The sequence below is a fragment of the Vanellus vanellus genome (genome assembly GCF_965231255.1).
Source record: "Vanellus vanellus genome assembly, chromosome: 8".
Classification (NCBI taxonomy): Eukaryota; Metazoa; Chordata; class Aves; order Charadriiformes; family Charadriidae; genus Vanellus; species Vanellus vanellus.
Window position 1 is genome coordinate 30042959 of NC_138913.1, and position 106081 is coordinate 30149039.

The 106081-nt window shown below is 45.0% G+C and overlaps 2 protein-coding genes across 2 annotated transcripts; one reads left to right on the forward strand and one right to left on the reverse strand.

Moving 5' to 3' along the window:
• Positions 1-854: 854 nt before the first annotated feature.
• STK25 (serine/threonine kinase 25) lies at positions 855-18434 on the forward strand. The gene is made up of 11 exons (XM_082486945.1): positions 855-927; positions 7305-7535; positions 8723-8779; positions 9901-10009; positions 11264-11421; positions 11686-11871; positions 12090-12235; positions 13139-13253; positions 13549-13620; positions 16479-16615; positions 18124-18434. Exons 1-11 carry the CDS (start codon positions 877-879, stop codon positions 18161-18163), a joined length of 1302 nt encoding a protein of 433 aa, XP_082343071.1. The 5' UTR covers positions 855-876; the 3' UTR covers positions 18164-18434.
• Positions 18435-23883: 5449 nt separating this feature from the next.
• Positions 23884-100787, reverse strand: FARP2 (FERM, ARH/RhoGEF and pleckstrin domain protein 2; the record flags this gene model as incomplete). Its single annotated transcript, XM_082487325.1, has 27 exons — positions 23884-25522; positions 26719-26870; positions 27668-27775; positions 30042-30205; positions 30901-31019; positions 32417-32499; positions 32789-32809; positions 33207-33296; positions 33682-33750; positions 34578-34708; positions 35823-36060; positions 37083-37164; positions 38169-38302; positions 39528-39617; positions 46047-46225; positions 58406-59552; positions 60250-60310; positions 61434-61502; positions 61648-61811; positions 63197-63292; positions 64658-64805; positions 72580-72694; positions 75424-75521; positions 77425-77503; positions 82144-82186; positions 83536-83640; positions 100584-100787. The coding sequence occupies 27 exons, from the start codon at positions 100785-100787 to the stop codon at positions 25432-25434; spliced, it is 4080 nt and encodes a 1359-aa protein (XP_082343451.1). The 3' UTR covers positions 23884-25431.
• Between the last annotated feature and the right edge of the window lie 5294 nt (positions 100788-106081).

Consider the following 106081-nt stretch of genomic DNA (forward strand, 5'->3'; position numbering starts at 1 on the left):
GGGGCGGCGGGTCCCTGAGGGGAGGAAGGGGAGGGAGGAAGGTGTGAGGTGGGGTGAGGGGTCTCTGAAGGAACTGGGAGGAAGGGGGGGGGGGGGGGGTGTCCCTGAGCGGGGGTGTGGGGGGCCACCATGACGGGGACACTGAGGGGGGCTGGCGGTGCCGTGCTGAGGAGCCCTGGGGTAGGGGGTCCTGGAGAGGGCCAGGCCAAGCCGGGGGTGCCCTGAGGGGACTGGGCTGGGCTGAGGGGTCTGCTGGAGTGGAGGGGAGCCCTGAGGAGCACGGGGTGTGGGGGCAGAACTGGGGAGCACTGGTGTGGGGGGGGATGCCGTAGGGTTCCCTGAGGAGGAAGAGGTGCACGGGGGAGCTGAGCATTGTGAGTGGTTGTACTGGGGAGCATGAGAGCAGAGGGGTACGCTCAGCGAGAGGATTGCTGGGGAGCAGTAGGAGGAAAGGGGTGTCTGCGGGTAATGCTGTGGGCTGTGCTGGGATGTGGTGATGAGGGGATGGTGCTGTAAGAGCAACTACAAACCTAGGGAGTGCGCTGAGGTGATGGTGGGGAAAATGGTGCCTGAGGCTTTGTTAGTGTATATCATTAAAGTGAGGTTCCTTGATACATCTGGAAGGCATGTCAGGAAAGGATGGAGAAATGGGGTTTGCAAGGAGGGGCTGGCATACTTAGAATGGGCTGGTAGGTCCAAGGAGAACTGCAAATCAAGGAGAATAAAGTTGAAGGTAGCTCTTGGGGAACGAGCTAGGCTCTGAGAACCTCGAATTAGAGCTTTGTGTTCTTGCTTGTCACAGCTGACCAGTGAATGAGAAAGAATCACTTTCCCACTGCTACGACATCCCAACCCTCCCTGATTTTGCAAAAGCGGATGTCTGACCATCCTGTAGGCATGGCTCACTTGAGAGAATTTGCCAGTCAGGTAAGTGGCGATTAAAAAATTGGTTTAAAATAAAGAGCAAACATAACACCCCCTGAAAAATCACTCTTTGCCACTCTTTATCTCCCTTGCACACGTCTCAGCTTACTCCTGTTAGCGGATTGATTTGCGTCTTACACTGTGGTGGTGTTGGACTGACAGTGTTAGGTTGCCAGCCATATAGAAAGGGGATTCTTTGCCCACTATGGCACCTTTCTCTGAGGTTAACTTTGCTCTTCCTAGGGAGACAGGAATCATTGGCTCTCTGAGTATTTTTGGGAGGGGAAGTCTAGAAATGGAAACAGAAAAGCTGTGTGTGCAGGCTGTGCCGGACATACCTTACTGAAGTGTTCATGACAGTAGCCTGAGAAAAATGGTGCTTGTAACCATAATGCATAAGAGGTAGCGATATTTGATCCTGAATATTTAAGTGTTCTGAGAGGGATACCAGCCTCAGTGGATGTGGTTAAATCCTGTCGTTGTGATGACATTTTCATAAGAGGAATGTGGAAGGATGATGTAATGACTCAGGACTAAAAGCTAAACCACATTAATAGTATTGGCTTGAATCTTCTTTCTTCTGAATTTGGTTGTGGGGTGTGTTTGATTATTGGCAGATGTCAATACTGAATGTAGGTCTTGTTAAACCATATTCTGAGGATTTTTGGCATTTTTCTGTTCTGCTTCTAGGTATAGAATTATAATACTAAAAGCTGTAGTAGTTTGAGATGATGCTTCCTCCAAGCATTTTCTGATTTAAAATTGATTTGCAATGCATTTTAATTTGCATGCTTTCACATAAACTGTTTCCCCAAAGCATGTATGGAATTAAATGGAAATACGGTGCCCGAGTGAGTCATAGTACAGGGGGAGAAATGAAAAGAATAAGAAAGGATACTGTCTGGTTAGGGCAGAGAATTGAGTTCTCTAGCTACAGAGGAGGTTGCTCTGAAGCTGTTTTGTACACAACATTCACTAATGAAGCTTATCAGAGTTTCAGTGGTCTCATCTCTGAATTTATTATGCAAATGTAAGGCATTCTCAGTTTCTGTCATCCCATGACTCTCTGGTCCTGGAATACGAAAGCAGTCTGTGTTGTCCATTCCTCAGGTCTCTTCAGGGAATCCTTGATGGGACCTCGTAATCTACGTAACTGAGGCTTGCTGGAAGGGCAGTAGGAATTGGCCTGAAGTTCTGTTCACCAGAATTTAGGGTGTGGTGGGAGGTACTGTGAAAATTGAGACAGTAAGGCTTGGATTGGGATGTCAGAGGCGAGGCTTTTCTTTGATTCCCAGTTCTGTTGCTGATGTGCAGGGTTACCTTAGGCAAATCCCCAGGTTGCTTTACCTCTGTGCCTCTGCTTCCCTGCCTCAGCTAGTTGGCTTGCTCTCTTTTCTTGGCTGCCCTTTGCTGTGTAAATACAGCACAGTGGGCCTCCGTCTTTGTTGGGAGCTCTATCTGCTAGATGATGTATTTGCCTTACTGTGTTCAAAGCTGTGATTTGAGCTCCATTTATAGTTTTGTTGTTCCTTATGTGACCTTGAAGAAGCCGTTCAAGTTCTCTTGCTAAGTAATGCTGTACTCCCTTGAAGCAAAAGAATACGATCTGTGAAGCAAGTTGGGAGTCTCAGACAAATTTGCGTGTTTCAAAGCGTTGAACACAAAATTCCCTCTTGTCTGTACTCCAGAAGTTCAAAACTGTCTCAAGTTTAGCAGTTGAAAAGAGTTGTGCACAAATGTCATATAGACAGGGAAGCTTTCAAGTGTTTCCAGACACAAAGCTGATTTCCCCAAAGAGAACACTACCTGCTGCAGGTATCTCTGGTGGTGGCCCAGAGGTGAGTGTGTAGCATGCAATGTGGGTAAACGATGGATGGGAAGTTGGGGAAGAGAGGCGGCAATGAAGGAAAGAAGGTCAGTAGCTGAGGTTTATTAAAACCAACTTCCTCTTTCCACTGCATTTGGCAGAGGAAAATGATGTTTGTTTGTTTGGCTGGTTGGAAAGTGCTCTAGTCAGAAGAAACACTAAATGCTGCTGTAGTTCCATATAAACCTTTGGAAGCTGCCAAACTCCCAGTCACCTTCACCTCATAAAGTGTTGTGGCCTTGACAATCTTCTTTCTCCCATATAGAACAGTGATTCTGATCCTGACCTGCCCCGCCCCGCCCCAGACCAAGGAACTCTCACTTCCAAAAAGGTTTAAGGACCTCTCAGTGTTTGATGCAGCTGTGACTCTTGCTCACAATGCTAAATATGACTCTTTTGAGAGTGAGATCCAGCCACGCACAGCCCAGAGAGAAGACCTTGAGCTGGTTCAAAGAGTATTTGCATCTGTTCCCGATATGCAGTTTATCTTTCCAGGCAGTAGCTTTGAAATGAGGGTAGATATTTACTCTTCTTCTCTGGTCTCCTCTGAAAGGCTGTGGATATCATGTCTCTGCAGCTGGAGGTGGCAGAGCTGCCAAACCCATTCTTTCCCCATGAAGCAGCTGGTGTTCCTGCCAGGCTTATCTCATAACACACTGCAATTCTGAATTCCCGGTGTCTGCAGTGAATTGCTCTGTTTTAAAACATGGCATCATCAGTCGTGATGGCAAACGCCCCCACACCTGTCATGACAGAGCATCCTTCTTTCCTGTGCTGTGAGATTCGATCCTGGAGGGCAGAAGTAGAGCACATTACTAGTAGATTGTCCTCAACCCTCTCATACTTATTCTCTCCCCTTCCTGCACCTACAGCCAAGATAGCACTTTGTGTGCACTCTTCCCAAAGGCTGTTCATGCCTGACTGAGCCATCTCTAGCGTCTGACTGCTCTCAATGGGGAGAAACAGCAGGAGGCTTTTTGCTCCAGAACCGCTGTGTAATTGACATTCAGTCAAGCAAAAAGGTACGATGAGGTGACCGTCCCTTAATGACTTTATGCCTTGTAGTAGAACAAGGAGCAGCAGCTGGTAAGTTGGCTCTTCAGACTCGGGCCTGGAGCCCTGGTGGGTTCTGTGAAAGTGGAAGAAAATGGAAAGATCCCAATCTGGTGAGCAGTTGCAAAGCTGACAGATGCTGAAAAGCTTCTTTGGGTTATCTATGCTCGTTTCTGCAGATGTAAAGCATTTCAGCTGGATCCTGTTACTTTCTACTAATGAAGTTTTTCAGGTGTGTTTGTAGCTGTGCAGTTCCAGGAGATGGGTTTGCAGCTAGGGTGATTCCCTGACAAGATGACCAGTGCTGTGATCAATTTGTACTTAGAAAAGGGACAGATCGTGCTTGTTACGCCCCTCGTTGCAGTGCTCTGCAGGTGCAGATTTATTGGGGTAGGAGAGAGTCAGTCTACACAGAACATGTTCTTCTCCCCTGTCTCCCTCCGGCTTGAGCCCCCCAAGAGCAGCAGCATGCTTCTCTTCTGACAGAGTGGTGCACTTGCATAGCTCTCCGTTCCTGCCATAACTGCGTTTGTTCTGCTGTCTGGTGAGTGCCAAGGCTTATATGCCCGTTGATCTGAACATTTGCTCATCAGCAGCGAGTTGCCATGCGTCAGCTCAAACAGGAACTTTTTTAATGGACGAGCTTTTGAGCAGATGGCCTGCAGACTAGCATAATTTTATCTATCTTAGTTTGTCATGGAAATTCAGGATTGCTTCCACAAAATGCCACCTGGCGATGTCTTCTGTGGTGTTCACAAGGTGTTTCACTGGGCAGACATCAACCTGCTTGAATCGGGGATGGGCCTATTTCTTCCTCCCCATTTACAGAAAGCGAAAAAATTTGTTAGCAGACTCTGGTCCTGCAGCAGGCGTCCAGGAGACTGTAACTATGGCTGGAATGACTCTCTACCACTTTGCCTCATACTCGCTCTCTAGGTTCTGGCTGTTGCTGGGTATGACTTGTGTGGTTTTGGCAATTCCATCGAGGGTTGCACATCCTCAGACCCTCCATAGCGTCATACTCTTGTCCTGTCACGCGAGAGCTCCGAAGCACTTCCAGATCAGTTTTGAACTAACAGGTACTGGGAAGGTAAATCCAGTACCTACAAATGACGTTTCCTGTTCAGGCTAATGTGATGGGCCTGTCTCTTCTGCCCACCAGAGTTGTATCGTTTTCCTGAGTCCCTTGGGCAAAGTTTCCATGTGCTTGTCAGGAAGGTTTGTCTCCTTCACTGCCCCTACCTGAACTGCTTTGGTCCACAGAAAATGGGATAAACTGGCACCGAAGTGTGGAAGCTTGTTTATGAAGCTGTCTGTGACATAAAATGGTGGTTTTCCCAAAAGCTGCCTGCAGTAGTTGGTGCTCTTACGTTTGATGTCCTGTTCTTGAAGTCCTGATTCTTTGATGTGCCACGCCAGGCTGAGGAGGGGAGCAGTAACCTACACCTTGCCATTTCTTTTCTCATGAAAAAATTACTTCCATGGGAGGGGAGGAAGGTTTTCTTGCAGGGCTACTTCCCGGAAGGATTCATGTGGATAGTTTTTCCTTTACTAGGTGAGCCAGGTGCTTCTAGGAGATGATCCTCTTTCTCTCCCTTCTCCCTGACATGTGGAGTGGCTGATGTGGTGAGCGGCATTTTCACGGTGTGGTAGGTGACTGTGTGAGGTAATGTCTGGGCCACCTTGCTGCCCCTTCCTGTAAGTTGGTCAAGAGGTGGGAACTGCTCCTGGCTTCTTGTGAGCCTGGACTATACAGACTGTTCTCCCTGCGCTGCAGTCATCATTTTTGTGTTGTCTCCTGGGTGTTTCTCAAGCTCAAATCCTCTTCCTTTCCCCCGCCCCCCTCTCTCCAGTCCCTGTTGTGTATCTCCAGTTCCTTTCATCTCTGCGTATCCCCTCCAGTCTGTTTCCAGTGCATTTGTTCAAAGTACAGCCTGTTTGGGTGTTGCCATGGATGCACAAGGATATTTGGTTTTTCTTCTGTATCTTGCACTGGAATGCACGTTGAAATCCTGTTGAGTGAGCTGACTGTAGAGCTCATTCTGGGCCTGGTTTACTCCATATAGCCATGCACTGGGCACAGAAGGCAAACAACCTGTAATGACTGGCTGGCTTAATCATTAAGCAGCGCCTAGGGCTGCTTGGTGATGGCCTGCTGCTAGAAGCTGGTGCTCGATGGAAAAATGCAGCTGCCCTGTTCTCAGATAAAAATCTCTGCCAGCTCAAGGCCCTTGCAAGGGAGGGGTCCCTCTGGGTGATGTGTCGGAGGTGAGACTGAGAAGTTCTGGGTGTGGAAAACTCACTGTAACGGCTTGGCCGCTTCTTGTAGGTCAGGCCATATTTTCCAGATTTTTTTTTTTTTAAACTAGACTTATTTTTTTTAAAAAAGCAGAAAAAAACTAATCACAAAGAGCATTTTAGTGGCGTGAAGCAGAGCAGGACGTCATGGTCTGCAGCTGGGTAGAATGAAATAGCATCAGAAAATGATTCTGATTTCTTCCCTTTCTTGTCCATACTCAATAAAGAAGATGAAAAGATTTCAAAGATTTAACTTTGAAGCTGCTGTTCAAGAGTCAGTATTTCTCGGTGATGATCATGTTAGTAGTTTCCCAGTTGATGTGCTTATCTAATGAGGGAAATGCTATTTGCTTTTGCATCTGGGTGTGCCAGCCAGAGGAGAGGCTGTTCCAGAAAAACTGGTCTGTAGATGGAGTGTCCATTCAGCTTTCCTCTCTCCGCTGGGATAGGCAAGTGTCTGGCCTCCTTGCTGTTGACCTTCCAAAAGACATGACGCTCCCTCTGTAAACATCTGAAGAGAGCTGGGCTGCTTGGAAATGGGGCTGCAGCAGAACAGACAGCTAATGTGAACTGGTATTTATATTACTGGAGTATTTCAACCTCCAAACAAGTAGGGAAGGGTGCAAATCTTTCAAATCATTCAAATCTTGGAACGCAGCGGGGCAGACTAGGGAAACAGCCTTGTGAACTTCCTAAGGCCTCTTGCTTGTGCCCGTTTTCTCGCCCGGCTCTTCAAAAGAAGTCTGGTTCTGGTACAACTTGCCTGCCTTTTTATTCAAGTGTGAGCAAGTGCTTGTTCATGGAGCTGCTTTGGCACCAGTTTGGTGTCTGCAATTGAGCAGTCCTGTCCCAAAGGAGCTGATGCTTTCCATAGAGATACTTGCTGACATTCTTCTTCTGGGCTTCTCTCCCCTTCCCCACTGTGGTCTGCAGGTGCAGAAAGCCCATGTAAAAGGCTTCTTCAGTTCTTCTCATCATGGATATATCCTATGTTAACTTTCTCAGTGTGTGGAGACCTTTTAGGATATGTGAGTTTTGGGTGAATTAAACAATGCAGTAGATGCATAGACAGGGAGATGAGCTGTATGGGTGTGTATGCATGGTGCTCTGCAGGCTGCTGTGGGACTTCACGGACTTTTCCCATCTCTGCTTTCTGGTTTAGCACTCCAGGGTGGATCCTGAGGAGCTGTTCACCAAGCTGGAGCGGATCGGCAAAGGATCTTTTGGTGAAGTGTATAAAGGGATCGATAACCGCACCAAGGAGGTGGTTGCTATCAAGATCATTGATCTGGAGGAGGCTGAGGATGAAATTGAGGACATTCAGCAGGAGATTACGGTGCTCAGCCAGTGTGATAGTCCCTACATCACTCGGTACTATGGCTCCTACTTGAAGGTAGGACAAAGCCATGGCATATCTCTTGCCAGTACTTTGGGAACGGGGTGGGCTTCTGTATGGGTGCTGCAGCTGATGGTGGCATACAGCACTGAAAGGTGCCCAGTCTGTGTCAGTGTGGCAGCAGAAACAGCAGTGGCTCTGTTTACTGCATTTATGTTGTCTTAATAGGAGACTGGGCTTTAAGACGCTTGCAGAGCACATGGGAATGAGGTGCCCAGTACTGTGTGATCAGGGACATGGCCTGCTCTTGGGGAGCGATTATTTGTTGAAGAGGCTGACCTCTCCCCAGTTTGACCATTCTTAGAAGGAAGTTTGTAGAATACTTTTCCAAAATACTAGTTTTAAGGTAGTACCACTGAGGGCTTTATGCTTCTGGAAAGAAGAGGAGTTTGAAACTGTACTTTGTGGTCTCGTGCTCATCATTTCATCAGAAATGATGAAAAGAACAGGACCTGAGTCTTCGCAGGACTGCTGATACCGCTTCTGTTGAGAAAAGGTTTAGCAATCCCAAATGGAAGCTACCCCTGCATGCCGGCTGCTGGAGGTGTGTGTAACAAAAAGTCTGTAGCAAACAGTTCTTGAGCTCTTTGGCTCCCGATTATTCCTTACATATTTTTCAAAGGCCATAATGCTTTTTCTCAGCCTTCTGCTGAAAACACCAAACAAGCTGTGGTTTCATGGATCTGCTGCTTATCTCCTACCAGGGCCCTGTGAACCTCACTCTGGAAATCTCTTCTCTGGGGAGTAAGAGAGCATTCTGCTGATCGTATCCTTCCAGCTGGCAGTCCAGTTAATGAGATCAAAAGCCACCAAGCTCCCCCTGTCATTGTCAAGAAGGAGATGTGCTAGATCTGTTGGAGTGATGTAAAATGGCTCCAACCTGAGAATATGCTTGTCTCTGTAAGCTGTGTAGTCTAGTGCCTGTAGGGGTGCCAAACTTGCTCACATAAAACTGCAGACCGAGAGAAAGAAATGTACTGGGGGTAGGTCCACTGCTATTAATGCTGTGTCAGCAGGAAAGAGGGAGCTGGGAGCTCCCTCCTTAAGCCTCTGAGAGCTGCAGTGTGCAGCATCTCCGGGATTGTGTACAGGACTACTCATGTGTCTTGCTGCCTCTGGGGTGTTTCACTTTTCTTCCTGCTTTGATTACTGTCTTTGTTCTTGATTTGTGCTCTTGCTTGCAGGGCACTAAGCTGTGGATAATCATGGAGTACCTAGGAGGAGGATCAGCCCTGGATTTGGTAAGTACGCGGTAAGCTCTGGACCATGAAAAACATTGGCTGGAGCCTTGGTCTGTGAAATGCCCGTAAGCCAGACACTCACTTGCCATATACCATCTTTTGGACAGCCCTGTGCCTGAAGGGTGGGTGGTGCAGGACAGACATGCTGGTTACGTGTATCCCAGGACAGAGGAAATGTTTGCACAGAGCTCAGCTGTCAAAGCACTGTTCTCCAGTGTGCTCTACTGCTTTACAATGGGAAGAGCTAGTGAACTGAAATGTGACAGCAGCCAGTTGGTTTTGAGCAGTGTGAATGCATACTTCACCCAATCAAAGTTCTGTGCCTGCAAAGAGTTTGTGGTTTTGTTCAGTGCTTGCATGGCATCAGGCTCAGCAGGGACCTGGTCTAGGATCAGGATTCCTAGGTGTTTGATAATACAAATGACATCTAACAAGTTACCGAGATTTTAAGGGAATGCAAATGCAGAATAAACACATGAGCAGAGTTCTGCTGTGCTGTATTCTGTCACAGGATTTTGCTTTTCTCCTTAGGACAATAAAGCCCATTTTTCCAGAGCAGTAGCTAAGGTCACGTAGTGAAAACTGCTGAGCCTGCACTGACTTGGAACGGTGTAGTGGGGGACCTGTCATCAGCAGAAGTCATCTTAGTGTCAGAACCTCAATTATTGAACTGAAAAGCCAGGACTTGTTTAGAGGAGAACTGATGGAAAGGAGAAGAGCTTTGATACAGTACTCCACACCCAGAGGGTAGAAGTTGTCTCCAGGCTGTTGCAGTAGCCAAAATTCAGTTCTTGCATGTTAGCAGAGAGACTTGAACAAGAGAAACTGTTAAGATGTTCTGTTCACCGATATATTTCCAGGCCAAAGCGAGAGATGAGCATCCTGCTGTTTGCCTGGGAAGCCTTTAATAGACTAACAGAAAATCTCTGAAAGATTTTCCATTTAGTGTTGCCAGGTGCAAAGTCCAGCATTCTGCCTGCAGAATGCACACCAGGCATGCAGTAGGTGCTTTCTGCTGAACGTGACCTGCTTGGCCAAGTTTTCCAAGTAACAAACTAAGAGGCTGGAAAATCCAAGGCATCAGTCACCCTCCTTTAAGTCATCTTTCTGCCCTTTATCAGCTGAAGCCAGGACCCCTGGAGGAGACTTACATAGCTACCATCCTGAGAGAAATCCTAAAGGGCTTGGATTATCTACACTCTGAGAGGAAGATCCACAGGGACATCAAAGGTAAGAGCGAAGAGTTCATCTCTCTCTCTTGTAAAGGATGTTACTAAAATAAGATTCAGAAGTATTATACAGCAGTAATCTGAAAGGTTTCAAAGACTGTATCTTAGTGCTGCTTTTCCTGTTGGGTTGCTTGTTTCTGAACCTGATGCTTATCATTTTATTGCAACTCATGTTTTTCATGTCTTTAGAGTTTAGAGTAACAGTAAGGATCTGTAGCTCTTCTCTAGCATTTGTAGTTTGGACAGGCAGGGGGCTAAAGCAAAGGAGTCAATGAAAAGCATGCTCAAATATTAGCTGGCTTTCTGTTATGTCTGCACATCTGCTTTACTGCTGGACCCCAAGGTGTGTGTATGCTGATTATCATGGTTATAACTTACTGTGAAGATGAGCTGTCCTCACACAGGGTTCACAGCCCTAGAAAATCAGGGCTCATCCTGTCACTGTGTTAGCTCATCCTGTTACTGATTTTCTATAGTCATTGGCCATATGTAGTGTGGAGTCCTGGCATCTGCCTCCCAGATAGCCATCTCGCACCGAGCACAGAGCATCAAAGGACAGCAGGAGGGCGGGAGGACAGTGCAGTGGTAGGACAGAGCAGTGCTGGCTGCTAACTGCTCTGACCCTCTGCAGGAGGGGATGTGAACAAGCAGAGCAGAGAAACCTCATGCAGGGAGATATGTAGAAAAGATTCCGTTGCATTTATGAGACTACACGTTTCTGGCGCTGCAGGCTGTGCAGGACTGTTGGCCGCCAGCAGAGTGGGGAAATGCTGAAAGTTTGTGGGTTGGGTCCCTCTCAGAATGAAAGGTCCTACAAAAAAACCCCGTCCCAAAACCTGAGCAATGCCACTGTCTTAAGCTGAGTGAGTGTGAAGTGGTACAAGACCAGGACTTGTGAGTGCTATTTAACCTGTGCTGAATGCTGCTCTGAAGAAAAATCGAGACCGTTTGAGGTATCTTGGGCCACGTTGCCCTCTCTTCTTTGTGTGGCCAGGAATCAAGTCTAGTTGATTGTATAGCCCTTCAGATCTGCTCCTTGCTGCTACCCTTCTGATCCAGCCAAGTGTATGAACTTGTTCCATGTGACCCAACAGAGGTCAGAGCATGAGAATGCGTGTGAGGCTGGAAATCTGAGCTGAGGGTTTTCACTGGGGAAAACGAGGGCGCTACAGGAGGTCCATTCTCAGTGTTCAGTTCTGTGTGGGCTGGAGGTGATTCAGAAACCAGTGCACTTAATGCTTATTTATGTGAACAGCTGCCAACGTGCTACTTTCGGAACAAGGAGATGTGAAACTGGCTGACTTTGGGGTGGCTGGACAGTTGACAGACACACAAATCAAGAGAAACACCTTTGTCGGGACTCCATTCTGGATGGCACCAGAGGTCATCAAACAGTCTGCTTATGACTTCAAGGTGAGCTGGGAGCAGGAGGAGGATTGCTACTTGGTGCTACTATATATGAGACTGTGCTAGGGTTGATAAAGGGATTGGAAGTGCTGCTTGTTGCAAGAAGGATACTTTCCTGCTATGGTTAAGGGTCTGTTTATCTGTTAGATGTGAAACGCCTTATCTGATTTTATGTGATCAGCCTTCCAGCTGTGCTAAAGTTGCATGCTTCCGTGTTGCAGACTTGCCCCTTGCTCTTCTGTGCTGTCACTGTTCTTGCTCTTCTTTCAGGCAGACATCTGGTCCCTTGGAATTACAGCCATTGAACTAGCAAAGGGAGAGCCTCCCAATTCTGACTTGCATCCTATGAGGGTTCTCTTCCTGATCCCCAAAAATAACCCTCCAACACTTGAGGGTCACCACAGCAAGCCCTTCAAGGAGTTTGTGGAAGCCTGCCTCAATAAGGATCCTAGATTTGTGAGTATTGCTCCTGTGCACCTGTGAATTTGGGTAGAGTATTGCAGAGGCCAAAGATTCGTTTAGCAGGAAGACCTTTTGGTGCAAGGCTCCTGGAGAGAAGGAAGTACTGAGCTTGCAGAATGGACAGGCAAGCCTGGCAAGAATTGAAGTCAGTGCGCTTGCATGTTTAGTGTACGGAGATGGTAGATGTAGCATGCTTTCCTTATTTGCTCCAGAGGCCGACAGCTAAAGAGTTGCTAAAGCACAAGTTCATCACACGCTACACCAAGAAAACCTCATTCCTAATGGAGCTGATAGATCGATTCAAGCGCTGGAAGTCGGAGGGCCATGGAGAAGATTCCAGTTCTGGCGATTCTGATATGTACGTACATGTTCTGCATGGAGGGGGTGCCCCTGCTGTACCCCTGCGTGCCCCAGGGTATCCTACTGCCAGCCGCCCAGGTCCTTCGCCCCACCTGGGTTGGAGATCTTACGGTAGCTCAGGGAGACCTGTAAGCATCTGTTTGTGGGAGCAGGTGACTGCTGCCTGAAGAAACAGGCTGTCACCCCCTGTTCAGCGGGACCCGGTACTCTATTCTAGTCTTAACCTGGGAGCCTCTGCTGAGTGTGAGGAACGAGAAGTACCAATAAGAAATGCCTAGCATGTGTGTAACTAGTAAAACAAGGCTCTTGATGCCTGTATTTTATGGACATTCAGTTAAATGCATCACTTTTCAAAGAGCTACAGGCTTTAGTAACTGCGGCAACAGCTGTGTACGTGTGTTTGTGTATTCATGGGTAGAGAGCTGCTGATGTGGAGGATAACAATCAGGCTATGAGCCTTGGATAAGGAGAGGACACTTTGTTGCCCTCCTGGTATTGCAGAGCCTGTAGCAGCAGTGACTCCAGTGACCAATGATTCTTGGAGGTTGGCTTGCAACACCTAAGCCTGGGCCCTCAAATTGTGATCTTGGGTTATCTTGAAATTCTCCTAAATTTAACTAGCATTTGAAACTGTCTCCAGGCTGGCTAGAGCAGAAGGGTGGTTGTGGTGATTTGGAAACACGACGTAGTACTTGGCTCAGATCTCCGTGGTGCTGTATATGGGCTGTAGAGAATGATATGGTTTCTCTTTAGGATTTTTTCTGGGCTAGGGAAATACATGGAGCCTCGTGGTGGTATGACAATCAGGTGGGGGAGAGCTTGTGACTACGGGAATGCATGGGTGAAATACCCGGAGTGTGGAGCTGAGGCTTTATTGTGACCTCCCCCTTTTCATTTGCAGTGATGGAGACACAGAGGATGGAGACCAGGGTCCAATCTGGACATTCCCACCAACTATTCGCCCCAACTCCTTGAGCAAGCTGCACAAAGGAATGGCTCTTCATGGTTCCCAGAAGGTCTGTTTGCTGTCTGTTCCTTCAGAAGTGGACTGAACTAACACAAGCTTTTGAGGGTCTTAGGGAAGCTACCAGTCACTCGTGTTCTGTCTAAAATCTACTTTAGTCTGGTATCAAGGGCTAGTGCCCCACAGTTGCCTCTTGCACATCTGCAGGGTGCTGCAATCTGTGGCTTTCCTGAGACCTGGTGAGGGCACTGCCATTGAGGTGCTGTGAATTTACCAAAGGCTTAGTAGTTTGTGTGCCCCGGGAGCCTTTGCCTGCGCTTGTAACTTCTTTTTGTCTTGCTTTCTAGCCTACTGAGCCCATCAAGAGGCAACCACGGTCACAGTGTCTCTCCACGCTTGTTCACCCAGTTTTTGGGGAGGTGAGTAGAACCTTCTTGGTGTTTGTGATGGTTGGAGATCAGGATCCCAGCGAAAACCAGCACAGGGGCTACTGGCTACGGGCTTCAGTTGCTGTTTCCAGCAGGAGTGTAGGAAAGGGGGTTCTGCTTTGGAAGAAATCGCTTATACAGACGCTGTGTGTGGGGGTTCTTTTCTTGGGGTGCTGGGTCACAGAGACCCTTTCTCTGGTCCTGATGTCTTGCTCTCTTCTGGATCCTGATGCTGTTCCAGGGGTGGCTCAGCAGAGAGCTGTGCTTTTTCAGAGATAGTCTCTGGACGTAAATCTCTTTTGTCAGGTCTGGTGTTATGTGGAAAGAGGGTTTGCTGCGGGGCAGGAAGCAGGAGTCATTCTGAAAAGCAGGCTCTTGAGCAGCGTGCTTGGAAATTGAGAGTTTAGCTGACTGTCCTCTTCTGTACTCCACTGGGCTTGACTTCCAGAGGTCAGAGCACGAGGCAGACAGCCTGTGTCTCACAGGCCTGGACCTATGAGATAAAAATGGATAAAAGCTATAAAAATAGTGTTGTTTTCTGATACGGGCTATTTGTACATGCAGCAGGATCACTGACATCTGGCTCTCGGTCCTTTCTGTTTTGGAGCGTTCTGGGGGAGGGGGTGCTCAGAGCTGTGAGTTCTCCAAACCAATGAGTGCATCTTCATGCTTCTCCTTTCCAACCTTGCTGCACCAGTTCCAGGTGGGAAGTGGCTTCTTGGGCCTTTCATTTTTGCTAGTTCGAGTCCCTCATCCCAGATTTGCTGATCCTCCTTTGATTAGATTTCCCTGCCGGCTCTGCTGATCCCACTCGGAGAAATTAGGTGCAGAGAAGGTTCTGGGCAGTCTCTGAAATAACCTGGCTTCTGCATGCAGTAGCAGGGACCTGGAAGAAAACTTTTCTCCAAGTCTCCAAGGAGGAAATCTGCTTCGTTGCACATGTTGTTCTTTTCAGTTCTAGTTTCCTACCAACAGCAGAGTTTCTCCTTCTCACTGATGTGTAAGTGCCTCTTAGACCTGCTAGGTTTTGGTCACCTCTTTCCATAGAAGGGCTGAAGCTGGGCTTTGTGAATCGAAATCTTACCGAGATGCTGTTCATAACCTTTTATATGCCTTCCCTGCATGTGTATTATTGGATGTTAATATTGAAAATGACCCATGGTGGGTCGTTAACACAGATGTGGGCAACTGCAAATCTGGAAACCTGTCTGTCCTTTCTGGGGCAGGGAGAAAAAGGGTATTTGGGCCTGGACAGTGACTAAAAGCCAACCCGTACAGCTCCCTAACCCGCTGCTAAGCTCCAGAAAGCTCTTCTGCACTGGAAAGTGAGAGGATAACACGGACTGCTCACATCACAGGCTGCTGGGCAAGCTAAAGGTCAGGGGCTTGGCATCAAAGGCTGATGATAAACTGGCAACTTACCTGCAGGACAGACCCTGTGTCTCATTCTGCTCTGAGGCGGGCAGTCTTTGATCAAGTAGACATCAAATCAAATCCTTGGCTTTAGCATCACAACTGCTTTTGGTCGAAGAAATCTGTATCCTTGATGTGTAATTGAGTTGCCCTCCATGCCCCCTGCCACTTCTGAATGAGCAGAGGTGTGTGCAAGTTGCTCCCACAGCTGAGGCTTTGTGTTAGTGAGCAATTATTCCAGCGAAGAGGCAGCAGCTCCTTTTTGGGTAGGAACCGTTTGTTTCCAGTGGGGGACTTAGAGCACAGGGACAGCTCCAGATGGGGATTAGCATTCAGTGTCCTGCTTTCTGGACCATGGAGAAAAGGTGAGCTCCAACAAGAGGAAAGGCTGAGCCTAGAAGTGCAGGCAAACAACTGTGAGGCTTATGTAAAGCCCTTTAATCAGCGTAGCCTAATGGGAGCTTAATTGAACTGGACAGTGGTTAGCTGGCAGACATTGCTTGTTCAACAAAAGGTTTTGATTTTTGTTCAGCTCGTTGCATAATGCTGTGCACTAGGGAAGGGGCTGCCACATGAGCTGCTTGTGTGAAGGAGGTGGGGAAATGCTGCAGAGGATGGGGCTGTGGGTTTTCCAGCAACAGTCTCCTTCAGGCTCAGCATCAGTGACCTGTCAGGAGCTCTTTAATGACAGAGGTTTAACTATTTCAAATTAACAACTGGAACCACGTGCAAGTAGACTTGTGGCTGGTGAGGTCTAGTCAGAGTGCGCGAACCATGTTAGATGTGAACTGAGGCTTTTTGTCTAGGTCAGATGCTGTGTGCGGAGGTCTTGGTGCGTGGGCTTCATTCCCCTGTCCCCCTGGGGAGAGCTCTCTCTTGGGGAGGAGTGTTGAAGGCTGAGTGGCTCAGGATCTCTAGTGTGGCAGTAGATCCTCGGCCCCCCTGTCACTAGAAGTAACTCAAACTTTTTCGTGGTTATTAAAAGTGGTGGTGACTAACTCCTGATGTTATGATATTTTCTGCCCTACCTGTCTGCAAGCCTTTGTCTGCATCTGGGTGCTAAGCTGTCATTAGCAGCAAAAGTGACTGTACTGGTTCAGATACAGCTGGAGTTCTTGTTCGGTTACTATTTATGGGTTTTCAGGGCTGCTGATCCATTTCTAATATTGTTTAGTTAAGAGTACATCGGGACCTGTTGGTTAAGGACTTCAATTGCTATTAGTACTTGGGAGGAAAGCCTGAACTCCAGACATTGGACTTCCATCTTCCTGACCTACAAAAAGACCCCTTTATTTTTTTATTTTTTTACAAAGAACGTGGGTGCTCTCCTTCACCCTCATACTAAAAGGGAAAGCGACTTAATGTCCATACTGCACTGCTTGACCGGTGCTTTCTGCAATAAGATAAGGAACTAATGCACTGTTTCTGGGTTGCAGCTTAAAGATAAGCACAAGCAGACTGGAGGCAATGTGGGAGCTATGGAGGAGCTGGAGAATGCCTTTAGCTTGGCTGAGGAGTCCTGCCCAGGCATCTCCGACAAACTGATAGCACACATGGTGGAGCGGGTACAAAGGTGAGTGTCCTCTAGAGTGTTGTGAGCTGGCAGGGAACCGACCCATTGTCATACTCCATCACTATGGTAAAGCTTGATGCTCAGCAGTCAAGACAACCCAAAGGTGAATATTGATGACAGCTGACCTCATAGTCCCTAAGTCACTTCTTTGAACTGCTTTTCATTTAATTTAGTTCTTCCTGCCTCAGAAGTCTTTTGTCACGCTGAACAGGTTTCTGTAGCTTAGATGAATGTTGCAGAGCACAGAATGATGCAGCTATTCACCTTCATCTTGAAAATATATATGAGACTTCCTGCTGGTCCCATTACCCAGGTCGCAAGGACTATGCAAAATGTAATCAGGATCCCTTCTGGAATAGAGTCTCTGTTTCGTTGCAAGGAATGTGCTTTACAGCACTACGTGCCGCCAGTCACTCTGCTTGCCCAGCTTCAGGTAGCAGGAAAGTGTATTTTTCCTGAAGTGAATTACTTACGAAACCAGTGACGGCGTATAGTCTGGTAGAACTAAGTTCTTTGCTGCTCAGCAGGTGCTGTGTCAAACTTGCCTCCAGTGCTGGCACCAAGTTCAGTCACATCCATGTGTTGCAGCCAACAATGTCACATCCTGATCACAGGCTTATCAGGCTTTATTTAATATTAATTTGGCTTTTCTCCCTTTCACAGCAGGCTATCCTAAATCTTGCCTTTTCCTCACCAGCTGGGAAACTTAACATTTGGTCCCTCACTGCTTAGAAGGCTGGAAGTTAAGTATTTTGCTCTACATGTGACCAAAGGCGCCGTACTCTGCTCTGGTTGCTAATGTAAATACAACCCAAGCTTTACAGTCTTTACACCCTTAAACTTGGGCTTTCTAAGCATTTATTTCTGATGGGTTTAAGCCAGCGTAGTGTGTGCCTTGCAGCTCGAGTATCCATCAGATGCTGTCAAGCAGAGAAGAGCCTTAGGCATTAAGGACTGAAAATACTGGCCGTCCTTGAGGCCTTCTGTTGCTAAGGCATTCAAGCTTTCAACCAAACAGAGGTCACGGGAAGTGCCTGGTGATACCTACATAAGCTTCAGCCTCTGGCTGAGCAGGAGATTCTCGCGTTGGGTGGCTCTGCAGGGCAGCTGTTTCAGTACTGTTCGCTTCTGTCAGCCTAGAAATGGCACTACTGGACAGTCCGTAAGTGCAAGACGTTTTTTTTGGAGGTTTGCAAAACCTCAGAGACCCTGGTTAGTTTCTTACTGTAAAACACTAGTGCTCAAAATTTCTTAATAGCCTAAAATCGAATCTTAAAGGCATGAAGAAGGTGCTGCCTAGGCTTTTTGTTAAATTGCTAGTTTCTTTTTCTTTCGAGACTTTTTTATCTAGAAAACTGATAGCAGCAATGGGAGTGGGGACAAACACATCCAGACTTACCTCTTCATCCGCAGACGTGCTGGTTGGTGTAGGCTGTGCGGGCGGCCTTCCAGATGAGGGCTTGAAATGGGCAGTAGTGACCAGTTCCACCCTTTATTCTTCCTTGCAGGTTTTCACACAGTCGGAACCACCTGACCTCTGCCCGCTGACACCTACGTTCCCTGCTGCTGTTTTGAGGGGGGAAGGATTTTTTCCAGCTTCATAAGAACTACATCTCTAATCCAGACCACCATCTGCTGTTGGATGTAACGTTGTGTTACGGACTCCAGGACATTTCAGAGCCTTCATATTACACGTGTTTCCATGATAACCCAGGGTGGGGTTTGCAATGCAAGTACAGTTTAGACCTTTTGCAAAACCCGAGATGGGTGGTCTAATTGTTTTTACAATGTAATCAATGCAGTTTTTAATTGTTCCCTATGGATGTATCCATTTTGGCTTGGTTTGATTCACAGCTTACTGGTAAATGCCTGGCTGCTGGAAAAGAGGGAGATGCTCTTCCATTGAGATATGTTTCAAAGGCAAGTCTGATGGGTTTAGCCTCCTGCTCTTCGTAGAGAAGTGTTTTTGAGCAGTAATGTGTGAGTGCAGGTATGTTTGGAAGCTCTCCATGCATTCCAGTCTCTGGAAAAGTTAGAGCAGCTCTCCAATTGTTCTGGAGGATTGCTTCAACTCCGTCACACACTAGTAACGAAAAGCTTTCAATTATAGCAGCAGCTGAGCTAATACGCTGCTGCTCTTTCCCAGCTTGTCCTTTCACAGGAGGATGGGTTTGCTGACTATTTTTTTTTTTTTTTTTGGCTCTGGTACATCATTTTGTATTAGGCATTGGTTCTCCTAATTCAGGCAACAGCAGAACTTGCCTTGGGTCTCCAGGGTCCAGAAGACAAAGTGGTTACATTTGGTTTGGGAACTGGTGGAGTTCCTTTCCTGGGTGCTTTCTGCAGCTGAAGCAACTAGATACGCAGTTTTGGCAGTCCTAGTCTTGCAGCTGAGTAGACGCCTACTGTGTGTGTCCAAATGTTGCCGAAGGATTCAAAAAAGGGGGGCGGGGGGAACGTGGCAGACTCGGTGCTAACAGGACTTCAGTTCAAAAGGCAGATCGACGTTGCGTGGCAGTTCTTGAGGCAAGAAACCCGTTTTCTACAGAAAGGTATAAATTGCATGGCTGGCAGCAACGGTATCCGTGAGGTGTGGCTGGGGGTTCGCAAAAGCCGCTCTAGGTCTCCACCCCCCACCGTCTTCTCAGCTTTCCCTTTCTGGCTCTTCTTTCTGTCTGGGATCTAAACTCGCTGAGGCCAAGGGCTCTGCTCTGGTTGACAAGCTGTGCTGGTGTTTAGCTAGCAGAGAAATTAAAGCAGCTACTGCCCTATTGGCTGCTTAAGGTATTCCAGTGGAGCCATCCCAACTAGCTTTGCTTTCTGTACGATACTAGTTTGTAAAGGAAATCCTTAATTCAGGTGAATGCACAGATCTTAAATCTATACTTTAAAGGTCTAGAAAAATAGACTTAGAAATATAAGTTCTGATAGCCGGTTGCTTAGAGAGCTGCTCTCTAATCGTAAAGATATTCCCATTAAGTCAGCAAGACCTTAGCTATCCAGATCTTTCCGTTGGGGTGTTTGTGTGAGAATGATGTGGGTGGCCCCAAAGCCACTGAGAACAAAAGCTGTAGTTGTTCAGTGGGTTGTTGTTTGTTTTTTTTTTTAAAGACAGGCCACTTTGTTAGTAACAAGGCTTGATTTTTGGTACTTTGATTCAGACCTGCAGATTGTAGGTGCTGGGCTAAAAGTAGCTCAAAAGGACCATACGTTCCCTCATCCCAGTGTGCGGTGTTCACTTTAGCTTATGACTATCCTTTACTCTTCCTCTCTGATGGATAAATACAGTCTCGGCACACACCGTGAACTTGTCCGGTAGAGAAGAGGTGCTGCTGTTTGATCTTGCTGGAGACCTGCTGCGGAGTGGTGGCTCTCAGTTGGTGAGAGCTGTCTCGGAGCCTGCGTTTATGAAAACCAGAACAAACCCATTTTTTTTCCTCAGGAGGAGGAGGAGTTAACGTATAGATAGGAAACGTACTGAGGTGGAAGGCAGAGGCTGCAGTCCAGCAGAAAGGCGGCTGAAGGGTTCCTGCTGCTTTTCAAGTTGCTGTTCATGACGGTAGCAAATCGTGTCAATAAGGTACCTTGTATTACTACTCACATGCACTGCAGTGTAATGAGTAAACTTTTTAAAGGAAACAATCCCCACAAACTTTGTCCAGTATTCAAAGCAACAATGGTTTTAGTTTTTAAAAACGTTGAAAGGGATCTGCCACTTTCAATAAAGTAACAAAACAAATGAGGCTGGTGTAACTTGGTATTATTAGGGAAACAGGATTTGTTCAAGCTGCTTTTCTTCGCGTCCTTCTTGGTCTTCCCCTGCATCTTCCTGCCTCACGGACACCTAACAGTGCCCTGTGAGACAGACCCCTTTAAGTCCTTTTGTGCAAGGAGAAAATACAGCAAAAGACACATTATGTTAGTCCTTTATGCTGCCATACACTGGTGTTACGGGACGCGCACACTGTGTAGTTGTGCTTTTGGCTGGAGTCTGTTCGTTGATCTGCAGTATTTAGACTTCGGTTTGACTGTAAAAGCTGACAGCAGGCTACCTCTGCCTTCATCTGGTTCCCTTTGCAGTTGTGAGGGTGACGGGGCAGTGGCACAGGCTGTGGAGTCTCCATCCTTGGAGATAATCGACAGCTGTCCAGACACGGTCCTGGGTGGCCCTGCCTCAGCAGGGGCGCTTGGACAGATGACCTCCCAAGGTCCCTGCCAACCGCAACCACTCTGTGAGTGTGTGAGCTCAGTTACAGGATAAATGCTTTGGAGACACTGCTTTAAGCGTGCGTTTAAAACCTCACGTATGACTGTCCTTGCCTAAGCAGAAACACAAAGGTGAAGGTTACAGTTGGTTCTGTGACCGAGCTGTGCAGTGCTGTCTCAGCTACCTTCTCCTTGGAGCCAAAAGGAGAGACTGACATGTGTACTTCTGACTGCCCTTTTTTGGGAATTGTTAAATGCCACGTGCTTGCACTCACCTCTGCTCAACAGACCAGTGACAGGACAGTGGTGCAGTCGTTCTCGTCTCAGTGTGTCACTGTGAAGGTGATGAGCCCCTGGCCCAGGTTGCCCAGAGACGCTGTGGCTGCCCCATCCCTGGAGGTGTTCAATGCCAGGTTGGACGGGACTTGGAGCAACCTGGGCTGGGGGGAGGTGTCCCTGCCCATGGCAGGAGCGGTGGAACTGGATGGTCTTTAAGGTCCCTTCCAACCCAACCCATTCTATGATGATCTGTAGCTGACCTGGGGAAGGGTGGTTTTAGTGCAGCACTTTGGGGACAAGCCAGAAGGCGAATGCGCGGAGCTGGGAGGCTGGGTGCAGCTTCTACTGAAAGTCTGCTTTACAAAAGGGAAGCTCTGACAATTAACGGCCACCCCCAACCATCAGACTCTCCACACCATCACAAGAGTGTACTTAACTTTGCTGCATGCAGGCAGTGCTCTACTTGCACGCCAGAGGTATGAGTGCAGCTGGACGCTGTGTCTACGTGCTCCTTGCTGACACTTCAGCAGCAATAAAGCTGCGGTGATGCAGCCAGTAGGAGAGAGGGAGGTGATGAACCACCTGGTGTAACGGGAGTCATTCTTGTCACCAGGGGACATACAGGTGACTGTACAAGACTGATACAAGACTGTCACCAGAACAGCTCCAGTAAGTTGTGTTAAACTCATGATAGGAACTACTGTGAAAAACTTACTTTTTCTGGTGAGACAATGAGGCAGGACTGTGTTACACCAAAAGGAGGACAGGCAGCCGGTCCTGTGGGAAGCAGGGAAAACTGGCAGTGTTTACCAGAAATGTTGGCTTTTTGAAATGAAGGGAGACCATGGATATTAAGCCACGAGGTCCCAAGAGCATGAGTACGCTGGTAACGTACATCCTGCTAGCAAGAAACTAATGATTACGGACCAGTTGTATTCTGTTCTTTTCTCCTAGGGCTCTTGTTAAGGGCTCAAGATTGTAGCAAAGACAAAAAATACCCCTGCAGCATTCTGGTAAAGTAAAAATACTACACGGTATTTCACAGAACTGATGTGCCTCTGGAATCCCCATCAGTTTGAAAGCTTGCCAAGGTGAGAGGTAAACAGTTTTGCTAGGAATGGTAAAGTTTCTGGTTTTTATAGCCTGTGCTCCTGCATTTTAAATGCACAGACATTTGAACTTGATGTTCTCCACCCGAGAAGGGACTTTTGCTGCCTGCTGTCCTCAGCTTCTGGTCAGCTAGCACCAGAGGCTCCTGGTTCAGGGACCACTCCGCAGCCACTGGAGGTAGCACACACATCTTCAGGACAGGAAATACTGAGCTGCAGGTCAAGCACGTAACTAAAGGATCATCCACTCCTCAACTGCCCCAGAGCCTTAAGGAAGGACTTCTGCTCACTGCGTCTCTCCTGTGACAGGAGTTGTAGCAGTACCACACAGAGGTGACGCTCTGATAAACAGAGCGTAGGTGGCCAAACACTGTGGATCAGCCATGTAAGTACCCCCCAGTCATGTAGTAACACCTTTAAGGTGCGTCCTTCCACTGAGTTCTTTGATCATTTTTCTAAGTGTCAGAAGCTGTTCCTGTGTGTTCCAGGCTGAAGCAGTGTTCCCTATGACACGAGATGAAAAAACGAAGAGAGTTGGGGGGGGGAGAGGCTCTGCTGGAGCCGGTGAGGGAGTGTAGAGAAGCCAAGCCTCGGCGCTGCTTGCTGAGGGTGAGGTGGGCTTCTGCAGTTCCTCCCGTCTCCTGTAACAGGGGGTACGTCAGTCTGATTATTAACACGTGGTGTGAGGGAGATCGACGGCTGAGTTACAGAGGTGATGTAGACAAAGCCTAGCTGATGTTAAGGGAGTAAGCTGTCTCTGTCAGCTAGTTAAAAAAAATAATTAAATAATTAACACCCCCAGGGCCAAATACCAGGCTGTTTCACCCCAGGCAGGGGATGCTGCAGCCTCTCTTGCACTGTGCTCCACAGAAACACACCTTTCCCCTGCTCTTCTGGCCTTGACTCTTCTGGCAATTGGCCAGAGCCTGTGCGCTGCCCTTCAACAAACACAGCTTGCTTTTGGGGACCCCAGAGCCTCTGCTACCATCTGTGCCATCCCCAGCTTGTGCCATGGAGGGCGCTTTGTCGTCCCCCCCACCCCGGGAGACAGTGCAGTTATCCTTGCTGAATTTCAGGCGGCGTTTGTAAGTCCCTTCCTCCCACCCTGCCCTGGAGCTGCTCCCCGAGCCTGCGGGCACTCGCTGGCTCCTCCGCTCACATCGCTTTCACTCGGTGCTGTCTCTGCTGCAGATGGAGCAGAGCTGATGCTGGGTGAGACGACAACCACAGTCCCAGAAAACTACTGAGTAACTTGAACGCTCTGAAAAAAGTATTTCAAATCCTGGTGCTCTAGAAAGCCAGGCTATGGTAGGTGAGGGCAACTAAAGGCCAGGGTAAAGCACCGGACCCCCCAGCTGGGGACAGAGACCCTGCTCCTCCTCTCTGCAATTCGCGCCTGCAGAGCTGCCCCGCAGGAGACCAGCAAAGGGCAGTAATTGCATGGGAGAGTCCCCATGAAAGAGGAAAGATTCCAGTATGTGGCTGTGACAAAGGAACAGGCACTGTCACCCGGGAAAACCACTGAATGCAGGGACCTGTTAATCGACGACGTGAAACCTCTTCTTGCAGGTCTGAGGAAAAGCAATGCTCCTGCGCACGTGCCGGTGATCTTCCCACAAGTGTGGCCACAGACGGGATGGTGGGCTCAGGAATAAGAGGCCGAGAGAGTTTTATACCAAGATGCTATTTACTTTCAACAGTCATAGTCAGCTGCGTTATAACATATCTAGTCAATCCGTGTGTACACACCTACAACAGTTAATTAAAAAAGAAAAGACACTAATAAATTAAGTACATTTAACTTACATGGAACAATGGTCATTGTGACAGGGGTAGCAAAGGCTGGGTCTGCAGTTGCTCGTCTTCTCTAGGATGCAAATGCCAAGTGAGTGGTCTGGAAAATCCCTCTGGAAGCCCCTCCCTGCAGTCCTCAGCCCGCACGTGTTCCAGACCATAACCTGAAACAGCCTTGGAGAACGCACACGCTGGCCTCTGTGCTTCCCATTTTCACAGGGATCTCCACGTTCCTCCGTCCTCACAACATGCAACACTTCCCTTTGTCTTTCACTACACCACTTCATTGTTCCTTCTTCTAGTACACAAACACTTTTCTATCTAATATAACCACAGAGTCCCTAGAGCCCATCAAAGCCACGTCCAACAGCATTTAGTGGCACTTGGCTTATTTCAGTCCTTCCATGGAGGCAACCAAAGGTGACAGCTTTACAAAACCAGAACAAACTGCAAACATTTCAGATTTAATACAGAGGTTTAATACAGTCCACAGACACTAATGCTCCATCTGGAATCCAGTGACTTTTACACCTTCATGAGAAACGGAAGATGGATCCCACCCCAAATTTAAAGGTAAAAATAGGGATTTTCAGAAGTCTCTGTGTGACACAAGCACAAGCAACAGCGACTTTCGGAGAAGCTTGTTCTCCTACATTGCTTAAATGCCTCGAAAACATCACCTCCATACGGGTGGAGAGTGTGTTTGCCATCCCATGCCTTAAGCAACGCCTACTGCAGGCTAAAGAAACTGGAACCGTGATATGAGAATAGCGATTGACCCTCTCAGCGTGCGCCGTAGCAGAGTTCAGAGGAAAAACCACACACCCTACCCGTACTGACCCACAATATACCGAAACCTCAACAGCTTAGCAGAGGTTCGCTCTTCCCGCTTCCCCTGGAAAAGTGCTGCCGCAGCAGTTTCCAAAGAGCAGAGTTGTTCTATGAGAGCTGCGGTTTCTGTTCAAAGTGAACCGTGTTTAAGCTAATGCATCTGTGGATCCCCTGGTAGTCTGCGCTGGCAGGGTGACGGTGGTGGCAGCGAGACAGCGGTTGTACAGCCAGCTGTGCCGAGCGTCAGGGGAAGGGAACTTCTGGGAGCCAGCGAGCCCCGGCACCAGCAGCTGTGAGCCAGTCGCACCGCTGACAGCTGCTATTTTTCTCCTGTGTTTGCTGACCATCCAGTCAAAACGTAAAAAACAAGGCGGTTCGCTCTTAGGTTCTCTCGAAGTAGGTTCAACTGGAACAGACTTGACCCTCTTCCATACCACTGGGGACGAGTGTGATCCCCGTCTGCAAGTCCCTCGCTCCCACTTTCCATACCGGGTGGAAATGAGCTTCTTGGTTCTTTGCTTTATCAACTCCAGAGACTCCTGTTTCCACCTGCCTCTTTTGTTGATGTTCGCAGCAGAGATCCAGCTCTGCCCCGCCTCAGTCTGTGTGACTGTCCTTCTCGCCCTTCGGAAGCAGCAGGCTCGACCTGGCTGGAGAGCTGGTGGCTCTCTTGATCACCTCCATCCACCTGGTGAGAAAGGACATGAGAAATGCTCAACCCCTCATTAACAGATGCGTCATCTCATCCTTCCGTTGTGAGCTGTACCCCCTTCACCAAACCTCATGAAACAACCGTTTTCTACCTTTCTTTTAGGAAACGTAACTCTTCAAATGAAGAGCTTGAGATGTAGTAAAGTGCGGAACACGGTTGCCTGTCCAACTAACAGCTCTCGAGTGCTTTGAGCTCCAGAGCGCTCCCCTGAGAGCACGCTGTGCTCTCCTGTAAGTGTACAGAAAGGGTTTACTGAGGAGGATGGGCTGACAAAAATTTTCCTCTGTCAATGCACTGCTTTACTTACAATAAATTATTCAACAGAGTTGCTCATATGGAAGAAAGCAAAGCAACAGGGAAAAAAGCAAGACAAACATCCACTGTGAATTAAGACTCTTGGGGTTTTTTTCCCCTTGAAATCACTACATGAGAACAGAGCACAACTCTGCTGCCTCAGGTAGCTGTTATGTACACTGCTCACAAGTGTGTGTGATACTCTCCCAGGGACGAAGGAAGTATGTGACGCCTCCTCAATAACAGCACACTCCAAAACAACCAGTCCTGCCCTGCGCGGCAGAACGCAATGCAAGGGCTTTTCAACAGCTAACGTAATAGCAAAGTTTTGTACGTGACGCATTTTAAACAGGATTCACCTTGGACTGTGTGTGGAAGCCCGACGGCACTGCTGAACGTAATTACAGAGAAAGCAGTACAGTGAAAAGCAGCACTGCACTGGCTGCTCTCAGCCTTGTGTCCTAACTCCCGTTTTCAGAGATCGAGAGGAAAAAAAACCCCAAACCCAACGTATTCTCACCAGAACTCTAATTAACCTAGAAACCTGACTCCCCAGCCGTAGTCGGACTGAGCATCTCGCAGCCCATCCACCCACGCTGCTCCCCAGCTCCAGGGAAGCCCCAGGCTCCCGAGACAAAGCGGAGCCTCCAGCTCTAGGCACAACCACCAGCTCTCCCGGGCAAGGAGGACGGTTCTGGCAGAGGAGGCATCTCCAAACATCATCAGTAGGAAGAGGAAGGGAACTTTATTACCGAGAACGTGCTGTAAGGTCGCTCAGACTAGGAGGTAGTCAGGAGGAAGGAGAGGGCTCTGGATGATCAACCAGTGAATTAACAGCATGTTATATACCAAGACAGACAGAGAAAATGGAAAATTACCTCTCAAAGGTATATTTGCTCTCAGCCCTGAAGAAATACACGTGGGACTTGAACTGCAGCTTGAAGACATAATCCTTCTGAATGCCGTCTGCCTCCACAGGGGAGCTGACTGCGTAGCCGAGCAGCGGGAGGCTGGCCAAGGGATAATCGTCCTGGAAAAGCCCAATAGCCCGGCGCTTAGTGCAAGGCATCCCCTGCCACGCAGCTCATCCCAGTGTGCGCTCAGTCTTTTGTACTCTACAGGTAGGGTCTTTGTATTTTTGTTTAGGGAAGGACAGGAGGAGGAGCAGCCTCTTTTGCGAGGCCTCCGACAGCTTAAAATGAAACCTTCCCCCAACTCCTTTCACCGTTTTTATGGAGTTACTCGCTTCTATTCCCCTGCCCGTCTCTGCCTCCTGGGCTGCCCCGTCCCCTGCCACAGAGGGTTCCTCTCTCTGGAACTCCAAGCACAGATCCAACATGAAAGTTAAAATATCCCTCCCAAAAGAAACGTGGCCTCAAGGCCAGAAACCTGAATAAAATAAACACAGTTTATTGGGTTAATAAGATGAAAAGGAACAGGCTGCACGGCAGCACAGCTCGTTACCAAGCAGGTGCTGGAACGCACCATGGGCAGAAAAATCCCCAATGCCGAAGCCCAGCAGGGAGAGAAACAGACAGAGACTGACCAAAGGCTGCCCGTTCCCTCACCGCCATTAGTCACTGCACGAGGAGACGTTTCCCCCTCGCCCACAGGAGGTCAGGACCATTAACAGGATTAGAAATCCTAATTAAATTCTGCAAGAAGGGCTCATGAGCCTTACAGAGCCCGCCTCTGTTTTGAACTACCTTCTCTTCCGCTTGTTACTCTCCTTCAAATAGCAATGAGCTGCACCCACAGCAGAACGCCAAGGACCTCCAGGTTCCCCCCGACACCCCAAACACCGTCCCCTCAGCTACATTTGCTCACCTGATGCGTTTTGTAGAAGAACAAGCAGAAGTTGGTGAAGACGACCCACAGTTTCTGCCAGCCGTTGCTGTTCTTGAACTTCCTCAGCAAGTAGCCGGAGAGCTGGTTCTAGCACAGGATGAAAAGAAAACTACCGTGAAACCACCGGTCGCTGTCCGTTGGGAAAAGACGCAGATACGAAGCTGGAGGCTGCCTGCCATAACCGCTCCTGCACTTGCTCCCCTGTTGTAAAAGGCCTCCCAGGGATTTCACACGGTGCCCGAGTGGCTTTGTGCCTTCAGCTCACTAATTCGCAACTATCTTCTTACAAACCAATTAGAGATTTCTCACCACCGCCAAGTTTCCCTTTGTGTTTAAGCACTCACTGTATCTCCGAGCAGTGTCGGGCGGCGCACAGGAGGGTGCTGCACCGACTTGGCCCTCCAGCCACCGCTCTCCTCTGCCGCCTGCGGGCAGGGGAACGGTGACAGCCATGAGGGCATCCATCCCTTTAGCCACCCTTTCTTACGCCCAGAAAAAACCCGGAGAACGCACTGCGTGAGCAGGAAAATAAAGCAGAAGGGGCAACAGAGGGTGCCAGAGTTGTGGCTAAGCTACACGTGGCGGCTACGCGAAGCCGAGCCCGGCGTGGCAAGCGGGGAAAGTTGAACATTGCCGCCTTGGAGACAGTCACTGAGTGCTCGTGGGGCGCGATAAGGAAACCTGAGGCACAGAATGACAGCAAGTGGATTTTGTAATTAGAGAAAAAGACAGAACACGCAGCAGAATTACAGAGAACCACTTGGGGAAGCAGAACTAGGAGGAAAACCTGCGTCGACAAGGCGACGCTACAGCTCTGCCACCAGCCGAGTATGGGTGGGCTCACTGAGCAATTACGAAGCGAGCAGCAGCACGTTTTCCTTGGCATCCCACGGCTCCTCCCCACCAGCGCAGAACTTGAGAGGCATTTTTACCTGGATCATGCACAGGTAATCAGACAGGGATAGGCTCTGGTTCCGGTACCAACAAACATGGGTGATTGTGTTGGGCCGTTGGGCCTGGCCCAGCAAATAGCGAGGAGGAAGCTCTGGAGAAACAGCAAGAGAGCAGAAAACTGAGCAGAGAAAAGGGGGAGAGAAAGAAAAACAGAACATTAGGATAAGAGAAGTGATGCTAGAAAGACGTCTGTTAAAGGAAAATGGATTGTGAAAAAAAATGGCGGTATTAGAACATGGAACAGATCAAAGCAAGAGGGAGCTGCGAGAAGTCACACGTTTAATCCCAGAGCCTGTACCAGGGAGGGCTCGTTATCTGGGTACAGAACTGCGAGATGGTACCTTTCGCAGGGGTGTCAGCAGGGAGAGGAAGGTTTGTCCCCTCCCATAGAAACCACTTTTGTTGCCAGCTGAAGTGCCCAACTTCCGGACCCTGAGCCAAGTAACATCTACAGGACTTCCTTTACTGAGCTGACCGATACGCTCTCTACATCATGAAAACCCAGGAGCTTCAGTGCCCAACTTTTAACTCCTTCCATTAAACAAAAAGTGCCTCAACAGCAGGGCAGGAAAGGTAGGAGGATACAAATACACAGATGCAGCACCCTGCCCCATTAGTGTTTGTCTAATTAGTGACCTCCATTTTCTCTTCAAGGTATTTAGGGTCCTTCCCACTTCTGGAAGTCTTCCAAGCATGCCAACCTCCAGGAAGGTGTCCTAACCCAACTGACCTTGCCAAACCGCCGCCTAAAGTGAAACCGTAGTGGCGGTGCAAGCAGCGTAAGGAGCGCCAAACAGACATCCATCTCAAAATCTGCAGGATTCGGTACCGAAACCTGCCCCCAGTGCTGCATCAAGCCGTGCTGAGACCCAAAGTAACAGCAGCTCAGCGGGCACATAATAAATCTCTGCTCAGTATAACATGGCACTGCCGGAACACAGCACTTCCTACCGCTTCCTGCTCACCCCCACCAGCGAGGGAACGGCAGAGACGTCGCATTCCCACTGAACTTAATTCTCGGTGCAGTACGGCAGCTAACCAGACCTCAGCATGGCAGAGTCAATCCCGAAAGGAAAACATCGTGGATAGGTATCTTATCCTCCAGCAAAGCTGATGAAACCCGAAGGAACAATTCAGTCCTAGGATATCCTGGGTTTCCTTTAAAATTTCCCTCCTTCAGAGCCTTTGCCCAAGCAAAGCCCTGCGGCACGGAGAGCAGGGCATGCATACGCAGACACACAGACATGCACAGAGCGGGGCAAGCATGCAGCGGCCTTTTAACGGCCCCTGCTCTCCCCCAGGACACAGAGACGCTGCCAAGGCGAAATGGGAGATGGAGTGGAGGCCGAGCGAGCCAGGACGGACAGAGTGAGACGTGAGAGCTGCGCCCTGCGGGTACCTCGACAGCCACACTGTGGTCAGTCATGGAGACGCTGGTGTTGCGGTACCAGCACACGTGCATGGTTGTGTTGGCACGGTGGTGGCTCTGCCTGTCCAAGGAGCTATGAGAAGAGTGTATGTCATCTTCGGACTCCTGTTCTACAGAGACCTCATCAGAGGATCCTGGGGGAGGAGAATTCAGCAGCGGTTTAAGAAAAATGTGCAATACAAAGAGCGAGAGAAGCAGGGATTCCTGAGAAAAACCATTTTCTCTTGCAACAGTCCAGTTTTAAAATACGTCAACTTCAATTTGTTATACAGCTCCTAAAGGCCACTCTGAGCAGGTCGTTGTGGCTTTCATTACTCAGCTCTGTTTGGGGCATCTGACTCAATACTGCGTAAAACAAACAAACAGAAATCCCCACACTTCATCTTCAGTCAGTTCTTAGTGACGAATAGGAAAAAGTGCTCCAAGAAGGAATACTCCGTGTTTCAGCGCATCCACAACACCACCTGAGACAGGCACACCAACGCGGGGCTATAAAAGAACTTGCTGATCTCCAAAGACACCAGATTTCTAGACAAGAAAATACACTAAATGGTTAGATTGAGAAAAATCTATTTAAGAGATGAATAAGGACCTTCTAAAGTTAACAATTCTGCAACAGGAACACCTCTTCTGCATTTAAAGCTACCAGGAACATCAGCCGGGGAAGACACACATATATCTTTTAACGGAAAGAAAACAAAAGCACAATAACTATCCATTACTATGTGAATTATAAAAACACTCCATTTACGTGATCAAATTCACAACAGGCAAAATGAAAAGGACATGACAACAGACGCTTTTCCAGAAGGCAGGAAACACCACTTACTGTTGGAGCGATGGCATACTGAGTTTTCCAGAAGCATGTCAGATTTCTCTGTTGACTTCTTGGCCATTTCTATTGCCATGTTTAGGTCTTCCATCCACTTCCCCATCTCCAGGCGGGTACTGCAAGACAAACGGTGCAAATGGAGACCAGCACAGCCTGGAGCCATGACAAGAGCGCTGAATTGCTGAAGGAAGGCACAGCTCATCGCCCAATAGAAGCAGCAGTCCATTTCCATTAAATAAATAAAAATAACATAACAATTCCTCTAAAGCATGACCTTTCCAGGCAGGAAGCTGACCTCATACAGCTTTCACCTCTACTTTCAAGCCTTGAAACAAGACTAAAATAACTATTAAAAATCTTGGACTTTACAGCAAAGAGAACGAATGGACAGCCCAAGGGCAACACATCATCCTCCTCCGGAGCTACTGAACTTGGAAGAGGAATTATGTGGTCTGGGCCACTGCTGTTCTTCATCCAGAGAGCTTCATAGCTGGGCGGGTTATTTCAAACATGAAACCACGTTCAGTTTAATTTAGATTGAAAATTCCACGCATGGTCCAAGCCCAGAAGCAATTTTTTTTTTTTTTTGACAGGCGAGGAGAGGTAACATAAGAAAAACAACCACCTTTGAGCTATTCCTAAATTAAAGGTAAAAGGTAATACAAGGTAAAAATTATATTTATTTTTCCAATTTTCAGAACTTTTCAAGCACTTTTTGATTCACAGCTGCTGAGAAACAGTTGATCTTAAAAATAACTGACGTTTTCAGACGTTAGGCTGGAATTTACAAAAAGTTTCGCTTGTTGAACACGTCTGCATACGTATTGGCTCCTGTGCCACTACATATCCGATTTTATAAATGTTCCGCAATGATTATTTGTCAAGAACAGGTTATCAAGCCGTAAAAAGCCCCATAAATTTAAGGCTGAGTTTCTGTGCTCCTACCCTGCATTCTTAGCATACCCAGCTCCACCTGGGGACCTGCAGAGGGACAAAACCTCCTCAGGCTGATCCTGAGAGAACAGGGGTAGTAAACATCCTAAGTACATTTCAGACATGAAGTGAAAAACGACACCAAATTCACTGCACAGGGACCAAGACAGCCTTTAATTTTTCCCTTCCCTTCCCAGCTTCCTCTCTGAGATCCATGCGGGAACTCTCCTCTCCTTACATCCATTTGCATGTTCTGGATTTTAATTCTTTTTTGGGTGTCTAAAATATTTGTGTGTTTGGATTTTTTTTGTCTTTTCCTTTACGGCAGTTGTTTAAAGGGTGTCTCTGGCAACTCAGCTAACTGGGAAACAACACAATGGCAATGTTACTGCTGCCGCTGTGTGTTTAATAACGCACGTTTGGCGAGCTAAACTACTCCTTCCCAAAACACAAGTGTCCTGCGTTTGGTTTGAGTCACGCATCAGACACCGCCCTGGCTCTGCACCGAACAATCCAAGAGGAACTCTTTGGAGAAGGTACCTAAGCAAACCTACAGGCAAGTGAGGACAAGAAACGTTACCTTGCTGCCACCACTATGGTTTTCTGTGCTGAATAGATGGTGAAGCAGTGTGGGACGGCCCATTCATTCTCACTCTCCTCCACCTGCAGAAAAAGAAAAGGTTTTTCTCAGCACTACTCAGTGACTGATAAACGCTAAAGCTGTCCTCCTGGGCTGGGCAGGAATTTGAGTCAAATATGATTACAGCCCGGTTGCAGTAAGTGCAAACCAGCTACTCTTTTACGAATACCACCTACTTGGAGTCTATTTTGGCTCTATATGAAAAAAAAAACTATACTGTGGGTTTCTACTGCTGCATCCCTAGCAGCACCACGCCACATCCAACGGAGCAAGCAAAGGAAGAGTCTGAGCAGGGTTCAGCGTATTACTTACCGGTGGGTCGAGCACTATCAGCTGCAAATCAAACACAGAAAGAACAGTCCTGTTAGAAGAGGGGGGTGGGGAGGCAGGAGGAGTGATCAGCCGCCGAAGCATGCGTGCAGGGGGGAAAGAGCGCGGACAAACCCCTGTTTCCAGATCAGCCTCTCTCAGCAGCGTGAAAATGAATGGTCAAGAAGGGCGTGCTCCCCCTGCTTTGCTAAAGTGATGGAAGGAATAAGCTTATCGCCCACAAACAAGTCTTTGTGTGAGGTGCAGGCTGGGGCGTGCGAAGGTCCAGTCCCCGGCCAGCAGCACCACAGGCTGCTGTCACTGGCCTCGGAGCACCCTGTGGCTCTGAAGGAACGGCCTCAACTTGCCTTAAGGCAAATTCATTTTCCTTAATGCCGTGACGCAACTTGAAACCGCTTACCAACATGCCACGCAGAGGAAGATGTCCGTGAATTTTGAATTGATTTGTGCCTGTAACCCCTTTGCTTGTGTACAGTAACATATCGGAGAACTGAAAAAGGGAAGAAGCATACAATCAATATTCGGAAGACAGCAGGTAGGGCCAAAGTATTTTTTGACATCTTGTTGTTTAATGGCCGCTGTAGATGCACGAAAAAACACCATTTCTCAGTCAATTTGGCCTGCTTTCCTTAAACTCCGCTCTTTTGTTTACTTACAAGAGAGGCAATTAATTTTAAAATTCCGTTAAAACTATGTACCATTAAGGAAACAAGCTGAACAGACAGTGTTGTCACAGTCACGCTCTACCTCAATATCCCTCAGAGTGAGATTTTGGTTATGACTGCTGATTTTCATCACAAGCCCATGAAAACACAGTTGCACGACAACTTTATCTTGTAAACTTTGGGTTTATGAAAACCAGAAGCAACACTCACCAGAAAGAACATCCGCTGCTGTAAACCCTTCTTGGTGAGCTTGTACAAACAACCTTCCCGGATAAACTCCTGCAGTGGAAAATAAAAGGTTAGGCTAAGCTTGATCTTTTCCAAAGACAGAGAATTTTAATGGGTCTTTTTATTTTTCATCCCAGAGTACAGAGATGTTGATTGGTGCCCAGCAATGATTACTAATGGATTTGTTAAAGGCCAGATGACACCCTTCCTTCTGTTTTGTAACACGTATCAGCTCCTGGCTGCAGCCAACGTTTAAATCAATGAAGCAAGAGAAGGAACAGGAGCGGAATTCCTGTTGGACACCAGCAGTTCACCTATCACACTTACATCCCACTGCAGTGATTGCCATAGCATCCCAAAAGCACATGCGATGCTCCTGTACTTATGCTCAGTATATCTATCAAAAACAAAGAAACAAAAAACCAAGCAGGAACTAAACAAACTCCTGGAAAAACAGAGTCACCAATACCAGTTTTGCCCAGTGACGTGGCTCCCGCCGTTGCTACGTTCCCCGTGCAGTCTCGGTCCACAGACAGAGATTGCATCGGACAGCCGCGAGCAGAGCTGGCAGTGGGTTTCCTATCGAGTACAGAACATACTGCTTCCCACTCAAACAGAGAGCACTGTACTCCAGCACACCCCCTGTCTGCTGTACTGGAAACACCAGACTGCAGTCAGAGCCTCAGCAGAAGGATTTTTGATCTATTCCCCAAGACATCACCAAGACCTCCGTGGGACCTACTATGAAGACAATTATAAAAGCCTTCACAGTCGGTCCATAAAACAGAGAGGCAGCGATGGCAAAAACATGGTTGAAAGGCAATTCCTTGGCAATAAAACCAACAAAGGCTCTAAAAACCTTAGTTTTAGGTACTTACCCTACCAGGTGCCGTGAGATTATCTATGCCAATCAAGTCATGCTGCAGCTCGGTCAGCTTCTGGAAATTCTCCAGGCGGATGAGACTGTGCTGCAGCTGAGATGTCATTTCTGTGACCTCCTTCAGCGCATCTGCAAGAAAAACTGGGGATCGGAATAGAGCAGGCAAGCCCAGGCCACCAAGTTTAGCCCTTGGAAAATGGAATCTGAAATGAATAGCCAGATTTAGAATAGAGCTGAATAGTTCAGTTGGAAAGGACCTACAACAAGGCCAACTGTCAGCTTCTTAAAGCGTATTTTATGCTTTAAATAAAATGGAGACTAGAAAGCAACTTCATTGCACTTCCTCCGCTTCTGGAGATTGTCTGGGATCTCAGAGTTTGCGCACACAAAAAGTATTTGCCACAGAGCCAAAAGTAAATAAAAAAATTAAAGCCGACTATTTCTGCCAAAGGTTACTTTATAAATGAATGGAATTTACTATGCAAGCTTTTGACACTACAAAGCAATTATTTTTTGTCACATTTTTACTTTTAAATGACAAAGAGTTCCTAAAAAACCCTACTTTTTTCCCCACTAAAAAAGGGGACAAGAAAAGGACTTAATTTTCCAGCTCTGGTTGAAACATTAAGATCCGTCAAGATTACCACGAGAAAACCACTTTCTGGAATCATAGAATTGTCTAGGTTGGAAAGGACGTTTAAGATCTGGAATGCCAGAAAAAGCATTGATTCTACGCAAAGAGAACAGTCTACATTTAAGTTATCTTTTGCATTTTCCAAACTAGCAGTTAAGGCAATTTTCTCTCTCTTGCAGAAAGCTTTGGGGCCCTGCACTGAGCATGGTAGGAGAGCAATGAAACCCGGTATCAAAAACCTTGAGGAAAAAAAGTGAATTTCAAAATGTAAGATAAACTTTTTTTTTTTTTTTTAAACAAGCTGCCTCCTGCCAGTTTTCTGCTGTTCTACTTGGTATACTCTGGTTTGGTTTTGTTTTGTTTTGTTTTTCAGGATATTTAAATTACAGTATTCACTAAACAGTTGTGTTTTCAGCAATCTAAATTGAAGTTTCTGTGTATTTCAGAGAGCTGCACACGAACGTCAGAACGGTCCTGAATGGAGAAAAAGCCTTTACGTTGCATTTGTTGGCGTAACGCTCGTCTCCCCCAGGCTACAGGCAGAATTTTTTGGATGGACGTGGGAACGCGTTTCTGCCTCGCAGGTAAGAGGGTTGAACGCTCACTCACTGCGGCAATCGGCGAAGTCCCGGTGCTCCGCTGTGTAGTGCTTGCAAAGCCTGCCCAGGATCAACTTGTAGTGCATCAGCCGCTGGATGGGTTTGAGCAGGAAGGTGTTGAGGGGCAGGTAGCAAACCTTCTGCAGCTCAAACTCCTTATAAACCATTTCCAGCTTCTTTAGGCGTTTAGTTGCTTTCTCCAGTTCTGTCAGGACCTCGTCGTGTTTCTGCAGATAACTGGTAAACTCCTGGGGAATTGTACAAAAAACCCATAAAATTACTCAGATCAAAGGAAAACAGTCTTTAATAGATTTCACAGTGAGTAAGAAAAAACGTCATTCCCCACTCTACTTCTGTTGCTGACCATGATTATCTAATCCAACACTGCAGATATTGTTACAAGCAGTGACCAAACCAGCATTGACAACATTATGTGTTTCAACGGGTTTATTTAAAAAAACCCTAAACAACAGTATTAAAAATAAAAATATTTGCTTGGTTGTCCTCTGTTCACTATTTATTGCAGTCATGCCTCCCTGTGTTTCTAATGAGAGCAGCTGGTAGCACCACCCGGTAATATTTTGCCATTCTAAGACGATTCTGGTTGATTACTGGTAGAAGTGAGCCGAGAGGGTTGTCTCAGCTATTAAAGAAACCATCGGGCAGCTCCCAGTCGGGGTCGAAATAGGTGTCCGTGGGGCCCTGTGCCTATACCTGCTGGGAACACCAAACGCAGTGAGCGCTGATAGCCGGAGCAGCGGTTACACACCTCTGCACTCCCATTCAAGTCACTGGTTTTAATGGAATAATTACTCCACTACTACAGCACAAGCGTAACTGTCCCATAGAGGCACTCTACTCCAAATAAAGGTGACTTCATTTCAGAAGAAACTACTCTGCAGTTAAAAAATGTTTATATTTTGGAATTAAACAACCTTATGAAACGGTGTCTCCATAGGGGAGAGTTCGAACTGTGTGAACATAGGAGAGATGGTGGAGCTAATTAAGTCATTTTTCTTTGTCTTCTGCTGAATAACCGATAAACAAACAACCTTTTCTCAAGGTAAATGTAGATGGTTAAATAAGCAACAGTGGTATAAAGCCTTGCTGTAAATATTTTATTATGTTTACTTTTTAATTTATCAACTATAATTGTTTGCCAGTCGCTCCAAGTTTAGTGGAAATCCTAAACCTTGAACTCTCATCCTTGACAAAAGGAAAAAAATGACTCAACAATCCTGGGACTCCATTCTTTTAATCCTTGATTTACCTTTAGAGTACGCATATTCCTGAGCATGACATCTCCAATGCGTTGATAATCTCCTTTCAGGTGAGCATTGGTTTTTCCTTCCCTGAAACACACATAAGGAGATGAAATAAGGCACAGCACATGGGAGATCAAGAAATTTCAATTTCCTCCCTTTACCTTCCCCTATACTTCAAGACATAATCTTTAAGAAACGCTTCCCGGGTATCTGTGTGTTTTAAGGACTGCTTTAGCAAAATTAAGGGAAGCAGCACTAACATTAATGCCTCCTCTAGCCTTTTTTAGCCCCTTGACATTCCCATTTCACTGTGCGGGTTGAAAACTCGGTACAGTAAATACAGAAGCTGCATAAAATAACAAACATAAAGCCATGCTTAGAAAACTGAGAAAGGAATAGAAATTAATTTGTGTGGAAGCCAGTTTTGGAGCTTAACCCCTCAGACTTCTGAATAAATGTCATAACACGACACCTGAATTTATGAATTTATTTTCGTTCGTACTTAGTTTACGTTAGCCGCCTCCTTTTGAATGGTAGTTAAATTCTCATACTTTACATCTCAGGTCAGGAGAAAGTAATACAAAGGTTAAAAGACTAAAGACACGCTCTTTGAATTAAATTGTGCTGCAAGAGCTAAATTCTAATCTTAATTACCAAAAAGTGTTTCCTATATTTTCACCTGGAGTTCCATTAACCAGAAGGTATTGATAAACACACAGAGTATCTTTTTGGCATTGCGTTCCTTCCCATTTCTAAGGCCAGAAAGACAACAGCAAGTTATAGTAACAGTTGGACTCAATGATCCTAAGGGTCTTTTCCAACCTAAACGATTCTGTGATTACAAACCCCTCCATCTGGTGTACAGTTCATAGGGCTCCAGGATATCGTGTACAAGGCAGTGCTTGGAAAATGGGCTTTGCAAAATGTATTTAGTTATTTTGGTAAAACTATAATTTATTAAAACACTTTTTCCTTACTTCTATTTAAGCAGAAATACCAGTTCAAATATAGATTAAGTAGGGTGTTGATGGGAGGATGTAGGAAAAGGATGCCCGGGCTTGTTGCCCACGCGCTGCGCTATTGATGCTTACCAGAGCGATAGCCTTTGCTCAATCTCTTTCAGAAAGCCTCGATGAAATTCATAAATTGGGTCTATGTTAGAGAAGAGTAACGTCATCAGGCCCTCTGGCATAGCGTTCTCCTTGATGACTGCGCTGCGAAACCACTGCCGGAAAAATCATAAATCATAATAAATTTCTCTATTTAAGAAATTAATCGCTAGCAGAAAAATTTCTGCTCCTGCAGCGATGATGGGAGGAGAAAGTGTGCACCCAGGGAAACAGCAGGCAGGAAGGAGAAATATTTAGGGAAGACGTAATCCAGGAAAGATGAAGAGATGTCATTTCTTTCCTTGCCAAACATTACAAATCTGAGGCTTATTATGGGTTCCGGGAACAAGCATGTTTCTTTACACAACGATGAGATGGTTGGTAACAGCTCTAAGTTACAGCTGCCACAGCTGATGTTGCCCCACTGCTTGTACTTCAACGCAGACACAACCGCTCGGTCATAAAACTTGGAGCCCCTGTGCAAGTTACTCGGTAGCTGGAGGCATCTTGTTGCAGTTTTTATCACTTTCAGTTCCCCACTTTCAGGCAGGGCCGTGAATATTACAAAAATCCTTTGAGGTGCCAAATGTTTCCCCATCTTTTAGAAGTGCCGGGAAGCCTGCAGGAGGAATTTGAGTGAAGCAACGCTCACTCAGCTGGCAGAGCACACCTCAGCTGAAGACGTACGGCATTAAGGGACTCAAACTTCTCCCTCCGGTGAAATGAAAACGGTAGCTTATAGAAGCACAACAGACAGTGTTCAAACCTGAAGTACATGAACAAAAAGCTCTCGAAGAAAAAGAATTGGAAACTCAGGCTGGTCTGCAAACGAGGACTCGCTTGTCTGCTCTGGGTAAGAGGAAGGGAAAGAAAAGCAGCAACAAAAAGAGACAAAACTCCTCAAACCCCTATGGATCCTTAATACCCTCGCAACTCTTCATCTGCTCTCATGATCTGAAAGACCAAAGAGAAACGCTTCCCAAGGAAGGGCGCAGAGCTGATGGCTAGCTTATAAGCAGAGCTGACAGCAATGACTGTCATTGAAGCTGAACGCAAATAATTTTTAGGCTGTCCCTGTTCACAGTTTTCAAAGAGAAAGTCTGCTTAAGACAACATGAGATGTGATGGAGCTAGCGGAGCTAAGGACAGAAGTGCAGAGAAGATATCTGCTCTCCCATGTGAGGACCTACGGAACAAGGAAGGTAACACGACTCATGGATTGTGCTTTATCATAGGACTTTCTTCTTCTGGTACCTGGAAGAAAGCCCAAGTTTTTCCAAACTAACAATTATGAATCTGTTAAGAAAAGGAAAAGCAATAAAGAAAGTTTAAACCCCTTACCACTGTAATAACTTCCAGGTCCTTTAAATACGTCCGTTCTGTAGCAAGAATCTCCTTTGCTATGAAGTATGCCTTGTCAGTTGGATAGCGCTGGAAGAACACACAGGAATCAGTAACTATTAAAATATATATGTTCCATTTATTACTAAGCACAAGCTCAAGCCTTAAACACATTTCCCCTTGCTGCGTGCGAATGGAGCAGTTGATTACTGACAGAGCACCTTTGTATTCGGTACCATATTCTCAAATACCGACTGTACTACAAAATACTGTTTATATTTCAAGATTATTAAAAAGTGATGTCGATTTTGTGTCAGTTACACGAACTTTGATTTCAAAATCAAGGGAGCACTTCACAAAAATACGGAAGCAGTTATTCCAAGCTTCCTGGGTTTTAAACTAATCGACTAATCTAATCAACCCTAGTACAGCAGATTCGCATCACAGGCCTCTTCCAAAACTATTCTATTTCCACTTGCAGCTTTTACTCAAATCCTTTGAAGATCATAGTAATTAGTTAAGAACACACAAAAATCAAACTACATCAGTTGTCGGCGCCACGGTCGCTCCAGTGCTGCTGTTTAAAGAAAAGAGAAGACAGAATGGACACCGAAGCGCAAAGGAATGAAAGGGTGAAGAGAGATGCTCTGCAGCTGCAATGAGCAAAAATCAGAGTTAGCCTGAAAACATACATTATTAAAAATTATGTGAGTATTGTTAAGGAACTATTCCCATTTCAAGCTAAGATGCTGCTTTGTCTCCTTAGCTCGCTGTGCCGTGCCGCAGTCTTGTGCAAAAAAGATGGGTTTGCTGTCATTTATTTTCACAATAGAGTTACGTCATAACTTGGCCACCACCTCTGCCCCTCCTGAGGGTACCACAGCTTTGAAAATTAATTCCCCCTTTTCCTTGTACGCACCAAGTTAATAAACAACTCTCTTTTGAGAGACGCTTTGAGGTGCCGTCAGCACAGCTGCTCAGTGCTTCTAAACCCTCCACCTCAATATTTCTCATGGAGGAGATGTTTTCCGGCGTGCTCAGTAATGTATCTGTTGAGCCCATCTTAGCCACACAGAATCCCTGGAGGTGTGTATCCTCAAATAATTAATTTTGAGAAACTGTCCAGCCCTCTTTTGGGTTATTTTATGCTAGTTACTGTAGGCCCACACATCAGCGCCCTCTCCCCAGAGCACATACTTGGACATACTTACTTTGATTCCCTCCACAGCCATCCTCTTCACTTTACCTGTACCTCTCTCAGGTACAATGTGTCAGGGAAAGTCCTACCTAATCTTGGCTGCAGGTATCTTTTATTTTTCCTTGGGCTATTTACCGGACTGTAGCCTCATAAACTCTCAAAAGGCTGTTGAACCTCAGTGGGCATCCTTCTCAAACAGCCTCTTCCCAAAGGATAGGACGTCATTTTTCTGACCCAGGGGTGACCCAGCTCTTATCTCCCTTACCAGCTCCCTCCTGCAGCACTTGTCTGTCCTGAAACACCCCATTTATAAACCCATGGGGCAACACACGCTAGCTGGACTGTAACTTCAGTGGTCTCTTACATGACAGGAGAATTACAGCTAACAGGAATTGGTTTGGCATAACTCAGCTTTGTGTATGCTTCCTCCTGGGCTCTGCACAGGATACTGTAGTGCACAATGCCCTTAAGGGACTAACTTCGATGGAAAAAACAGAGTTTCCCAAGGCAAAGCAAAGCAAAGCTGGGTTATGGAATCAACCACAGGCTGCGACAACACAAGATGCCACGAGCCTCACCTTTCTGTAGCGGCAGCAGAGATGACCCTGCTGCAAGCTCTGCAGGGCATCACCGCACACATGTGCATCCTCTGGCTTCATCTCCCTCCTCAGCGTCACCTCTCCACGCTGGGGACTCCCCGGCAGTTGCTTAAAGAGTTACCCTCAAGCAATGTATATCGTCTAGTATATTCTTGAGAACTCTGGAAGGACCCTGTCTGTCCCCAGTTCACACCCTGTGCTTTGATACTCACTCAAGTACTTTTTCCCCTGCTCTCAAAAATATATTTTTCTGGATTGTTTCTTCCTTAAAACCTTACAGAGTGTGAAGGGGTGTGAAAACGCACCATGCCCACAACCTCGCTCCTTTCCTAGCCTGCACAGATTACCTTTTGCATCACCTTTGAGGGCTTCTGCATCACCTTTGAGGGCTTCTGCATCACCTTTGAGGGCTTCTGCAGGTTCCCACTTTATTTTCCAGCTGACTGCATGCCAGCTTGAGGCACAGAAGATGCTTTCCATTTCCCAACCATCTTCTCTTCCTATCTCCCTCCTCGCTGCATCATCGCTTTCTGTTTACTCTCTGAAGTTCTTGTTGCTTTACAAATTGCTCCCTGCTGAAATTTAGTGCCCTTAATCTTCTTTTATTTTGTTCTTACACCAGTCCTAACTGAATCCCCTTGCTCTGAGTCCTGGCAGCAGCTGCCAGGCAGAGCTTGTACCAGCGGTACGGTTGCCACAGGGCAACAGGGGCTGTGCCAAACACTTCCACTACTGCAAGAGGAAAGAAAATCAATTCATGCCTGAAAAAAAAACAAACACAAAAACTCTCCAAGGCGGCGGTGTGCTTCAGAAGTCCAAAGAAAACATTCCTACAATCATAGCAGGCAACAAGGTAAATATCCCCACTTGGAAAAACTAGTATTTCCCTGTATTATGTACACGTAACCCCACCTGGAAGCCTTCAAACACTCACTAGATGCAGCCACACCAGCTCGTGTTGAGTGAAGAGCCCTACTCTGAACTTAAAAAGGCCAAAGATAAAGGACTATGAGACAAAGAAAGGCTTTCCTGCCTGCCTTGCACCTAGATCACAAAACTATCAAGTCTGGAAATAAACCACCAAATAAATAATAAATCCATGCACAAACGTGTAACTTTTCACTTCAATGACTGGACTTCAGCAGTGTTAAAAATAACTCTGGGTGGGGGGAACTCACCAAAAAACCCACAGCAAAAAAACCCCACCTTCTATACTCTTTTAAAGCAGGTTGCTACAACCAACCTCCCTTAGAAAAAGAACCGGGAGAAATCTGCTGGTAAAATGAAAAGAAAACCACAGTGACTTAAAACCAACGAAGTTACGAGAAAACTCAGCTTTCTCAGGGTTTCAGTACAGCAACAGCAGCACCACAGCAGCATGGAGCGGAAAGCACGCACTGCCAGAGCTGAAGAGTTTGCTGAAGGGTTCACATACAAATGCCCCCATTAAACAGGTGGAATTACAATGGCATCAGTACCCTTAAAATCCCAGCTCTATTAATAGTGATATTGTAAGATTACATTTTTCTCATACAATAAAGCTGTAATACTGCTGTGAAATTTTACTTGGTTAAATTTAAGCAATTTAACAGTGGTTTCTGCCTGGGTTTGTTTCACTTAAACAACTGTTTTCGAATGGACATCAAAGCCTTGGAAGTCTCAGAAGTTGACCAAGCTTAAGACCGATTACAATAAAAAAGTTTCCTTCCAGGATTCTCACTTTTATAAATTAGTTTCATCCTGAAAGAGAACTCAAGCTGACGAAGCATTGGACTTCGCGGAAAGAGGCAGAAAGGACTGGGCTTCAGCATTTAAGACAGACAACACAGTCACTGCTCGTTATTTCCAGGCTGTGCTATGCCTGTTATAAGGATAGATGAGAGAAAGCATTTAAAAAAACCCCAAACTATTAAAACCTAATAGTCAAACCTAACCAGAGTGATCTGTCAAAGCTATAAACTCATAACGCCAACCCACAATATAACTGATATTTCAAGCTTAGCCTTCTCTATCACAAAATAACTTGTTTGTATCTGGACATGCTTTGCGATGCCATTACATACTATGTCCATACGCACAAATCACAGAATGGTTTGGGTTGGAAGGGACCTTAAAGACCATCTAGTTCCACCCCCCCTGCCCTGGGCAGGGACACCTCCCACTAGACCAGGTTGCTCCAAGCCCTGTCCAACCTGGCCTTGAACATCTTCAGGGATGGGGCATGAAGTCGCAGAAGCTTTTCCAGATCTTCACAGGAGCTGGCCTTGCCAGCTTGGGGGAAGGTGGGTAGAAACAACCCACAGAGATTTATCCCAACTCCCAGTTACTGGTTAAACCTTCCTCTCTCCTGCCAGCGTGTATTCATACTATGTCTGCGCTATGGGTGGTTCTTAACAGCATCGCATGATCTGGCTCAGTTATTTGGAGTCTCCAGGAGATGAGTGCCTGGATGATTATCCTGCTGAGAGCTGCTTGTCTCTCATAGTGCGGCGCTTGGCTCCATGGAGCTGCACGGCAGAGCTCAGAAGGGTCCCTTAGCGTTCAGGAGCAATCACAGGAGAAGCAAGCTTTGGAAGGACTAAATCCAGAGAGGCACCTTTGCTCACGGTGAGATTTCTGTACGTTACCTGAGCAGCTGAGCATCAAGACATATGATGCTGAGACCTCTGCATCACCAACTGAGAGGAAATAAGAGTGAGTAAGCTTGCACCTGCTGGCACTGAGAAGTACCCAAAAACATGGAGAAGACAGCAAACAGCACGGGCCTGCGACCGTTTGAGGATCCTGACAGAGGTAAGACAACCAGGACACTGGATGGGGCAAGCAGAAGACCAGGAGTAAAGAGCACACAAGGTGGTTTCTTCTTTGAGGCTGCACAGAAAACTAGATTACAGTGTGGCTACTGACTCCATAAGCAATGGAGTTTGGACAATGGAGCCTTCCTTGCACTGTAATGGAAGGTCCTGGATCCTTCTCAAGTACCGAAGAGTCAACAAACCTGGCTGCTTGCTCGCTCTCTGCAAGCAGGCAAGGCAAGGGCAGCAAAGCAGCTTGCAGACAAACAGTCACAGAAGTCTGCTGTTAGGTGGAGTTCTCTATCTCACCAGGAGAAACGCAGCATTCTCTGGAGTGCGGTTTGTCAGATACTATATACCATGCCCTACAAAGGCAAAGTCTGGTCATTTGTTCTCCACATCTGAGAAGCAGCCAAAGAACGCATGTGTCAACATACACACATGCATACACTCATTTATTTCTCCTGAGTGCATCTAAACGCTTGGAGTCATTGCTTAAGAGCAAGCAGCTGGCTGGACTAGAAGATTTCAAGAGGTCCCTTCCACCCTCAATGATTCCGTGGTTGCAGATTCTTGTTATTGCTCACAACCACTGTGAAAGCCTGATAACACCATGCAGTGTGGCTAAAAAAGAAAATCTGAATCACACACTGACGTCTGGCCACCTCTGTCATTTTGAAAAACCGTGGCGGCACACGAAGCTGTTGCTTACCAAAGCACACGATCAGATGTCAGTACAAAGCAGTACGTCAGCTTTGCCACACAGACCACAAGAGCCTTGCTGCAGAGAGTACGTAAGAGCCTGGAGAAGCTCCTGGGAGACCATGGTCAGAATTTGTGGACTACCACCACGTGCGTCACCTTTCAGAAAGGCTCTGCAGTGTTCCAGTGTGCAAGAGGATATGGATACAGATGATGCACTGGGGCAGAGAGGCCTTGCTCGGTGGTGCTGAAGCACAGAGTGAGGAGCTGAATTTCATGTCTCCACCTGACTAAAGGTGGAATCATCTCCAGAACAAAAATATTTTCCAATTAGGATTACCCGCGAAAGCAAGGGTCTCTCTGGAGAGAGGAAGATTTCCCCTCAGTTGAGGAGGACCATGTCAGAGACCACTTGGCCAAGCTGGACATTCACAAGTCCATGGGCCCTGATGGCATGCACCCATGAGTGCTGAGAGAGCTGGCAGATGTTATTGCTAGACCCCTCTCCATCATCTTTGAATGGTCATGGATACTGTGATACTGTGAAAGCTGACATCACTCTGATCTTCAAAAAAGGCAAGAAGGAGGACCCAGGGAACTACAGACTAGTTAGTCTCACCTCTGTCCCTGGGGAGGTAATGGAGTGACTCATTCTGGATGTTTCCCCCAAACAGCTCATCTCAGGAAGCCACGTCTCTTAGAAGATCTCAAGGTGGAAGGGACACATAAGAATCAAGTCCGACTCCATGCTTCTCATGGGACTGCCTAACGCTGACCCACACGACTAAGAACATTGTCCAGACGCCCCTTGAACTCTGACAGGCTTGGTGCCGTGACCGCTTCCCTGGGCAGCCTGTTCCAGGGACTGACCACCCACTCAGTGAAGACGTCTTCCTAATGTCCCACCTGAATGCGTTTCCATTCTGGGGTACAAAAGGCAGATGCTGAGCCCAGCTCCCTGCCCTGCTGGGCCCCCCGGCAGCGGTTCCTGCTAAAAACAGCAGGAGGTGGTCCCCGCAGCAGACACCAAGAGGGCAGCGGGGACTCCTGCCACAACAGCAAGACACACAGACCTGACCAAACCTGGAGTTTCTAACACTCCAAACACATCTGTTCTACCACAAGATATAACACAATCAATATTCAGCAACCAGCAAGCACAGCTCCTCACCTGAAACCATCACTTTTCTCGTTACGTAAATTCCCAGTCGCGACATTGTCTTACCTTACGTTTCATTTCGTCATCCTCTTCTACCCTGGCACCGCCAGCATCACTGAGGACAGGACTCAGAAGAGGAGATGAACCCTGGCTGGCCGCGTTCAAGTTCACCTGAAATGCCGGGTTCAAGCCCAGGGAACTCTTCAGCACGAGGGAAGAGAGCTGAGGGTGGTCCACTGGGAGGCCTGGGTGGGAAGAGAACGAGAAGATGGAGTGGAAAAGGAGAGAAAATGCAAAGATAGTGCATCTAAGACAATTACCCACTGTTACTATAAACCGTAATTGCACTCTCGCATTATTAAAAAAGAGACAAAAGACAAAAATGGGCAGACATCCAAAGACTTCAGTGTGTATCTCAAAGCAAACCGAGTGCTCCCTGCGACCCGGCTGTGACACGGCAGCGCAGCAGGGACAGACACCTTTACAACTGCAGTTGGGGAAGTTGGGGAAGGACAAATCTGTTAGTTTCTAGGAAAAAGTGCTCAGTCTCGCTGGATTTTGTTGAGAAGCAGCAGGGTTCGCAAACATAGGATCACACTGCCGTAACAAGAATACAGCTTTTAATTTTTCCTTTTGAAAGTAAGAATTACTTTGCAGCCCAGGGAAAAGCTAGGACAAATTGTTCCACTACTCTCTACTCCAGAAGATTAAGCTTATCAAAAATACATTCAGAAATCAGGGTATCATCAAAACTGTACAAATGGGAGAGGAAAACGCATCACTTTACAAAAAAGGGAGCATGCGAGAGATTTCATTCCTGGCTCTTCTAAGTACACCAATAGAATAATCTTCTGACCCCAAAGAAAAACCATTTTGCAGCGCTGATTATTAATTGAATGGGCACAATCCTCTTGCACAGCAAAACCTGTCTGAAGCAGGAGTAACACGCACTGCTTTGCTTTAGATTATTAACTGGCAATCTTATTTTTATACTATTATTTCATCTGCTTTAGAGCTTTCTGACAGACCAGGCACCATTACAGCGCATTGAAGCCTACGAAGGGGAGCTGCTCCCCTCTCTTCCGCAGAGCCCTGAGCGACAGCAGGCAGAGCCCCCGTGGGGGTTTGCAGTGAAACCGGCTGCTCAAGATCTGCTTTTTTGGGACCAAAGGAAGGTAACGACACTCCAATTACTCACACTATCCCCACAGAATTCCTACTTAACCTCAACTATTTTTTTTAATTTGTGTTTTTTTTTTCTAATCTTCCCTGTGATAAACAGACAAGCTCCGTCAGACCAGGCAGCTGAAGGGGTACCACGCGGTTCCGTCTCTAACGCTTTCACCCTGGGCCAGGCTTGCAGCCCTCCCCAGCAGGGTTCGTTGGGTGGCAGAGAGCAAAGGCTCAGCCACCAACCAAAGGCAAACAGAAAAATTTGACAGCGAAGCCAAAATCGCCAACTCATCACTTCCCAGACTCCTTAAAAATCATCACAAAAGGCTTTTTTTTTAAAAACGAAACAAAACAAAACAAAAAACCCAACCAAACCAAACCAGCCCCCATGGATATCCAGTATGTCTTGACACAGACACAGGCAGAAGGAGTCAGGAGCTTTCGGATTCCCTCCCGGCAGGAGCGGCTGCCGCTCTCTGGCTCGGGAAGCCAAACCCCTGCGAGGCGGCCGGCGGCGTAACAACAGCGTGACAATGGCAAGGGAAGCCCAGCGCGGGGTTTCACACGCACAAACGCAGGAAGCTAAACAGTTCTGCGCTCCGTCACCTGGAAGAGATTCAGCTCCTCCAGGGCGCGGAGTTAACTATTAATACACTAGTCAAGCACAGTCATCCCGAAGCGGATTTTTGTTCCTGCCCGAGCATTTTCTTCATTCCCTCTGCTTTTAATATTAGCACAGGAATGCAACAACATCTGGCATTTGTTTCACCTCTACAGGGACAGGAGTTTATTGGAAGTTTGCTTTTACATGTCCCGGATGCCGAAACAACAGCTTAAAACCCAAACAAGCTGCAAGCGTACGGGGTGAGGAGCTTCTTTAAATTTTTGGAATTTAACACGACATAGCGACACGTTCCAGAATTTGTAACTTGACTTGCTCCTGGACAGACCGAATGTTCAGACAGGAGGGGAGCGAAAGGGATATAACTTCCTCCAAACTCCACCGCCCGCCGACGTCAATCGAGTTGTTCTAGAGTTTTTATTGCCTCCAACAGCAGAAGCTGGTCATTAAATTCATTGCAAACACTCGCTCATTCGTATCTGGCAGCCAGAACCCCATTGCCCAAAGCCAGAGTGATTTATGAAGATGAGAGGCACGTTCAGCTCCCCGAGAAGCCTGAAGCGGCAAGCAGAAGCCGCAGTGCAGAGGCACGGGGCGTCCCCTGTCCCCAGCGCCTGGGAGGGGTCCAACCTGCCGATGCCAACACCTGCCGCATCCTTCCCTGGCACGATGCCCCATAGCCCGCTCTTTCTCACTCCGGGATGAAAGCAATGCAGAATTCAGGAAGGAGCTGCAATGTGCAACAGGCTGTCAACTTAAACAGGAAATTCTGCAAGGGGACTTTCCGAGGTTAACGTGACTTCCAAAATTTGTCTTTTCTAGAAAGGACTATGAAACATCATGCAGCAGCTCGGGTTAGCTTTGTTGCTAATATTTGTTTAAATGTTTGATATAAATTCAGTATGATGGCGTATCTCAGCAGACGATGTTACAAGCCTGGAATGAAATTTTCATTCTTGCGATCTCACAGTCCCACAGGTAAGACGTGCAGCGATCCTCTGTTCTCCAGGGGAAGGATGGTTAAAGGAAGAATCCGATGCAACAGCTGGAGCGAGACTTGCTGCTTTCCACAGCAGAAAACTCCTAATTAAGTAGGAATATTGGTGCGAAGATCGAAACACGCGAACGATTTCATGATTTCCTCCGCCATCAAACCCTGGCGCGCCGAGGTCTTCCCCACCTCACCGGCAGCAGCATCCTCGGGGTACGTTAAAGGGACTGGCTTTCAGGAGGGATGTTTCCACATTTCATGAAGTGGAAATTTGTCCTCTATGTGTAAGTCATAGCACAAACACTCCAAACCGGAGGCCTTGCTGTAAGCAGGGGTCAGGGTGTCCGTGCCACGGCACTGGTATTCGAGGACGTAAAGCAGACACCCCCCCAGACACGACTGTGTTCTGTACGTGACAGATTTCTGCTTTCCCGTCACACACAAATGCACTGAAGTCAATGAAACATCAAAAAATGTGACAGTTCGGTGTGATACCCCACGTACTCAAAGATCTTGAAGAATACTAATACTTCTTAGTTAATTACACTACGTAGTTATAACTATGTACCCTTCAGCAAACAAACCCACCGTTTCATAAAAAGACCGGCACGCATGTAATTGAAAAAAAAACAACAATAAATCAAGTAAAAGACTGCTAAAACACTGTGGTTTGCATGGACACAGCTAGGGACTTCAGTGAGGACGCCAGCCTCATCTTTCACAGCTACCGTAAAATATTGTCCACTTGGTGTATTGTTTATGCTGCCTCTTCTTTTGTCCAGGTATAAAAATGTGTAAGCCTCTATCTAATACATACAACTATGACTTAACACAAACGTTTCTCCACTCTACTTTTTCCCAAGAGGATCTTCAGTGTATATAGATGTGAAAGTTCATACTCAAATTTGAAAAAGAAATACGTTTCAAATGTTATACAAAACCAGTCATGAGAAGTTCTTTATGGGACTACAGAAGAACCTGAAGCCAGCTGCTGTAACCATGACCTTACCTTGTATCTTCTTCAAGAGTACTCCAATCCCATCCCTCTCACTGACAGTTAACATACAACTGGGGTTTTTGGGGTTTGGTTTTTTTTGCTCGATACATCTATTTAGCATCCCATATCCGAAATCTATTCTTATTCGCTTTTCTAATAAAGATCTTCTCTAACCTGTCCAGCATTTCACCGGGAATACACTTTACCCCTTGCAAACTTCAGAGATGGGGCTGGTGAAGGAAAATTTTGGAAAACTATCATCTGACATCAAGTCAGCAATGCCAGAGAAAGCAAGAAAGAAAGCACACAGCAGCCAGGTTTTAAGTCTGACTTGTAATTTACTACATTAGCATAAACCAGTTTTGGTCCCACATTCGGGACAGCAGCAGGCGACACGCTAGGGAGATGAAACCACCTTCCTGATCCAGCTTCGAGAGCAAAAAAGGAACTGGTACATGAAAAATTACAACTATTTTCTACAAAAAGAAAAAATGGAGTAAGAGGAAAACAACCTGCTAGATTCCTTTCTTAACTGTAACACTAAATTTTATCATTTGATCCATCAGGAGCCTCTAAATTTCTGTTGTCTGAAATCAGTCGTGCGATGCCTGTACTCTGATAAACTACCAGGAGATGTCTAGATATATACTAAGACTTTCTTTTCTTTTTTTGTGGTTATAAACCAAGCTAAATTGAAGCATACTTTTACAATAATTAAGGGAGAGGATCTTTCAAGCCTTTGAACTCTCACAAAGGGAAAGAGGGAAGACTTAAAATTGTGTATTTGAGTTTTAATTGCAGCTTTAATTTTAGAAGTGGCTCCGGAAAACTGGCATGCTAAACCAAGCATCTTCACTTTTCTGAGTGCTTTCAGAGGCACATCCACTGACACTTAGAAAAATGCTTTTGTCCCCCCCCTTCCCCCCCCCGAGCCCTGTATAACTTCAGAAGTGCAAAGCAAATTTCTATTTCTTTGGGAAAAATTCTGGTCTACAAAATCGTTCTGCTCCAGCGGGTGAAGGGAGCTGGTCCAGGTACGAGGCAGAATCTGGACTGAAACATATAAAAACCCACTGCGGCCACATTGATGCTAAATGAAAAGACGATTGTTGGATTTTTGAGATCTGAAATATCAAATCTAGGTTCTGCCATAGCTTATGTTACCAAAATCCCTGGCTACCTGTTGTTTCAGAAAGAGAAGCACACAGCTTCTTCCTTCTATAGTTTTTCTATGAAATATTTTAACACAAATACTAAAAATAAGGTCTGTTCTGGAACGTTATGCACAAGCTCCCACATTAATACAATTTTAAATGGTAAAATCTTCCACTAGGGGACTAAGCCAGTTTATTACAATACAGGTTTTGCTAATTATATTAATATGGATTTAGCTTTTACTAAAAAATTAAGTAGAAGCAGACTTCATTTGGTTTACACTGAGATAACAAGCTCAATAATAAGATAAGCAGCTTTTGGCATCACTTCTCAGTTATGTTTCAGAGGGTATTTCCATTCTTCAATCCAAATTCAATCTCTACACATAAAGCCAGGCTTGAGTGCAAAGCTTGCCAAAAATAAAAAGCAAGTACTGGTTCTGTAAGCTTTACGCTTCAAAAAATTCAGAGACAGTCAACAAAAACAGCATCCCAATAACAAAGAGCATTATTGGCTGTACTAAAAACTACGTAAGGTTCAAATCCTAGCAATTCCACTCCTTCTCAGGAGGGAGGGCCCCTTGCATTTCACTGCTTGATTCCCTTTAACGATTATTATTATTATTATTATTATGTGTTTGAAGTAGTAATAATAATGAGATTATTCTTACCCTAAAGCCCTGCGGTGGCCGAGCCGCAGCCCCCTCCTGCCCAACACCCTGCCGAACCCACCGCACGCGCAGACCGCATTAGTATTTCTAGAGTGAAAGTGTTCTGCAGGCTGAGGTACTGCCACTGAAATACTGGAATATCCCCAATCTTCCTTATTTCAAAAGATCACAACTAAGACATTTTCCCCCCTGCAAATTCTTCCCTTTAAAATAATGACACATAGCTGGGAGATAGACAATCTTGGGAAAAAAAATATCTAAGAGACTTTAGATTCACAGATTTCTTTCTTTCTTATCCTCACATGGGTACAGATCACATTCAACGTTAGAACATGTTTATAGCACTTAGTACATGCCCCGGCGAAGCTGTATGTACCTGTGAAGTTACACCAACGTGTGATACTGTAGGAGAATCCTAACGTTGGTCCTGGTTTTACAGTTATGTCCAGGATCTGAAACAACCACCCTTCTTTTGCCACCTTCCCCTCCTTGTAAAGGCTTCACTATTTGCAAGCGAGAAAGAATATGTATCTCTGGTTACTGATGGTCCATTTTTTTCTGTATTTTTTTCAGTGTTAACCAGCAATCTCTTTATGCTGTACTGACAGCTTTGACCCATCTGTGCTCGAACTACGGCTTTGCACAACCCTCTGCTTGCAGCACTGCTGAAACGAACAGTCAGGGTTTCAACCTACATCGCTGCTTTTTGTCAGGTACGTGTTTTCCTTAAGTCTATGTAAAATTGGTTTAACTTGGCAACAACAACAATCAAAGCAAAGTTAATCCAGTTCAATCCCTGGAATCAAGTAATATAACATGCTATGTTCCCGATGTTCGAAAGGAAGTCACAGTCAATTCCACCTGATAATTCCTCTTTGCTGAAAAGTAAGTTTTTGGAGTAAAATTGTCAATCCAAACTAGCCCAGAAACCTCCTCTGTTTACTTATGCAAGTACGACTGTTGTGTTTGTTTTTTTTTTTTAAAGTGAATGTTTATGTGATTCAGGAAAAGAGGATTTACCCAGACATTGGTCCCAGATTCCTGAAGGAGAACTTTCAACCTAGAATCTATGCAATTGCCTCCATACCCTCCATTTACAATAAAGGACAGGTTTCCAATAAAAACAAATATACAGGAGAGAGTAAAAGGGACGTACCCAGTTTGAAAGAAAATGTTTCCACAAAAAACGTAATTCCCATAAGGAAATCTGAACTTTTAGTCCCATTTGTATCCCAAGGAAGAGGTTTGCACAAAGCAGTAATTTGGAAACCACACACGGATGTTTGCCCCAGCTGTGCTCTATTTTCAACAAAGGGGGTACAGGAGAAAAACTGCCTGGACGAATCTGGTAAGAAAACTTTAAGATGCCTTGGCTAGGAGAACAAGTATTTATTCTATTTCAAACACAAGGGTAACGAAAAATAAAGCTAAAAAGCCCACGTTGTCATTTATATCAAAGTTTTCCTTATTTTATTGCATAAACAATTAAAATTATGAATTAGTACATATGTGTAGGTTCATAACCAGCAATCTGAACAGACACAAAGATATTAAAAATCCCAATATGTAATTCAAGAAAACATTCCTCGTATAAAGTTCAAGAGATCAATTAAGAAATTCCAGCCCTCTTTTGTTTTCTTAGTGTAATCCTCTCCTGAAAAGAGTAGCACCTATTTCCCTGGGAAGTCACTCTAACTAAGGCACGCGGATCCCCGTACGTATTGATGAACAGGCAAGTTCGGGGTTCTCACCCATCTGCAGGGCTGTCACCAGCCTTAAGTCATTCAACCACCAGCAGAATACTGCGGCTTAGGAAAACGCAGGGCAGCGCCTTCCCTGCAAACCAGGTTCCATTAACCACACTCCAGATTTGAAACCTGCAACACTACAGCTCAGCCGGTGGAGCAATGCCATGATAGCCCATGAGCAGGCAATAAATTAAGTGGTTTTTATGATACATGTTTGGAACTGTAAAGTCTCCCTATATTCATACAGAGAGCGTATATGTATACCCATACATATACACATAGCTTTGTGACAAGTGCGATGTAAGAGCTATCCAAAACTACAGGTAACGACAGCTAATGACTACAATGAAAATTGTATTTTATACTCATTCATTCAATCAATAACAGACAATTATGGCTTAGGACTTTTTGCAAAATGACAATAATGGGAATGACTTACCGACAGGTTTGCACCAAAAATCACAAAATTATGACTTTTATTAGTGTCTCCATGAAGTCTTACCCTCATCAAGATTTGCAACTAAGCAAAAACTACCACCACCAAAACAAACAAAAAGAACACCACCAAACCAAAACCAAGCCACCAACCAAAAAAAAAAAAAATCCCTTAAACAGAATCACCTACAACCACAGTACAAATATACACAGGAAAAAGGAGATCGATACTTGGCATTATCCAGCAACTCTGAAATTCACTGGAAATGAAAGTTGAGAGCCGATCATATATCGCCCTATTCCATCCCAAGATAAAATATGGTAAGCCCTGGGAAATATACAGCATGTATTACTTGAATAATGAATGAGTACTTTAAAATTACAAAGTCTACACACAATAGATAACACAGGCTAGTAAAGTCTACCAATGTTTAACCAGGCGGTGGATAGGTCACAGAATATTCTATGACCCGTCTCTTGTGCAAATTTAAAGAGTTCCACTAACTGCATACATGGATATCAAAAATTCTGGTGCAGTGCTTTACGTTTAATAAATGTGCTGAAGCGTAGAACGGTTGCAAGGATCCACATACAGGACTACAGGTGCAGATTAAACTACCCACTCAAGACACGCATTTCTTAGCGTCTTGTAGTCGCAGTGCAACGCGCCAGTTGAGTACCGCAAGAGAGCGAAACCCTCAGTCTCACTCATTTGGAAAAGCCACTAATATTGACATACTTCCTACGGCTACGTGTAAAATAAAACAGGAAAACAGAGAAGTAGAAGGCTGGGAAGCAGCCCTATTTCACCAAGGAGCAGGAGCGATGGCTCCGGCGTGCTCCCTGCGCTCAGCTACCGCTGCAACAGCTGGTGGATGCGCAGTCTTGGAGAACAAACCTGGAAACCCCAGCGTTTCTCCGTGCTGGAAAAACACGGCACAAAAACCTGTAGGTTGACTAAGTACCTATATACTTCTCTCCCCCAGCCGCCCAGAGATGGGGACAGAAAGCAAACTTGAAAGAACGTACCTGCAAAGTGACAGTGTCGGGGGGAGAGGACGACCACTCACTTGTCACGGACAAGCGAAGGTTGGCACCTAGGCTTTCATCTGCTCCTATCCAGCTCCTCAAACACCGCCTTCTCGAGGCGAGCACACGTGGGACACAGATCTTCTGATTTTTTTCCTATGTAATCTCCCCTCTTTTTCATGCCACGCGACTCCCGCAGCAGCTGGCGCTGCCAGGGTCTGCAAAGCTGCCAGCTCTCTCAGTTAGGCGGCTGGCACCACCTCCACACCTGCCAGCGTACTACTCACCTTCTTGAAAAGAAAACTCGTGTGCTCAGGACAAAAACCACAGAAATCAGTACTGGGAACTAAGTTGTAGTAGTATCAACAGCGTAAAACCACAGCAAACCCAAGGAGTAACACTGAAAGCTTAGCAGCATCGCTAGTACTCGGGACATAAACACACGGCACCGAAGTTCACCAATTCCCTCATGCTACGCAAAGACAATACGGAGAGAGAATGGAAAGCCCTTCCTTCTCTCGCCTTCTCCTGCCACCTCAGGAGACAGCCAGGGGAGAAGAGGATGCCTGGCATGGCTCTAATGCACTAAGATAACTCACGATCGGGGCTGGAGTTGGCTGCGAAGCGCTGAGCCGTCCCGTCCCCCTGAAGGCAGGCTGTTTTTCTCTCCACCTCTACTGGGAAGTGAATTGGAACTCAGCCCTCTGGAGGAAACAATGAAGAACCTTTTCTCACAGCTTTCTTGCTAGAATAAAACCTCTAAATTCTACTTACAAACAAAATTTTCTCTTTTGTGCCTCTCTGGGAAACCATGAATAAAACAACAGAGCTAAGCATCCTCAGAAGCCGTAGGCAGGTAAAAGCTCCCCTCACCCCATGACCCTGTCCTCACCTGTGGCTCCACACATCTTAAGCGAAAGGACCGAGATCCCAGTCACTCCCATTCTTTTAGAAAACAAAAGGGGCATTACGTTAAGACTCTTATTGCTTTAAAAAAAAAAAAAATCCCTGAGATTTTATGATTCCCCATGATTCTATGAATGATTAAAATTGCCAATAAAAGATCTGCATAGTTGTAAAATACAAGAAGAAAACCATTGAAGGCCTCTTTTCGAATGAACTGCATTGCAAGAAAATGTATTTGCAAGCCCTCTCTCTTCCTCCTAAGATCTTTTGAAAACCTAGAGAATTTAGTTGTATTTATTGCCACACTAAGCAATTCTAAACAATTTAGAGAGAATGCTTGCGACTGAGGCAGGGACCATGAAACGAAGGCAGACACGGTTATATGTAAAGAGCTGAATCCCGATTCTTTTTTTAAAAGATCAAAGAAATGAACAGCCTTCCTCTAAATCTTTATCTACGTATGCATCCCTGACTCTACCATTTGTAAGAAAGTTTGCAGACAGAAGTCTTTTTCCTACGTTTTTCCTTTTCTTTTCTAAGTTAAATAATGTAGTTCGTTGTTGGAAGGAAATCTGCATAAAAACAGACTTAGAGGCACCAGCTTTGGACTCAACAGAAGACCTCCTCCAAGTGCCTATTTAGAAATGTCACATTGCACACCCATGACATCCTCTCCGCAGGTATGAATAAAGTCACATGAAGAGCCAGAACACACATTCAACAGAAGAGAAAAAAAAAAATAAAAAAGAAAAATAACGTATGGCACTTATAAACAAACTAACAAAAAAAAAAAAAAAAGCAATCAAACTGCTGCACATTCCTGGAGGTCCAAACCCATACTTTGTTCTAAATGTGCTTTGATTTTCCCTGCCACTGGCAAAGGCGACAGGTTCCTCATGGAACAGCAGCGATTCCACTCAAACACCATAACCACAACATAGAAGCAAGTGCTGCGAAGAATAATCATACTTTGGTAAAAACTGAACTGGAAGAAATGGGTGACTAAAGGAGGTTTTACCTCCTCGTGTTCTATCATATCTTCAGAGGAATTCCCTTGAAGTTTTCATTATCAGAATTTTGAGAGATAATAGTATTTTTTAAATGATTGAGTAAAGAATGAAGGTCTTTTAACGATATATCAAGACCACATTTAAGAAAACTGATACGAATAACATCGAGCATAAATTTGTGCTTGCAACTGTAAGCTGCTTATTTTGGAGGCGTTGGTTGTACCAGCACCGCACTCTCTCTACAAAGGACTGAAAACTGGGCAACAGGGAAGCCCAAAACCAAATGGCTGAAGAAGGTGAAGGTTTCCATCATGAGGTTTTGGTCCGGGGTTATGTATCTCACATTCTTGCTCGTCCAAAAGGAAAATAATCTAAAAAATGCTATTCTGAGCTGAAGCACAGAATTTCACCCCCACAATCTATCAGGTTGGCAGACAGGAAGGATGTTTCACAACTTGTACTGTTTCACCTCAATAAATGTTACTAAATGCGATGTGATCAGTTCAGTAACTGTCTTTTCAATTGCGCTTTAAACTTACAGATCAAGTCTCACATCCAAGTCACCTGACTACAGAAATTTATAAAAGCAGTGAAGCTCTAACTGTTGTCTAGAGTATTCACTTCTCCTAACATCTCAATTTCTCTGAAAGATTACGGTATTTTTCTGAATACAGCCCATATTTTAAAGAAAAAGTAAAAGCTATCGCCGAGTTTACCACCACCTGCCTTCCACAGACGAAGGACACTTCTGTGAATTAATTTGTAAGCATTTTTGTGCAGAGTGATTAAATAAAGAAGGTGAGACAATGGGGATTAAGTGCTTTTATAGTCTATGCATGTATCTCCAAACTGCTGCAAAGCAGAAGGGTACTTGTTTGCTGCCAGACTGCTGGAGGCACTGAGGCACTTTGAAGTCAGAAAATACGATGATTGTCTTCACAAGAAGTTTTGGTGACTGCTATTTCCAAATTCCCTCTTGTAAACTCCCGCATAGGTTACTTATGCTTTGAAGTGTACTGCAGACACGTCGCATAGATTGCTAGTTTAAAACTTTCCTTCATAGTTGAAGACTGTCCATTTGTTGGATTGCGGAAACAAAAAAAAAAAACCCAAATGAGGACTCTCACTTCATTGCAGGAAAACAGCTAATTGACTGGCTGCGGCTGCTTGTTAACAAGCATCTACAAAAGTGCCTCTTGCATTTGGGTGTCGGAGGAACAGCATACCATATCAGACTCTTACAGATATGTTTATAGCCAAAGAAATCCTTCAATATACTGTAATTTGTGATGTCTGCATGAGCCAGCTGATGGTACTTAGCTGAAATCAGTGTTTTTTCCTAAATGCAGTATTTTGCAAACATCATAGCCTATTATAACACCTTCTGGATGCAGTGCGATGCATGTAATGCAGCACCAAAGCTAGGATGCTTTGGGGGAAACTGAAGAGGTACGTGAAAAAAATGGAAAAAAAATCAGGTACATTATGCGATTTAAAATCCAGCCACTGGATTAGAGTTTTCTTGCTTAAAGAGACTGATATCACACCCTTCTGCCTTCAAATTCTGAAGAGCACAGAGGGAGCCATCACAAAAATCAAGAATCAATCAATTGACATGCGCCTTCTCCGTCCAGTCTTCTTGCGTGAGATTTTTCAAATTATTCTGAAAGTCAAAAGCAAAGTTTTCACCGTCAGCTTGAGCAAAAGGGTTTCTAAAGAAAAGGTTTACATCCAGAGGCGCAGCAGTTTCGGAGTCCCAGGAGTCCGTGTCTGCGCTGCTAGAGTCTTCTGTGGTGGTAGGCGGATAGCTCAGCTGTTCCAGCTGGTCAATAATGTCTGTGAACTGAAAGGCTGAGCTGGACTCAGAGCGGACCGAGTAGGCAGGGAAGTTCACCATGGAACTGGCCTCCGAATGGTTTGCGGAGCTGTACGTGTGCAGGGAGGACGTACCATTCAACGGCAAATTATTGAGGGAGCTGCTCTCAGAGCGGTTGTTGATGAGCGAACTCGTTTCGGACGGGCTCAGGAGGCTTTGCATTCTGCTTGCTTGCGCCTTCACCTCAAACAGCTCCGAGGTATCTGATGGTCTCTCATTGCCATTGAAATCGCTCCCTTCTTCAAATTCAAACTCGTCTTCCATATTCATATCTACCGCTTCGGTTGAGTACCTGTCAGGGCTCGACTGAGAAGAGGCTGTATTTTGCTGAAGGGCATCTGTAGTTAAGCCAGGCGACTCTGACACACGCTTAGAAAAATCAGAGCCCTGTAACTCTAAACCACTGTACACGTACGAAAACGCCTCAGAGCCCCCAGCAAAAAAGGAAATCTCTGCTGGGTCATCATCAATAAATTCCTCCGACACCTGTAACTGTGAATTTGTCAATGGGAAAAGAGGGGCACCCCGACCGCCGTGCTGACTCTCTTGTTCAGCGACAAAACCACCTGCGGTAAAGTCATCCTCATCATTGTCATTTTGACAAACAGCAACCCTGCTCTCCTTACTACTCCTCTCTACGTCTAGATCTAAACCGCAAGCACTCTCACCGACAGGACAAGCAGGGTTACGGTTTCCTGCAACACTACCAAACCCAACACCTTGGAGCATGGGAGATCCAGGCTGCTGCATCAGTTTCCTCCCCGCATCTTCTCCTGGCGCTGCAGTGGGTTTTTCCGGACTCTTCGGGTATGGTGCTCGGGGGTCCAAAGAGGAAGGGCTGGTTTCTGCAAATATGGGCAGGACGGGAGTAGGAGCGGCCGACGAGTGAACTGAGTGGAAGGGGACAGCTGCTGAGGCAGGAGACCCTGGGGTTCTCAAGCCCTCAGTGAATGGGACACTCTAAGAGGGGAAAAAAAAGTAGAAACACAACAGATAAGAAGATTTTTATAATACATAAGAACAAATGTAACATCCAGTTCCTGATGCAGAAGAAATATGTGCTTCAAACGTTCACCTTCCAGCAAATAAAACTGTGTACAGAAACAGATCCAGTATCCCCAGTAAGAGGCAAGATCTTTTTTCCTGAATTCTGATAACTGGATGGAACGTTAAATCCGTGTATTTTATAGCCTCTGCTGAAAAAGCATCCACAAGGGAAAGTAACAGAAAACAACAACAGCAAAATACTGTGATGCTTCCTTAACCTCTCGCATGTAATGTAATGTAATCAAGCCCGTGAGGTGAAACACTTGTTTCTTGCCCCGGACTGTAGAACGAACTCAAGACTTCCACGGAAAGCAGTTGGACCTGAAGACAAACTAATCCTCTGAAATAATAACATACTACAAAGTATGACATGTTCTTTTCAGTTAAGCTGAATTCCAAAAAGGAAAATGCTCCTTACTTTAGACTCCGCTGGCTACCATTATGAAGACCGATACCACCCCCAAAAAGAAGAAAAACCGTGCATCAGGGAGAAAGGTCAAACAGTGAAAGCGATTCCAGATAAACGGTTCACTCCGATCACCTCCCCTTCACTGGCGTCTCGGAAAGCTGGTTGTCAGCTTCCCTGTATGGAGAGTGCTGCAGAACTGACCTGCTTTGGCACGTCGGTGGTGTTGGAAGCGCGAGTGGACACTCTGGCTTTGCTGTGCCTCCTGCAGAACAGAGAGCATCCCATGAGTTACCATGCCATGACTCACCCTTCTCCCTTCCCCATTCGGCTATTTCCATTCTGGGAGCCAACAGAAACGTCTCAAGCCGTATTTTATCATGTTCTGTTAATAACCAGTTCAAGATTGAGAAAGTCACCGGAGTTGTAAATTAAACAACACAAGAGTGAGAAATGTGCAGAAAAATGGAATAAAACAATATCCAGATCATTCAGACCACCGAAGGAGAACTCAAGAGCAACTTGGGGCAGAAGACTAGGCTACAAAGCACACTTAGTTTAACTTCTTCCTTTGTCAGCAGTATAAACGTGTACAAATGAATGGCTTCAAAACCAGAATGAGTTAATATGTAACAATTTTACAAACAACTTACAATTCAGTCAACCATATCATTTATGGCACATAAAATCCTGTAAGCTCAACTCCAAAAAGTGGTATCCTGGATCACACTCATAGATTCATTCTATGTCAGTAATTTACTAGAAAATCAATCTTTCATACAGAAAAGGAGCTCAACTGGAGTCTAAGACGTAAAAAATATTTATTAATAGTAGATAATTGCATACTTAAAAAAATTCGTATTAAGTTCCTATAATCTTTCAGACGAAAGACTATGAGGAGTTTCCTACGTGTAGACAGAATGGTTTCATAGTCACGTGAGTAAATGACAATTTTTTAATTAAAATGCACATTCTTAATTTATTTATTTAGGCGTTTGCAAATGAATGAGTATTTAAGGTCACAGTTTCAGACCTGCAGATCTCAAGTTTAATTACGCGCTCTGCCACTGGCTACTTGCATAGCTACAGTGACATACAGAGAAGCCCTCAAGAATTTCAGTGCATCTTTGAAACATGCTGAACTTTTAGTCACACATTGTCCACAGACATTAAAATGCAATACTGAAACTTTCCTAAGCTTCTTTACATCATCACAAAATTATATTTTTTTTTACATGTAGTTCAGCTACCTTCAACTTGAGGTAGACCTTCAGAACTGAGAAGTCAGCAAATGCCTCCCAGCGTCGTTTAGAAACACTGAAATTTAGGAAATAAGGATGCTGTGAAGTCTCAACTACATTTCCTCGTAGGAAATTATTTGCACCTACCTTTCATATGGGGTTTTCTTCATTCCGCTGTCCTTAATATAATCCACTAGTTGCTTCTGTGTTCGTCCGCTGTGAACCCACAAAAATACAAATGTTACAAAACACAATGGATGATAATTATAGATGGAATGACTTTGAATACTTTTTCCTTTTGATCTCATTTTCTAAGATAGAAGGGATCCAGCTTTAATAAATCTGTTATGTTTCTCCCTACCTGTATCTGAATGATGACCCTCTGGTGAAGAACACTGCTTTAGCCTTTGGCTTCGGCTGATCAAAGAGCCTAAAGAACGTGTGATATTCAACACAGATTTTCCAGAAGTTTTTACACTCATCCCTACTTCCCAAAAGAAACTCCAACGTATCTTGATAGGGGCCCTGGGAACAAAGCACAAAAATTAAGTAGCACATAAAATGGCAACGGAGGAGAAAAGTAAAGTACAAATAGGTGCCAACAAAAAGGCTGAACTCCAATGAGACACAGTATTTTGCTAAGTCACTTTGCGTATGCCTTAAAGCAATGGAAGTGACTCTGAATGCAGTTTAAATCATTTAATAGCTTTCAAAACCATTTGTTTACCTTGGAAGTGTAAAAATGTTTAAAACGCACTTGAATTTAGACACATGCTCAATATAATGCACCTTAAGAAATATTGATCATAAAGTCTGTAATTTGAAAGAAATTAAAATATTTAAGTGAAATAGTGGCAATTTAAAAACATTTTTTCCTTAGAAGTTCAGATGCTCATCTTAGTTCCTGAGATTTAGGCGAGACTGGAAAATACTGCGTATGTCAGGGTACAGAACACATGAAATTTTTGAGGGTCTCTTTGTGAGACGAGTTACTACACATGCAGACAGTGTGTCCTGCGTCATGTTTCCTTGAAACACATAACTATATTATGTCCAAACGTTCCCCCTCCCTTCCCCCCATTTTAATAAAACCCTGTGTTGAATGTAATCTAGCCATCCAGGGTGAAAGCAACACCTTTCACGATATTGGCAAACAAAAATTTCTACTGTACATCAGCCAAGCATGAAAAATAATGCTCTGCTATACAGACATACAACAAAAGATAAGGCTGTAGCAAGAGTAATCACACAGTCCTTAAAATTAAGCTCCAACAATATAATCTCAGCCATCTATTCTTTCCGGAGGCGTATCAGGTTATTCTCATTTGAATCAAGGCACTCTCTACCAGATTTTTTTCATTTGAGCAGCACGTATCCAACACGTTCCTGAAGGAAATAGTCATATAAAGCAACAGCCGTTTGTATCAGCAGTGTACTACAGCGTTCTCTTAGGGAGCTACAGGCCAAAGCACTCCCTACCGTGCTTTCACCTGAACAACACAGACTTCATTGCTTATGTCACCTTAGTTCATTTTGACAGTAATGGATCAGAGAGTTCATGAGAGTGTTAACCTCCACTTATATCCAAGGGAAATATTAAATGTAACTTTTTCAGAGTAAAAGTACTAAGGCAGGATGCACTTGGTTTTTTGTTTTGTGTTTTTTCTATCTTACATTTGCATGTGTGTATGCCCATGTCAAGGATAAGCTGAAGCTGATATACAAAACCTAAAAATCTATGATAACAGACATGGGATGAAAAAGGAAAGATTTTTTTCTGGAATGATGAAGCCAAGCCTACCCCACTGAAGTCGTTTTATAAAATTACAAATTCTGGAATTTTTCATAATAAAATTAATCACACATTTTTTTCTCAACACTGACCAGCCTACTATCACAGTAAAACTTACACAGACCTCTGGGTGCAGTTTAATAAGAAATCTTTTCCTCTTGAAGCTTAGTTTACGGACCTTTGACCAGTTGAACGTATTGATTTTCGTATTACCCTGAATTAAAACAATAACAGTTAGAAGTTGGCAAAAGTTTCAGAAGGAAGAGCAGCAAACAAAATTCTGTTGCGGGTATATAGACACGTGCATGTCCACACACACCACCACCCCCAACCCATTCTGTTGGGTTTTTCTTTCTGGTGACAATAGTCCCTTCAACAATTTTATCTCCCAGTACAGGCATTTTATCTCCCAGTACAAGTGTGTGAGCGATGCCTGTCTCTGCGCAGACACTAGAAAACTGAATGAAAAGCTAGGAAATTGGATGGGAAAGAAATGTTTCAACTCCATCAATATTCACAATACTTTATGGTACGAGCAAGATGAGAATTTCATTTTATTTAACACGCTTTCCCGTTTCTCTGAACAGAACTCTAGACATACTCCTCCAAGTCGATTTTTCTAATTCAGCAGTGCAATATACCGAGGAGTGCTTGCCACACACATGAGGAATCCTGCCAAGCTCTCCTGCTCCCAAACCCTGCTTATTTGGGTAAAACTGGGCTAAAACTCAGCTCTGCCTTCACCCTGCCGCCCTACATCAGCCCTCCCCATACCACTGACTCCCAAAACCTCAGGGAAGCAATTCTCCTGTCGCCCTCTATAAGAAAAAGGATGGAAACAACAAAGGATGGAAAAGGAAGAGGGAAAAGGATGGAAACAAGAAAGATGGAAACCTCGGGGCTGATAGGCCCCTGGGGAGGATGGGGAGGAACCGCAGGACTGCAGCAGCTGATGCACGTCTCCACAGAGAAGCTGCCCCGCAGCAAGAAAAGAACAGGTAAGACACAAAATGAAGGGAAAAGGAGCGCCCAAATGGAAATATTTCAGTAGGTCGGCTGCCTGTGTGTTTTGGGGGGAGGAAAATATGGTCATATTCATAAACAGAACTCTGATCAACACGTCACTTATTTAGTACGACAAAAGGATTTGGTCCAATCACTTCAATGACAAAGCACTTCTATAGACTAAGAGCAACGTTATCTCAGCAAAAATACACTCTAACATTAAAACAAGGCAAACTGTACCAAAATTCGCCGACTACAGACCTGTTCCAGGGCTGTACCAAATGAACTGATGATTTTCTCTGAACACATACATAACTTTCAAACAGACAACAAAACCCCTTCTACTTTGGTGTCACTGTTGATTTTGTGGGTTTTGATGCTCCTCTCTCTGCGCCAACAAGGGAAAACTGCACCAAACAATATTTTGGGGGCTTAAATGACACTCCCTTGACCATAAAAATGTGCTAAATTAAAAAATCATCAGATAGACCTGAAGTTAAAATGAGAGACTCACTCCCAAGACGTGCTAACGGAAACACAGAGACACGTACCCAGTCGTCTCTGCCCACCTTACCTGGAATACCAGCACACCCATGTGCGAAACAGCTAGATTAATTTTGGTGCCCTCACGGTCAGAGGCAAGGTGAAACCTGATGCCATACATCTCCAGTTTCCGAGCAATTTCAAGCACTTGAAAGTCCGATTCAGCAGGAGTTTGACCCCTATAGCAAGGAAGAAAAATAAAGCAAGCTTTAAGAACAATCTGATTCTACAAAATTGCCGACATGGGCTAACGCACTGAAGTTTTAACTCTGGCACCAAATGTGAGTTTTCTATCTCATCTTGTTGGGCAGTTTCACTCCAAGTATTACACTGAAACTTTTGTAATAGGAGCAATATGCCACAGCAGATGACCAACCTAAAAGGCATCCCATGGAAGCACTGAAATAAATGTTAACTAGTTCAGAGCTTCTTCAGTTTAGAAACAATAAAGTTGAACAAATCAGAATTCAAACCACAGTGCTCCTTCTTCTGCTTGCTTGTATGCTCATTAATATTAACCAGATAAAAAGTGAGAGATGAAAGAGCTGCACAGACAGCATGATAAAAATAAAGGAAATACTGCAAGAGAATGACCCGTTTCTGGTGGGGTTTCGGGACTACATCAGAATAATTACAGTAGTGCTATCAGATGTAACACATCTCCCCCCATCTTTAGCTGTCCGATTCCCTCCTTACCAAAGAATCCAGAGATGGATTTTAAAAATGGGTTTTGAAGTATCATCTGCTGTTGAAATTACTTTGAAAACAGAGGGAATACATACATACAAGGAGCACCTCCTTTTTGAGCATACACAGAGTCCCAGCAGGCAATACAGGGACTGTTACAGACTCTGGCACACACCAGTCACCAATTCAGCCTTCCTTTTTTTCTCTGCAAGTTTGCTGAAGACAAACAACTGACATTTTGTTTTCCTGCATGACAAAACAGTTCTGTATCTCCTTTTGTTCTTCTCCCCCTGCCCCCCTTCCTTATTTTTCCTCCACGAGGGGGAGCTTATGGCATTACAGGGCATTTCTCGGCTGGTTCTCAGGAACAGGTGGGGTGGCGACAAGTCTGGGCTGGCCAGCAGAGCCAGCGCAGAGCGAGCCCACCGAGCAGGAGAGGTGCAGTGCCTGAAACGCCTCTGGCCCTGGACACAGCCACCAAGACACATAAGGGCCAAGACCCTAGAAAGACCATCCAGTTCCCACCCCCTGCCCTGGGCAGGGACACCTCCCCCCAGCCCAGGTTGCTCCAAGACCCGTCCAACCTGGCCTCGAACACCTCCAGGGATGGGGCAGCCACAGCTGCTCTGGGCAACCTGCGCCGGGGGCTCACCACCCGCACAGGAAAGAATTTCTTCTTACTATCTATTCTAAATTCCTGCTACTGAATGTGCCCAAATTACGCTGCAGAGTAAAGAAGTCCTTATGACAAACAGAAGCCTGTCGCCTGACTAAGGGAAGTCTCTGAACTAAAAACATACTGCCAGACCACACTACCGGCCAATTTTAGGCACAGATGGGCTCCAGGAGGACTAGCTAAGGCAGAAGCCCCGTCTCCTGCGCTAACTCCACGGAAACACCAGCAGCACAGGACCCACCAGCGTGCCAGGATCGGTGAGGCTGCTTCAGCCCCAGCTGTATCTAGTGACCTCTGCATCCCTACTGAAAATGATTAGAAATAATAAATATTAAGTTACTTCCAAGCAGGTGCTTCACAAGCCACCTACCCTAGTGCATTGACTGAATCGTTCCTGCAATGTGCAAGGTCACTACGATAAATGTAATGGTACAAGGAAGACACAAGGGATAAAAATTGATTATTATTCTACTTACCACCAACTAGTGCTGAAACCCGATTAGATTTCTGCACACACAGCCAAAGACAAATTTAACAAATCCTGTTTTCCAAGGAACAGCCTTCCTTCCATAAATTTGTATTTCATTTCATTAAAACAGACGATAAACTACTTGTAGCATGATCCATTTTTGTGTACTATGTAGTGCCAACAACAACACTGGTATTAAATAAATTCTTCTGCTACCTTGACTTGCCTTTCTAGGCCTGCTCCTTAAAAATACCTCCTTCTACCTACCTATGGTCATGTTTTAGATTAAACATTTTTTTTTTTCTTCATATCGATTTCTTTTAAATATAAATTGAGAACAGTAAAGCGAATTATTATTACATTTCAATTTATCAGAAACCGGGATGACAATACGTATTTACTGCATGTAGGAACTGTCTCTAAAATTCAGAGTGCAATTATGAAACTTATTTAGTATGCTAACGTTTTAAAAATGGAAGTTGTTAGGAGAAACAATGCTGCTTTGATTCTTAGTAAAATGCTCCTTAGACAAAAACACACACATACACAAAAACGCACTGAGAAAGTAAGCCTGAACGCACATACATTTGACGATAGGATTTCAACGTTTTCTATTGCCTTATTCATTCGGGAGGGGGAAAAAAATAATCTAAAAGACTACAACAGGAAATCCAAATTATTTTTTTTTTGCCAACTGGAGAAAGCAGGGATTCAGTGAACTTTACAAGTTCAGTCCATAATTCCAAACTTATCCAAACATCAGTATTATATGACCGTGCATGTATAAAGGGATTGTAAAGAAGAAATAGAGGAACAAAAGTCTGATTTCAAATGGAAATAGGAATGCCAAACTACATAAAGTGTCTTGCAGTTGCATTGCTACCAGCGTCACCACCACAGGTGTTAGTTATGTCTAAGACCTTAAACTGGTAAAGCAGATTTCTCTTCCCCTTATTGAAACAAGTAATGCTGGAAGAAGTGGTTTTATACTGGTATTTCTTCCATAGATTCCTTAACTGCGTCAAAATAGCTGAAGCACCGTGGTTCCTGTTTATTAAACACATAGGAGACAAAAAAGGTAGATCATAAATATTAATTTTGGCCACAGCTTCCCAAGTTACACTCGAAGAGCACTGTGTGTAACTCCCACCCATGCTAATTTCTGCTAGAATTCTTCCAAGTAGAGCGACACTGCAAATGAAAGCGGTGCCATCTTTTAAAGAGGATGCTGAAGACGCTAAGGTTGCCAGAGGCTGGGAAGGGGGGTTGAACAGGAAAGGAAACAAAAATGAAGATAAAATGGCAGCCAGAAAATTGGAGCTATACAGTACTAAAAATTCTTCATAAACAGTCCAGCATAACCGATGCAGAACCATTAACAGTTATTTCACACTCCATTAGATAGGATCCACAGCACAGCGCATCGCAGAAAGAATAACAAAAGAGTAACTTGAAGAGTGTTCTCAGGCACGCAAGTGCCTGTACCTATCAAAGAAAGAAGAGCCTTGAGTGGGGAAAGCCGGGAGCCACGCCAGCCGGCTCACACTGCACCACGACCGGTTACAAATGAGCAGCAGTTTCAGAGTAATTACCCTCAGATGTTCGCTGCAGACTAAGCTGCGCAGACCAGCCTGAAAACAATCTGGTCTAATTTTGTTCATCCATTAAGCAGATAAATCTCCTTAGTCTTCCCCAGGTCAATGGACAACGGACTATCTATTACAAGGATCTTCCAGCAAAGGCTGCTGGCAATGCAATAGGTTTTAGTGTAAAGGTTCCTTACCTACACCCATCTAGGCAAATGTTGGCACTGTGTCACGATATTCACATGGCAATCGGCGCGATCTATTCAAAATAAATGCTCTTAAATGTTAAGTGATTTACGGAGCATTTAAAACCAGCGATTAATATACAATTTTAAAGATGAAGTATCAAAAAGCTGCACATGCAGGAATTGCTTAGACTATGCAGCAACCTGAAGTTATAGTTTTTCTCATTTAAAAACAATTTATGAACATCTATTTTCAAAACGAATTTAAATCATGGACAACCAGGCTAACAAGTTGTGAAAGGACTTAAGGAATAACAGTAAACATAAATATACATCTATCAAAACTTCTGTTTCTTTCCTGATTTATGTACATACTCACAAAAAATCCCCACAGCCATCTGAAGGCAAGGAAATGATGTTATGTATAATTCTGGACTACACTCACCCCGCAGCAAGTATTCTGCTGACGCTATTTGCGGGAGGGCAGTAAACATTGCATTTTGAGCATCTAGATTGTCTTTGTAATATCTATTCTAAATCCCCCCTCTTCCAGTTTGAAGCCATTCCCCCTCGTCCTATCACTCCATGCTCTTGTAAAAAGTCCCTCCCCAGCTCTCCTGTAGGCCCCCTTTAGGCACTGGAAGGCCGCAATAAGATCTCCCCAGACCCTTCTCTTCTCCAGGCTGAACCCCCCCACCTCTCCCAGCCTGTCCTCCCAGCAGAGGGGCTCCAGCCCTCACAGCATCTCCGGGGCCTCCTCTGGCCCCGCTCCAACAGGTCCATGTCTTTCCTATGTTGGGGGCTCCAGAGCTGGAGGCAGTACTCCAGGTGCGGTCTCACCAGAGAAGAGCAGAGGGGCAGAATCCCCTCCCTCGCCCTGCTGGCCACACTTCTGAAGCAGCCCAGGATATGGTTGGCTTGCTGGGCTGTGATCATGTGTTGCCGGCTCATGTTGAGCTTCTCATCAATCAGCACCCTCAGGTCCTTCTCCTCAGGGCTGCTCCCCAGCCATTCTACCATGAGCCTGGATTTGCGCTTGGGATTGCACCGACCCACGTGCAGGACCTTGCACTTGGCCTTGTTGAACTTCATAAGGTTTGCACAGGCCCACCTCTCCAGCCTGTCCAGGTCCCTCTGGATGGCATCCCTCCCCTCCAGCGTGTCTACCTCGCCACACAGCTTGGTATGATCGGCAAACTTGCTGAGGGTGCACTCCATGCCGCTGTCCACGTCACCAACAAAGATGTTGAACAGCACCAGTCCCAGTACCAGTGAAGCAATTAAAATAAAATAAAATCGAACCACAACTTTTTAACGTGAAGAGACGCTCCCCAGTGCCGTGCAAAGAGCCTGAGCACCCTCTGCGAAGGCACATGTGTCCTCCTGCTCCCCCAAGTTGTGTGTGCGGCGCCAAAAGGCGTCCTGCTGAGACTCCAGCCTGAGAAAGCCATGTGGATGCTCCCTGCTTGACACGAGACAGAATTCCCCCATAAACTGGTAGAGGAGTAAGGGTGTTCAATGCAAAGCAAGGGCTGCAAAGGAGGAAAACTGATGCAGAAAGAAGATGATGTAGTAGAGACCTGGAGATGAGCCATTCTGCCAGAAACAGGTTTCCTTTCCCGGAGGCTCCTTTTATAGGAGAAGTCTCTGTCAAAAGCAATCACCAGTGGAAGAAAGTATCAGTCTGCTAAAGGGAATAATAAGGTCAGCTGAAGGAAATGAAAAAATGAAAATAAAACGCAAAAAGAAAAATATGACGCACAAGGATGATGACAGAGAGGAGCATTTTGTCCGTTTAACCACCCTGCACGTTGCCAGGAAGGAGACAAAGGCCCAAGGTTCAGGCTCCCACTCGCTCCTCGGAACAGAAATGAGGAAAAATGCGCCTAAACTCTGAGAAAACAGGAGACCTTCGCAAGTCCTACTAAAAATGGAAAAGGGTAGCCAGTAAGGGAAGAGAGGAGAGACGTGTAAGGAAGTCACAGCTATTTTTAGGACTGCAGTGCTTCCAAAATTACATCTCTTCAACAAAATTTTTTCCAAAGGCACAGGGATTTAAAACATGCATCCAAGGTACTCAGGTATAGCTAATGTTCCATGGTAGCTTGTTCTAACCACATGCCTCAGCTTTTCACCTTAACCTGGTTTGAATGGACTCTTCTGAAACATTGCTTTAAAATAAGATTTGCAATCATTTTAGTAACACATCTGTATTAGATGCAATTCTCATTAAACCAATGAAAAGTACACTTACAAGGCAAGGAATCTTTTCCTATTAACCTTCCTCTGGCTTCTTCCTGACAGGCAAAACCACAAACAGTCCTTACTGTAAAGAATGATTAGAAGTAACTTGTTTGCCAAAAGCTCAAACCTAATTAACAAAATTAGCAGTCCCTGACTGACTTAGAAGACAGTCACGACCTTTCTATCAAGAAAAGTAAACCCAGAAAATTCCCCACAAGCAGAAGCAACTCCATGGGATCCAGGCGTGCGATTAACAAAGGACTTGGTCTGCATGTACTTATCCCAAAGCTACCAAATCACACATTTCACCTCAAATTTGAAAGCCAGCAGCCTATACCGCATGACATCAAAGCCCTTCACGAAGCCATTTGTAGCTTTAGACTCCTCAGCATCTTACACAGAGAGTTTCACAATGTCATTACGAGCCGTAGGAAAACGATGTTCCTCCTTTTCTTTTAATTTGCTTTGCCTAATTGTTTCAGCCCTTTTCTTGTGACGTGAGAAAAATAATGAAATATTTCTGTGCAATTAATGGTTTCCTTCCCCCAGCAACCTTCTCCCAAGGTGAAGAATCCTAGCATACATTTTAATTTGCTTCAGACTACTTCAAAACAACATTTAGTTTGTTCCCTCATTATTTCCACATGCAGCTCCGGGGTTCAAAAGCAAGAAAAAAGTAACAAACACCTGATTCATCAAGAATCAACAAAGCTGAAATTTCAGCAGTGCCGATAATTTCAGTACAACTGAAAATGAATGATGATAAAAAGCAAGTAATTAATTATTGAAATTCTCAGGAATTGATTGCTAATAACGCAGGATGTGTCTTAGCCTTAAACACAGATGCTGCCTCAAAAAACCTCCTTGTTCTGTCTTAAAAGAAAATCAGTCAGCAATAATACCTGCATTTACCCACAGAGAGCAAAAGGAAAATTTAGATTTCTAATACAGTGTTTGGATTATAACATTTAACCATGCACAATGAACTGTTGCATGGATATTCACAACTAATAACAGCACTTCAAATTGCTAAATCCTAATACGCAAGGTCTCAAAAATTACAGAAAAGACCTACCAGGTGAAATCAAACCTCTACCACCATTTTATCAAACATCTTCTCTTGATTTAACCCATCGACCCTGAGAACTGCACAAGTGAGGTTAGGAGCATTATGGTAGGCAATAGTCCGAAAATTCTCAGCGATATTAACATCGTATGCTTAAAAGCCTAAAAGAACAAAGTCATGGCAAATACAGATTTTGCAATGCAAGCCCTGATCTTCTGAGTAGTGTTTTGGTCAGAACAGAGCCTCTCTGCAGATTGACTTCTCTTTCCCGAGCACCGTGTCCACTGTCTGCTCCAAATCTTCTTACTTAGAAAAATATTTTACACTACACACACCTAGTAGATCTTCACATTTTACGACTAGCCAGATTAGACCATAGAACACACAACCTTACTGTACATTGGAGGTGCACGATGGGAGAAGCGGGCATTTCAAATAATAAAGCGTTGGTTTCTGCAGTTCCTGACTGTGTTGGAATGAATTTTATATTTGTGGCAAATAGTTTCTTTGTCCCTAATAAACTTCACTTATTTCAAAAATACTCCAGCTGTAAGATAAAGTGCTGCATAAATTCAGATGAAAGTTGTTTCTCCCCCACGCCCCTCCATCCTTCTCTATCTCCTCTATGCTTACTGAGTACAGAAGGAGTACAATGATTGAAATACAAATTGATTTCTTATTATTTAGACAAAAGCAAGACCTACACATTTGACAGCAAGCTGAAATTACACTTTGGAGACTGGAAATCCTGAAGAATGATTATGACTTAAGCCATTATTCCAAGCTCAGGATAGCTTGCTTCGGCAAGCATACCTTATTAAAGGTATGCTGAAAAATCACTCCAGAGAAACTACTGCCCAACAACTGTGTCCTAACTATGTAACTACCGCTACATCCAGCTTTTCTTGTTAGCTGTAAATGGTGTTTAACTTATACGATCTTATCATCATGCTGGTGCACAGCGTGCTTCACCTCCACCAAGCAGGTCCACCTGCTCCCCAGGAGTACGCATTAGGGGTAACACGTTAATCCTCACTTACACATGCTTCCGATGGAACTCCAGAATCTTGCCTTCAATTCTTTCCTGGTTTGGCAAATACTGGTTTGTTTTAAGGTGTTCTCGATCCTCGGATTCATCGAAATCCCCGATTTCAGCTATTACAGAAAACAAAACAACGTTAGAGTAAGAAGAAACAATGGAAAAGGAACAATGACAGGAAATACTTGGTAAGGAATTACAGAGACCCCAAGAGCCGGAATGTATTTTCCTTTAAGTGCTTCAAATTTGTGCATTACACTTTGTATCCAGCTTCACTTTAAAAAACACATTTATCCCAGGCAGAGTTCCTGGGCATTACAGCAGTATTGTAATGTCATTTGGAAATTTCAGACAGCTTTACAGTCAAAGACGTGAGACTTGTAGAAGACTCATGAGGTCGTCTAAACATTTCTTCCTCACAGATACCTCAATACCAAAACAGCATATTTCAATTTAATTTTTCTAAATATATGTGAAACCATTATGGACAAGCCTACATGGGAAGAGGGCAAATTAGATTTTAGGAATTATCCAAAAACAAATACATAGCAAAAAAAGAAAGCAGTGTTATGGGACTATAAAGTCCCCCCAGCATGTACATCCTGAGCTTTGCACTCCACTTTGCGTAGTCACACCTTTCAGAAATGACACTGTGGATTTAGGAAGAGATTTACAGAAGAAAAAAGCATGAATCAAAAGCGTGAAACAGCTTCCACCTTCTAAGACATGAAAAGACCAGAAGTCTTTCGCTTGCAAAAGAAAAGCATGAAGCTTTTTCTGATAATAAAATATGAAGTTACAACATGAAATTAGAATGCCAAAATTTTAAAAAGCCGCAAAGGGATATAAGTTATCCTACAAACCTCCCAAAAACTAAGTTGGGAAGCTCATGTTCATGGAAGGATGCCAAAAATAGAACCAAATTCAAAGGTTAGACAAATGCACGGAAGCAAAGTTCATCAAGGGCAACTAAACCAAGAGATGCAGAGTCGAGTCTTGGACTTGGAAAAGCCACATGCAAAGATTACTGGACGGATGGATGGAGCAAAGGAAGCATCACCATATGCCTGTTCCCTTTCTGAGGGCTTCCCCATGGCATCTGCTGTCGACTACTGTTGGAGAAAGCATTAAGTGAACTAATAATCTCACCCGAGGCAGCCGTTATTAGAAAGAACCCAGCCATATCCTGTTTAAAATCAAGCCAGCATATGAAACAAGAAAAAAATAAATAACTGAAAGGCACCTTTGTAAAATAATTTATGCTAAAATTAATGATATTCTTTCTCGCTTGGAATTTCCTAGTAGGGCAAAAGCAAGGTAAGATTAGCTTCCCAGTCCCACGCGGCACCGTGGAGGGCAGAACTCATACTGAGAAACCTCGAGCACATTTTAATTGTCACTTGCTTGCAGACAAGCAAGATAGATTTGCTCCTCCAATAAAATCACCCTCGCTAATATGATGATAATTGTATCATTATGACATCACAGTGCAGAATTACACAACTAATAACCATTTTGCAGCACACGTGTGATGAGGTATCACTTAACAACTTTTGTTTCAAGCCAGCACGGAGACACAAACCCCATTGCTGCACCTCAGGTTACACATTTGTTAATGCTCTATCATTTGGCGGCTGCTCAAAATGATTTGGTGGCTGAAGCCCGTCAAGTTTTCCAACCTGCTTGTCTCAAAGGCCACGTTTTTAGGTTTTTAGGCGCATACAGGCTTAGTGAGCAGCAACACGGAGAGTTTCCAAATCCATTGCTTCCCATTTCCATTTGCACTCCCAGCAAGGACGGCTGCTGACAGTCCTACTGTGGAACTTGTTCTGGCACGCTTCTAGTTTTATTTCAGCCCAGTCTCTATACACATATGTCCCACCAGGCACAGGGGAAGTGAGAAACAAAGCACATCAGCAGAGGGGACCAGTGGTCTGGAAGATGAGGAGTGCTAGCGACCTGATTTACAGAGCCACAGAAAACAGACAACATGAAAGGGGGTTGGTTTTGTACAGTCTCCACGAAGCCAAAGTTATCTCATACGTAAGCACCAACTGCTCCTCACCATCACTAGCCCTCATGATAATCCCAGTGTTGAAAATCAACAGGTTTACTGCATGTACAGAAGGAAATCTTAGAATCATAGAATGGTTTAGGTTGGAAGGGACCTTAAAGATCATCTAGTCCAACCCCCCCTGCCCAGGTTGCTCCAAGCTCCGTCCAGCCTGACCTTAAACACCTCCAGGGATGGGGCAGCCACAGCTTCCCTGGGCAACTTGAACCAGGGGCTCACCACCCTCGGAGTGAAAAACTCCTTCCTAATATCTCATCTAAATCTCCCCTCTGTCAGTTTGAAGCCATTACCCCTCGTCCCACGGCTCCCCTCCCTGATCCAGAGTCCCCCTCCAGCTCTCCTGGAGCCCCTTTAGGCACTGTAAGGGGCTCTGAGGTCTCCCCAGAGCCTTCTCTTCTCCAGGTTGAACGCCCCCACCTCTCCCAGCCTGTCCTCCCAGCAGAGGGGCTCCAGCCCTCCCAGCATCTCCGGGGCCTCCTCTGGCCCCGCTCCAACAGCTCCGTGTCCTTCTGCTGTTGGGACCCCCCGAGCCGGAGGGAGCACAGCAGGGGGTTCTCCTCAGAGTGCAGCAGAGGGGCAGAATCCCCTCCCTCGCCCTGCTGGCCACGCTGCTGGGGATGCAGCCCAGGATGCTGGTAGCCACCTGGGCTGCATATATATATATGTAAATACTGCAAGACAGAAGATGTTTTTAGCCTACACAAGCTTTTGGTAACTATTTAACTCGGGTTAGCAACCATCACTCGATGTCACCACAGTTGAGATACTCACATTGCAGAAGGTGAGAGACCAGAAGAGCGGCCGTATTGTCACTGCAGGTCAGTCGTTCCTCTGCCAAGTCTCTCTTGATTTGCAACGCAAACAGGTACCTGAGAGAGAGTTACAAGCACCGCCTTAACATGGGAAAGAACAGCAGAATGACTGAGCAGCGTTTTGTAAAACCAGCATCTCTTCATTCTTCCTCTCTCCAAACCCAAGATAACACAGAAGCCTTGCTACCAAGGACGGCCAAATCAAATCAAACAACCCGTGACTAATCCAGTGCAATTTATCAGCTTAAACGAACACGCAGGGACAAGGAAGCAGAAGGAAAACCACACTTTACAAGTTTGATTTGTGAAGTAAAAGTAAGAGCGGCTGTAATTTTCAGCTGGAAAGAAACTTAATGAACACTTCAAATGGTTTTATCTATGAGAAAAAAGACAGGAGAACATCTCTGATTCCAGTATCATATTAGGAGAAAGACTGAGCATTTCTGCTCGCACTCAATTAATTTATTCAGTGGTTGTATTTTCCAGGACTATAATGTTAGCAGCCTACAAAGACACTAAGAAATTAAATTTCTTTTTCTCATACTGCTATACTCATGAAACTAAAGTATTTTCCAATCAGTTGTTAAAGAGGAGTAGGTTTCTGTTTTAAGAGTTTTGCACAAGCAATAAGCTACCTGCAAAACATAGAAGGATAGAAGAAAAACATGGCAGCCTTGAAAGTATGCTGATAAGGACCAACTTAGGAACCTAAACCAATTTGAATATATATTTATGAATGCAATGCTGGCAAGTCTTTTGTGCTTTCCTTTTCACTTGAAAGAAAGTGCAGTAAGGACTCCAGTAAATAGGCAACAACTCGTTACTATAAACCTCTGAACTGGCAGACCGATCAATATTCTTTACTGAATTATACCCTGAAAGAGAAGACCTTTTTTCTTAAAAGAATAATTAATTTTAAAACATCACGCATGACCTTCTTAATAAAAGGTATATATTTGGAAAGTGGGTGGGTTTTTTTCTAAATTTTGAAATTTTAAAGTACTATAAGTACGTATTAAAGAATTCTATAAAGTATGCTCTGTTTTCTGCATGTCTGGTTGAGCTACTTGGTTTTTTCATTACACTCACAATAAAGCGTACTTATCATTAATAGCATTATGAAATTCCTAGATGCTCTGCTCTAAGCGCAAACAAGAATTTCACAATAAATACTCCATAAACAGGCAAAAATGCTCCAAAAAGCTGTATGAAATTCCTACAAGAAACAGCAATTAGCATCGGAAAATTGGGAGCAAAGGAAATATTTAGATAGCGTTTATCATTACAAGAGACAATTGCATCTCATCACAGCGGTTATCTTGCTCCTTTGCTCTAAAATAAGTCTGAAGGATAAGAAGGAACCTCTGTGGATCTCTAAAAGGAATTCCAATTAAAAGTAGTAAAACTGGGAAAAGCACCAAATGAGCTCTTCAAACACTAAAATCCCAGGTAGTGTCCTTGTTAGAGGCACAGACATCAAACCACGTTCCCAGGTGGTAGCAAGTGGATAGGTCTGCTTAATTTACCAAAGCTCAGTCAGCAGTTGCCAAAAGCACCCCATGATGAGCACTGGTGAAAACCGCGAACAGAAAAGCACATTTGTTAGCTCCAGAATACTTAAAGTGTGGACTTCGGAAGCGTACATGATAAATAATTTATTAATGTATTATTTTATATAGGTGCTGTGTATGAATAAGAGTATTTCCTCTACACCCGGTCTCTTTTGACACCATGATGTTTGGGAAGCCCTAACCTGCACTGTTTCTTGGTTTGAAAAATATTTTTTCTCATAATAGTCATCTGCCAACATGTGTCTGCTAAAAATGTGACACTAATGAAAAGCGCTCTTTTGCTTATCTTCATTAAGTTTTGTTTAGAAACAGATGCAACGTCCTCCTACTCTCACCTTCCTTTTATTTCAGTAGGGAATGCAAATCAAGTTCTTCAAAAAATACTTTACCTAGTATATTCCTCTTGCAACTGACCCGGGTCTGGAGGGAAAAACTTGACAGCTAGACGAAGCACTGTAGTCTTTGGTCCTATAAGAAAAATTAGTCATGTCATAAAAAACTCTTGTTCTTCATAAGCACATGCATATTACGTTTTCCACCATGCAGAGAAATACAATGCACACAAAGTCCAGCCAGCTTTCAGCTTGCCAGCTAACTATAGTGGGCCTGTGGCGTAGAAATTGTCCATCTCAATGGAGATATAGCTGATCGTCCTTCTGAAAACTCTCTATGCTGCTTCCAAGGCAAGTCTGCAGTCTGAATGCTGTAAAAGTAGTTTCATGCAACATGAAAGCTACAGTACCCCAAAGCAACTACCTGACTGCATATGAAGGCACTGCAGATGAGCCAGTGAGAGGTTCCCAGAGGGGGAGGATCGTGGAGACCCATCCCACGGGCTCTCCCAGCACCAAACGCTACTGTCAGAGTTGTCGGTGAGCTCAATCCATGCGTCTGGCCAGACCCAGCTGGCTCCCCGCGGAGATTAAAGTGCTCCCGGCATGTCTGCTAATACCCATTTCCTCCCATTTTTACCACTCTTCTTGTAAATCTCGATAACAGGGAGAAAACTAATTTAATGTTTAAATCTAAACAGACTCCTAAGAAACTATTTGGAATAGTCCACAATGCTGCGTGTAATGTTTTACAACAAGAAAACCCAGCTGCGCCTGGACCAACTTAACAGTTTCAGCATCACAGCTGAGCCTGCTGAACCAGCTGACTCGATGCCCACAACGCCCGGTTTCACCAGGATTTTTGGTGGAATATTACCAGGTACCACAATCACTTGCCGTGCCACGACTGGGCCACCCCCATTCTGCTGTCGTTTTTTCCGCTCTTAGAGCCGAGTGCTTTGCAGGCAGTCGGAGAACTGGCCAACCTTTGCTTACAGCAACCAACCGAGCATCCGTCTCATGTTTCCAGGCATCCCCCGGGAGAAGAGGAGTGCCACTCACCCACCACAGCCCCGTGCTCCACTGACAGCATCCCCACCCAGACCTGTACCCAGCACGCACCTTCCCACCAGGAGCCTTGAGCGTGCAGGGCCCAAGAAAGGCAGGACACACGGCGGACAGAGAAACCCCCTCTAAAAAGCAGAGGAAGACCTGGGAAGGGAAAAACTAAAACGCCTCTTCTTGCTAGACCCTTCTCCTCCAGGCAGGATATCCACAGATTTTGTGACCCGACTGAACCTCAAAGCCAGCCCTGCTTACGCGTGACCTCCAGAGGTGCCTTCCAGCTCCAGACACCCTGGGACTCTGCGTGCTGCTGCCGGTTCAAAGCAAGCTTAGCCAAATAAATAAAAAAAAAATTTCAAATTTTCCTGAGCATGTTGGTAAGCACAAGCCAGCCTGCATTAATTTATTTTAAGCACCAAAATTTCAAAGCTTGACAAAGTGCAATTTAACCCCATTAACCCCAAAGTACGCTGGTTTCTTCTGTCCGGAACACCCGATTCTCATACGCCAAACATTCCTCCGCTCATTCACCCTCTCATCAACAAGGGAATAACAAACTTTGCTTTCTGCCAAGTGGCTGGGAGAACTACCTCTCAGACTCTCACCGCTGTCAGAAGAGCAACTCCCAGCCTCCGATCCCAGAATTACCAAAGCTTTGGTGAACACAAACCCTAAAATCCGCATCCTAATTACAGCGTAATATCTAGAAATTAAAGGAGGCTGGAAATAACACCCTATAACAACATACAAAGCTGTCATTTGGCAGAGACTAAAACCATACTAAGGATTTTATAGCTTTTGAGACAAAACAAGTGAGGAAAATAAAAACTTTACATCAAATTTTTGAACATACTCCCGAGCCTTTGGAAGACTTTCACAAGGTTAAGAACAGACCGGCACATTACTTACACCAATCAAGTGGAAAGTATTGCTGCAGAAGCAATTTTGGCAGTGTTTCAAGCATCACTTACATTAAATGATAATAAATATTAAAAATTAAAAACATACTGCTGTGTATTTGCTTCTGGAGCACAACTCCTCCTCCTCTTGTTTTTTTTTTTTTTTTTAATCTCGCTTTTCCTCTATGATTAAGTCCCATTCTAATTAGGAAAAGAAACACTGGGCCAGTCTTAACCAAGATGCAGAATTTATTGTAAGAAGCCAAATCTAAGCAAAACCAAGAACAACAACAAAGTAGTCAGGAAAAATTACCCATGTGGGTATGGTGAATACAACACTATATAAAACTGGCAAGACCTCAGAGAAGGCACCCAAATGCCAGCCTGATGTTGTGCTCCTGTTAAGAAATAAAAAATTCGGATCTAAACTCCTTGGTCTTCTGGAGTGGTTTGTACTGAAACTGACTGCATTCATTTCAAAATAATCAAAAATAAAATCCTTATCATAGGACACAAAGTTCTATATCTCAGAATAGGTCATTAGCCAAAATTATTTTGAAGTAAAAATTAATAAACTAGATATTTCGGGTTTAGAGACCGTGTCAAAGATGCAGAACTACACACCTATAATTGCACAGCAACCACCACCAACATAAACTAACAGGTTTGGGCTGTATTACCTTAAAGCCCATGATAACATCTAACATTCCGCTACTGCTAGACTACAAGTTACAACATTAACTCCAAAATTGTTAAATTCTAAAACAACAAACCAAACAAACAAAAAATTCAACCCCCAAAACCCAACAAAAACGAACCTAATTGAAAGTCCTAAAAGTGAGAATATAGGGAAAAATCATCCATCTGTGCCAAGTTCAGGCATTTCTTAACAGCACGAGCAAACTCCCCAGATCTCATTCTTACAGAATTTCGCTTTCCCTTGGGAAAGCGCCAGCGGAGCAGGGGCAGGCAGGAGGGAGCAGCCTGCCTTTGGGTGTACTGTCAGCTGGAAACCTCTTTCCATTACTGCAGCTTACTTCTGAAATGTTCACATTATCAAGTAGTTAAATTAATTCTCCTCTTAAGGCTTTGTATTCAGCAGTACTGTCAAAGGAGTTCTTCGGAAGATGTTCCTGTGCGATCATACGTCAACTCCCGGATCCAATGAAAGAACAGCTTACATGGCTATACGTGCAATTAACATTTTAATTGTAGACATTTTCAAGGCTTTCTGCAGCCATATCTCATTTCAATTTTAAAAAAAGTAGAATGCCAGGAAGGGATTCAACTAGCATAAAAAGAAAAAAAAAAGTTCTCACCCAAGCTATCAAAACTTTACAAATTTAAAATTGATTTCAGAACTTGAACATGTGCCAGACAACTGACTGGTGTCTCCTGCAGGTTAAGATAAAACAAAATTTTAAAAAGAAATCTTTCAGTGCCACTGGCCATTATGTGGGTGGTAGACCACCAAGCAGCAGAGCAGCCATAAATTTTAGAGCATCCCCATGGTTTTGGACCATTTCAAAACACTGTATGTACCATCAGGGAAAACACAGCCATCAGCCTATGGTGTAAGGCCAAGTTTCCCTGATTTATATGGCATAGAAGGAGTAACCAAACAGCATCGCAGACCTATGGTCCACCAGATCTTTTGACTAAGACGTAATTCCTTCCAGCCAGGGGCACTGGAACAACAAAACAAGCCTAACTGCATGGAGTATACAAAGACGGCAATCCAGTATTATATACCATCCTAAGGAAGCCTTCTTTTATACCTGGTTTGGCTCTTCTGTTTAGAAAACAATGTCAGTAAAAGTTAAAGCCATGACCTTAGTTAAGAAATCTAGCTAGAATTGGTGATTTCTTGTTTTCTGGCAATCAGTTTTAGGCAGAAGAGTAAGTAAAAACTAGCTCCTAGTACTAATTTTCAACATTTTTCAATTAAGATTTTGAAAGTAGGAATCCACCACACCCTCCTGTTCTTGTTCTTCCACAAAGCCTTTGCAGTCAGAAACAGAAAATCAGCAGACAGCTTAACCCCGCTCTAAGGGAAAAAAAAACTTGATCTAATCTTTCCACATCAGAAGAACTAGCATACTGTATTCTTCGATTATTTTTAGCCTTTATAGTGCACCTCGCATTATTTTTTAGAGCAGCATAAAGCAAAGATAGCATCGCTACTGCAATAGCCTCCTGGCCCAAAAGCAGAAACAAATTTCACAACCGAAGCAAGCTGTGAAGCTGCAGCCACCCACCGGGTGGGAGATCCCCACCTCTGCTCTCTAAGCGAAGCCGCTCCTGAGCACACTGAGAGAGTTTTGGGGAATGCGATGGGAATACCCAGCCCGCTGAAATTCCCTGCGTGTCAGCCAGCTCTGAGTGCAGCTTTCTGCAGCCCTCGTGAAGGGCGTATCGGCTGGCCGACAGGATCTCACCACTGCAGACGCTACCTCCTCCCATGCGATGGCTGCCACAAGCCACAATATTCCCGTTTCTTTCCACCATAAGGCAACACGACTCAAAAAAGCTCACAAATGCCATGTTTCACTTCAGGGTAAGACCAGCTGACCCAATCTATCTAGATATTTATCACAGAGAAAGAATCATACCTTTAGTAAGTTTCCACTCCACCCACCACATAATACATATTAAAAACGTCAGGTTTGCATGCCCAAACAGGAACTACTATCACCCCTACCAAATACAGTTTTCAGGGAAGCATAACCAGTAAATCGAGTAGTAATTGTGAAAGCAACCCACATAAAGCAGATGCAAATTAAGGAAAACTTCCTTTTTTAAAAGTACTTACTCCGTACTTGTTTAATAACAGGTTTCATAGGTTCCAGCCAAATCTGAAATTAAAGAAAAAAAAAAATTACAACCCGACATTCATATTTGAATACAATATGAAAACATCAAAAAGCAAATTAAAATAAAGCGGCAATTGATGAGTATGCATTTCTTCCTCACTGCAGTAACGCAGCAATTCCTTTGCTTTAAAAAAAGTGTCCTTATCTCTTTGAATTGACATTTATCATGCATCAATAGAAAAACCACTGATCCATGCTTAAAGCTCATCTGGACAGAAGAAGAGCCAAATCAGCCAAAGCACACTACCGCTGCCAAGACGACAGCAATCGTGCCAACACACACGACCGCAGAGCGGAGCCAGGCTGCAGAATTACAGAAGGTCTGCAGAACATGACAAGGTCCAACTTTTTTTTTCCCTTCCACGCTTTGTCCATCTCTCTTACCTACCTACTTACAGATTTTTACTCAATATTAATTTCCCACAAATTGTTCTCAACACACACATTTTTAAAGAAAGCCTAATGTTCTAGTAAAAGGAGCATCCATCAAACTAATGCTTAACTTTTTTTCATCCTTTTTCCCCATCCCTCCAAACAAGAAAATTGTAACAAGACTAGTTGCTTCTCTGTCTGAGAGGGAGACGAGGATTTTAAGAACCTCATTAGGTGCGGAAACACTTGGGACGCTTTGCAGAATGAACAAAAACTAAACAAGCTTTACTGTATTTCCTTGGCTCAAGAGCAGTGTGTATGAGTGCTATCAGCATTCTCTACGGTCTCAGTCATATCTTCTGTGTGTGAGTCCTAAAACTAGAAAAAGTAATAGAAAAAAATAATAAAGTTTTGGGAACATTTTCTAGTTTAGAAGCCACTTTGTCCTCTTTGCAAGATACAGGATAAGCAACTGGGATGTTTACAGAGGGTCAGTATTTATTGAGATCGACGATTTAAAAAGCTTGCAGGTCTATAGGTCTGCTGAGGTTTATATTTATTAGAAAGAGGTTCATAATGACTCTTCAGGGAAATTAACTGAAGACTGAATTAAGTGAAGATAAATCTGAACACTACCAAAATTACCCACTGTAATACAATTTACTAAGTGCTCCACAGACTAGACTTTGAGTTGGTTTCCCCTTTCAGAGGGAAGGAGGTATTTTGTTCCCTGAAAGTGGGAACATCAGCAACTATTTAACTGCTTTACACATTTTTTGAGATTAACAAGAAGCAGAATCCCCTCTGCTGTCATCGTTCTGGTCAGTGAAGCAGATTTACAGGAATCCAAGAGATAATCCTACAGGAGACTCCAGCAGACTTTGAACCTTTAGATACTCTTGCAACTGCATTCACCCAAACTTTTGATGATACTGAATTTTTCGGGGAACCGTACATACCCAATATGACTGGATGTTCTGGAACTCGATCCCAAAGTAATCCGATTCAATCAAATTCAGATGCTTATAAACTTCTGTCAATAATGTCTGGCCATAGTATTTTGACTAAGGAAGGAAAAAAAAAAATACAGTGAGATGAAGATGAGTAAGTTTACAGCAAATTAGAAAAAAAATATTATAGCATCTTTAGAAACCGTAGAAAAACACCTCAAAGATTTTTCATGTTATTTTTGTCACTTTAACACGCAAACATCCAATGTACAGGCACATGTCCATACAAACAATTTTCAGGAAACCAGAGGAACTTAAGCTGGAAGGGGCCACCGGAGGCGACCTACGTCTACCCTCCTGCTCAAAGCAGAGTCGGCCATGAGACCAAACTGGATCAGCTACAAACCGTTGGCAGCTCCTTCAATCAACCAGCCCCGATTGTTTGTGTAGCTGGACGGCGTGGCTCTCCCCGGGCTGCCGCGGAGTGAAGCGGGGGCTGCCAAAACCCTGCTCGCGTGCACACCCTCTCATCGCACCAACGCCTGGGACCGCATGGCCACGCGCAGCCTTCACGCCGGCGAGACTTGACAACGCGTGCAGATGCTCTAAGCGAGCCTGAGGCAGCAGAGAAAGGCTGGGGCAGGGCGGTTCGCACCCAACTAGTATTTACCCCTGACCTAGGAAGCTCCAGGTGCCCCTGTGGGAAAGCAAGAATGGTGCAAGCAGGAGTTCCCAGGGGGCGGCTGACCGCCACCAAGCATCAGGCTGACCGAGCGGAGCCTGCTCGTGGCAGCACATGCAAGGCCTTTGCCGATGGAACTAGAACTCGTCTTCTGCAGAGGAACGCCTTTGAAAAACCCTAACTTTTCTCTTTCAACAGCGTTCAGGAAAACCCAAGGTGACAGTATTTGTTTTGTTAACTAAGACGTGAACAGGAAGGCTATAGCGGGCACCCAAACACCCTCCTCTTGCACCACACCTTCTGGGTAAAGTCATCTGGGATGAATCCCTCCTTCAAGAAACTCGCTCACTAGCCCTTTTCACAGCCAAGTTCGGTGCAAAGCCACAGAACAAACATTGGCAGAAAGCAGCTATGGTAATACAGGAGAAAACAGGAAACACGGACAGCACACCAGAACAACTATGCTTGGGTCTGCTTATCAAAACATATGAGCTTGCCCCTCAGCATCTATTATCGCATGACTGTAGTGGCCACCGCAAGAAAAACAGCATTTATGAACCTGCATGTCAGTCCATGAAAAGAATTCAAAGGGTGTTTACATCCCTCAGCACCTGTTCCAGCAACACACAAAACTTGCAGCTCTGGTGGCTACCAGCATCCTGGGCTGCATCCCCAGCAGCGTGGCCAGCAGGGCGAGGGAGGGGATTCTGCCCCTCTGCTGCACTCTGAGGAGACCCCCCTGCTGTGCTCCCTCCGGCTCGGGGGGTCCCAACAGCAGAAGGACACGGAGCTGTCAGAGCGGGGCCAGAGGAGGCCCCGGAGATGCTGGGAGGGCTGGAGCCCCTCTGCTGGTAGGACAGGCTGGGAGAGTTGGGGGGGTTCAGCCTGGAGAAGAGAAGGCTCTGGGGAGACCTCAGAGCCCCTTCCAGTGTCCAAAGGGGCTCCAGGAGAGCTGGGGAGGGACTCTTGATCAGAGAGAGGAGCCGTGGGATGAGAGGAAATGGTTTTACACTGAAAGAGGCGGGGATTCAGAATAGATATGAGGAAGAAATTCTTGACTGTGAGGGTGGAGAGCCCCTGCAGCTGTGGCTGCCCCATCCCTGGAGGTGTTCAAGGCCAGGCTGGACGGGGCTTGGAGCAACCTGGGCTCCCTGACCAGGGCAGGGGGGTTGGAACTAGATGGTCTTCCAACCCAACCCATTCTATGATCTTATGAAAATTACATTTTTAACTTTCAAATGAAATATATTGCTTGCCTTGCACTTCTGAATAAATCTTAAAATAGTAACAGAAATTATCCTTAAATATAGTAGGACTTTTTTTTTTAAGGCACAGATGCACACACATTTATTCTTATTGTATGCCTACTGTTCACAAGCACCACAGATTTAAGAAAATAATACTTTTTAGGCAGTGGTATTTGTGGGTATGCAGCAATACCCTGACCGACCTCACGTACCTCCACCTGCAGAAGACGAGACGTGCCAGCCTGCCTTTTCACGCTACATCTATTAACTGCTAGAAGCCATTGACCAGGAGATGTCCTGTGACCCCAAGTCTCTAATTCTGGTTCCAACCACCTTCTGTTGGAATCAATAAACTTGGATTAACTTGTCTAACTGTTATCAGACATCTTCCACATGTTTTACAGCCAAACTGTGTGCTGTGCTGAGTCAGTAACCTGCTCCCTGTCCGGGAGGCAGTTATATACAGACATTCAAATTATTTGCATCAGATCATAATATGCAGGTTTCTCCCCTGCACGGTGTTTAAACCGAGTTATGTCTTTGTGGCTCCATCAAGCTCCATGCCTGATGACAGTCCAGCCTCCTTCCTTTCTCCCCAAAAGGGAGTTTGTATGGCATACGTACCCCGGCACCTCCCTCCTCCCACCGCCCAGCCTGCGCTCCCCTCCAAGAGAAACTGAAGGCGAAGAAATGAAGATGGTCAGAGCCGGGAGCACTTTGCAACTGATTAAATTACAAAGGTGCCGACCAAGTGTTGAAAGTATAAAATTATTTTGACTGGGCTATCAGCTGTAATTTTAGGTGTCATTTACTATAACACGTTAAGACAAACCTCACTCTAAGCTGAACATCATTCCATAGTACTTCCTTCAAAGTATAAAGCAACAATAGCAAAGCCACATTTTAAAAGAACAGTATTAATTTAATTTTATTTTTAAATAAAATAGGTTACAAAAGCTTGAGACAGAACACAATCTTTTATTATTATGTCCCAAATGCTGTGGGAATACTCTTCTTAGACCGATTTAATTCCTCAAATTGTTTTTTATATTTATAACCATCCTTTCTGAAAAGCTTAACATTTTGAAGTTGACAAAAATTAAAGTTACATAGTAGATAGCTCCATGTCATTGTTTAATCTGCACAAAAGCAGCACAAAGCAAAATCTTTTAAGGAGTTACTTAATGACTGTAATTTTGACGTCAGGGCAAGAAGCTGCATGAATGCGTTTCAGAAAGGTCCCGTTTTCAAGACAAATTCACAACACGGCATACTTTCCATTCCAAACTTCTCAATGACTCTTTATACGCTGCCAAGACGATGGCTACTGATATTACTGAATTACTGAATTATTCCACATAAAAAACAAAGAAAGAAAAAAGAAAAACCCACGGGGTAAAAAACAATTAAATAGGCAGCGAACAAAGCTCTCCCTAGTTACCCAGCTCTAACAGCACCGCAGACTCCTATGACAAGGCATCATTAGGAGAGCGTTCGGTCCAATAGATTTTTGGAAATCCATTTGTATAATCAGATCCAGCTTGAAGCCGTGCAAGCGGGGTACCCTGCCAGGGGGTGATGCTCCGGAGGGCCCTGCGCTGGCGGAACCCCGCGGGGGGGACAATGCCCTTGCCCACAGGAGGAGCGACGCTCAGCACTGAGCCAGCACCAGGAGGGAACAGGAACCAACAGCAGCACACGTTTGTAAGCTGAAGTTTCTTGACTGAAGGAGGTAACTGAATTTTTTGCTCCGTCAGAAAAGTAAATGTGTTCAATGGTAGCAATTTTTAGGATGGAAAAAAATGTTAAAAAATAAAAAGTCATAATGATGGTTACTTTTAGTTTATCATCTCAACTGTTACTTCCTATTTTCTCAAATATCACTACTTACATGGCAGATCCTCCCTCTGCCCTAATGTTTTAGCTTAGGAAAACAGAAAAACAAACTAGGAACACATATACTATGATTTTGAGCAGACATAGTCCAGTTTTATCAAAACCAGTCCTTCCTCTGTAGCTCCCAAACATGTCTTCCAGAACTTCTTAACTTTCTGCTTCCACGTATTTTAACTTAAAACCCCCAAAATTTTCATAATGAGTAGTATTCTCATATTCCAAAATGGACAAACTGCCCTTGCTCAAACTTTCCAAAAATGAAATCCACTTCTGGCAGCAGTTAGGCTAGAGGGGAGGGGGAAAAAAAAAGAAAAAGAAAAAAAATCACTCCAAAAGCCAAGAGTTCGGAAAAACCAGAGTTATAAAGCAGAGGCATGGAATGGAAACTCTTGTGCAGCCAGAGCCAGAGAAGCCACTGGCCCCCTACTTCAGCAAACACCAGCTGACCTTGGATTTTGAGTTACAGAAAACGGCAACTGTTGGGAGACCAAATCCTCCAGTAAACAGCGTATGCACATGAGAGGAAGAAGTTTATATTTGACATCATCACTGACAAGTGGCCAACATGGAGCCACTTGAAGCCGTGTCCCCCGAGCAGCACAGGCAGGAAAGTAAACTGAACAGATTAAATAAAGACTCCTTCACCAGTCATGGATATTTAATTTTTCTCTTTTCTTGCAATGCACTTTAGTGGTCTTCCTAATGAATAAGCGATTTCTCATCCTTTGGTAAATTTAAAAAAAAAAAAAAAACGCAATCAGCAACTAAACACAGCAGTTACACCAGACTTGTTATTTCCTTTCTTATCCACAAATATACAAACATTTCAGTGAGTTTATAGCTCTGTTTATCTACAGCCCTTTTTTAATCTGTTAGATCTCTGTCCAAATGCAGCGCGATACATAAAAAATGCCTTCCAAACTCCCTATTAATAACTATCATTAATGCCACGTATAAACAAAAACTGCATTTATGAATACACGGTGTACATTTAAACCACATTTATTAGAAAGAAGGAAATAATATAAGATGGCAAGGAATACCATTCATTAACTTTTCACGGCTAAAACAAGAAGATCCACATCTGTTTTTTAATCTTTTGACTAGAAAAGTAAGAAATAACTATCTCCTTTTTCAGTACTTCATTAGTTTCTTCAATTTTGTTTAAAACAGACAACTCAAATGAAAATGGTCCCTGCCTCCCCACAAAAATGGGTACCTGCTAACAACAGATGTATCAAACTCTGGTTTCACATGCTTAGCCAAATCCCGCTTAAATACTATTTCATTTTGATTATCTGAACACTTAACAATAATTTTCAGCTTCGATTATTTCAGTTTCTTTTAACACCTTGTGAAGAAAATTGAATTTGAAATATATGTATTTGTTTTATTCACTCGTATATACTGACAGGCCCCAACTACAGGTTGGTTTACTATCACCAAGAAGGGTTTCCAGTGCATTTAGCAGCCTACAAAGCACAGGATGCACAGCCAGGGCTGTCAGGGGATCTCAGCTCTCCTCCCTCGCACCTCCGCAGGCTCTACCCGCCACATACCGGCGACGACAATCCTGACTCCTTCCAGAATTGAGGCAAGAGCTGCAGGAGTCAACCCAGCACCTAGGTAAAGCGTGAGAAACTTCTACTGATCTTCTACACTGGTATGAACTTTTGGGGGTTTTTAAACTACTTTTTTTTTTTTTATTTTCCCCACCCGAAGGACTGCAGTTTCCCGAGGTCTCCCACATGCAGCGTGGTGCTGGGAGAAGCCCTGGCACCTCCCGGCTGCCCCTGAGGGAGCCAAAACCATGGCCAGTCCTTGTTTCCCAGGCCTGCAGCCCGTGCCGACGGGGACAGCACCGCCACCAGAGAGACACGGACATCCACAGCTGCGTGGCACTTATTTCACGGGCACAGACCGAACCTTGGGAATACACCGCCACCCTGAAAACCACCACGTAACTTCTTCACAAATTAAGACAGCGTACATTTTCAAGGTGAAAATGTACTATTTTTTAAAAAAAAACATTGCATGTCACGTCATTTGTACATAGCATTGAAGTCCAGTTTACTCAAATATGGAAGCTGCAAAACCAAATATAAATTTCTGAGCTATTTTAAGTTACATTATTAAACTGGATAGTGGGGATATTTTTTTGTTTAAAAAAAAAAAAATTCTAAGACTCCCCCCCCCAAGATTTTTTTATCCCAAAATTTCAGTGGTTGGTTTTGCTGGTGGGGTGTTGGGGGAATTTTTGTTTTGTTTTTTAAACAGAATCCACAGCCAGACAAATTATTCTGGAAATGTAAGCCTCTGGCTCATTTAATTAAGGTTAGCTTTAAAACCTGTGATCATTTAAAGGTTCAAGCAGTGTTAAAGCACTTCGCTGCCAAATGAACCAGCTCTACCCAACAAACACGCTTTTCCAGAGTGGCTAGACTTGCTGGATGCCTGAAATTAGGAAAACAGTAATTTGTGGAGATGGGAAAAGATCCCCAAGAGGGAGGGAATTATGTGAACGAGATTGGGAAATTTATACTTAGGTAGGTAGCATGTAGAGACAAAAAATGATCCCAAGTTCCAAAAGTGCTCTCGTGCTGAAATACCCGGAGCACTTGAAATAAAAGACTCTGTGCTCTAAGAAAAAACAAAACAGCACCAAGGTTAAGCATTCCACCAACACACAGTCCCTAATCGCTATATACCAACAGCACACGGAACAACCGCATAAAAATTATTGGGTGTTGAGCAGAAGTTCTCAGCTGCTTTCATGACCTGGAGAGAAAAATACAAACATGCACACACCCCCCAACACCTCTGCTTCACACGCTGCTCTAGACTACCTGGGGAAGAGGCAAGTCACCCAAATTAAAACCGAGGACCACATCGCTGGAAGGAGTTTCACAGGATGCTGCTGCTTGACAATTTGGCACCAGAGTTGATGCTTGCTAATAATTAAACATTCAGACGACAGCGGTGACAGTATCATGGAAAGCAGCTGCTTTGGGGATGGCTGATCCCACACACAGGTGAAGACCACGGCAGTCGAAATGCCACAAAATTGTGCTAACAGTAACACTGGGACAGTTTTTACAACACATACTATGTCAAATAATCCGCAGAGGGACAGAGCAATGCCACACTGACAGCCTCCCTCAAACATCGAGTGCAGACTTGAAAGGGCTCAGCCTTGTCAGCATGCTATATTAAATATCCGCACTATTTCATGCCTCCGAACAACTTGGTGGCTGAAATAACCGGGGACAGATACAAGTGCCTACTTACAAAAATGGCCTGCTGTCAAAACGGGCAGAATGTCATTAACAACCATTCTCAAAAGAAGCCTTTTTTCCCACTTCAAGAAACTAAGGTTCGTCTTAGAACCTTAGAAACTAGAAATTAAGAGACTGGGGATCCCAATATTGCCCCCCTGAACTTTGCTACAAGACCCTATGCAATTGTGCAAACCACAGCACCTCCCAACAACCCCTCCCTCTACCGTGCCTGGCCACGTCATGCATCTAGACTGTAGGTACTCTAGGAATTTGCGTAGTATCCTTTCATATTATAAAAAAAAAAAAATCATAAAAAAGTCCATTAAAAAATTACTAAAATTGCTAGTCTGTCTCCATTAATTAGGCTTTTGCCTCAAAACCATCACCTGTGCTCTGGGCTTTCCCTACACAGTGCTACAGTACTCCAGGTTGGCACACTGCTTGAGGAAGCCTGCCCAAAGGACATAGTTTAAAACATTAAGGAAATAACATGATCATGAATGATTCTTTACACAAATTACGTGTTTTTACAGGAAAGGCCCCAAACTATCTTTCATTAGGTGCAAAACTGAAATTGTACCAGTTGTCCTAACATCACTGCCCACTGTACTTTGAGCGGAGCTTCAATGCCACGGCAATGGGTTAATAAATACCTACAGGCCAGATTAGATAAGGCCAAGCTTTGTCAGCTTCCCCCTTGCTAGCAAGAGTTCTTCCTACACCTCTGGCTTCGGGCTAGCTGCCCGAAAAGTGGGCTGAGGGCCACAGCGATGCTTGTCCTTCATGATTTCAGTTGAAGTACGTGTTGGACAGGTCTAACACAGAGTCTCTACAAAGTCCTCTTTCCTTTTTTTTTTTTTTTTAAACTAATGTGAGTATTTTACCACTCTCGTTTTGCGCTCAGGCTGCACTGGGTGCTGTGCCCAAGCCTCCTGCCATGGGTGGCCAGAGGAGAAGAGCAGCAGCTCAGGCAGCAGAGATGTCAAACACATCAGCCCGGCTCTTGCTGCTGGGAAAGCAGACCCGCAACTGAGCTCCCAAAGTTTGTCTCGCCTGAGCGGCGAGGAGGCATGAATAGTTATAAATACCTCATCTTTCATTCCTCTGCCGCGAGACTGGGAAGAAACGACTACTTAAGTGATGTTTTCAAACCTGCTTCATTTCATCATCACAAGAGTGCTCCGAATTACGTGCATGTGCGCAAAACCCAAGCACAGTGCTACAAACGTGTCAAAAACGCATCACAAGTTCTACTACAACTGAGAAGAGATTACTAAAGAGCCATATACTCCAATTTTGACCACCTGATTTTTGTTTCTGTTCCGCATTTGGTACCTGTGGGTTTCAACCACGCAGCTCAGGTCAGGGCAGCAGCACACGCAGAAGCTGTTCAAAAACTTCCAGGAGCATCTCTGAACTCACAATATAGACTACTTGGCAGCTCAATACCCTTTTTTATTTTCCTTCTCTCTTCTTTTCAACTTCTGGTTTTTATTCATGAGTGTCTGCTCTGTCAGACAGACAGGTCTTGCCCCCTCCATATCCCACATCAGAGTCTTAAAAAGTAAGTCTTTTATGCCAGGTATCGTCGCCAGAGCACTGTTTTTTATATATTCAATTTATACAGTCTCCCTCTTACACAAGTAGGCAGTGCTGCTCTTGCCAGAAATGGATTTTGTTGAAAGGAGAAACAGATGACACACAGGTATGCTTTTGCAACCCTGTTTATTTAAATGCCCGTTCACAAGGCTCTGCTGCTCTGAACACAGCCGGGTACCAGGTGATGCCATCCTTGCTCAACATCAAGTCCCTGTTGTCAGTAGGCACTAACCTCAAATTTCTCTGAACCGCCTCTGAGCACGCTGCATTGCTGTAGCTGCCTTTAGCTGACTGTGGGGTGTTTCCTGGGGATTTTTTCTTCCCTTTCAGGCTCTATATGTTCTACAGGATTATCCATCCAAATTTGAATGTCACCCACACCCAGATCAAGTTTCCAGAGATTTTTTTTTTTTTTTAATACATCATCTCTTGCCATTATTTTGATAGAATGGCGTAAGACTAATTTCAGGTGATTTTCGCTATCCTTCATCTCCAGATTATGAAAAAAAGAAATGAACACCTGCATTCTGCAGAACTGTTTAAGAAACTAAAAGCACTTCCTTTCTTTGTTAGTGATGACAACATATTACCTGAATTAGTAAGGAAGCTAATAGGGAACAGCATTTTCTTTACAAGGTTGTAGATCAGTTACTTCGGAAAGCACTCAAAAGTAATTAAGTACAAGAATTGTACCACTGCACATATGCCAGGACCGCTAAGTTATGCTTTACTTTATGGTTTACTTTATCACATCTCATCCAGACAGAAAGTTTTCAGTATGCTTATGATAAAGTAAAGAGAGCTTAAAGAGCTTTACACCAACTCAACATTATTTAAATGCGGCGCTCAAACTGTTCCTCAATTCACTCTTCTGACTCCATACAAGAGAAGTTTTTCATCTGTGCACATCATGTGGTGAAGCACACTCACTATAGTGTATCACAGCCACACAAACTGTTACAAACTCAATCTATTACATCCATATTTCAAGGACTGTGACAACACTATCATTTTACTAAATGGTTTCTGTGTTTTAAGTTACAATACGCGCCTATAATTCATTTTTAATACAGGAACATTCCAATTGTTTCTCCTTTGCTGCAGTATAACTCAATTTTCTTTTCACATAATGGGACATCTAATGTCCAGAGAAATGTAAAGCAGTAAGTTGTTTTTATGATCCAATTTAAGTTCACATCTTCCCTTAAAAAAAAAAACAAAAACACAAACCAAAACCACGCACACACCCCAAATGTCTGTCAATAAAATGGCTGCAGTTTTACCTTTCCCCACCCAATACCGCATTCCTACATAGCATCAAAAAAGTCAAGCCCCCAAACACAAAATAACAGGTTTTAAAAAAAAAAAATCTATCGTAGAATAAAACAGTAGACAAATTGCAAAGCTTTAATTACTTTCTTTTTAAACCCTATAATAACTTCAAATTTTAAATAGTGAATTACTAACTTTCTCTTCTGAGGTCAGACAAAAATAAGTCCTAAGGCTGCTTATTTGCCATATTTAGGAGAGTCAAACCGGAGCAATGACAAACATCTGGCTATGATTCTTTCTGGAATTTTGACTATTTCTTCCCGGACAGGGAAGCAAAACACTGAGCTGACTAACACAGCATCTCAATTCCTTCAGCACAGCACTTAATAGGATTCAGAAGCAGCCTGTCCTCCCACTTCCCACATATTTAAGCTGTTAATACTTTTTACAGCAGAGGGGAAAAAAAGCCTTTGTGAAAGGAAGGTCTAAGCAGGCGAAGCCAGAGCCAGGGAGAGGCAGGAGGGCAGCTCGTGTCGGAGCCTGGCTCTGCCGCAGAGCTGGTGGCAGGCTGCCCTGTCCTGCCAGAGAAGCTGCAGTGCCGAAACGCTGGCTCAGGGTTCGCCACGGCCCACGGTAAGGACGGCCTCTCTCAAAAATCATTTCAGAGTAGATGTTTTTCACTGCCCGCAGCACGCTATCTATTTTTAACAGATGCAAATTTCTTACTTAATTCTGCTTCAGCCCCACTGAAGCTCTTAGGGGTACTAAAGCTGCCATAAGAAGTTACTGACAAGCCGCATTTTTCAGTGTGCACAAGCTGAACACACTCTCTCCACACCACGGGAAGTCACGAGGCATGTACAAGCTGTCAGATTGCTTCCTCCGCCACCCCAAAAACCTCCTGCGGTCCCAGCCCAGCTCCTGATTTCAGCGCCCCCGACTGCAGCGAGCGATGGCTGTGGGCTCTGATGGCTGGTTGGAAACAATGGGCATCTGAAGAGGTGCTGCTTTCAGGTCACCTTATCAACTACAAGTGCCTGCAAACTGCACAGAAACCAGAATAACTACACATAGTCATTCTATTCTAAATGTCCAGATGGAACGTACTTTTGTGCTTTTAATAATGCGATTTGTAAATTTAAATAAACCAAGGAAGAGTCACGTAGGTGGCCAGCAAAGACAGTATCACTATCAGAGGAATCATCAACTTGCTGCTTTCAACTCGGTATAGAATAAGCCACTTAAATTTTGTGTTTCAACAAGTTTCACAGGGTACATCAGCAAACTCCAAAAGTAGACATAGGCAGTGAGAGGACAATACCTAAGAAGAAAATACGGGGGGGGAGGGGGGAACTGTAGTCTTATTTGACTAGCCTGTTCTCATGAAGGGCAAAGGGGTGCAGCGCCTCCCTCCTCGGCAGCCCACCGGTGTCAGAACGAGAGGGACGCAATGCAGAGTGCAGCAGGGATGTGGAACATGCTCTGTCTTTCATGTAGTGGGTCAGAAAACAAAAAAAGATACAACCACCTTCAAGAAACCAAGTCACGCACAAGGAAGCAACAGGCCTGCGTAAAACATAGAAAACAGGAAAAATCATGACAAATTGAAAAAAAAAAAGTTTCCAAAGGCTCAGCTTCAGGCTCCAAGGCATGAGAACGCTTGCACTAGCCTAACCCACAGAGAAAGCCTGAAACAATACTTAACTTCAGAGCATGGTGGGACTGCAGGATGAAACCAAAATCCCAGCACAAGTTAGTTGAAATTTAAGGCAAATTCAAACAACATAAAGCTAACTCATACTATTGACATTATTTATTGAGAAGAAAGTTACTTCATTATATTTAAAAATGAAAGACCAGACTTGTGTGTTCAAAGCAACCCAACAAAGAATAGTACGAAAGAAACAATTCTAGTTTAAGTTTTCCATTGTGTAGTGCAAGCGGGCAGACCCATCCCGTTTTGCTGAGCGCTAAGAACTGTGCTATGATTTTATGATGACTACTACAGTTCTACAGAATTCATTCTCCAGTAGGTGAAAACACAGAAAAAAATCAACGCATAAGTATAAGTATTTCTCACTCCCAAATTTTATTTTACGTTTGAGCAGAGGAGAAGAGGAAGTACCCACAACTGAAGAGTTGCCAAGTTGTCCCCAAACAGAAAACTCCCCAAAGAGTTTGGCAAACTTGAAGCATAGTAATCTAACCTTCTTTTTCTGAGGCACTTCCTCATAGCATAGAGCATAATTCATGTCAGAAAGCAAGCACACCTATTTCCTACGTAAGGAACAATATATAGACCAAATATTAAACATGAGATTACAGCAGCAATTCCATTAAATGGCTTATAAGCTAGTGCAAAGAGAAAACTGGGTCAGAGAGGCAGACCTCACAGTCTGGCTGTCTACAGACCCCCAAAAAAAGATATTGCACCCCAGAAAGCAGCTGGGAGACGTGGCAAGTCTGCCCCCTTTGTTGACTAAACCTACTATTTCACTTGCCGGGATTTTAAGCCAGACTCTCACCTACCATCAGTAACACTCTCCTTCCAGCTACGCCATGCATACAGACCCCACATTTCCTCTAACCCCGGTGCACACGCTGTACTCTGTCTTCGACAGTCTGTCTCTGTAATACAGTCCTCTTCCAACTCTACCACAAATTAATGCAAAAGCTTTCAGCAAGTATAAATCACAACTTCCTATACCCTGCATTCCTACAGCTTCAGTTAGCCTTTGCTGCAGCACACTTGGTTGTCTCCCTAACCAGCACCTGACAAGTATAATTTCACCAAGTGGTCATTTTGGCAACTTAAACCCAGCCCAGGCCCTTCTATTTAAGAGTCTGCCATATTTTTTATGCAGATCAAAGGCCTCCAAGTTTAATCGCTTAAGAAAATCAGGAAAGCTGGGAGAACTTCTGCTGTAAAACCCTGATTACTTTGGAGTGTGCCCACAGTCTGATTTAAATTGAGTTTTCCAATCGTTCATGTAGTCGTCTGCAAAGTCACTCATTTGGGCAGACTTAGCTTGAAGGGAAGAGGACAGGTGCCCCATGATACAGCACGTGCAAGATTTCGACTGACTGAACAAGCTGGCTGTAAAAAGGGAAAAAATACCAACTCCTGAAGATAATTAATATTCCAGCCTAGCTTGGGATGGATACATTTAATTCTCTTTCGTTTCAAGAAGCAAAGGAGAAACCAGAGTATTTTAACCTCTAGAAGACATCTGAGCATTTCTCCATCTCCTAACATTCAAAAGATTCACCAAAGAGCTTTTCCCCAGCATACTTTAAATAGCTCCCTCTTACTGATTAACGAAATTCATAGTTAGAAAGAAAACCTTACACTACAGACTGTGAGAGCAGACAGATAGTGGATTTTGGACAAAAGACAGTGGGTTGGAGCTATATTGAACTGTCTCTGAAAGACTGTCCTTTCCTTTTTTGTTTTCATCCTGTCCATTATACCACTTTGTCAGTCTCGTTCTTTGGTAAGTTAAAAACCCCAAGTGACAGGAAAGAGCTACCAAACGAGAGTATCCCCCAACACCTGCCAGGAGTATGCAAACATTTTAAATGCATCTTGGAGAAAGCAGGGGATAACAAGGAAAAGCCACATGGATTATATCGTTACTGCAGCTACTCCGTTTACCCCGTAGGGTTAAGTTGCTGATGTGGCTCATTTTAGGCAGCTTCACAAGCGAGGCAGTAGACAAGGGAAGGCCCCTCTCCAGAAGCTGACTGCTGTCAGTCTCTGCCACCCACACACCACTTTTCTGAGTAAAAAATTATTTGCCATAGTTCTGAAAGACAGGAGGGAAAAATAGGAAGAGGGGGGGAAAATGCCTTTTGCAATGAGCTACATCTCCATCAGAAGGCAGAAAGGCCTCAGTGTCCCACTACACTGAAAAATTATTGCTGACCTGAATCAATAAACACAAACCCCAGGAAGCAGGTAATGAACACAACACCCCGTCTTGTTTCCACACCCAGTGAAAAAAATTGCAAAAGCAAAGAGGAATGGGCAAGCAGCACTGCAATCAGAGCCTCAATCCCTCCAGGACAGCTGCTTAATCATGAATTTCTCTCATTGTTTTTTAAAAAAAACATCCGTGCTAGCCCACACCACCTATTCAGCAAATGTGGCTGACATTTCCTAATTCTTGCCCTCGATCCCCAAGTGAAAAATTTCACTTTTCCATCACAAACAGCAGTCAGCAGTTACTGATATCCCACCAGTCCACCAACCAAATTAGGAGGTAGAGGTTTACATTTTAATACTTCATCCGTGTTTGCTCTCATTTGCTCCCTCCTTTAGACAAAAACAAAAGGAGACATAGGCAGTGTAGGACTCTAATGCTACAGTTGCTGACTATGGACCTTTTTGTGCTCCTACCGATGAACAATGGACGAGCCATTCTTGCTGCTTACACCACGAGTCAAAAGTTACTAAGGTGCTCAGTTCTGACTGACCTCCTAGAGAGGAACAGTAATAGCAATTAACTATGGCCTCAGCGGGCTATTTGCCCAAATTCAGGTGCTTCTGCAGATGTCATAACCAGAGAGAGCTTTCTAGGTAGAAAGAGAAAACTAAGAGAGTTCCCAATTATGGGAAACCTCTCATTGTGATGGGAAAAAGCAGCAGCAACAAAAGTACTGCATTTTGGCCCAGTTAGGGGATGGAGCCAAGCACCTTCCCCTGCAGCAGACTACAGGTAGGGCCCTGACAGACCTTGAAAGCAGAGGTAAGCGACCTGCATTTAAAGCTACAAAGACAGGGAGGCAGTGGAGCGATGGAAAAAATGGTCAGGCAGCAGCAGCTGCTCAGAACAACTGAGTAGGTTCGCTTTTACTGCAACAAGCGAAATGGGTACCTACGCAGCAAGGCTGGAACGGACAAAGCCAACTAGAAGGCGAGGGCAACAATGAAGGTGTGAAATGAGGTGGTCCTGGATAGGATGAATTTGAGCTGTTTAAACAGCACCATCCTAGAGATTGTACAGCGTGCCTGCAGGAGATGGCCTGCTAAAGGAAATGAAGGAATTGGAGGTGAATAGAAACTACATTATTGGTCAGAGGCGAAACCCACAGGAGTCAAAAAAATAGTGTGAGGAATTTATGGGTTTTTTACATTTCAAGCTTGATGTGACACACAAATATCAAAACTGAGTTTCATCAGGCAAAGGCTGATTTTATTTAGAGCTGAGACAGTCAAGAGTTGAGACATCGGAAAGAACTGAGCCACAGCTGAACTTGTGTTTGGTGGTAAGACTAACAACAAAGTATCGTAGGATAAGGCAATGGGTTAAGGATGGAGCTAAACTGGACCTGCAATGGAAGCCAGAGAGCAATGAAGAGAACTAGAAGGACATACAGTCAAGACTGTTCCAGCAGACGAAGGAGAACCAGATCAAGACAGTTTCAAAAAACAAGGTATTGTGAAAAGTAGTGAAAGCTACTGAGTGCAGACGAGAACCAAGGGGAACCAAGGGAGGGTGCTCAGAGGTTAGAGAGCAGCGGAGAAACTAGTGCAGAGCTCCAGGACGGGCCCACCCACGCAAGCATCAGCAAGCCTGAGGTTGTCAGAGGCAAGCGTAGCCAAAGGATTTCCCTTCAGCAGTAGATCAAAGACAACAAAAGCAAGCTTTGACTGTGTCAGAAAGAGCTAGATAAGAGTTATAAAGAAAGATGAAGAGGGCAAGATTACCGAGGAAAGTGGGTGATTTGCATTAGAAGAACAGACAGTTGGTACAAATATGACAAGGAAGGGAAGGAAAGCATCTATGCTAATATACAGGAGATTTCTAGTCACTGACTTTGTGTAATAAAGCAGAAATTAGGAGTTATAAGTTCTTTCTTGATTTTAACAGCTTGCACCTATTTTCAAAATTACAGGGTTGGATGGGTTACTTGGTTGGATTTTTTGTCTCCTTTTTTAAAATAAACCACGTAAGCACCATCTACACCAACTTGAAACAAACAAAAAAAAATCACACTTCTATAGAACCAAAGTCAGCAGATGTTTCTTTAAAAATATCCCAGCATAATTTAAAAAAAAAAAAAAAAAAAGCTTTTTGTGTTCTACGCAGTAAATGAGGGCTGGATGAGTTTACTTGTGCCTTCTGTGTCCTCAGGTGGTAGGATAAAGGCACAGCCTCACACTTAACCAAAAAAAAAAAAAAATCAGATTTCATATTTTGAGAGTTAAACAGCTGGACAGCAATCTGTAGAAGACATCCCCAAAAGCCACTGTTTCTTTAGAGCTCCACAGGCATCCATTTGGAAAAACCTGTTTAAGTCTATGCAACAAACTAAGGCTACAAGTGCTAATTATAAAGTCAATTTGGTACTAACGTGGAATACCTGATAGCCAAGTACCTTCACTAGAACAGAGCTGTTTTCTAACAACAGATCTTTAGCCAAGCTAAAATTAAAGTCTGAAGTTAATGCTGAGAATGAAAGAAGAATTTGAAGAACAAAAGATTGTGCTTGCTTAAAAATAGAGCCAACCCCATCTGAGCACACTTTGTATTTCTTAAGGCAGATTTCCCCTACTGCTAAGCAAGAATACTTTTAAATACAAATTTTCAGAAACATTGACACCCCTCTGGTGCCTCCGTCGCAAAGTGTGGCAACAATCAAAAGCTTTCAAATAGGAGCAAGTTTACTTGGAGAGAATACAAACCATTAAAATAATTAATAAAAAGTAGTAACTAAAAAAAATAATAAAATCTCTTCTGCTCTCCCAACCACCAAATTGACAAAGCTGCATGTGGCTCAGGAAGCAAGAACAGTTTGGCAGAAGATTGTTGGTGTTCCCCCAAAGCAAATAACAGTTAAAGCTTCTTGTTACAGTGTGTGCCTGCATTTAAGTCTGTTAAAAACACAAAACATCTGTTATATTTAAAAGATTTTAAAAAACAAGCTGTGCTACTCACTTAACTACTTGTAAGTAGGTAAAATCCCTACATGAATCTTTATTCAGATATTGCCTCAAAACATCCCAGCTCAGTACAGCAGCACATCCTGTGAGCTATTGGGGGATAAGTGTACTTGAAATCAGCTTCAAACCTCTCTTACCTCAATGGTAAGTACTTCCACTGTGTTGTCCAACATCTTTATTTTGATTGGCAGGTCCCGCTCGTGCACTTTGGCAGGTGATGATGCCATCGCAGTAGAGAGGTTCTGTCCCGGCTCCAAGGTACTCACTCCTGTGGTCTTCTGGACACCCAACCGAGAGCCGGGAGTCTGGAGGACTCTATATGTTCCTTCTATCTCTCCCATCTTTCAACAGTGAGCAAAGTCTAAAGAAACACAGAAGAAAATAGAGGATTACAGCCCGAAAGACAGTTTTCCACCAATATTACATATGAAAATACTACCTGCTCAAGCACAATGACATACAAAGTCCTTATTTAGCGTTCATCATCCCGCTATCAAAATCAATAAAAAAAGTTGATGAAACTCTGGTCAAAAACCCAGCTTCTGGGGAAAAAAAATACAGGGGGAAAAAAAAAAAAAAAAAGAACTATTCCAAAACATGGTTAGGAAACAGGATGCTCAAATCTGTGCCCTATGCCCTCCTTACATACTGCCATTTTAATTTCTGATTAATTTTTCTGCCAATTTAGCTCCCTAAATGAGGTTGCCACAAGAAGCAGGAGTGCTGCTGCGAGCACACGAAAAGCCACCTGGAGCAGGCAGTGGAGGGTAAGGCAGGACTCTGCCTTTCACTGGTACCTTGCTGGCCCGTTGACTTTTGCTAAGACGTCGGACCGCACCCTGAGATAACAGGAACAATTAACTTTCTTCATCCCCCAAAATGATGACTCACACAGAACCGTAACTACTCCAACCAATGCTGGCAGCTCAGCACTTTCGTAATGCAGATTTCTGCCATAGATAACAGTTCTTCACCCTATTAGCGAACCTGTGCTGTACCCAGATTAAGTCAGTGGACAAAAATCTCAATTACAGACATCTACACTAGTTCAAGTAGGCCGACTTCTACATTACCATCCTCACTTTCACGGTTTGGTGGCAGCTGTTGCAGAGCAAATCTTTCATTTGACATGGGGGAAAAAAAAAACTGCATGCCTCTCCCCAGCTCTCCCGCATCACAGGAGTGGTGGCAATATTCGCAGGGGGATTACCGTGGGGTCTACGTGAACGCAAGGCACGCGTGCTCAGGACGCAACGTGCCCAACAAAGCCACTGCTGGCATGAAGTATTTGGCAACAATGTGTAAGGCGCTCAGCAGAAACGCACACGGCAAATGATAGGCTCCTCGGTGCTTTTGGTTGCATTTCCCAAATACCACACGATGTCTGAACAATCAAAAGTATGTGCATACTGATGCTGGGACAGCCTTCACATGGCCACCACACTACAAAAAACCCAGTGAAGTGTTAGATTATTGTTTTGTAATAAACGTGGTTTGTCTAAAAAGGAGAGAGGCAGATCATGAAAACATTCCTTTGTCCCTCTACGCTTTGAGTAGGTAGGCAGCCTGCTCTGTGGATTTAAATGGAGCCAGCCTTATGTGTTGTCAAAAATTAAGGGGGAGGTTAGGTTTTAATCCTTGCACACATGGAGAGTGGTCAAATATCTTCCTGGCTTGCAGACCTGCGAGTTTCAACGTTATGGGTTGGCTTTTTTTTTTTTCCTTTTTATACTTGCAGACCACTGTTACAGATGAACTTATCACAGGAGAGGAGACAGATGCCTCCTACCTAATTACACCCACCACAAGGTTCGTTTGGCTTAGCGGTCTCAGAGCCCACAGAGCCCTGCCCGAGCAGCACAGCTCAAGACCACCACAGAGACACCTCCAGCCTCCCGGCTGAGGACACATGCAACAAGAAACCATGAGAAGTATGAACTCAACCTTAAAAGCGTGCATATGCTGCCCAGTGCCCAATCTACCAGTTTTAGGTGACAGATTAGCAGGAAGCTTCTTTCTCAGACTGTTTCGTGCACATCCTTTCACTGAACTTTCCAGTTTGTGTGGCCACGCAGCCAAGGAGAAAAACTTTTAGGAAACAAACTTTAAAACCACCACAACAGCAAAAATCAGCAGAGACGGTTGCCCAGGTTACACCTCTACCTGCTAATCTGAAGAGAAACCAGAGCTCAGGGTCATCTATATCCCCTTGATCCTGTCTACCTTATAACTTAACCATACAGTAAGATTTTCCTACTGCCATTTGGAAGCATACGAGCAACTGAAGTTGCCCAGAATCAGTTGTACTCCTCATGAGGCTATTTATTAGACAACTGCTCTTAAAATTAGCACTGCGTTAACACATTCATCCCGTTCCAAATAAACGGCCACCGGAAGGGACAGACCCTGCAGTTACTCAAAAGGAAAAAGATGTGAGCGGTGACAGCTGAGGCAGCGCAGGGAGCAGCCCTGTGGCAGAGAGGCTTTGGCAGCCAACCTTCCAGCTGAAGCCAGCCGGTTCCCGAAGGCAAGGCAGGCAGGCCACCCAACTCCAGACTAAATGAGGAGCTCCTGGGTACTTCTACTAGCTTTGGTTACCAGCCAGGAGAGACCAAAGTCACGTCAAACAGAAACTGCAGATGCCAAAGTCCTTCCTCACTGGTGCTAACAGGAAAAGCGAACTCAACGGGGCTTGGCCTCGCGTCTTGCCGATGACACATTCCTAAAAATATTTACCACTAGACCAGTCCCCAGCCAGAATATATTCAGATTTTGAAGGTCTAACAAGAGCCTAGGCAGAAAACACAATGTGCAGAAACAAGCCACACGTCCCTAGAAAAGCAGTGCCCTGCCCGCTGCATGGCAGCTGTGAACATCTCCCCACGCCACATCCAGTGCATGCTGCTTATGCCATTACAATTATTAAAAATCCCCAAGTAGCCTGGCTTGATCCAGCTGCCTCAACAACCAGAAATGTGAGTCCTAACCAAGCCAAGCACTATTGCCAGTTTCACCACCAATTATAGTTTCATCCTGTGCTTTATGCAAGCTGACTACATATTTTCTTAAATATGTTTCTTAAAAAAACCCCGTTGTGCCATGATTTAGCAAGCGTTTCAGTTAAAAGGGCTGACTAAATGAAAGGCGGAGAAAAATGAATGAGTGAAGCCTGAGACAGGCTGCAAGCACTGGGAAGAACGAGAGGCTCTATGAACAGAGCAGAGAAAGCATTTAACAGCTCTGAGAGGCTCCCACCCCAGGCGAGCCACAAGGTCTCATTTACCTCCTCACCAATACAAAAGCAAAATGCAATGTTACCGCAATATTAATGGTTCTAAGAAAAAACAAATTCTTCCTTGCATTCACCCACCCTGAACTTCTTTGCATTGAGGGCTTATCCTGATAATTTCCTATCAACAGGGACCAGGCAAAGCTAAATCAGCTCCTCGAGGCAGTGACAGAATGAGCGTTGCTCTCAGCCCCAAGCGAGTCAAAAGGAGCAGCTGGGAACAAAACTTACAAAATCTAGGTAGCTATGTACTTTTTTTGCTTTTTCAAAATAGCATCAAATTCGCAATGAATTTTAGCTTCTACTTGGATGAAATAAACTTATTTTTCAGAAGAAAGTGTTTTTCAGCTAACAGCAAATACAGAAAGGCAGCTTACACCTGAGGATACACCTGGGCAAGACACCAAGGGAACTCCTCTGAGTACTCTGTGTTTTGGTCAGTGACAGAGTCACTATGGCGCTCCCTCCCTCACCCATGCAGAAGGCTGGTCTGAAGTCTTCCAGTCCAGCTCCCCAGTGTGAGCAGGGTGATCCTTGCTTCCTGGAAGAAGGGATGCTCACCACCTGCGCACGGTGGGAACCCGCGGGTAGCAGCAAGGAAGCACTCTTGGCAGGAGTTCTCGAATCAGGTCCCTTCAGTACACTAGAAGCAAACTTTCCTCTTTTATGTTTTTCGCTAGGCAAGAGCAACCCGTTAACATCGCTACACCGGGGCGGCACCAAGGGATGCACCAGGAATCCAACAACTCCAACGAAGAGACGAAGACTATGAAGAGGGACGAAGACTACAAGTGCCCCTGCCGCACCAGGGAAGACGCCTGAAACCCGGACCCCTCACTCCTGTTACCAACCTCGTCGGGACCGGGGAAGGGGTCCCACGGCTCTCTCCCGCAGAGGCAGAGACCACACGCTTGGCCTGCGGAAGAAGATGATGGATGCCCAGGGAGGACGGGGAAGGAGGCCAGAGAGGAACTTCTTCCACCGGGAACCGGCGGGCCGGCGCAGCACGGACCCCCGGCAGCCCCGCCGAGCTGCGGGGGGCGCTCGCAGGAAGCGGCCGCCGAGGGGAGGGAAGGGGAGGGGGCGCAGGTGCTGGAGCGCTCCTCGCCTGAGGAGAGAGTGGCGGAGCCGCCCAGGCCGGGCCCCCGCGACGCGCTGGGGAAGGCGCTCCCGAGCCCCCCCACACCCCGAGGGCGGACCGCAGACCCTCCGGCGGCGCGGGCAGGGCCGAGCCGGGCCGGGCCCACTCGCCAAAGTCTCCGCCCGGGGCCGCAGCGCACGACAGCGGCCGCGGGCGGCGGAAGCGCCCGACGCGCAGGCGGGCCGGGCCGGGCCGAGCCGAGCCGCCGGCCTGGGGCGCCGCTGACCGGCAGCCCCGCTGCAGGGCCCGCCCGGCAGCCGGGGGCCCACTCAGCTCCCGCCCCGTTGCCCGCCGCCTCTCGCCTCACCTCACCTCAGTGCCGGGGGCCGCCCCGCCGCGCGCCACCGCCGCCGCAGCCCCGCGCAGCCCGCGCGCCCCGGCCCGCCGCCGGCTCCGCCCCGCCCCGCGCCGCCATTGGACAGCCGGGGCCGGGGGGCGTGGTCCGAGGCTGCGGGGGCGGGGCCACGGGGCGGGGCCGGGGGTTGCGGGGGCGGCGGGTGATGGATCAGACAGCGAACCGCAGACGTTTTACCTTGAATAAAGAAGATCGCGGGTCTCCGCTTAGTTAACATTGTTTTTCACAAACAGACACGTTTTAGCCAGGGATAGAAGGAGCCAACCAGCAAGCCCATCCCCCGTAACACAGACAAGAACCAAACGCTGCAGGAAATGGTCCTGGTTTGAGCAACACAGGACTGATTTCTCTTCCAATGATTGGGAAAACGGCACTTGTAGGAGACTCCAGTGTCTGAACTTGTGAAAATATTGACTTTATAGGCAGCGATGGTGTGGGGGGTTGAAGGTCGCGGTGGTTTTGAGCTCAGCAGGTGCGGGGATGAGGAGGGGTTGACCCAAGCTGGCCAACGGGGTCATTTCATACCATGAACAGCACATTCCGTAGAAATTAGAAAGTTTGTTGAGAAATTCTCTCTCTCCTGTGACAGTGGTGGTCCAGAGAGCTCCTCGCCCCGGTGCCGGTGTCCTGAGGCCTTCCCTTCCTCCCAAAGCCACAGCGGTTTGGTGTCCCGCATTGGCTGTCCCTGCTGGGAGTGCACAGCTTCTATGGATAGTATGGGCTGAGGATAATCCCTGTGTATTTTATACTGGCATAGGGATCAATACTGGTTCTTTGGTGTTATTAATGTTAATTATCTAGTCTTATGCTATTAAATCTATTTATATTTCAACCCTTGGTTTCCTTGTTT

Coding starts and splice junctions, on each gene's coding strand:
- STK25 (XM_082486945.1), top strand. CDS start 877: ATGTCTGACCATCCTGTAGGCATGGCTCACTTGAGAGAATTTGCCAGT. Junction 13,254..13,548: donor CTCTTCATGGTTCCCAGAAG/GTCTGTTTGCTG, acceptor CTTGCTTTCTAG/CCTACTGAGCCCATCAAGAG. Junction 13,621..16,478: donor TTCACCCAGTTTTTGGGGAG/GTGAGTAGAACC, acceptor TCTGGGTTGCAG/CTTAAAGATAAGCACAAGCA.